The 144,179-nt window shown below is 45.2% G+C and overlaps 4 protein-coding genes across 5 annotated transcripts; 3 read left to right on the top strand and 1 right to left on the bottom strand.

The window, feature by feature from the left end:
• Nucleotides 1–35,222: 35,222 nt before the first annotated feature.
• Nucleotides 35,223–43,729, top strand: CFAP144 (cilia and flagella associated protein 144). The gene is made up of 4 exons (XM_030866882.2): nt 35,223–35,355; nt 38,103–38,162; nt 40,156–40,259; nt 43,619–43,729. The coding sequence occupies exons 1-4, from the start codon at nt 35,223–35,225 to the stop codon at nt 43,727–43,729; spliced, it is 408 nt and encodes a 135-aa protein (XP_030722742.1).
• A 3,547-nt stretch (nt 43,730–47,276) lies between these two features.
• On the bottom strand, nt 47,277–54,037 carry EBNA1BP2 (EBNA1 binding protein 2). The gene is made up of 9 exons (XM_030866868.3): nt 53,809–54,037; nt 53,642–53,725; nt 53,269–53,438; nt 52,538–52,661; nt 51,376–51,465; nt 49,661–49,736; nt 49,334–49,427; nt 47,602–47,764; nt 47,277–47,463 (listed from the first exon to the last, which is right to left on the bottom strand). Exons 1-9 carry the CDS (start codon nt 53,872–53,874, stop codon nt 47,413–47,415), a joined length of 918 nt encoding a protein of 305 aa, XP_030722728.1. The 5' UTR covers nt 53,875–54,037; the 3' UTR covers nt 47,277–47,412.
• A 421-nt stretch (nt 54,038–54,458) lies between these two features.
• Nucleotides 54,459–130,835, top strand: CFAP57 (cilia and flagella associated protein 57). Its single transcript, XM_030866856.2, has 22 exons — nt 54,459–54,615; nt 62,206–62,522; nt 63,911–64,197; nt 66,147–66,354; nt 69,393–69,545; nt 79,321–79,460; nt 80,249–80,414; nt 81,115–81,228; nt 90,059–90,271; nt 91,557–91,730; nt 94,450–94,611; nt 98,052–98,207; nt 99,693–99,786; nt 100,417–100,607; nt 104,182–104,355; nt 105,382–105,540; nt 108,598–108,741; nt 115,121–115,237; nt 116,568–116,702; nt 116,784–116,927; nt 124,403–124,535; nt 130,497–130,835. The coding sequence occupies exons 1-22, from the start codon at nt 54,459–54,461 to the stop codon at nt 130,709–130,711; spliced, it is 3,753 nt and encodes a 1,250-aa protein (XP_030722716.1). The 3' UTR covers nt 130,712–130,835.
• A 5,338-nt stretch (nt 130,836–136,173) lies between these two features.
• On the top strand, nt 136,174–139,418 carry TMEM125 (transmembrane protein 125). 2 transcript variants are annotated; one of them, XM_070045417.1, is made up of 3 exons: nt 136,174–136,259; nt 137,566–137,715; nt 137,956–139,418. In XM_070045417.1, exon 3 carries the CDS (start codon nt 138,098–138,100, stop codon nt 138,755–138,757), a length of 660 nt encoding a protein of 219 aa, XP_069901518.1. In that variant the 5' UTR covers nt 136,174–136,259; nt 137,566–137,715; nt 137,956–138,097; the 3' UTR covers nt 138,758–139,418. The 2 variants fall into 2 exon arrangements, with proteins under 2 accessions (XP_069901518.1, XP_060162705.1); XM_060306722.1 differs by lacking the exon at nt 136,174–136,259 and adding an exon at nt 137,201–137,336.
• Nucleotides 139,419–144,179: the final 4,761 nt, after the last annotated feature.

The following is a 144,179-nucleotide window of genomic DNA, read 5'->3' as shown; positions in this document are numbered from 1 at the left end:
TTGCAGAGCACAGGCTCAAGACACGCAGACCCAGCGGCCATAGCTCATGGGCCCAGCCGCTCCACGGCATGTGGGATCTTCCCGGACCAGGGCACAAACCCGTGTCCCCTACATCGGCAGGCAGACTCTCAACCAGTGCACCACCAGGGAAGCCCTGATTACAGTTTTGTAGTAAGTTTTGAAACTGGGAAGCCTGAGTATTCCTACCTTGTTATTCTTGTATTGTTTTGGCTATTCTAAGTTCCTTAAATTTCCATATAAATTTTAGAATAAAGTTGTCAATTTCTACAAAGAAGTCAGCCATGATTCTGGTAGGGATTGCATTTAATCTGTAAATCCATTTGAGAAGTATTGTCATTTTAATAATATTATCTTCTGATCAATGAATGTGTGTTGTTTTTCCATTTATTTAGATATTCTTTAGTTATTTCAAAAATGTTTTGTAGTTTTCAGAGTATGATTTTTGTACTTTTGTTTTTAAAGAATATTTTTCTTAATGAGGTGAAGTTCATATAACATAAAATTAACTATTTTAAAGTGTGCAATTCAGTGGCACATTCACTATATATTCATAGTACATTCACAATGTTATGCAACCACCACTGTTATCAAGTTCCAAACATTTTAATCCCCACAAAAGAAAACCTTGTAGCCAGTAAGCTGTCACTCTCCATCCCTCCCTCCCTGCATTTCCTGGCCACTATCAATCTTCTCTCTTGGTCTATGGATTTATCTGGGTATTTCATATAAATGGAGTCATACAATCTGTGATTTTCTGTGTTTGTCTTCTTCCACTTAGCGTAATGTTTTGGAGGCGCATCCACTTTGTAACATGTATTCGTATTTCATTCCTTTTAATAGCTGAATAATATTCCATTGAATGTATATACCGTATTCTGTTTATCCATTCATCTACTGATGGACATTTAGGTTGTTTCCACCATTGGATTATTGTGAGTAGTGCTGCTATGCACGTTTGTTTACAAGTATTTGAGTACTTGTTTTCAATTATTTTGGGTATTCTGTCAGTTTCCCAGGGCTGTCATAACAAATTAGCACAACAATTGAAACTTATTCTCTCAGAGTTATAGAAGTTAGAAGGCCTAAATCACAGTGTTACCAGGGCCATGCTCTTTGCAAAGCCTCTAGGGGAGAATTCTTTCTTGCCTCTTCCAGGTTTTGGTGGCTCCAGGTGTTCCTATGTTTGGGGCTACCTGATTGCAATCTTTACCTCTGTCTTTAAACGGTCTTCCTCTTTTCTGTCTGAGTGTCTCAAATCTCCCTGTCTTCTTTTATAAGGACACCATTATTATTATTATTTTTTTTTTCCGGTACGTGGACCTCCCACCGTTGTGGCCTCTCCCGTTGCGGAGCACAGGCTCCGGACGCGCAGGCTCAGCGGCCATGGCTCACGGGCCCAGCCGCTCCGCGGCATGTGGGATCTTTCCGGACCGGGGCACGAACCCGTGTCCCCTGCATCGGCAGACGGACTCCCAACCACTGCGCCACCAGGGAAGCCCCCAGGACACCATTATATTTAAGTCCCACCCTAAAACAGGATGATCACGTCTCAAGATATTTAATTTAATTGCATCTGAGCAGCCCATCTTCCCAAATAAGGTCACATTCACAAGTACCAAAGATTAAGACCTGAACATATCTTTTGAGGGGACCACTATTCAATCCACTACAATCCACCCTCTGCCTCCCCCAAATTCATGTCTGTCTCATGTGCAAAACATATTAACCCCCAAGTTCCCCAAGGTCTTAACCCATTACAATGTCAGCTTAATTCAAGATCTCACCTAAGTATTATCAGCTCAAAAGTTTCAAATCTCTATCTAAATATCATCTAAATCAGGTATGGGGAAGACTCTGGGTATGATCCATCCTAGGGCAAAATTCTTCTCCATCTGTGGACCTTTGAACCTAGAAAATAAGTTATATGCTTCCAAAATATAAAGGTGGGACAGGCATAGGGTAGACATTTTCATTCAAAAAGGGAGAAACTGAAGAAATAAAGGGGTTCATGGGTTCCAAGCAAGTTTGAAATCCAGCAGGGCAAATTTCATTAGGTTTCAAAGCTTGAGAATAAAGCCCTATAGCTTGCTGCCCTGCCCTCTTGACTCACAGCTCTACCTTTCAGGTCCATGGCTCTGCCCTCTGGACCTGTGTCTCTAACCTCTGGACCTGCAGCTCTGCCCTCTACTTCTGCTTCATCCTCTGCCTCTGCCCTTGGAGTCATTCTTTTCTTTTCCTGAAGGGTAGCACATGTTTGAAACTAAGTTGCATTATCAGCCCATTTCCAATTTTAGAATTTGGAAGTCCAACAGTTTTCTCTCATTTTTTTCTGTCTCTGTTTCTTTCAGTCCATGCTGGCAGTGTTTCTGCTGATATAACCTTCTCCAAAACCTTGTAGATCTTCGGTGTATGTCACTGTGGTGGGGGTGCAGTCCATGCCATATATATAAGGTCTCTCTGCAGAGCTTTCCGAGATAATCCCATATCTATTCCTGGTTTCTGTTGAGATGATTGATGGATCCATGAGTTACATACCTACTCTTTTTAGCAAAATGTTGTCCAACCATGTCTTTGGTCTTCTCTCCAGAGCATGCTTTCCCCAAAATGAGTTTCCTAATCTGAGTATCCTTTGCAATCAGGATTGCCTGAGAACGTCCCAAATCATCAAGGACTGATTCCTTTTAGCTTAGCACTTGCTTCCTCAATTTATCTTTTTCCTCTCACATTTTACTATAAGCAGCAGGAAATACCAGGCTGTGCTTTTGACACTTTGCTTGGAAATCTCCTCAGCTAAATATTAAGTTCATCACTCACAAGTTCTTTCCATCTAACAGGAGAACACAAGCAAAATGTAATGCCAATTTGTAACAAGGATTACCTTTCCTCCAGTTTCTAATAACATGCTCCTCATTTCTTTCTGAGACCTTTTAAGAACAAGCTTAACACCTGGATTTCTATCAAACATCTCTTCAAGGGAATCAAAGCATTTTCTATGAAGCACCTCAAAATTCTTCCAGCATCTACCCATTCGCCAAATCCAAGGCCACTTCCACTTTTTTAGGTGTTTGTTACAGGAGCACCATTTTCCTGTACTAAAATCTTTATTAGTTTCTTTGGGCCGTCAAAACAAATTGCCACAAACTGGGTCACTTAAAAAAACATAAAAATTTCTCTCACAATTGTGGAGGCCAGAAGGCTAAAATCAAGGTGTCAGTTGGGGTACACTCCCTCCAAAGACTCTAAAAGAGAACACTTCCTTGCCCCTTCTAGCTTCTAGAGGCTACAGGCATTTCTAGATTTGGGCTACCTGATCTCAGTCTCAGCCTCTGTCTTCACATGGTCTTCTTTCCTATGTGTCTGAGTGTTTCAAATCTCCCACTGCCTTTCTCTTAGAAGGAAAACTGTTACTGGGCTTAGGGCACAGCTTAAATCCAAGATGATCTCATCTTAAGATTCTTAATTACATCTGTAAAGACCCTTTTTCCAAATAAGGTCACATTAACATGTTCTAGGAGTAAGGACTTGGACATAATCTTTGGGGACCACTATTCTAACTACTATGGATATCTATTCAGGAGTTGAATTGTGGGTCATATATGTTTAATTTTTTGAGGACCACCAAATTATTTTCTGTAGTGGCTGAACCATTTTACATTCCTACAAGCAATGTGTGAGGGTTCTAATTTCTCCATATACTTGTCAACATCTGTTATTTTCCTTTTTAAAAATTACAGCCATTCTATTGGGTATGAAGTGGTATCTCATTGTGGTTTTGATTTGCCTTTCCCTGATGACTAATGGAGTTGACCATATTTTCATGTGTTTGTAGGCCATTTGTATTTATTCTTTGGAGAAATACCTGTTCAAATGACTTTGTTCATTTTTAAAATGGGTTGTTTGTCTTTTTTGCTGTTGAATTGTAAGAATTATTTATATATTCTGGATACTAGCAAGTATTTTCTCCCATTCTGTAGGTTGACTTTTCACTTTCTTCATAATGTCCTTTGATGCATAGAAGTTTAAAATTTTGATGAAGTTAAATTATTTTTTTCTTTTTTTCCTTGTACTTTTGGTGTTTTATGTAAGACCATATTGCCAAATTCAAGGTCATGAAGGTTTACCACTATGTTTTCTTCCAAGAGTTTTATAGACTTAACTCTTTTATTTAAGTCGTTGGTCCATTTTATTTATTTATTTTGTTAACATCTTTATTGGAGTATAATTGCTTTACAATAGTGTGTTAGTTTCTGCTTTATAACAAAGTGAATCAGCTATACATATACATATATCCCCATATCTCCTCCCTCTTGCCTCTCCCTCCCACCCCTCGGTCACAAAGCACCGAGCTGATCTCCCTGTGCCATGCAGCTGCTTCCCATTAACTATCTGTTTTACATTTGGTAGTGTATATATGTCCATGCACTCTCTCACTTCGTCCCAGTTTACCCTTCCCCCTCCCCATGTCCTCAAGTGCATTCTCTACGTCTGCGTCTTTATTCCTGTCCTGCCCATTGGTCCATTTAAAATAATCTTTGTACATGGTGTGAGGAATAGATCCAACCTCACTCTTTTGAATTTGGATGTCCAGTTGTCCCAGCACCATTTGTTAAAGAGTCTGTTGCTTCCCCATTGAATAGTCTTGGCACCCTTGTCAAAAATCTATTTGCCATAAAGGTAGGAGCTTGATTCTGAATTCTCAGTTCTATCCCATTGGTCTATATATCTATCCTTATACCTGCAAACGACCTATTTTGTTTATGTAGGTTTGTAGTAAGTTTTGAAAGTGGGAAGTGTGGGGCCTCCTACTTCGTCTTTCTTTTCAAGATTGTTTAGGATATTCAGGGCCCCTTGAAATTTCATGTGAATTTGAGGATCTGCTTTTACATTTCTGTAAAAAAGCCTGTGGGATTTTGATAGGAATTGCCCTAAATCTGTAGGCCATTTTAGGTAGCGTTGCCATCTTAACAATATTAAGTACTCCAATCCACGAACACAGAATGTCTTTCTATTTATTCAGGTCTTCTTTAATTTCTTTCAGCAATGTTTTGTAGATTTCAGTGTACACGTCTTTCCACTCCTTGGTTAAATTTTAAATTTAGTGTGCAAGTCTTTTACTTCCTTGGTAAAGAATAGTATACTATCAGATACTATAATAAATAGTATTGATTTCTTAATTTTCTTTTTTATTTTAAATTGCTATTATATAGAAATACAACTGACTTTTGTGTGCTAATTTTGTATCCAGCAACATTGCTGAATTCATTTATTAGTTCCAAGAGTTTTTTTGTTGGGGGGTGGGTGGATTCTTTAGGTTTTTTAAATATAAGATCATGCCATCTGCAAATGGGGATAGTTTTATCCCTATTCTTCCTTTTAATTTGGATGCCTTTTATTTCTTTTTCTTGCCTAATTGCTCTATCTAGTACTTTCTGTACAATGCTGGATAGAAGTGGCAAAAATGAACATCTTTATCTTGTTTCTCATCTTAGGGGGAAGGCCTTCAGTGTTTTACCATTGAGTATGATGTTACCTGTGAGTTTTTCATAAATGCTCTTTATCAGTTTGGGGAAATTCCCTTCTATTCTTAATTTAAGTATTTTTTATCATGAAAGTGTGTTATATTTTGTCAAATGCTTTTTCTGCATCAAGTGAGAGGATCATGTGGTTTTTCTCCCTTCATTCTATTAATGTGATTGATTTTTTTCTTGATTGATTTTTGTATGATGAGGGGTCCTTGAATTTCTGGGATAAATATCACTTGCAATCTTTTTAATATGTGGCTAGATTTTATTTGCTAATAGTTTGTTTAGGATTTTTGCATTTATATTAACAAAGAATATTGATCTGTGGATGTGATTTCTTTTCCAGATCTCTTTGTCTGGCTGTAGTATCAGGGTAATATTCGCTTCACAGAACGACTTTGGAATTGTTCCCTCCTCTTCTATTTTCTTGGAAGAGTATAAGAAGGAGTGGTGTTGATTCTTTCAAAAATAACTGGTAGAATTCATCAGTGAAGCCATTTGGTCCTGGGATTTCATTTGTTGGGAGTTTGTTTGTTTTTTTAAATTACTGATTCAATCATTTTACTTGTTATGAGTCTCTTAAGATTTTCTATTTCTTCTTGAGTCAGTTTGGTAGTTTGTGTGTTTCTGGGAAATTGTCCGTTTCTTCTAGTTTATCTAATTTATTGGCATGTAATTGTTCATAGTATTTCTTTACAATACTTTTTAATTCTGTAAGGTTCTAGTAATGTCCCCACTTTCATCTCTGATTTTATTAATTGAAGTCTTCTCTATTTTTCTCTTAGTCAATCTAGCTAAAGTTTTGCCAATTTTGTTGAACTTCTCAGAGAACCAACTTCTGCTTTTGTTGATTTTCTCTATTGTTTTTCTATTCTCTATTCCATTTAACTCTGCTCTAATCTTTACTATTTCCTTCCTGGCTTTGGCTTTGCTGGGTTTGGGTTGAGTTTACTCTTTTTTATACCCTCACCCTCAGTTCCTTAATATGAAAACTTAGGTTATTGACTTGAACTCTTTCTTCTTTTTTAATGGAGGCATTTGCAGTTATACATTTTCCTCTGACCACTGCATCAGCTGCATCTGTAAGTTTTGATATATTTTGTCTTAATTTTCATTGGCCTCAAAGTATTTTCTAATTTCCCTTGTGATTTCTTCTCTGATTCACTGATTATTTAACAGTGTGTTGTTAAATTTCTACATGTTTGTGAGTTTCCCATATTTTTCTTTCATTTCTAATTTTATCTCATTGTGGTTAGAGAACATACTTTGTTTTATTTCTATCCTTTTAAATTTATTGAACTTTTTTTATGGCCTAGTAAATGGCTTATCCTGAAGAATGTTCCATGTACACTTGAGAAGAATGTACATTCTGCTGTTGTTGGGTAGAGTTTTCTATAGATTCATATTAGGTCTAGTTGGCTTACAGTGTTGTTCAAGTCTTCTGTTTCCTTGTTGTTCTTCTTCATAATTGTCCTATCCATCATTGAAAGTAAGCTATTGAAGCCTCACCTATTATTGAGTTGTCTATTTCTCCATTTATTTAATTTTTGCTTTATGTGTTTTGGCGTTCTGTTATTACATGCACATATATTTATTATTGTCATGTTGTCCTGATGTATTGATTCTTTTATCATTATAAAATATCCTTCTTTCTCTCTAGTAACGTTTTTTGTTTTACAGTCTATTTTTATCCAATATTAGGATAGTGACTACAGTTTTCTTGGGGTTGCTGTTTGCGTGACATATCTTTTTCTATCCTTTTAATATATTTGTATCTTTGACTCTAAAGTATATCTCCTATAAATAGCATAAAATTAGATCTTTTTAAAATCCAGTCCGGCAATATTTACCTTTACATTTTATTATTTAATCCATTTACATTTAATCTTATTAATATAGTTAGCTTTACATCTGCCATTGTACTTTTTGTTTACTATATTTCTTATGTCTTTATTGTTCCTCTGTTTCTCCTTTACTGCTTTCTTTTGCATTAAGTGATTATTTTATGATGATACATTAAAAAATTTTTTTAATTTAAAAAAATTTTTTTGAGTTAAAAACTATTTCTCTAGTGCTTACCACTTATATTTCATCAGTATCAGCCATACATTTATACTAGCTTAATTCCAGTGATATATAGAAGAGTTACTTCTATATAGCTTTATTCCATTTCCCCCCTTTTATGATATTATTGTTATACATATTACTTATATTAATCTTTTAAACCCCAAATACATTTTTATAATTATTACTTTACTATCTTTAGTCATTTTCTTAGCCCAATACAGATCTGCTCCCACTTACCTCCTTTGTGCTATTTTGGCACATATATTTTTATATTTTATAGGCCCAACCATACATTATATATATATACTATTTTATAGAATTGCTTTTTTGGGGTAAATACTTAATTTTTTATAGTGGTAAAATACATCAAACATAAAATTTACCATTTTAACCATTTTTAAATGTACAGGATCAGTGGCATTAAGTACATTCACATTGTTTTGCAACCATCACCACTATTCATCTCCAAAACTTTTTCATCTTCTCGAACTGAAATTGAACCCATTAAACAATAACTTTCTATCCAGCCCCATCTCTAGCCCCTGGTAACCACCATTCTACTTTCTTCCTCTATGATTTTGACCTGCATTTGTTGTATATGTTTCAGACATAGTTTTCTAGGTTTTGATGGTCTTTTTATTTTGTTACAGTGTTTGCTACTGAGGGCAAAGATCACCTCTTGCTTAACTTTGAGTCACCCACAAATTATTTGTGCATTATTTACTAGTGAATTAAGATTTGTTGAAAAGACAAAACCTAGAATGTGGACAAATTTGAGAGATGAACAGGAGGACTGAGGTCCAAAGGCTGGAGGATTGGTGCAAATGGATCATTCATGCAGAGATGGAATGAAGTGAGTGGCAAAAGCTAGAGCACAGAAGGGGCCAAGAGAGTGAGAGAATCCAAGAGGACAAGAACCAGAGGCACAGAAAGAGAAGTGATAGTGAACACAAAAATGAGCTTACTGCGGCAATAGGACAATTTGTTACCTGCTCTAACAGTATGTATGCATTGGCTTCATGCAAAGGACTGAGCTATTATAGATATTTCGATATTTTAGAAAAAGAGCCTGATAAATAATTTGAACCAGTGAGTTAACACCATAAAACAGAAAACCAGTGGAATAGTCCCAAATAAGGATTATGTTTCCTCAGAGTGAAGTTTTAAGATGTCTGGCAATAAATTACTTTGTTATCCTCAGGCAAGCCTATGGTTCTTTTTTTTTAAATTGAAGTAGAGTTGATTTACAATATTACATTAGTTTGAAGTGTACAACAAAGCGATTCAGTTATATGTTTTCAGATTATTTTCCATTATACATTATTACAAGATATTGCATATAGTTCCCTGTGCTATACAGTAAATACTTGTTGCTTATCTATTTTACGTATAGTAGTTTGTAACTGTTAATTCCATCATCTTAATTTATCATCCCCTCCTTACCCTTTGGTAACCATAAGTTTGTTTTCTATGTCTGTGAGTTTGTTTCTGTTTTGTAAATAAGTTTATTTGTATCATTTTTTTAGATTCCACAAATAAGTGATATTGTATGACATTTGTCTTTCTCTGTCTGACTTCACTTACTATGATAATCTCTAGATCCATCCATGTTGTGCAAATGGCATTATTTCGTTCTTTTTTATGGCTGAGTAATATTCCATTGTATATATGTACCACTTCTTCTTTATCCATTCCTCTGTCAATGGACATCTAGGTTGCTTCCATGTCTTGGCTATTGGAAATAGTGCTGCAATGAACATTGAGATGCATGTGTCTTTTTGAATTAGGGTTCTCTCTGGATATATGCCCAGGAGTGGGATTGCTGGATCATATGGTAGTTCTATATTTAGTTTTTTAAGGAACCTCCATTGTTCTCCATAATGGTTGTACCAATTTACATTCCCACCAGCAGTGTAGGAGGGTTCCCTTTTCTCCATATCCTCTCCAGTATTTATTGTTTGTAGATTTTTTAATGATGGCCAATCTGATTGGTGTGAGGTGACACCCCATCGTAGTTTTGATTTGCATTTCTCTTGTAATTAGTGATGTTGAGCATCTTTTCATGTGCTTTTTGGCCACCTGCATGTCTTTTTTTGAGAAATGTCTATTTAGACCTTTTGCCCATTTTTTGATTGGGTTGTTTGTTTTTTTGATACTGAGCTGCTTGAGCTGTTTGTATATATTGGAGATTAATCTCTTGTTGGTTGCATCATTTGCAAATATTTTCTCCCACTCTGTGGGATGTCTTTTCATTTTGTTTATGGTTTCCTTTGCTGAGCAAAGGCTTAATTAGGTCCCATTTGTTTATTTTTGTTTTTATTTCTTTTGCCTTGGGACACTGATCTAAGAAAATGTTGCTACAATTTATTGCAGAGAATGTTTTGCCTATGTTCCCTTCTAGGAGTTTTATGGTGTCATCTCTTATATTTAAATCTTTAAACCATTTTGAGTTTATTTTTCTATGTGGTGTGAGAGAGTGTTCTACAATAATTTCATTGATTTACATGTGGCTGTCCAGCTTTCCCAACATCACTTGTTGAAGAGGTATAATAGATTTTTAAATCAGCAAAAAGAAGAAAAAAATGTATTTATGCTGTCTTTTATAATTACATAATTACCATTAATGGTGATCTTATCAGTGTGGATATGAATTACTGTCTAGGGTTACTTGCTTTCAGCTTGAAAAACTTTCTGTAGTATTTCTTGCAAGGTGAGTCTGCTAGCAATATATTCTGTTAGTTTTTGTTTACCTGGGAATGGCTTTATTTCATCCTCATTGTTTTGAAAGATAGCTTTGCTGAATATAGGATTATTGGTTAACAGATTTGTTTTTCTTTGAGCACTATGAATATGTTATCTCACTGCCTTCTGGTCTCTATTATTTCTGCTGAGAAGTCAGCTGTTAATCTTATTGAGGTTTCCTTGTCAAAACTAGTTGTTTTCCTATTTTTTCTTTTATATTTATATATTTTATTTTCCCCTTTATTTCTTTCATTATGTCTTTGATCTCTTCTTTTTTTAACATCTTTATTGGAGTATAGTTGCTTTGCAACATTGTGTCAGTTTCTGCTGTATAACAAAGTGAACCATCTATACGTATACATATATCCCCATACCTCCTCCCTCTAGCATCTCCCTCCCATGCTCCATATCCCACCCCTCAAGGTGGTCACAAAGCACAGAGCTGATCTCCCTGTGCTATGCAGTAGCTTGCCACTTGCTATCTATTTACATTTGGTAGTGTATATATGTAAAAGCTACTCTTTTTTTTTTTTTCTGCTTCTTTCTCCCTCTCCTCTCCTTATGGCATTTCTATTATGTGTTTGCTGGTGTGCTTAATGGTGTCCCGTTTTCTGTGAGACTGTTCATTATTCTTCATTCATTTTTCTTTCTATTCTTTGGATTAAGTAATCTCTATCAGTCTATCTTCATGTTTGCTAACTCTCTTCTACTTGATAAATTCTGCTGTTGAAAACCTTTAGCGAAATTTTCATTTCAGTGATTGCATTTTTTACCTCCATTTCCATTTGGTTATTTTATTATAATTTCTATCTCTACAAAAAGATATTGATAATGTCTATAAATATGTTTATAATGGCCACATTCAAGAAATTTTCTGTTAAATCTGACACCTGATCACCCTCACAGGCAGTTATTGTCTATTATTTTAGTGTATGGCTCATACTTTCCTGTTTCTCTGCATGTTTCATAATTTTTTCTTGAAAACTGGACATTTTAGATAATGCATTGTTGCAACTCTGGGTTCTCATCTCCACACTCCATGGCTTGTTATTGTCATTTACTTATTGGTTTAGTAACTAGCTGGATTATTTTAGTGATTATTTTAAAGAAGTCTCTCTGCCCCACCCCACCCCCCAGCAATTTAAACCTGTGATGTTAGTCCACAGAGAGGCACAGCTTTGGGTCTGCCCACAGTCAGTCTGAAATGACAGTGGTTTTGGCAGGGCTCTTTTCATCCCTTTCTCTGACCACATTCAGCTGTTAAACTCACTTCTTTTTTAAAAAAAATTAATTAATTTTATTATTTATTTTTGGCTGCATGGGATCTTCATTGCTGCCTGTGGACTTTCTCTAGTTGTGTCAAGCAGGGGCTACTCTTTGTTGCAGTGCATGGGCTTCTCACTGCAGTGGCTTCTCTTGTTGCAGAGCACAGGCTCTAGGCATGTGGGCTTCAGTAGTTTTGGCATGCAGGCTCAGCAGTTGTGGCTCGCGGGCTCTAGAGCTCAGGCTCAGTGGTTGTGGCACATGGGCTTAATTTCTTTGTGGCATGTGGGATGTTCCTGGACCAGGGCTTGAACCTGTGTCCTCTGCATTGGCAGGTGGATTCTTAACCACTGTACCACCAGGGAAGCCCTAAACTCCACTTCTTGCCAGCTAATCTATTGTTTTAAACAATACCCTGTGCATAAATGGCTCTATGGTCTAATTCAATCAAATCAGGGCTCCTTTGAAAGAAGCCTTTAACTTCTCCATACTCTGTTGCAAATGAAGTCAATTCCTTTGGGAAGACATTAGTAGCTATTTGCCTGCTTCCCTCTGCTCCCAGGCAAAATCTCTCAGTCAGTGCTCTGGAACTTGGAGTGTCTCTGAATGACAGCTCCAATTTAGGAGCTGCGTATTCAGTGAAGGGAGGGTGCAATAGCTTGAGGTTCTCTCAGCTTGCCTCCTTGGTATGAAGCCACCACGTTATGAGCCAGGACAAGGGTGATTTGGGTCCTGGTTTTCTCAGTGGTACTGCACCCATGGTAGATTCTCATTTGCATGAATCAGGGTTGGATGGAAAAAGGGAGTCCCCACGTCTTGACTGCATTCACCCAGAGCATAGCCTCAGCAGCAGATAGTTGGTAACATCCTGCCTCAGGATGAGACGTGCTGACATCCTACCCCTCTCAGGACAAAAGCCCTCTGACTAGGAGCTGGGGGAAGGGGAAGCCTGTGTTCTTGGCTACACCAGACTAGAGTGAAGTTTCTGTCTTGCTGCACTGTTAGAGGGATGGGTGGGAATAGTCTTGGTTCAAATACCACAGACTTGCTTTTCTTATTGAAGTTTTGTAGATTTTCTTGAATAGGTGCTTCTTCATTTGCTGTATGCCTTTAGGACCATTTCAGAGGTTTTAAATGGTTGTTTTAAAAGTAATTTTTGTGGGGATACCTTCAAGATGGCGGAGCAGTAAGACGTGGAGGTCACCTTCCTCCCCACAGATACAACAGAAATACATCTACACGTGGAACAACTCCTACAGAACATCTACTGAACGCTGGCAGAAGACCTCAGACTTCCCAAAAGGCAAGAAACTCCCCACGTACCTGGGTAGGGCAAAAGAAAAAGGATAAACAGAGACAAAGGAATAGGGATGGGACCTGCACCTCAAGGAGGGAGCCGTGAAGGAGGAAAAGTTTCCATGCACTAGGGAACCCCTTGACTGGCAGCGATGGGGGGTGGGTGGGCGGGTGGGAAGCATCAAAGCCATGAAGGAGAGTGCAGTAGCAGGAGTACAGGGGGCAAAGTGGAGAGATTCCCGCACAGAGGATTGGTGCCGACCAGCAGTCACCAGCCTGAGAAGCTTGTCTGCTCACCTGCTGGGGCGGGTGGGGCCTGGAAGCTGAGACTCGGGCTTCGGAGGTGAGATTCCAGGGAGAGGACTGGGGTTGGCTGCATGAAGACAGCCTGAGGGGTCTAGTGCTGCACAGCTAACCGGGAGGGTGTCTGGGGAAATGTCTGGACCTGCCGATGAGGCAAGAGACCATTTTCTCAGGGTATGGGAGGAGAAGGGATTCCTTCCCCGTGTGCCCACAGTAGGCAGAGCTCCACCTAAGTGAGCTCCAGAGATGGGCATGAGCCACGGCTGTCAGCTCAGACCCCAGAGATGGGCATGAAATGTTAAGGCTGCTGCCGGTGCCACCAAGAAGCCTGTGTGCGAGCACAGGTCACTATCCACACCGCCCGCCCTGGGGAGCCTGTGCAGCCCGCCACCACCAGGGTCCCGTGATCCAGAGACAATTTCCCTGGGAGAACGCACGGCACACCTCAGGCTGTAACAACGTCATGCTGGCCTCTGCCGCTGCAGGCTTGCCCCGCATTCCAATTATGACTACTGTACCCCTCCCTCCCCCAGGTCTGAGTGAGCCAGAGCCCCCTAATCAGCTGCTGCTTTAACTCCCTCCTGTCTGGAGTGGAACAGGTGCCTGAGGACGATCTACATGCAGAGTTGGGGTCAAAACCAAAGCTGAACCCAAGGAACTGTGCAAACAAAGGATAGAAAGGGAAATTTATCCATGCAGCCTCAGGAGCAGCTGATTAAATCCCCACAATCAACTTGATGTATCCTGCATCTGTGGAATACCTGAATAGACAATGAATCGTCCCAAAATTCAGGCGGTGGACCTTGGGAGCAACTGTAGACTTGGGACTTGCTGTCTGTGACTGATTAGTTTCTGATTTTTATGTTTACCTTAGTTTAGTTTTTAGTGCTTGTCATCATTGGTGGATTTGTTTACTGGTTTCATTGCTCTCTTCTTTTTTAAATTATTACTTTTATTTTAATAATTTAAAAACATTATTATTTTTTTCCCTTTCTTTTGTTCATCCCTTTGTTTCTGAGCCGTGTGGCTGACATGGTCTTGGTGCTCTGGCTGGGTGTCAGGCCTGAGCTTCTGAGGTGGGAAGGCTGAGTTCAGGACACTGGACCACCAGAGACCTCCCGGCACCACATAATATCAATCTGTGAGAGCTCTCCCAGAGATCTCTGTCTCAACGCTAAGAGCCAGCTCCACCCAACGGCCAGCAATCTCCAGTGCTGGATGCCCCATGCCAAAAAACTAGGAAGACAGGAACACAAACCCATCCATTAGCAGAGAGGCTGCATAAAATCATACTAAATTCATGGACACCCCAAAAAACACCACAAGACGCGGCCCTGCGCAACAGAAACACAAGATCCAGCCCCACCCACCAGAACACAGGCACCAGTCCCCTACACGAGGAAGCCTGCACAAGCCATTGAACCACCCTCACCCACTTTGGGTAGGCACGAAAAACAACAGGAACTACGAATATGCAGCCTGAAAAAAGGACACCCCAAAAACAGTAAGTTAAGCAAAATGAGAAGACAGAGAAATATGTAGCAGATGAAGTAACAAGGTAAAAACCCACCAGACCAAACAAATGAGGAGGAAATAGGCAGTCTACCTGAAAAAGAATTCAGAGTAATGATACTAAAAATGATCCAAAATCTTTGAAATAGAATGGACAAAATACAAGAAACGTTTAACAAGGACCTAGAAGAACCATGATGAACAGCACAATAAATGAAATTAAAAATTCTCTAGAAGGAATCAATAGCAGAATAACTGAGGCAGAAGAACGGATAAGTGTCCTGGAAGATAAAATAGTGGAAGTAACTGCCATAGACCAGAATAAAGAAAAAAGAATGAAAAGAATTGAGGACAGTCACAGAGACCTGAGACAACATTAAACGCACCAACATTCAAATGATAGGGGTCCCAGAGGAAGAAGAGAAAAAGAAAGGGTCTGAGAAAATATTTGAAGAGATCATAGTTGAAAACATACCTAACATGGGAAAGGAAATAGTCAATCAAGTTCAGGAAGTGCAGAGAGTCCCATACAGGGTAAATGCAAGGAGAAACATGCCAAGGTATATATTAATCAAACTATCAAAAATTAAATACAAAGAAAAAATATTAAAAACAGCAAGGGAAAAGCAACAACTAACATACAAGGGAATCCCCATAAGGTTAACAGCTGACCTTTCAACAAAAACTCTGCAAGCCACAAGGCAGTGGCCAGAACTTATTAAAGTGATGAAAGGGAAAAACCTACAACCAAGATTACTCTACCCAGCAAGGATCTCATTCAGATTCGATGGAGAGATTAAAATCTTTACAGACAAGCAAAAGTTAAGAGAATTCAGCACCACCAAACCAGCTTTACAACAAATGCTAAAGGAAATTCTCTAGGCAGGAAACACAAGAGAAGGAAAAAACCTACAAAAACAAACTGAAAACAATTAAGAAAATGGTAACAGGAACATACATATTGATAAGTACCTTAAGTAAATGGATTAAATGCTCCAACCACAACACATAGACTGGCTGAATGGATACAAAAACAAGACCCATATATATGCTGTCTACAAGAGACCCACTTCAGACCTAGGGACACATACAGACTGAAAGTGAAGGGATGGAAAAAGATATTCCATGCAAATGGAAATCAAAAGAAAGCTGGAGCGACAATTCTCATATCACACAAAATAGACTTTAAAATAAAGACTATTCCAAGAGACAAAGAAGGTCACCACATAATGATCAAGGGATCAATCCAAAAAGAAGACATAACCATTATAAAAATTTATGCCCCCAATATAGGAGCACCTCAATACCTAAGGCAAATGCTAACAGCCATAAAATGGGAAATTGACAGTAACACAATCATAGTAGGGGACTTTAACACCCCACTTTCACCAATGGACAGATCACTCAAAATGAAAATAAATAGCAAACACAAGCTTTAAATGACACATTAGACAAGGTGGACTTAATTGATATTTGTAGGACATTCCATCCAAAAACAACAGAATACACTTACTTCTCAAGTGCTCATGGAACATTCTCCAGGATAGATAACTTCTTGAGTCACAAATCAAGCCTTGGTAAATTTAAGAATATTGAAATGGTATCAAGTGTCTTTTCCAACCAGAACACTATGAGGCTAGATATCAATTACCAAAAAAAACTGTAGAAAATGCAACACATGGAAGCTAAACAATACACTGCTAAATAACCAAGAAATCAAAGAGGAAATCAAAAAATACCCAGAAAAAAATGACAATGAAAACACGATGATCCAAAATTTATGGGATGCAACAAAAGCAGTTCTAATAGGGAAGTTTATAGCAATGCAATCCTACCTTAAAATGCAAGAAAAATCTCAAACAACCTAACTTTACACCTAAAGGAATTAGAGAAAGAAGAACAATAAAAAAAAACCCCAAAGTTAGCAGAAGGAAATAAATCATAAATATCAGATCAGAAATAAATGAAAAAGAAATGAAGGAAACAATAGCAAAGATCAATAAAACTAAAAGCTCGTTCTTTGAGAAGATAAAAAAAATTGATAAATCATTAGCCAGAGTCATCAAGAAAAAGGAGTGGACTCAAGTCAACAGAATTAGAAATGAAAAATGAGAAGTAACAACTGACCCTCCAGAAATACCAAGGATAATGAGGAATGACTATAAGCAACTATATGCCAATAAAATGGACAACCTGGAAGAAATGGACAAATTCTTAGAAAGCACAACTTCCGAGGCTAAACCAGGAAGAAATCGAAAATATAACAGACCAATCACAAGCACAGAAATTGAAGCTGTGATTAAAAAATTTCCAACAAATAAGCCCAGGACCAGATGACTTCACAGGTGAATTCTATCAAACATTTACCGAAGAGCTAACACCTATCCTTCTCAATCTCTTCCAAAATATAGCAGAGGGAGGAACACTCCCAAACTCATTATATGAGGCCACCATCACCCTGATACCAAAACCAGACAAAGATGTCACCAAAAAAGAAAACTACAGGCCAATATCACTGATAATCATAGATGCAAAAATCCTGAACAAAATACTAGCAAACCAAATCCAAGAGCACTTATAACCTCCCTTTCAGATATACTAATAATAGCTAATGTTTAATGAACAATTTCTGTGTGCCAGGCATTGCTACACAAACTGTATCTCAACCTCACAACAACTCGTTGAAGTAAGTATTACCTCCATTTTTACAGATAGAAAAGAAAACTAAGTCACAGAGAAAGTAAGTGATTCACACCAAATTATACGATTTGTGTGATGGACCTGGGACTTGAACCAAGGCACTTTGGCTTCACAGACAACTCTTAACCATTATCATCTCCTGCTTCAGGTGAACAGGCTGTAAGTTACCCTGAGGGGTAAAGAATGCAAACTTCCCTCATCTGCTCCTCAAGTTGAACTTCTTGAGGTTTGGCACGAATTGCTATAGAATCGTGGCCTATGAGGTACAGACACCAGATAAGACAGGATCAGACCCCTCCTAGGACAAAGGGCTAGAGTTGCAGCTACAGACTATCTCTCATGATAAAATTTCCTCCATTTTCTCCCATCACTTGGATATGGGATTTGGTGGGGGGAAAAAATGTCTCCTAAGATTCCATTAGCTCAGCAATCTGTCTTAATTTGCAAGAGAGCAGGGGGGTGAGTCCTAATCATTGTAGTAACTGATGTCGTTGATGAAGGTTTCTCCCAGCATAACCATCATTGTCCTTTCATGTTGTCTCTTAGCTGGACTTGGAGATCTCAAGCTCAGGAAATTATATTATTCATATCCTATTTCTAGCTCCTGGAACATGGCTTGGCAGAGAGGAACTATCCATATATATTTACTAAATGAATAAATGGAAGAAGGAAGGAGGTCTAGGATGAAAGAATGGGAGAGGATTGATATGTGAGGTGGTGAGGAAAGAAGAGTGGGAAACGAGGGATGCTGGGACGTAAGCACAGAGAGGACCCAGTGACTGGGTGACCTGGCTACCTCTGACCTCCAGCCCCCACAGATGCCTGGATGCCGCCCAGAGCCCCAAGCCAAGTGACCATCTCACCCCTCTGGTATCCACAGAAACAAGTCACGGAGAGACTGTCACTTGTTCTTAAGGGAAAAAGACTGAACAGGAAGTGCCCAGGGCAACTGAGTCCAGTGAGCCAGGATTCTAGGCCACCCAGTCTCCAGAAAAGTGCTAGGTTTCTGAGAGGTTGAAGGCTGAACCCCCTGCCTTCTCTCCATTGTGCAGCTCTTTGCACTTGGCCAGCCCAGCCCTGGCTCCTGAAGGCCTTGCCTGTCAGGTCCTCAGGTGCAGATGGAGGGAGCCTCAGCCAACCCAAGCTGTTCCCAGTGGGTCAAGCTGCTGAGGCTTGATGGTCCTGCCTCCTTACCAGGCTTTCCTGGGAGAGAGGAGGGGGGGCAGCCCCCTTCCTCCTGCCAGCACTCTCCCTGTCCCTGGTGGGGCTGCCAAGATGGAATTCTCTGAATTTTGTCAACAAGAACCCCACAAGGAAGAGGACCTTGGGGACAGAGCAGGAGCAAACTACACCCTAGTTGGGGAGGCATAATGACCTGTCTATTTCCTTACTCCTCAATAATTCTGCTGGATAGGTATTATTATTTTATTCCCTTTAGAAATGAGGTTTAGAGAAGTTAAGTAACCTATGCCTAGGTTCACAGTAAGTAATAGAACTAGGCTGACTCCAAAGCCTTCACTATTCTCTTTTTTTTTCTTTTCTATATGGTCTGTATCAGCCTGCCTCTTCATCTATATAATGTAGGATAATAGTCTCCACTTTAAAAATCAGATATTAATTATGTAAACAGACAGCTTGGACCAATTTAAAATTACATTAATTCATTTGAGATAATATGGAGACATTCTAAATGGTTTAATCAATGTCTGTACCAGTTTAATAAGTAAAAACAATTTGACCTCTACTCTGCTGGTATAGACAATCTGGTATGTCTTTGGACTTCTTTTGCTAAAACTTTAATGGTAATGCCATGGGCCATTAGAGATAGATATTAATCATTATGTTAAGAAAATATAATTTTATTCATAAGTTTCTAGGTGTTTAATCAGGAATGATTAATTTGTCTTCAAAATAATTTGGGCCTCAGGATACAAAATTAATATACAGAGATCTATTGCATTTCTATACACTAACAAAGAACTATCAGAACGAGAAATTAAGACAAAAATCCCACTTACAATTGCATCAAAAAGAATAAAATACCTAGAAATAAACCTACCTAAGGAGGTAAAAGGCCTGTACTTGAAAAACTATAAGACACAGATGAAAGAAATGGAAGATGACACAGATGGAAAGATATATCGTATTCATAGATTGGAAGGATTAATATTGTTAAAATTACCATATCTATCCAAATGAATCTACAAATTTAATGCAATCCCTATGAAAATACCAATGGCATTCTTCACAGAACTAGAAAAAATAATTTAAATTTTGTATGTAAACACAAAAGACCCTGACTAGCCAAAACAATCTTGAAAAAGTAAAGCAGAGCTGGAGATACCATGCTCTTTGACTTCAGACTACATTACAAAGCTATAGTCATCAAAACAGTGTAGTACTTGCACAGAAACAGACACATAGATTAATGGAACAGAACAGAAAGCTCAGAAGTAAACCCATGCACCTATGGTCAATTAACCCATGATGACGAAAGATGCAACAATATACAATGGAGAAAAGACAGTCTCTTCACTAAGTGGTGCTGGGAAAAATGGACAGCTACATGTAAAAGAATGAAATTAGAACATTTTCTTACACCATATACAAAAATAAATTCAAATTGGATTAAAGACCTAAATGTAAGACCAGAAACCATTAAACTCTTAGAAGAAAACATAGGCAGAAGACTCTTTGACATAAATTGTAGCAATTTTTTTTTTTGGATCTGCCTCCTAAGGCAAAGGAAACAAAAGCAAAAATAAACAAATGAGTCTTAATGAAACTTAAAATCTTTTGCACAGCAAAGGAAACCATGGACAAAATGAAAAGGCATCATACTGAACGGGAAAAATTTGCAAATGATATGACTAATAATGGGTTAATCTCCAAAATATATAAACAACTCAACATCAAAAAAACCAAACAGCTCAATTAAAAAATGTGTAGAACATATATAAAATGGAATATTACTCAGCCATAAAAAGGAACAAAATTGAGTTATTTGTAGTGAGGTGGATGGACCTAGAGTCTCATACAGAGTGAAGTAAATCAGAAAGAGAAAAACAACTATTGTATGCTAACGCATATATATGGAATCTAAAAAAATCACACTGATGAACCTAGTGGCAGGGCAGGAATAAAGACGCTGACATAGAGAACAGACTTGAAGACACAGGGGGAAAGGGGAACCTGGGACAAAGTGAGAGAGTAGCATTGACATATATGCACTACCAAATGTAAAATGGATGGCTAGTGGGAAGCTGCTGCATAGCACAGGGAGATCAACTTGATGCTTTGTGATGACCTAGAGGGGTGGTATAGGGAGGGTGGGAGGGAGGGGATATGGGGATATATGTATACATATAGCTGATTCACTTTGTTGTACAGCAGAAACTAATACAATATTGTAAAGCAATTATACGCCAATAAAGACGTGAAAAAAAATGTGCAGAAGACATGAATGACATTTTTCAAAAAAGACATATAGGTGGCAGACAGGCACAAGAATAGAAGCTCAACATCATTAATCATCAGAGAAATGCAAATCAAAACCACAGTGAGATATCATCTCACACCTGACAAAATGGCTGTCCTCAAAAAGACCACAAATAAAAAATGTTGGTGAGGATATGGAGAAAAGAAAAGGGAATGCTTGCACACTGTTGGTGGGAATATAAATTGGTGCAACCATTGTGGAAACCAGTATAAAGGTTTCTTGAAAAACTAAAAATGGAACTACCATGTGACCCAGCAATTCCACTCCTGGGTATATATGCAAAGAGAGTGAAAACACTAATTTGAAAAGATATATGCACCCTAATGTTCATACCAGCATTATTTACAATAGCCAAGATATGGAAGCAACCTAAGATATGGAAGCAATCCATCAACAGATGAGTGGATAAAGAAGATGTGGTGTATATAGACAATGAAATACTACACAGCCATAAAAAATGAAATTTTGCCATTTGCAACAACATGGATGAATTTGGAGGATATTGTGCTTAACAAAATAAGTGAGACAGAGAAAGACAAATACTGTATGATATCACTTATGTGTGGAATCTAAAAAATAAAACAAAGTAGTGAATCCAACAAAATGAAACAGATTCACATGTATAGAGATCAAACAGTGGGGAGAGGGAAGGAGGGAAATCCAACAGTGGGGCAGTGGATAAGACTCCGCACTCCCAATGCAGGGGGTCTGGGTTCAATCCCTGGTCAGGCAACCAGATCCCACATATGCTGCAACTAAGAGTTCACATGCCACAACTAAGAAGCCCACATGCCACAACTAAGGAGTTAGTGAGCTGCAACTAAAGGAGCCCTGGAGCCGCAGCTAGGGAGACCCCCTGCCACAACTAAGACCTGGTGCAACCAAATAAATAAATAAAATACATAAATATTAAATAAATAAACAAATAAGTTACAGGATATATTGTACAGCACAGGGAATATATTCAATATTTTACAATAACTATAAACAGATTATAACTTTTAATAATTGTGGATCACTATGTTGTGCACCTGAAACTTACATGATATTGTAAATCAACTATGCCTCAATAAAACAAACAAACAAAAAATAATTTGGGCATCTTTAACATTACTAGCAAACCCCCCTTACCCAATACTAGCAAACTCCCCTACCCAATACCTCCTCCAAATCTCTAATCTCTCCATCATCCCCAAAGGAAAACCTTATCCTGATCTAAAATACCATAGATTGGTTTCATCTTTTTTTGAACATTTTATAAATGGAATCACAGCATGCATTCTTGTGTCTGTCTTCATCCACTGTACATTATGTATGACATATTTATCAATATTATTCTGTGTAGCTGTATTATTCATGTGCTTTTCATTATTGTAGAATATTACAGTGTATGAATATACATTTATTTATCTATTACACTGTTAATGGATATTGAGTTTGTTTTCAGTCTGGGTCCATTACAAATAAGGCTGCTATGAACATCTGTTCATGCTTTTCTGGTATACATGTGCAACCATTTCTCTTATAAATTATAGATAGACTTGAAATTGCTGGATCATAAAATATGTGTATATTCAACTTCAGTAGATAATGTTAAACATTGTCCAAAGTGGTTATATGAATTTACATATTTGGCACCAGTATACGAGAGTTCCAATTGCTTCACATCCTCACTAGCATTTGGTATTGACAATCTTTAGTCTTAGCCATTGTAATGAGTCTGTAGTGTTAATTCATTGTTATTTTAATGTATAGTTCCCTGAATGTCAATAAAATTGTGCATCTTTTTATATTTTTATTTTTATTGGGCATTTTGACCTTCTCCTTGGTGAAGTGCCTCCTCAAGTCTTTTACCATTTTTCCATTGAATTGTCTATCTGTTTCACTAATTTGTAGTTCTTTATATATTATGGATAGGAGCCATTTGTCTATTATAATGCCTAAAATATCTTCTTCCACTCTGTATTTTGTTTTTATTCACTCAGATGTCTTTTAATAACCAGAAGTTCTTGATTTTAAGATTGTCCAATTTTTCAATCTTTTCCTCTATGCTTAATGAATATGGGTTCTTTTAAGAATCTTTCCCTATTCCCACATCTTAAAAATATTTTTTTTCTATTATTTCTTGGATTTTTTCTTCTGTTTCATTTTCCCTTTCACATTTGGATCAACAATTTACCTGGAATTAGTTTTTATGTCTGGTGTGAGGTAGGGATCCCATTTCATTTTCTCCCATATGTATATCCAATTGCCTGATGACCATTTATTGAACAGAATATAATTTCCCCACTGCTCTGCAGAGTGGCATCCCCATCATAAATCAAATGTCCATATATGCATAGATCTGTTTCTGGACACTATTCTTTTTCATTGGTCTATTTTTATCTAACCTTGCTGTCTTAAGTACTGCACCATGCTCTCTTAATTATGGTAGCTTTATAATAAAGCTACATATCTACTTTAAAAAGTGTTCCAACTGTATTATTCTTCAAAATTGTCTTGGTCTTTCTTCATTCTTTGTGCTTCTATGTAAATTCTAGAGTCAGGATGTCAATTTCATCCACCTACCAATTTTGTTTTTAAAAACTAAACTTGCTAGTATTTTACTTGCTATTGCACTAAATCTATTTATTGGATCAGAGAGAATTGAGAATTATCATATTTACACTATTGAGTCTTCCAATCCATGAACATTTTATATCCTTCCATTTATTTAGGTCTTATTTAATTTTAATAAAATTAACAAATTCATGCACATTTTTTATTTGATTTATTCCTAGATACTTGATAAGTTTGATATTACTGAGAATGGCATGATCTCTCTAAGATTTACTTTCCAATTTTTATTTTTGGTAAGAAGGAATACAACTGATTTTTGTATTTTGACCTTGATCTAGTGACAATAATAAATTCACTTATTTCTATTAGTTACTCTGTGAATTCTTTTGGATTTTGTGCATATGCCGTCATGTCAATGTTATTTTTTTCTTTTCCAATCTTTTTCCTTTTTTTCTTTTTTTTTTTTTTTCTTTTTTCTCTTTTTTTGCCTCATTCTACTACTGGAATATTTGGAACTATGATGAAAAGAAGTGCTGATAAACTTTTTTGTCTCATTCCCAATCTCAAAAGGAAAGTTATCAATATTTTACTATGGCTTGCCATAGCAAATTTTTGCAGAAAATTTTTATCAGGTTAGGGAAATTCTCTTCTATTCCAATTTTTGAAAAAGTTTATCACGAATGTATGAATAGTTAAACTATCAAATGCTTTTTCTGCATCTTCAGTCTTGGATTCACCCATCATGGTCCTGATATTTTAGTCTTTGTATGTATGGCTGGCTTAGGTTAGCTAATATCATGTTTAGGATTTTTGCATCTCTGTTCATGATTAATATTAGCCTATAGTTTACCATCTTTGTAATGCTCTTTTTAGATTTTGGTATCAAGGTTATTATGACCTTATAAAATTAGTTGGGAAGAGAACTACATGACAAGAAATTGAGGCCTTCTGCAAACAAAATGAGACCTCTCATCAAAGAGATATAGTGAACAATCTTGAAAGTGGATCTACTAGCAGCAAATTGTTAGAAATTTTCATTCTAAAGGTACATATTATAAGGGCCTTATAAGGTGTGACTTAACTCCACTCTCTTTTCTTCCTTGTTAGTATTGTCCAGCATTTTGTTTCACCTCCGATTTTCTGTTCCCTAAATTATTATTATTATTATGTTGCTGTTGTTTTTATAGTCACATGGGGCTTGTTTAGATTTACCTGTGTTTACCAGTTTCTTTGTTCATTCATTGTCATGCCAGTTATCCGTTTATTGCCTCTAGGCTCCAATCCTACTCTTCATTGCCCCATTTAATGATAATGGAGCTGTATACTGTAAACATTTATCCTTTTCCTGCTGACAAAATGTAATGTTAAACTTTGTCAGTAGCAGACACCAGAGGCTCACCAGGGCAGGAGGGGGTTGTCTTTCTGGTTCCAATGAGTTTCCATTTTTTTTCTCCTTATTCTAAAAGCAAGGGGATAGCCACCATTTTGTACGCCCCCTCCGGCAAATTTCCTGACACTCTAGTGGAAGGTCCCTACTTACCAATCCTAGCTCATGATTCCCTGTTCTCTGGCCTTACTTCTTGCATTTCCTTCCTCCTGGGGTCAAATTTCTTTGTTTTTTCACATTATCCTTTGGTTTTTCTTTTTTTAAGAGCTTGAGTGGTTAACTCTCTGTCTTTGTTCAGCACTTGGTCTTAAATGATGAACATATCTTTATTTAGCACTCACTTTTGAATGATATTTGGCTGGGTATGAAATGCTAGATTAATAATCTTTTCTTCTCAGCACTTGGAAGATAACATTCCACTATCTTCTTTCATTTTTTTTTAAGAATTCTGCTTTTAGTTAAATTATTTTATGGATAACCTGTTTACTCTCTTTTACTACTTTTAAGATCTCTTTGTCTTTAATGTTTACAGTTCCAGTCTGTTATGTCTAGATGTGGATTTCTTATGTTTTCTGTTAAGAATTCATTGTGTTTCCTGAATCTGAAGATTAATGAGTTTATCATTTCTAGAACAAACTCAGTTATCACTTCAAATATTACCTCATTCTCATTCTCTCTCATTTATCTTTCTTGTACTCTTATTAGACATATGTTGGATTTTAAAATTCTATTCTACATAACTCTCGATGTTTCATATTAAATAGTTCGGATCACCAAATTCCAATGTAGGCTGGGGGTTCCCCACACCACCAATCAATGCTCCAACACCAGCTGGATGTCCTACGATTCAACTCAATTCTGACACTGTCCACCCATACATAGCATCCAAATCCACAGGGTGAGGGTTCAATCCCACAAGACCACCCACCTCCACTTCAGATGGCAATGGCAAGTCTAGCTTATCACCTATGCTTCTGACCAAATGGCTAGAAATCAGAGATTCCTATAACCCCCTCTTTGGGTTTGATTAATTTGCTAGAGTGACTCACAGAACTCAGAGAAACATTTTACTTGCTAGATTACCAATTTATTATAAAAGGTTATAACTCAGGAATAGCCAGATGGAAGAGATGTATAAGGGCAAGGTATGTGGGAAGGGGCAGAGAACTTTCATGCCCTCTCCAGGCACACCATTCTCCCAGCTCTTCCATGTGTTCACCAACCAGGAAGCTCTCCAAGCCCAGTTCTTTTAAGTTTTTATTGAGGCTTCAATATATAGGCATAATTGATTAAATTATTGACCACTGGTGATTGATTCAACCTCCAACCCCTCTCCTGACCCCAGAGGTCAAGGGGGTGGGACTAAATGTTTCATTCCTCTAGTCACATAATTGGTTCCCCTGGCAACCAGCACCTATCCTTTGGTGCTTTCCAAAAGTCACCTCATTAACATAAGCCCAGCTGTGGTGGAAAGGGGGATCTTGAATGACAAGACACCCATTTCACTTCATGGCTCTAAAGTGATTTCAGGACCTGAGGACGAGAGGCTAAATATAACAAAAGATAATCCCACTGCTCTTATTGCTCAGGAAAATCCAAGGGTTTTGAGAGCTGTGATCCAGGAACTGTGGACGAAGATCAAATATATCTAAGAAATATATTTTGGTCAACTGAATGACCAAATATGTATTCCTTATAAATCACAATATTACATATGTTTTACTTCTTTTCATCTCTTTGTTCTATCTCTTGTTATTTATCCCCTCTTTCTCTCTTCAATGGCATCTAATCTCAAGTTTATCCTGTTCACTGAGGTTTTCTTATTATTGTTTCAATGACCATATTTTTCATTCTGATATTAGAAATTGTTGTCCAAACTAAAGTTTATCCTGTCCACTGAGTTTTTTATTTCAATGACCATATCACTCATTCTTAATTTTTTTCTGCCATCTGCTCTTTAGTATCTTATTCCTTTTTTTTTTTTAGAATTTCAAGTCCTTATTTTATGACTTTAATTATATAAAATTTTTGTGAAGTATGTATAAATATTCTTTGTTGTATCTGCTGACTATCATTCATATGAATTGCTTACTCATGTGTCTTGTAATTTTGGATTGTGAATTCATCTTAAGAGGGATTTTCCTATGAGAAGTTTTGTGGCCTGAGTTATGGTAGTGTTCCTACAGAGTGATAAACTTTGCATCTTTCTAACACCTCAAAGGTAATATTGACCTGCAACTAATGTAATCACTGGCTATAAGTTTCTACATAATGTAGTTTAAATTTTGGGCTCAAAACCGGGGCAAGAGGTGGGCACAGAATTTCAATATCTCAAGAGAAACTTTTTAAAACTAGGATCCCAGTCAGAGACTTTATCATTTCCCTGTGATGTGAATAGATTTTTAGTTCCATCTAGATAGGCACCAAAAGCCAAGCCCCTGATAAACTCAAATTCACTAATCCACCACCTACCCCATTCTAGGCTGCCATAATATCACCTCAAGTACTTACATCTTTTTATTTTTTGCATCTGGATATTTCCTTTTCATATCCCATGGTGTGGGTGCACCATAATTTACTTAAATCCTTATTTATAAGTATTCAGGTTGTTTTCCTTTTTCTTTACTCTATTAAGCAGTATTGACATAAATATTCTGATGGGTATTGGTTTTTGTGGATATTGTTTAGCATAGAGTTGAAATTAGACTATTAATTTAGTACCAATATTTCAGGTTGTATGAGTTTTTTTTCCCAGCAGCATTCAGCAACACAGGGAAGTCAAATCGTTGGAATCATCCAGGTAGGGGTTCCCCACTCAGGAAAATGCAATTAAAAGATATTCTGGCAAGAGAGTTTAGAACTAGGGTAAGAAAGTCACTGACATTTTGAATCATAGATTCTGAAGTGGGTAAGGAGGGAAATAAAAACAGAGGAATCAGAGTTGGTAGATTAGAAGAAAGTAAGAATCAGTGAGTTGGAGTCCCCAGGGAAATGGGAGAAATGGAATGATTACACCATAAGTACAGGAAGTAGTAGTCAGAGAATAGAATGTCTGAACAAATGGGATAATTTTTCAGTAATGGAAAAGACCAGGTGTGACCATAGGTGGCTGAAGTAGAATATCAGCGGTGGACTCTTTAGTGATAAAGAAATCAAAGAAAAGAGAGGCCAGAGCATTGAATGGAGTCATCTACATGGACACTGAAGTCACTCAGGATGATGGACTCAAGACTAAGACGTTGAGACAAGTACAAAGTTTTCATAGAAAAAGAGTGTATCCAGGAGATCTAAAGGTGACAATACCAGGAAAATGGTGGTGGGTAGCACCAGCTTCTAAGGAACAAGGGATCTCCTAATTGGAAGAGAGGAATAATGGTTTAGAAGGAGTCAGAAGGAACAAGGAGAATACATCCCATTCCCACCCTGAAATACCTTAGAGTTTGAAAGAATGAACAGTCTCTACTTGAGAGATATACAGGGAAACAATGTCCTCAAGGGAGATCCAGGTTACTGTTAAAGCCAGGAGATGCAAAGAACAGTCAATGAAGAAACAATCTAAGGAATAGGGAAGTTTTTCCAGTCATGTAGCTAGACTTCCAGAGAGTACAAGGAAAAGTTTTGTGAAACCTGGGAGGCAAAGGTATTGGGTCAAGGGAGAATAATCAGAATATAATAAGAGAGAATAGGAGACCAAATGGGAATTATGATTTGGATGGTAATCAAAGAAACAAGGAATGCTAAGCAGAGAGAATTGCTAAATCAGACAGAGGGAAAGGGGAGTTGCAGTAGCCTCCTAAATCATCTGACGTGGAGTTAGGAGCCTCAGGTAGTGAACAGGAAAGTCAAACCTATTCATTAGGCACTCAGGAATGGCTAGTCATCCTATCAGCATTGGCCTTGTGTTTCTGCTTCCATATAACGGTCAGGCAAAATACCAAGGGATCACAAGGACCAAGAGGAAAGCTATATTGTAAAGTTCTGCTCTGAAGCACCCCTACAAGATTCTGTCCAGAAACATGGGAGGGGGTCATGCTGACTATCAGTGCTCTGTGTCATTTTGTGCTCCCTCCTGCATGCCCCCTACTTCCTGACTTTGTCACCCACTCTGATTACCTCATCTTCATGGAGTGATATAAATGATGTGAAAGGGCTTTGGAAAATGTAGTAAGTTAAGTACATGGGGGCACTGACTTTTCCCCACTTTGGTCATTTCTACTTCAGATCCATTCTCTTTGGTCCCAACCCCCAACTCTATCCTAGCCCTTGGATCAATCTCTGCCTACTGAGGGGAAAAACTACATGTTATCCCAAGGAATAGGGACTACTCTTATAGCTCCATTTCTTCTCTTTGCCATTTCCCATAACCACTCTTCAACCTAGCAACTGGGACCATTGCTCTGGTTTGTGGGGCCTTCTTATTGGCTCCAAAGGGAGGAGTATGTATGCTTCATAATGGGCATTTCCACATGGGGAGATGTGAGTGGTAGTGTGTGAGCTTCTGCCAGTTTCTCATTTTCACAAGATGACTAATGAGACATATGCCATTTGAAAAAATGACAAGGAAGTTACCTCTAATTTCCCCATCTCAATCCCAGCTTCCACCTCCTCTTTCTGTTCCTTTTGTTCTCATTATCCAATGCCGCTTCCTCCCTTGTCTCCTCAATCTTTTAGCCCTCAGCCTACTTCCCAGCCCCATCCACTTCTTTCAGACTTCAGCCCTACCCATTTCCCTCCTGCCACAGGAAGTGTCATCCCTTCCTGCCATCCTACCTTAATGACATCCATGCCCAGCTCTTTCCCTGTCCCTTCCATACCATCTACTTGTCACCCTGTTCATCCTGCTCCCTTTCCTATTACTCCTTTATCTGTGCCCCTATTCCCCCTCTTATCCCTTCTTTCTAGTCCCTTGAACTCTTCACCTACACTCCAGCCACTCCCAACCAGACCTGTTGATTCACAAGTCTCATTCTGGAGAGATAGTTACTCTAGTACTGGGACAGCTCTGGTACAATTCAGAATTGCCAGGACTGCGGATTCCCAGAAGCCTTCCCTGGTAAACCTAGAGAATTCAAGATGATGGCCAAGCAACATTCAGCTAGAAGGTAAGCTCAGTTCCTTGTAGGAGTCCTTTTCCATGATGGTGTTTTCAGCCATGAGCAGATCCTAGTTATCTTACTATCTGTATTTTGCCTTCATCCTAATCTTATCAATCCTCTTCAGATGCCAATCGAAATCCTAATAGATATTTTCAGGGAACTCAAAAAGCAATTTATATGGGAAGGCAAAAGGCCAAGAATAGCCAAGAACTGGTAGGAAAAATTTCTGTATGAGATATCGTAACCTATTATAAAAATTATAGTAATTAATATAGTGTCATACTGGTCCAAAAATAGACAAATGGCATAGAATAGAGTCCAGAAACAGATTCATACCTACATGAACACTTGATTTAAGACAAAAGTATCACAGAAGAAAAGTGGGGCTAGGACTATCTATTCAATAAATTGATTCTGGGTCAACTGGATACTCTTATGGAAAAAAAAACTAAGCTAGTTTCCTAATTCACACTACACTCAAAAATCAGTTTCAAGTAGAATGTAGATCTAAAGTGAAAAGGTAAAAACATAAATCTTTTAGAATTGCTGGAGTGATACTTGGCTATTGAGCACTTGAGATGTGCTATTAAGTGGATTTTAAACACTTGTACTGGATTTTAAACACTTAGTATGAAAAAATAAAATACCTTAATGTTTATATTGAAATGTTGAACTGATAATAATTTGAATATATTGGGTCAAGTAAAACATTTTTAAATTTTATCTGTTTTTGCTCTTTTTTGTGTGTGTGTTTATTTTATTTTATTTTTTATTTTTTTAGCGTTACGCGGACCTCTCACTGTTGCGGCCTCTCCCGTTGCAGAGCACAGACTCCGGACACGCAGGCTCAGCGGCCGTGTCTCACGGGCCTAGCCGCTCCGCGGCATATGGGATCTTCCCGGACCAGGGCACGAACCCGTGTCCCCTGCATCGGCAGGCGGACTCTCAACCACTGTGCCACCAGGGAAGCCCTGTTTTTGCTCTTTTAGATACTAGAACATTTTAAATTGTGACTTGCTTCATGTTATTGGACTGCACTGATCTAGAAGGTAATATAAGAAAATATCTTCACAATATCAAATTAGGAAAAAATTGCTTAAGTGACATTAAAAAGCACTAATCACAAAGGGAAAGACTGATACATTTGATCACATGTAAATTTTTAAAAGACAGTCTTAGGTGTCTTCTAAGTTATCAAAAAGACAATGTTAAGAGATTAAAAAGGCAAGCCATGCAGTGGGAAAAATAAATTTGTAGTACATGCAACTCTCAAAGGGCTTATATCAATAATATATAAAGAACTCCAACAAGTTGGTAAAAAAAAAGACAAAGAATCCAAAAGAAAATAGGAAAAGATTTGGAACTTTCATTTCACAAAAGAGGCCTTTCAAATGAACAATAAATATACAAAAAATAAAAGTTGGGGCTTCCCTGGTGGCGCAGTGGTTGGGAGTCCGCCTGCTGATGTAGGGGACACGGGTTCATGCCCCAGTCCAGGAGGATCCCACGTGCCGCGGAGCGGCTGGGCCCGTGGGCCATGGCCGCTGGGCCTGCGGGTCTGGAGCTTGTGCTCCGCAGCAGGAGAGGCCACGACAGTGAGAGGACCACGTACCGCAAAATAATAAATAAATAAAAGTTGGTCAATCTCACCACTCAATAGGAAAATGCAAATTAAACCATTGTGAGATGCCACTACATACCCACCAGAATGGCCATAATTAAAAAGACTGACAATGTCAAGTGTTGGCAAAGATGGGAACAATAAGAGCCCTGGTGGAGTAAATCAGTTCCACTATTTTGTAAAACAACTTGATACCACCTACTAAAACTGAACCATAGGCAGTCCCTACAATCCAGTAATTCCACTTCTAAGTATATATCCAACAAAATGTTTGTATGTGTGCACAAAGAGACATCTACTAAAATGTTCATACAGCATTATTTGTTATAGTTTGTATTGAAAAATCCAATGTTCATCAGTATTAAAATGAATAAATAAATTGCGGTATAATCACAACAGGGAGAACCACACAGAAATAAAAAGTAATGAAACCATAGCTATCTACATGCAACAGCAATGATGAATTTCACAAACATAATGTTGACCAAAAGAAGCCAGACACAAAGCATGCATACCATATGATTCCATTTATAGAAAGTGAAAAAACAGCCAAAGTAATCTATAGTGTTAGAAGTCAGGACAGTGGTTACCTTTGAGGAGAAAAGAAGACAGTGTTTGGGAAGGCGCATGAGAGAGGCTTCTGGGGTGCTGTCAATATCGATTTCTTGGCTTGTGTGATGGTGACAAATGATTGATCACTTTGTGATAAATCAGTGTGAGCTATACGTTTTGGAGAAGAACACTTCTCTACGTCTATGTGTGATATTTCACAAGAAAAAGGTTTTGTTTTATATTGTTTTTTAAATGTGAGTGCTTATCAACAATTCCTAACTTGGAAATCTGAGTTCTGACAATTTATGGTGCCAGGAGGGAAATACAAGGATCTCATAACCCAGAAGCTCTCCACTTTTACTTTCCTCCCCATCTGCCAGCTGTATAGAGGGGATCATATGGCTTTTCTCTTTTATGTGTTAATATGGTGATATTCAAAATATGGTGAGTATTTCCAAATATTGAACCAACTTTGCATCTCTGAAAAATCTCATTTGGTCATGATGTATTATTCTTTTTATATGTTACTGGATATTATTTTCTAATACTTGGTTAAGAATTTTTGCATGTATATTCATAAGATATATTTATCCTTAGCTGTCCTCTTTGTAGTAACTTGTCTGGTTTTAGTATCAATGTAATGCTCACCTTGTAAAATGAGTTGGGAATTGTTCCCTCAACCTCTGTTTTCTGAGAGGGTGTGTGTAGTATTGGTATTTTCTTCAATTTGTGTTTGACAGATTAATCAGAAAAACCATCTGGCCCTGGAAGGTATATTGCAGGAAGTTTTTCAACTACAAATTCAATTTTTAAAATACATATAAAGTTATGCATATTCTCTCTCTCTCTTTCTCTCTCTCTTTTCTGTTCTGGAAATTTATATCTTCACAAAAGTTATGCATTTCATCTAAGTTGTCAAATTTATTGACAAAATTCTTTATGATATTTCCTTTCTCTCCAATTAATGTCTGTAGGAGGTGTAGTGATGTCCCACTTTTATTCATTATGTAGATCATTTGTGTCTTCTTTCTTTCTCTTGATTAGTTTATCTGTATTGTTGAATTTTCTACAAACTAGCTTTTGATTTTATTGGTTTTATCTATTGAGTACTTGTTTTCCATATTATTCATTTCCACTCTTTATTATTTCTTTAATTCTACTTATTTTTTATTAAAATTTGCTCTTCTTTTACCACCTTCCAAGGTATAAGCCTAATCCATCAATATTGTACTTTGGTTCTTTCCTGGTACCAGCAATTAAAGCTATAAATTCCCCTCTAAGCACTGGTTTACATATATTCTAAAAGTCTTAATAGTTGTGTGTTTATTTTTTATCAGTTCAAAATATTTTCTAATTTATCATGATTTTCTTTGATTCAAGACATTTAGGAATGTGTTGTGTAATTTGCAAGTAATTTGAATTTTCTAACTATCTTTTGGTAATTGACCTCTAAATTAAATTTGTTGTGGTCAGAGTACATATTTGTATGATTCATTCCTTTTAAATTTACTGAAACTTGTTTTCTGGCATAACATATGGTCTATATTGGTTAGTAGTCTACATGCAATTTAAAAGAATGCATAGCCTGATATCAATGGGTCAATGTGCTCTAATTGTCAATTAGTTCAAATGATTGGTAGTGTTTTCAAGTCTTCTATATACTCACAGATTTTCTGTTTACTTGCTTTATCAATTACTAAGATAGAAACGTTGGCAGTTCTACAATTTTTGCTTTATGTGTTTTGTTTTGTTTTTTAATTTTTTTTTTTTTTTTTTGCTGCCTTGGGTCTTCGTTGCCACATGCAGGCTTTCTCTAGTTGAGGCGAGCAGGGGCTATTCTTCATTGAGGTGCACAGACTTCTCATTGCGGTGGCTTCTCTTGTTGTGGAGCATGGGCTCTAGGCGCGTGGGCTTCAGTAGTTGTGGCACGTGGGCTCAGTAGTTGTGGCTTGCAGGCTCTAGAGCGCAGGCTCAGTAGTGGTGGCTGCCAAGGGCTAGGGATAGGAGGCAATGGGGAGCTGTTTAATGCATATAAAAACTTTCTGGAGATTGGTTTCACACAATGTGACTATACACTACTGAACTACAATATTTAAAAATGGTTCAGGGCTTCCCTGGTAGCACAGTGGTTGAGAGTCCACCTGCCGATGCAGGGGACACGGGTTCGTGCCCCGGTCCAGGAAGATCCCACATGCCGTGGAGTGGCTAGGCCCGTGAGCCATGGCCGCTGAGCCTGTGCGTCTGGAGCCTGTGCTCCGCAACGGGAGAGGCCACAACAGTGAGAGGCCCGCGTACCGAAAAAAAAAAAAAAGTTCAGAAGGTAAATTTTATGTGTGTTTACCACAATTTAAAAAATTTAAATAAATAAACTGTAAAGTCCCTCAGGTACTTTTAGGGTTATTCTGTCTATATTATCACATGACTGATATGGGCCAGAATGTCTTCTCAGATAGGAAACCTCCACTGTTTGTGAGACAGACATAGAGGGTCTCAGTTCTGGGCATCTGCTTTAAAGTGGGAGAGGATGGGACTTCCCTGGTGGTCCAGTGGTTAAGACTCCAGCTTCCAATGCAGGGGGCACAGGTTCAATCCCTGGTTGTGCAACTAAGATCCCACATGCCACAGCGCCTCCAAAACAAAAACAGAAAACAAACAAACAAAACACAAGTGGGAGAGGTTTCTGACTACTTCCAAAATCTTTTTTTGGAAATGACTGGCCAAGGTGAGGTCCAGTCCTAAGCTCGTTTACCTCTCGGGTCTATCACTTCACGGCCAGTCGTTTTCTGGCGGTGTCCAGCCGCGATTCTGTAACCAGACTAGGTCCTGGGAAGCTGGGAAGGTGAGTTGAGCAGCCAAAGGGGCGGGCCGCGCGTTATAAGATTTGGGGAGGAGGGGGGTGGACGGGCAGGAATGAGGTCCAAGGGAGGAGGGTGAGCTAGCATGTGTTGCCTGGAGACGGCTTGGGACTCTGTTGCCTGGAGACGGCTTGGGACTCTGTTGCCTGGAGACCTGGCAGCCGGTGAGCGTCCAAAGGGCGGTGAGAGGGGGTTAGGTACTGACCAGACACAGCAGAGCCAAGGCCATGGCTGGACACCAGAAGGAGAAGGCCATCGCAGATGAGGTCCACCAGAACCAGATCCTGCGGGAATTGTACCTCAAAGAGTTACGAACCCAGAAACTCCACACGCAGTATCATGTGAATCCACTCCGCAAGGGTGAGGGGAGCTGCGGGATGGAGGAAGGAAAAGGGGGCGCCCCCAGGAAGGAGCCGGCAGAGATGCGGGCGGGGTGCTGGGTGGAGCACAGTAGGAGACGCCTCCTGTGACCTCTCATCCCTTCATAGCCTTCAGGAACTATGACTTTGGGGTTGGAGAGGGGTCTCACCCCCCATCACATCGAAAGTATTAGATACATTAAAATGCATCCAGGTCCTGATTAAATAACATTTTATTGTAAAAAATTTGAAAGGCTTTTTATAAATTGCTTTTGAAATATTTTGCAGGTTTTATGTTTTCTTTTGCATGTGTTTTGGTTTGCTGCTATTAAAGGATTTCTTTCCGTCTTCTAACATTGTCTTAAGACCTTCAGAAAGTTCAAGGGGAGCAGACTCAGGGTCCAACGTGCCCCCTGATAAAATGGCGGCACCCCCACTCCTCACTTTGCACATTCCTGGGCCGGTTTCATCTGGTCCTGTAACATCAGCTCCCCCTAAATGCTACCGAGTCTCAAATGGAGCCCCAGACCCACGTCCCCATCCACCTCCCGGCTCCCTTCCCCGGGACATCCCTTAGGCACCTCAGACGCACTGGTTCAGAAAACCGGGCTCGTCCCGCACCCCTCCCCCACCTGCAGCTACTCCAGAATGTTTGGTTTTAGCCAAAGGCACCACAGCCCTTCTCTCTCCCAAGTTAGAAGCTTGGGAGTCATCCCCGGTCTCTCTCTCCCTCCCTCCACACAGCTGAGTAGGCACTGTCCTGTTTGTTCCTTATCCTTTCTCTCACATGATGGTTCCCATGTTCCCGCCTCAGTGGGGAACACCATCATGCATGGCGCGGTCTCTCTGCCTCACCTCATTTGTCTCCGCTCTCTCTCCATCCTCACTCCCAGGCCCTCGTCAGTCCTGCCTGCATTGGTCTGATGGGCTCTTAACTCTCTCTTTCCCTCCAGGCCCAGCTCTCCAACCCTCCCCTACACCACTGCTGGCGAAAGCTGTGCTAAAGGGGATTTGATCATCCAGTCCCTCTGTAAAATCCTCAGTGGTCCCACAGATTCTGAGCTAAGGTTTAACCTGATCCGTACCTAAGGCCCCCGTGGATCTAGCTCTGCTGCCCACCCAGCTTCATCCTGACTCCCCTCCCAACCCGCACACTGTTCCTTTAATAAAAATGTTAGTGCCTGGTCTGCACCAGCCACAGCCTTTCTATCCCACCATATTTAGATGCATGGATTTCCTAAATCATCTTCAGTTTCATAAATATTGTTCCTTCTTTCCAAACTTCTTCCCCAGTCCTGGGCCTGATTAACTGTAGTCCACTGCAGCCCAGCTTTGTAAAGAAAATGTAATGTCATTTCTAAAAATAGAATTTGCATAGAGTTAAGGTGTACCACCTGATGTTTAGATATACATATACGTATACACAGTGAAGTGATGACGACAGATATACCCACCTTCTCACACACTTACCTTTGCGGGGGGCGGGGTGAGAGTACAGAAAATGTACGTCTTCATGTAGCTTATAACTAACCTGGTTTTCCTCTGGAGCCGCCAGCTACTAATTCCAAGAAAACCACTTAACGTCCAATTCTGTTTAAACTTGGTCTATTTCAACAATTTAAATAATCCCTTCAAGCGGCATCCAGGCTTCCTAAGAAAAGCGCTTGGGCTCCCAGCTCATGGTCCTTGGGCACAGGATTAATATGATCCATTGGGATTAAGTGAGGAAATATTAGAATTTGTATCTATGTTTACACTTATGTATAAAGAAAGAAATGATGCTTTGTCAATATATGACAATAGTGCATAGAGACTATATAAATATTCACATGCGGCAGTTTTTTTTACTGGTAGGAGTTTGAGATAAAACACTTGGAGATCACTGGTTCCTTCTGGCCTCTCTCATCTACTACTACTCTCCTCCTAGCTCCTTCCACTAGAGTTACTCTGCCTCTCGATGTTTCTCTCGAGTTAGAGTTAATTCTCTAACTCACCAACCTCACTCTTGGATCCCTCCCACCTATCCTCACACAGCAAATTTATTCAGGACTCTGCTCTAAGGTATGTCCTTAGAGACCTATCACCCACACTACACCCCACCATCAACATGGGTTTACCCATGTAACCTGCTTTATATTGTGCATCCCATTTATATTTGCTTGATTATATATCTGTTTATTGAGTATCACCACAAATAGAGTGGAAGCCCAGGGAGTATGGGGACCTCCTCTTTCTTGTTTGCAGCCCTATCTCCAGTGCACCAGTAATTACAGGCTGAATAGATGTCCGTGGATCCTACACCTCTGTTATCGCATGGGCTGCTGGGTATATATCACTATCTCTGGCTGCCTCATATGTCTGCATCCCCATAGACCAGTCTGTCCCAGAGAACATTCTGTGATGATGAGAATGTTCTCTATCTGTGCTGCCCTAAATGGTAGCCAGTAGCCACATGTGGCTGTTGATCATTTGAAATACAGCTGATGGGACTGAGGAATGAATTTTCAATTGTATTAAATTTAAATTATTCAAATTCAAGTCACTGCATGTGGCTGGTGGCCACCATACAGCACAGTGCCTCTCAGATTGTGAGGTCCCCGAAGGTCTTAATGCCCTAGTGCCCAGCACAATACCTGACACATGACAGACACTCAGAAAGTGCTGACTGGGTGTCTGGCCTAGGGTGGGTCTCAGAGAGGCCAGGAAGATCGTTTCTTAACTTGAATCTGCGATGCTGTTTTTCTCTAGTTCACACAATCGCCAGAAAGCCCATGTCTTGGCATGATAACCTGGAGGAACCTGCAGATGGTGAGTCTGGGGTCTGAGAATACCGTTGAGATAGAGCATGGAGAGGCAGCCGGCTGGGAGTCTCTCAGGGCAGTGGTTTTTGGGGGCAGGCCTCAGTCCTCTGTTTGATCATCTGAAAACGGGGCTCATACTGACAAAGCTCACAAGAGACTGACACATTCAATAAACAGCCAGTTTATTAACTGTCAAGCCAAAAACATGTTCCTAATGGCCCTGACGTTACGGTCATTCATCCATCCAATACTTAGCTGTTACAGGCACAGGTTCTGGAGTCCTACTAACTGAGTTTAAATCCTGGTTCTGCCACTCGTTAACTGTGTGACTTCGAGCAAGTTTTTTTTAACCCCTCTGAGGCTATCTGTTAGGGGCATTGTGAAGATTAAACAAAATAACCCAAGTGCTTAGAACAGTATCTGGTACACTGGTGATCAGGACATGTTATTATTTTCATTATTACCATGTGATAGTCACTAGGATGGGGCTGGGGATCTCATCCCATAGTCAAGGAGACAGACTAGTAAATACACAGGTAAACAGAGAACAAGATTGGAATGGCAGCAGCATAGAAAACAGGTGCCCACCTCAGGCAGTGGAGTTCTGGGAAGTCTTCTTGGAGGAGGATAAGAGGGTGAGGTGGAGTATGTCAGGGTGAGAAGAATGTGGAAGGACATTCCAGGTATATGGAAAAGCACAGAAATGAGATAACGGCATGGCCCACGGACTGTGAGGAGTTTGGCATGGCTGGGTTGTACGGGTGAGCAGGGGCCACGTTTGGGAATGCGGGAAGAGAGATACTTGATGGGAAGCCTAATCCTTCTGGCAAGCTCTCCTCCTTCCCCTCTACCTTCTTAGAGTGGAGTTTGATAGAGGAAAGATGTATGATTTTTGTAGAAGGACAGAGTGGGAAGTGAGGGGTGGGAAGGAGGAGTGAGGATCTCATAGCATCACAGAGACAGACAAGTAAATAGACTAATAGAGAACAATCCGAGAAAGGAAGGTTGTTATCTGCAGCGGAGACATCAGCCTGGCTAGAATGAAGGATAGGAGCTGGGGACTTGCAGCAATAAGGGTAATAACAGGTGGTGAGGGGCTCAAACACCGGGCAGGAGTTCGTTACTAGCTGCCTTGTATTCGGGACAAGCTCGGCCCGAGGCCAGGTCCTGTATTCACAGTCCTTCATTTACTTCTCAGACATCTTGCTGAGGTAGATATTTTCCTCCCATTTTGCGGATGAACAAAGTGAGGCCCAGAGAATTAAACCACCTGTCAAGCTAGTAGTGGAAGGGCCACGAATGCCCAACTACCAAGCCAGCTTCTTCCCCTTGTCAGACTGCCTCTCTCAAATTGAGACTGGATAGGGTAGATTGCAAATGAAATGTGTCTAAGTCCTTAAGCCGTGGAGTTACAGATATACCTGGTGTTGACAACCATGCTGATTTCAATCCAGAAGGATCTGACCTCACCTGGTACAGCCCAGCTCCTCACTCTCTCTGCTGCAGCTACATCGCCCAAACTCGCTCATGCCCCAGGACATTTGTTCTTGCTGCCTGTGGCGTGCTTTTCCTCTGCCTCTCTCAGGGCTGGCTCCTGCGAGCCTTCCTACTGAGTAGCCAGCCCTGCCCCGACATGCCCCTTTGCCAACTCCCTTCTTCAGAGTTTGCATCACTGTCTGCCACCACTGGGTTTGTTTTTATAGGTGTCTATTGTGTCCCCTGTCCCCTCACCTAGACCACCTCTCCAGGAGACCAGGGACCATGTCTATCTCACTCTGCTCTACCTCCAGGGCCCAAACAGTGCCTGGCACAGAGTTTGTGCTCAACAGATGTTTGTTGAGAGATGAGTGGAGGAACCAGATACCTGTGTCGTGAGGCCTAGGCAAGCTTCTGAGGCCGATGCTCTGCCTCTAAGAAAGGATGTGTCAGAGTCAAGGGCACAGGATCTCTCGTTTGGTCCCAAAGCCTGACGCCTTCATAACTCATGCCTCGTCTCCCAGCCAGGTTCCTAAATCTTATCCACCATGCTGCCCAGGGACCAAGGAGGAAATACCCCGAGGCACAGACTGAAAGTCAAGAGATTGGATGGGACTCAGACCCATTGGTAAGTGTGTCTCCTTCACTTGGAAGGTCAGAGGTAATCCAGTGGTGGCTCAGAGAACAGAGTATGGAGCTGACTGCCTGGGCTTTCTCTGACTCCCACGTACTAGCTGTGTGACCCTGTAAGGGACTAAGCTCTTTTGTGACTAAGTTTCCTCCTAGTACAGTGGAGATATTACAGCACTTATCTCATAAGATTGCTCCGAGGCTTAAATGGGGTGGTGTTTGTAAGGTGCTTAGAACAGTGCGTGGCATGTAGTGAATGCTGGTAAGTGTGGATTAAGCAAAGCTTTTGCTGATGACAGATGGCCTGAGTTTGCTCTCCCAGGTGTTAGTAGAGTGGTCTCGGGCATATCACCTACATCTCTAAATTCTGTCCCCTTCTCTGGAAAATGCAAATGCCCGTAACATATTTGCCTCGTTGATTGGAGCACTCGATCCTAGGTGCAAGGAGCCTGGCCAACGCAGTCTTTAGCACGTGATCTCCCTAAATGATATAGGGCTTCTGTTCCTGAGGAAGAAATGCAGGGTTTTGTTTTCGTTTTTTTGTTTTTTTTTTTTTGCGATACGCGGGCCTCTCACCGTTGTGGCCTCTCCCGTTGCGGAGCACAGGCTCCGGACGCGCAGGCTCAGCGGCCGTGGCTCACGGGCCCAGCCGCTCCGCGGCATGTGGGATCTTCCCGGACCGGGGCACGAACCCGCGTCCCCTGCATCGGCAGGCGGACTCTCAACCACTGCGCCACCAGGGAAGCCCAAATGCAGGGTTTTGAATAGACAACTTGAAGAGCTTCCTGCTACACTTGTCGTTCAGCTCTGATTATGTCTTTCCTCATACAGAAGGTTTTAATTTTTAAGTAGTCAAATGTGCCAATTGTTTCCATTTTGACTTCTGGGTTTTGTACCTTACGTAGGAAAACTTCAAAAACCAGAGTTACGAAACACCTAACTTTGCTCTGTATTTCCCCCAAGTTGTTACTACTGTTGTTGTTGTTAAGATTTGGCTATGAGCCCATCTGTTTCTTTTGTGGAAGATGTGAGGCTGGAGACACTGTTCCTCGGCTGTGTCAGAATTTCCTTCATTACCTCAAAGGCACCAAGACCTCCACACCCTGTCTTTATATTTGCTGCCCTGCCGATGCCTCCTGGCCCCCAGCCCTCACTCCTTGAGAAGTCCCACTCACCCTACATGAAATCCAGGAGTCACCTCTTCCCTAAAGCCCATTAAGACACTTCTGTCCCCCACTCCCCCTGGGCTTCTTGAGCACCATGTGCTCCTGAAGAGCTGCAGCTCAGTATCAGTGCATCAATGTAACCTGGGGACCCTGGAGCCAGACAGCCTGCGTTCAAATCCCAGCTCCAATGTTCTCTAGCTCTGTGAACCTCACCTCTCTTAACTTCCATTCATCTGCCTTAACATGGGGATAATAGTGTCAACACTTGAAGGTTTGTGTGTTGTGTGGATGAACTGAGACATATATAAACTGCTTAAAATGGTACCTAGCACACAGCATGTGCTCAGTAAATGCGGGCTACTGTGATGCTGAGGGGGAAGAATAGACAAGACGGCATGGGGCCCAACTGAGGACCAACTCGGTGCTTCTCCTGGCCTGGTGGCTTAATCCCTGTTGTCTTTATCTGGTGAATAATTTTCTAGTGTGCTCCCTTCCCAAGAACTCCCCACACCCTGTAGTCCTCATATTTCTACAGGCACCTGTCTTTCTCACCCATTTATTTTTTATTTTTTGTGGTTTGCGGGCCTCTCACTGTTGTGGCCTTTCCCGTTGCGGAGCACAGGCTCCGGACGCGCAGGCTCAGTGGCTATTGTTCACGGGCCCAGCCGCTCCACGGCATGTGGGATCCTCCCAGACCGGGGCATGAACCCATGTCCCCTGCGTCGGCAGGCGGACTCAACCACTGCGCCACCAGGGAAGTCCTTTCTCACCCATTTATACAACTCCAGTCTGGGCATGGCTCTGCAGCCCCTGGTCCTGCGCAGGGCTACTCCATGGAGATGGGAATAAACAGCTCAGTGAGCCGGGTTTTACCAGTGAAGAGCGCAAATAGCTGCTCATTTGTAACAGCCCCTCTTCAGATATGGGGCATCGTGTTGGAGGCAGGAGACTGTGCAAGACAGGGGGAGGCTTCCAGCAGGAGCCCTCATCTCTTACCCAAGAACTGAGTCCAGAGGGAGAGGCGCTGTCGGGCAGCTGGGGAAGAGATAAACGCTCAAAGGGTAAAGGAGGAGGATGGGAGGCGGGGCCACATAATTTACAGTGAATAAGGGAATGGAGAGGGGGCCTGTGAACGAAGGAAGGCGGAGTGAAGAAAAAATCCTCCAAGTTAGATAACTAAGCAATGTAGAAAACTATCACAAAGCACAAGTCGTTTAACTCACTACTCTTCATTTTCTTAAAGAGAAAAGGCCTGGCTCCCGTGGGTACAAAGTGTATGGGTAGAAGTGTTGCATCTCTGCCCAGCACATCTCAGGGCAGGCCCAACCAGCCATGATAGGAAGGAGGAATGAGACTGGCTTGGCCAGCCCTGCCCTGCGAGGGCCCCCAGATCACTAGTCACTGTGGGGTTTCAGAGGGTCTGGAAATACACCACACCTGTTCATTTTAAACCTGGGGACAATGCCATCAGATGGCACTGGTGGCAAGGTAAGAAAGCGCACCCAGAAAAGTTAGATCCAGGGGTCATGCAACCATAAAAGGTAATTAAGCTTTCAGAATGATGTGTTTGGGGGCGGAAGAGGTTTGATCAGCCCCAACTTAACACAGGGCTCCTGCCCCCAGCGGCACCTCGCCCCGCACAGGCAGAGAACTCCAACCCCAGTACTGGGACTCTGGGGAAGCCACACTCAGTGAGTATCGCTCAGCCTCTGGTCTCCTGGTAACATCTGATGAAAGTATAACCTTTTAGTTAAGGGCACAGTGTAGCTTCCGTGAGATTTGTGTGTCCCAGGGCTCACTCTTACTCAGTTCTCTGTGTAACTACTTCAACAACATCCAATCTTTCATTCAGCAAATATGTCTTGAGTCCCCTGTGTGTGCTGGATACTGTTCCAGGTGCTGGGATACAGATGCAGCACCTCCCCTCATGGAGCGTCCATGCCAGTGGGGGGAAGAGTCCACAGGCCTCCACCGTAGGCAGCGGTAAAGGGCAGTGCAGCAACTCTGCACAGTTGAGATTCTCATGCAACCCTGCAAGTCTTTTGGTGGAAATGTTGTCTTTATTTCACAAACAGGGTTTAGCAAGGAAAAGCACCAGAGGCTGCACATCAGGAGACTAAGGCCTGATTCAAGTCCAGGTCTTCCTCCTTCCCCACTGGCTTCTTTCTGATGTCTGCATTCCCTTCTCTAGGTCAACCCACAACGCGATGACCGCAGGTTGAACCACTTCAGGGTCTACAAAGACATCACTCTATACAAGGCTAAAATGTGGAGCTTGGGAGAAGATGGTCACCACAAGTAGTGTTCCCGCAGTGCTGTCAATCACTGTCGTTAATGCCCAGAGTGTGTGCTTCCCAGGTAAAAAAAAAAGGCACTTTAAAGCCCAGGTCTGACTTTTACTGTCCTGAGTCTCACATTTCTCCCTTCTGGTTCATATCCTTAATTTAATAAACTAGGGGGAGAATTCCAGTTAAAGATGGCAAACTAAAAGCCTACAATATCTCCTCTGCCTTCCAGACCCCAGTAATAAATGGAGTTTTTAAAAGGTATGAACCCACAACAGAGAAAATGAGAGAGAAACCTTAGCAGCCAAGAAGACTGAAGCCATGTTTAAAAGACGGAAAGCTGATGGAAGAGGGTGGAGGAGACCACAAAATGCGAGCGGGACACCTCTGAGCACAGAGCTCCGCCCCCCAGAACTCTGGAGGGAGGTCAGGACTCTGGACAGAGTGGGGTGTGTGGGAGGGAACTGAAATGGCCACTGGGAGGGGGTCTGCAGGGAGTCTCCTCCGCACACCCCAGCACCAGGCATGTAACGGCTCCCACGTTGGAGGTTTACTCTTGGAGAAATGGGCAAAGCCCAGGGCTCAGGGACACTAAGTAAGACGTGGGGTCAGAGTGAGGTGTAAGGCTGAAGACAATCACCATCTGTGAAAAGGAGGTTGAACCTCTCACTCGCACATGCTGCATTTTTACCCCGGCTTTGAAGCTAGAGGGCTCCTTTCTGAAAAAATGAAACAGCTCTAAAGAAAAGACCCCCCTCCCACACACACACGATACCATTTGAAGGTCCTGGGAAACAAGAACCGGGGAACGTCCAAGCAGGTGAACACACGAAGGTGCTGGGAGAGTCACTCGCCCAGGGAGGGCACGGACGCTCTGTGCACTGCCCCCCACCCTGCCCACAAATCCCTTGCTCTCTGTATCTCTTCCATCTGGCTCTTCCTGACTTATGCCTTGAAGGGTGAAGCCATATATTGCTGGGGTCACTCCTGCTTTTGTATCGTGCCAAGACTGAATGGAAGCTCCAATGCTGAGTGGCCTCACCCTGACAGCCATTTTCATACAAGGCTGGACTAGACCAATTATTAGTGACTACATGGGAATCTAGAAGGGGGCCAGTATCTCGTAACTGTTACAAACTTTTTGCTCTAAGGAATCCATGGTCAATGACCAAAGGGTGACCTGTGATATCACAGAAAGAGATTTGGTCTTTTCCTGGTTCCTGACGCAGAGCTCCTAAATCCTTTGTAATTTCCTAAAGGATAGGGGTGGTAGGAAGGTCTTTTGTTCTAATGAGGTGACTCTTAGCAGCCTCTAGACAGCTTCAGCATGGGGGCTGCTCCCCAGGAAGACCAAGCCTTGGTTAGAAACTTGCAACTTTCAGCCCCACCACCCAACCTCTGGGGAGGGAGGAGGAGCTCAAGATTGAATTAATCACCAATGGCCCATGATTTCATCAATCACGCCCACATAGTGAAACCTCCAAAGACCCCTAGACTGCAGGGTTTGGAGAGCTTCCGGGTGGGTGAACACATCATGGTGCTGGGGGGGGTGGTGGCAGTGTTTTAACTATCAGGATTTGTGGCTTGAGTGTGCCTGGCATTCGGATGCACCTGGTCTTCCTTTAAGGTAGTGTTGATTATTGCTAGATTACTGGATTTTCTTGAGTGGTCATTAGCTTACAACAGTCTCCTGAATGCCTTTAAAATTCCCTGTCTTTAATCCCCTAGTGGGATTTCTAAACGAATTATCCTACTCTATCCCTATCAGATTCACCTCCAACATTTTATCATTTGTACTTTCAATGCCACAAAATATCTCCAAGAGTCCCTTTAATGGGAAGTTTTCTGCCAGTGTCACTTCCTCTGGGACATCATCATCCTTTCCATCATTTTCCTCATTCTGTTAAGTTCACATTCACTATTTCTCTCGCTGCATCTCTATCTAGTCTCTACAACAGCAGCCTTGTCTCCATTCCCTCATCACCTGTCTCTCCTATAACTCCATTTGCATTCTATTCCATTTTACTTCCAACCTTACCACTTTTCATTTCTTTGCTGCACTTTCATCTGTTGGTCAATTCCCTCTTTCAATGACTTACTTTTGTAAAATGCCACGTGGGTTTATCGCTGGAGATGAGACAACACAACTGCACTCCTTGCCACCTGTGCATGAACTAAATAACAGGTGTGCAGTGGCCAATCACCCACATACTTCAAAAGCAGTGGTATTTGGCCACTATTCATTGTTTCTTCTATGCAGTGGTTTATGAACTGAAGAGCCAGCAGCAAAGTTTCTACTTTCTGCAATTACTTGGTTAATAATACTTTGGTAACTGAAACATGAACAGTCTTGTCGAGGAACACAGCTGCTATAACTGCACCTTGATAGCTGAAGTCCACGTATATTGGAACAAAGCAAAGCAAGAACAGCCTGGACTAGGTAGTGGGAACTGCTAGCTCCTACTTACCTTTCAATGCATGGAATTGCATTTTAAAGCAGTATGAGGGCTAATGCTGAGTTCTATAAAGTATACCTCTGAAATTAAGGAAAGTGATTCCATTTGCTATAAAGAAAAAAAAAAAGGAAAGAAGGTACATTGTTTTCAAAACCTTTAGAAGTACTCAAATCAGTAATTTACTTTTGTTCCTACTAGTGTGAACTCTGGCAATCTGTGTTCACCTTTCTTAAAGCTCTCAATATGTTCCACATATAATTCAAAGTCTCTGAGCTGAGGCTCCTTATTGAAATTACTATACGTTACCCCATTCACTGCCATTGTACAGACTGTCAAAATAGGTCAGGGTTAAACATGGTGGTCTTCTGAAAACATGACTTGTTTGCTTGGAATTTTGCTCATTGAAATTAGTTTACAAAAACTAAATTCCTTCTTTTTGTTCTAGAAACTCAATATCATAGGAAACCAGAGAGATCCTTTTTTAAGTCCCAATGATGCTACAAGGAAGCAATGTGAAAATCAGTTGTTTTTTCTGCCTAAGCATATAGAGTTCTCAGATATCTGTAGCCTCCTTAAAGTATGGCTTCTGAACTGGAATAGAGAGAGGAGGGCAGGGAAGCTGTCTTCCTTTCCCACCTTTCAAGATACAGGAAAGCCCAAACATGGCCCACCCACCACATCCAACCTGTGCACAGCTCCCAGCCAGCAGTGGAGAAGCTTCAAACATGCACCACCATGGCTCAGCAGACATTAGGGAGAGCCACCCCACCCAGCAAAATAAGCCTATGCAGGTATACACTCTCATACGGCAGGCAGTGTCCTAAGCATTTTACACATATTAACTCAATGCTGAAAGGAACCCTCTTTGGTAGATACTATTATCATGTCTACATGGAGATGACAAAGCACAGAAAAATTAACTTGCCCAAGGTCAAGCAGCAAGTATGCAGCAGGGCCAGGTGTCAAACCGAGCCGTCTGGCCCCAGAGTCCATGCTTTTAACTTCAACAGGGCTCATTTATTTATTATCAATAAATGGCAGCATTATTTAATATGTAAAAAGTAACTTCTAAATCTTTTAGTCCTGAGTTTTTAACCAAGAATATATATTCCTCTGAAAATTTTTCTTTAGTTTATTGAAAGAATTTTTACAAAAGGAAACCAACAGAAGGGATCCAAGTGCATTGTGAAATACCAAGTCTCCACCCCCTTTTCTTGGTCTTTGTATACAAAGATGCTGCTTATCTAGCGTGTTCTGCTCTTCATTTTCTCTCTTGTCCGTTTTCCGGGTCTCTTCTGCAGAAAAGGAAACACCACGTGTATTCACACAGCAGTTGGCCTTCTGCCCCAGGGTCAGGAAAGAAAGGGAAGGGGAGGGGCGGGGTGGGAGAGGAAGCTGCTCTGGCCCCTCACCTGCGCCCCCGGCTCACTTACATTTGATCCTTTCTTTCCAGGCCTCTTGAGGCCCTTGCCATGAGCTATCTTGGCCCGGAAGCCGGATACATCATCATAGCTCTCACGAGTGTTCCACTTGGAGCCTTTCTTCTTCCCACCATAACCAAACCTCTGGTTTTTATAGCGTCGCTTGGCACTGGGCCTGGAAAAAAGCGGTCTTACACGTTACCCTCAGCACTGCAAATCCTGACGAATGTGATGACCCAACAATACCCTCAGTTTCCTATCTGTACAGGTACTACTGTACCTAGAATCTCATCCTTGGCCCTACATTTCTACTCTACAAACTCCCCAGGCAAGCTCATCTCTTTACAATCTTAACCACCAAAGCAGGAAAACAAAGGAAGAATCAGGAAAAGACCCAGATATATCGTGTGGCTTTTACCACTTATCTTCAGAAACCTTTCTACTTACAGTAAATCTTGCTAAATCATCCTCAGTTGTTTCAATTCCTCTCAAGTATATTAAATGCAGTTAACATTCAGGTGTCATACATTTTAAAACTGGTCGTCCCACAGGAATCTCAGTTCACCATATCCAAAGTCACACGTCACCTCCCTTCTAGACTGGTTTCAGCTCCTGTATCTATGTCCTAACTTGAGGCTGGTGGTCCTACCATCTACTCAGCCACCCACACTATGAACCTGGAGTGGGCCTTGATTCTTCCTTCTTTCATTTTCTACACCCAGCTCAGTTACTGAGACCGGCTAATTTAACCTCTTGAATGTTTCTTCAACCCATTTTCTCTTCTCTACCCCCGTTAACACTTCTATGTCATTATCTTGTTCTCTGGACTTCTGTAACAGTCCCCGCCTCCCTCACTTACACGAGCAACACTGAAATATTTAAAATATGAACATGACCTGCTCGCTATTTTGAATAAAGCCCATCAGCGGCTCCCCACTGACTGCTGGATACAGTCCAGGCTCCTCACAAGGCCAAGAAACACTGCCCTGTACTCGGCCCAGGTCCCCCCAGCTACACTGCGCCACCCCTTGTCCATACTGTGTCCCTATGATACCAAATGCTGGCTGCTCTCATCTCTATGCTTCTGCTCATTAGTGTTCTTCTTTCTTCCCGAAACCCCATGTCTCTCCCGTTCTCCTGGTTAATTCCTTCCTACTCATGCCTCAGACTAAGCTCAGGTGGACCCTCCTGCAGGAAGTCATCACCTGACCCTGACCCCTGGACCACGTCACATATTTCTAAAATGTGCTTCCAGACTACTATATCTAATGCCTCTATCACAGCATGTACTGTATTATACAGAAATGACCATTTCCCCCAGGACGGGTGTCCAGAAATGCACAAAGGTAAACGAAAAGAACCAATAATAATATCCAACATTATCCCTTTCAATCTTCCTAATATTAAGAGGCACTTACAATTTTCTCATTTTCATAGATAAGGAAATTAACATTTAGAAAGGTGAAGTAACCTGCTCAAAGCCACCCTCCTAATGAGTGGGAGTCCGGATGGGAACCTTAGGTCTGTACACTTAACCATCACACATGAGGAATCAACTTCTACTGAGTGTTCACTCAAAATGTGCCAAGTCCTGAAATCGCCTCATTTTAAACTTCAAAGACCGACGTGGCTGAACGGGCCCATCACACGGCCTGCAGCTGTGGCCACACTCTCTGCACTGAGGTCACACCGTGAACTGCGGCCCTGCATGCACCACCCCCAAAACAGAACCCGGCACCCATACCCCTTCTTCATCTGCTGGCCTTTGGCTCCTTCTTTCGTGCTCCGTGCGACAGGCTTCTGATCTCCCTCGAGGAAGTCCAGTTTATCAGAGAAGCCTGGGAGTGAAGAAGTACTTTGGTCAGCGCCATCCATTTTAAGAAAAGATTAAGCTTCGAAAGAAGGGTGTTACTTATGGAATTGGTATTACGAGGCCCATCTTGCTCCCCACACCATTCCCAAACCTTAGGTCCAATAGTTCCAAATCAATCAAGCCTCTAGAGCACTATGTGTTTGTTAGAATTAGCAGGGACCCCTGCTCCTCTGCAGCCTTAGGAGAGAATATACTCACCTTTCTGATATTTCTTAATGGCACTCATCATGTGTGCTTTCTCCCGCTGCCGCTTCTGAAGAACCTCTGTTTGCACCTGGACGTGGACACAGGACTGTTACACCCACTCCAAGCCGGCACTACAAGTGTCTACATTCTCTCAGTAACCACGCTGTGACATTACCACCACCGCTGAACACTGACTGTGTGCCACAACTACACCAAAGCTCTAAGTCTAGTCTCTATTTCTCGTCTCAACCACCCAGTGAAGTAGAAATTCTTATGACCCCGAAACTGAAGCACAGAGAGGTTACACAACTTGACTGAGTCACACACGAGAAAGTGCGGAGCTGAGATTCACACCCAGGCAGTCTGCACCCTTACCCCATGACACAACCTGCCTACAAAACTGCACAAATCATGTTTATGTCTACATCCAATTCTCCCACTAATTATATTTGGGCAGATTAAATATCTAACCTACTGTTGCTAGGCATGAAAGTACCAACAGAGAAAACAATCTCCCTGAAAAACAAAGAAAAAAAGCTTTAAGGACAAAAAGAGATGATTAAACTCTAAGGCAGCACTCCTCCATCTCAACACCATGACAGCTGCGGCAGGATCACTGTGTGTGGGGGGCACGGCCTGCCCTGGGCACCGCAGGGTGTTCAGCAGCCTCCCTGCCCTCTAGCTGCCAACAGGACGCTCCCCACCAGGACGCGACGACCAAAACTGTCTCCAGCATTGCCAAATGTTCCCTGGTAAGCAGAACTGTCCCCCACTGAGAAACAGAGCCCTGAGGTTTCCTCACATTAGAAACAAGGGGCTAATGGACCCGACTAAGTTATTCTTTCCTTTGATAATTTAAGTTATGTTAAACCAACTGCCCAAGTCTTTGAGTTGATCTCAACCACCAACCACATCCATCCAATAGATCCACAGCTGCCCTTGTGCAGAGTCCAGGATGCTAATCTGCTCATACCCTGCTAAGGATCCATCAGGGAAATAACTGCAACTGTGGACGGCAGCTCAGCACCCAGATCACAAGTGTTTACGTCGAAAACGTTAGCAAGGTCTTAACACCCATGCTGATCCTCTTCACAGTCATTTCTTCCCACAACCCTAAGTTTAGTTCCTGTCATCTTCCTTCTTAGGTAATCATGAAATAAATAAGGAAATCAAGGAAAGTTTCATGGTATATGCCTTCTGGCTTTACAGCGGAACTCAGTCACAGTTCAAACATACTGGTGCCATTTTTTCTGATTGGATAACAATCAATAATATGATTGATTCCTTCAAGGACTTTATAATCATCTAGGCCAGTGATTCTCAAACCAGGATGTGTATTGGAGCCATCTCAGAAGCTATAGGGGCAAGGGATGAAAACATACAGATTCCCAGAGTTCCCGAAGCCTAGAAATCTGTTTTGAAGTTTCCCCAGTTGACTGTGCTGTGAGGTCAGGTTGGGAAACCATTGATCTGGACCCAGTTCTCTGATGTACAGGTGTGCAAACTGCAGCCCAGAGAGGCGCATGACTTGCCAGTAGTGACCACACTACCTCTGGCTACACACAGGTGTCCAGGAGGGATTGTGCTCACGGACAGTAGCACCCATGCCACTGTGAAACAGTAAACACACGATGGAACACACACGCGGCACGGAACCAATGCAGACCAAGCAATCTACTGACAAACACACTCGGCCCCATCCCAACCCCGCTCCTTTTCCTTCCCACCTTCTTTCCGTATTTCCTAAGTGCTCGCAGCTGCTTAGCCTTTTCCGACCTCTCCATGGCGACCTGTTTAGCCTGCAGCTTCTGTCGAATCTAAAACACAAAATATTATCAGCTTATGTTATTTGAAATTGGGATGACTGCTGCTTAGGATGCACTGCAGCAGGGAGCAGTTATTTCCAGCTCTGCAAACTATGGGGCTCAAAGGGACCTTGCGAATCAGCTACTCCAAGCCCTGCGTTCTACACACAAGGACAATAAGTCCCAAAGGCTGACCACTTTGTCCAAGACACCAAAAGTCTCAGCCTTGCAACCAGAATATCAAAGCGACCTCCCTCCTCCCGGTGTGCTGTTTGATGCATTACGCAAAATGGCATGGTACCAGGAGAGAAGACTAACTTCTCTCCGTCCCTACTGTCGGCAGAATGTGCAGCTTCGGCCCCCTTCTCCAATACACCACATACACAATAAAAGCTCAAACAGATATCAGGTACCTAGCAGCATGCATTAAACATACACATTTCAGTTAAAGGATGAGCAGTTGTCAGTTTGAATGTGCAGAGATGGGTCTGGGCTTGTCTCTAAATTAGCTTCCCTGAGTACACTGAGAAAAGAAAATCCAGCTTGAGACCCAAGGGAATTATTTAGGTATATCTTGGATTAGATGTTGGTAATTCTCTGCCTCCCAAAGTTGAATGAGGGCAAATTCTACCTAACTCTAAATTATATCAAATCTGAGCCATATATTAATCCTTCATTTTACAGAAGAGGAAAACTGAGGCCCAGAGAAAGGTAACTGTCTACCAGTTATAGTACTGCCCCCAGGCATTGGCAGGAAAGAACTATTGTCTTTTCCACGCATCATGCCATGACCAAGCCAGTTAGGAAATGCATAAAGGCCATCTTTACTTCAGGGACCACACTTCTTACAGTACTTTCCTCCCCTTAACTGTTTAAATTAGGAAAATGTCACCCTTACATTTATCCAACTGGTGGTGATTGGCACGAATCTGATGTAGATAACTGAGATAATAATTGTCCACTGACAACCCATTCCCTATCAGTGGGCTTATGCCTATGTGTAAATGTTAAAGGAGATAAGCCAGTTGAATACACTTAAGTACAACGCCTCAGCTATCCAGAGAAAACCATTTCTGTTTCTCACCTTCTGCATCTGCTGATCAGACTTGGCCATCTCTGCAAAATAATCCGTGGGCCGCTTGGTAGGGACTTTGAGCTGATGGAGGCGGGGCAATACTGCAAGCACTGCTGCCTGGGCCTGACTGTAGCTGAGGATGTAGGACAAAAGTGTAAAATAAGCTAAGGGAGAGAGGCCTCACATCCTTTTCACTGCTCTCATGAGGCAGCCAAGGTCAGGACTCTCAACATCTGACCTCCACCAGCAAGAACACACACACAAACAAAAACAGTAATAAAACCTCATTAACTTAATGGGAGAAATTGAGATGTGCACTCTTTTTAAAAGGAGTGGGGAGTATTGCTAAAAATAAATTAGTAGTTTAAGAGAATGACCACTTTAGAAGTGCCCATTAACTTACAAACAAATGCCAATTACACATTCTTATGTGGTCACTAAGAAAAGCCCATATAAGGACCTTCCATAAGCAAATTTTTGTTCTAATAATTAACTGCACACACACACACAGACACACACACACACACACAAACTTTAAAACTGGGTATTTGAAAATAAACTGTACTTTAAATTGTGATTGCTGGACAAAGGGGCTCTTCTCTCAACCAGGGAGAATCTCCTAGCTCTTCAGTCCAAAGAAGACTTCCTCCCTACACCCCGGCCTACGACACCTCTGAGGAGTACGGGCCCACGGCTTCCCCCTCTCCAGCACAAGAACCCACATTTGAAAACACACATACAAGCTCATCTCACGCTGAAAGTCATCTTCTGGATCAACGGCTTTCTGATCCTTGTTCTGAGATGTTGCCTGCGGTCCACGGATTGCAGGTACCGGACCCAGGGTCACATCAAGCCTTTCAACCCATTCCAGATCCCGCTTGAATTCAGCCAAACACTGCTTCAGGCCATTCTAGGAAATTCAGACACTAAGCTCGCAAGACAGTAACAGGCCAGTGGAAGAAGAGCTAACCCCCAAGACCCCGACAGGTAGTTGACCCTCTTGGCAATACGCAGGTTGTGTCTTTCCTGGGACTAGAACGCAGCCTCCCGAGCACAACGGTGCCTCGCGCGCATCCCAAGTCCAGCAACCTCCAACCAGGCACCCGAGCTCACCACGTCGTTCACGGCCTTCTTCGGCCCCTCTAGCACCACGTTGAGGCCTGGCTTCAGAAGCCCTCGGGAAAACGCCTCCTGCAACTACAGGGCACGATCGGCGGTCAGTACCGGGGAATGAGGACCCCTCTCCTGCGCGCAGCCCCACGAGCTCGGATGACACCTACCTCTCTGTCTGTGACAAGGGGGTCATCAGAATCCGAGTCCGAATCTGAGAGCGGGGGAGTGTCCATCTCGCAGCACGCACGTCCACACCTGCCGGAGGAAGCGAAGGAGCCCGAGGCCCCCGCGCCTGGAAAAGGGCTCCCCTCGTCGCCGCCGCCGCCCGCTTTCAGCCCCCTGCCCTCCCGCCCGCTGCTCCACGTGGACTCGAACAACACCAGCTCCCGACAGCCCCCAGAGGCAGCTGAACTTTCTGATCGGAGTTCCGCTTCCGGCTGCTGACACACTTCCGGTTTCCCGTTGCTATAGGAACCGCTCCGGCGTCTGTGAGTGCCGCGTTGCTTGGGATTCGTAGGCGTAGTACCCTGTATACACGCGTGCTCTGGTGATCCAGAGAGCAGAAGCGACAGGTGGGAAGGGTCCCTCGGGGTCGTCCGGAGGAGCAGGAAGCCACGAAGGCCAAAGGAAAGAGGAGAGGAAGGAGCGGGGTCGGGCGCGCGGGAGAAGGTTGCTGGGGGGAGGGGGCGGAAGAGGAGTCCGGGGGAGGATCTAGGGGCGTGTCTCGGGGGGCGGGGACGGTAATGTGGGCGGGGTGACGCGCTTCTCCACGCTCAACAGCTGCGCTGCATCTTTAGCGACACTCCTCACTGGGACCATGTCCACTGTGGTAGCTCAGTCGCTGCATGTTTTTGGTCTTCGATCCCACGTGTCCAACAATGTGTTCTTCTTCGATGAACAGATCATTATATTTCCTTCAGGAAATCACTGTGTGAAGTACAATGTGGATCAGAAGTGGCAAAAATTCATTCCAGGTAAAACCCTTTCCAATCTGACACATAACCGTGTATGCCAATCTGACACATAACCGTGTATGCCAAATATAACCCCATAATACCGACACGACGATTGAAAGGAAACTTTTTTGGCCAACTTGAATATATATATAGTTCTATAAGTGTAGAAGAAATACATGTCTACTTGCCTTATTTAATGTATAGATTAATGAATCACACATACATAGTTAAAATCACATGTAAAATCATGTTAATTTAAAAGTCCTTTTTTTCACTGTGATTTAATGAAAAAAATTCTTTTAAAGAGTTTCATGCATCTTCAATATCATTGTCTTTGTCGTCACCAGGGCCACTTTTTGAGTTTTCTAACAGTTTTCCAGAGTACACCACTTTCATGACAGCACCTTTTGAACCCATGTATGGTGAAGACACTGGAGATTTCAGCCCAAGTCACACATAACCGTCTGTATACTGTAACATTTGGTTTCGTTCGCATTGGTGCTGCTAATAATATACATGATTTCCACAGCTTAACCACCTACTCTCTTTTTCCACTCTTTTTTGCACTCAACATGTTTTATTGTGACTTGCATACAAAAGACTGTGCACTACATATATGTAATATTTAAAGAACTATAATAAAATGAAGATCTGTGAACCCACCAACAGGAGAGTAAATAGAACATTACCAGTTCCAGTGTTTCTCCCTGACTTCATTCTTCTCACACATGCAGACTCTCACTCCATCCTGGACTTTGTAATTATTCTCTTATTTCTCTACGTAATTTTACCACATCTCTATCTGTGTGGCCTTATGTAAGGTATCCTTTTTGTTTGTGCTCTTCACCAACTTTATATAAATGTAACCATAGTGTATGTATTCTGTGACTTGCTTCTTTTTTTCAACGACATACTTTTGACATTCATGCATCTTGATACATACTGAGTTCATTTTATTACTCATAGGACTCTAATTCTCAAGTATATTTATCCATTCTAGTGTTGATGGACATTTGGGAATGAACTTTTTTTGCTATTTCAAATGATGCCACTATAAACATTCTTGCACATGTGTACTCATCCACTTGTGCAGAGATTCTCCAGGGCACACACCAGGACTAAAATTACTGGGTAATGTGGCAGTACCAATTCACACTGCCATTCCTCCACAACCTCACCCCCCTTTGCTATCTTTCTAGTTTCTACTTCCTAATTTTTGCTCATCTGATGCTTGAGAAAGGGTATCTTATTGTGGTTTTAATGTGCATTTATCTAGTACAAATGAGGACGAATAACTTTTCACAGTTAAGGGGCTACTCATTCTGTGAAATGTCTTAAGTCTTTTATCCATATTCTGTGTTTTTTGGGGGTAATTTTCTTACTGATTTATAGGCACACTTTATAGTTTATGCTAATCCTTTGTCATATATATATATATATATATCACAAATAATTTCTCCCAGTTTGAGGCTTGTGTTTTCTTCCTCCTTATGGTATGATGGGCAGAAATTCTTAGTTTTAATGAAGTCAAACGTGTCAACCTTTCCTTTTTGTGTCTTGTTAAGGAGTCATCCCTTACCCCAAGCTTATTCCCCTGTATTGTCTCTTTGGTGCCCTACACATTTGCCTCTCACCTGTTAGGCTCTGGGTTAGGAGGGTGCTGAGTGTGTTAGGGGAATAGCAAGGAGGCCAGTGTGGCTGGAGTGGAGTAAATGGAGGAGGAGTGAGAGGTGAGGCAGAGTAATGGGAGCAACGTCACATGGGCTTTGAGGTCAAGGGCTTCTACTCTGAGTGAAGTGAGAAGCCAGCGGGGGTGGGGGGGGGGTGTGGGGGCGGGCGGGGAGGGAGGATTCTGAGCAGAGTGACATGATCTGACTTATGTTTCAACAGGTTCCTTCTGGCTACTGTACAGAGAATAGATTTAAGGAGGGGCAAGGGAGGAAGCAGGAGACCAGCTGAGAGACTATTGCTATTAATATAATCCAGCTGAGAGAACATGGTGGCTCGCAGCAGGTGGCAGGCAATAGGGTGGTGAAAAGAGATCAAAGCCTGCCTGTATTTTGAAGGTGAAGGTGACAGGTTTCCTCATAGACCTGATGTAGGTGGAAGAGAAAAGGAAAAAGCAAGCGTTTTGGCCTGAGCAACCAGAAGGATGGAGTTGCTGCTAACTGAAGCAGGAAAGACTTCAGAATGAGCAGGCTTTGTGGAGCGTATCAGGAGGTTAGTTTTTGACGTGGGAAGACTGAGATGCCTGCTAAATATGCAGATGGGATCCTAAGCAAGAACTTTGATGTCAGGTTTGGGTTCGAGAGAGAGAGGTCCAGGCTGGTGATAGAAATTTGAGGGTCATCAGCATGGAGGTGAAATATTAGGTCCTTAGAATGGATTGGATCCCCCAGGGAGTGAATATGTTTATGAAAGAGAAGGTGAAAGATTGGGCTCTGGGGCCCTCCTACATATAGTACCAGGGAAATGAGGAACAACCTGCAAAAGAGTCTTTGGAGGAGTAGCCAGAAAGATAAGAGGAAATCCATGCAAGAGGTGAACGTATTTCAAGGAGGAATCAGTCACTGACTGGGTTAAAACAATGAGAAAGCATTTACAGACTCTGCAGTCAGCGTATATTGGTGGCAGGCGCTGGTGATTGAAAGAATGAATAAGCAAGAAAGCCAGACCAGGAGCTCTCAGTATTGTAGTGGGGACAGGTATGTATTCAAATGAGCGGGACTATGTAAATGAGCAGCACACCTGCTAGGCCAGGTACAGCCCTGGTACAAAAGTGCAGAGGAGGGAGTGAACTGTTGCCCTTTCTGTCCTCCAGGCAATCTCATCTATGTGCACACTTTAAACTCCACACCGTGACTTTTTAAAAAATTTTTTTCTAAAGGCCAAAAGTAAATATTTCTTTTATTGTTTTATACAGTGTTTGTTTGTATACCAACTTTTTGTTAACTGTTCCTTCTTGTTTCTCCACTTTCCTTTCTTTTTTTCTTTTTTTAAATTTTTACTGGGGTATAATTGATTTACAATGTTGTGTTAGTTTCAGGTGTACAGCAAAGTGAATCTGTTATACAAATACATATATCCACTCTTGTTTAGATTCTTTTCCCATATAGGCCAATACAGAGTACTGAGTGCAGTTCCCTGTGCTATACAGTAGGTCCTTATTAGTTATCTATTTTATATATAGTGGTGTGTATATATCAATCCCAGTCTTCCAAATGATCCCTCCCTCTGCCTTACCCCTCAGTAACCATAAGTTTATTTTCGATATCTGTAACTCTATTTCAGTTTTATAGATAAGTTCATTTGTAGCCTTTTTTTTAGATTCCACGTATAAGCGATATCATATGGTATTTATCTTTCTCTATCTGACTTATTTCATTCAGTATGAGAATCTATAGGTCCATCCATGTTGCAGCAAATGGCATTATTTTGTTCTTTTTTATGGATGAGTAATATTCCATTGTATATATGCACCACATCTTCTTTATCCATTCCTCTATCTATGGACATTTAGGTTACTTCCATGTCTTGGCTATTGTGATAGTGCTACAGTGAACATTGAGGTGCATATATCTTTTCCAGTTATGGTTGTCTCCAGTTATATGCCCAGGGTGGGATTGCTGGATCATATGGTAACTCTATTTTCAGTTTTTTAAGGAACCTCCATACTGTTCTCCATACTGGCTGTAACAGTTTGCATTCCCACCAACAGTGTAGGAGGGTTCCTTCTCTCCACACCCTCTCCAGCGTTTATTGTTTGCAGATTATTTTTTAACATCTTTATTGGGGTATAATTGCTTTACAATGATGTGTTAGTTTCTGCTGTATAACAAAGTGAATCAGCTATATGTATACATACATCCCCATATCTCCTGCCTCTTGCGTCTCCCACCCACCCTCCCTATCCCACCCCTCTAGGTGGTCACAAAGCACCGAGCTGATCTCCCTGTGCTATGCGGCTACTTCCCACTAGCTATCTATTTTACATTTGGTAGTGTATATATGTTCATGCCACTCTCTCACTTCGTCCCAGCTTACCCTTCCACCTCCCTGTGTCCTCAAGTCCATTATCTACATCTGCGTCTTTATTCTTGTCCTGCCCTTCTTCAGTTCTTCAGAGCCATTTTTTCTTTTTCTAGATTCCATATATATGTGTTAGCATACGGTATTTGTTTTTCTCTTTCTGACTTACTTCACTCTGTATGACAGACTCTAGGTCCATCCACCTCACTACCAATAACTCAATTTTGTTTCTTTTATGGCTGAGTAATATTCCATTGTATATATGCACCACATCTTCTTTATCCATTCATCTGTTGATGGACACTTAGTTTGCTTCCATCTCCTGGCTATTGTAAATAGAGCTGCAATGAACATTTTGGTACATGACTCTTTTTGAATTATGGTTTTCTCAGGGTATATGCCCAGCAGTGGGATTGCTGGGTCATATGGTAGTTCTATTTTTAGTTTTTTAAGGAACCTCCATACTGTTCTCCATAGTGGCTGTATCAATTTACATTTCCACCAACAGTGCAAGAAGGTTCCTTTTTCTCTACACCCTCTCCAGCATTTATTGTTTGCAGATTTTTTGATGATGGCCATTCTGACTGGTGTGAGGTGATACCTCACTGTAGTTTTGATTTGCATTTCTCTAATAATTAGTGATGTTGAGCAGCTTTTCATGTGCCTCTTGGCCATCTGTATGTCTTTGAAGAAATGTCTATTTAGATCTTCCGCCCATTTTTTGATTGGGTTGTTTGTTTTTTTGATGTTGAGCTGCTGTTTATATATTTTGGAGATTAATCCCTTGTTGGCTGTTTCATTTGCAAATATTTTCTCCCATTCTGAGGGTTTTCTTTTCTTTTTGTTTATGGTTTCCTTTGCTGTGCAAAAGCTTTTAAGTTTAATTAGGTCCCATTTGTTTATTTTTGTTTTTATTTTCATTACTCTAGGAGGTGGATTGAAAAAGATTTTGTTGCAATTTATGTCAGAAGTGTTCTCCCTATGTTTTCCTCTAAAAGTTTTTTAGTATCCAGCCTTACATTTAGGTCTTTAATCCATTTTGAGTTTATATTTGTGTATAGTGTTAGGTGTGTTCTGATTTCATTCCTTTACATGTAACTCTCCAGTTTTCCCAGCACCAATTATTGAAGAGCCTGTCTTTTCTCCATTGTATATTCTTGCCTCCTTTGCCATAGATTAGGTGACCATAAGTGCATGGGTTTATCTCTGGACTTTCTATCCTGTTCCATTGATCTATATTTCTGTTTTTGTGCCAGTACCATACTGTTTTGATGACTGTAGCTTTGTAATATAGTCTGAAGTCAGGGAGCCTGATTCCTCCAGCTCTGTTTTTCTTCCTCAAGATTGCTTTGACTATTTGTGGTCTTTTGTGTTTCCATACAAATTGTAAACATTTTCGGTTCTAATTCTGTGAAAAATGCCATTGGTAATTTGATAGGGATTGCACTGAATCTGTAGATTCCTTTGGGTAGTATAGTCATTTTCACAATATTGATTCTTCCAATCCAAGAACATAATATGTCTCTCCATCTGTTTGTGTCATCTTTTATTTCTTTCATCAATATCTTATAGCCCCATGACTTTTATCTCAAATCTATATTTCAGTCCAAACATCTCCCCCAGCTTTCATCATATCCAGCTGCCTGCTAGACCTCTTTACCTGAAAGTTCTGCAGTATGTACCTCACACACAATATATCCAGAATGGAATTTATCATTTCCTTTTTCTCCCTCTTTCCTTAAGAGCCTACTTTGCCAACTATCCAAACACATGATAAGGATATGATTACAAAAATAAGCTAGTCCTAGTATAAATATCCCAGAACCCAGTAATACACACATAAATGAACACAATGGATAAATGAATTTAATACAACATAAAGGTGGCATTAGTAATTAGTGCTGGGATAACCAGTTAGGTATTGATGTTTGGGAAAGGGGAATCATCATGAACCTGAGAAGGATTAAAGACTTCAGTGCAAATAAATAAGAAATCATAAAAAACTGAAAGCAAATGAGCATGATTAAATCAGAAATATTCGCATGGACTATTTTCAGTGAAAAACAGTGGATGTGACCTTCACCATGGCCCCTAGCTCCCTTAGCCTGTGTTCCATCCCAGTTGTCACCACCACTCCCATCACCAAACCAGAAACCTAAATGTCATTCATTGCTCCTCTCTCTCCATCAGCCCCTCACCCCACCTTCACTGAGTCCTCCTGGTTTTACCCCTTAGCATTTCTCTAACCTCCTGTTCCCATCGCCCCTATTGCCTTCCTGTTGCTCATTGCTGCCATGTGTCCCGGTTTTTGAAATAACCTGCTGAAGTTTCCTTCCCTCCAGGATTGTCTTCCATACAGTTGCCAGAGGGATCTTTCTACAACACACATCAGACCTTCCTAAAATTTCCCAGGGCCTTCCCATTGGTCTCCCTGGTAAAGTCCAAACTCTCATGCAAGGCTCTCAGTGACCCAAACCCGGGGTTCTTCTCAGAGGTGCAGGTATTCTCTGCAGCCCTTCCAGAGAAGCCCGCGGGCTGGTCCAACTTGCTGCGGCTTGTGTGACGCAGCAGCATGGAGTCCATCGTGTCACTTTCTAGCACAGCTTCCCCTGCCTCTCTCACCCGCCCCGCCTGGGGCTTGTATCAGGCCGAATTACTGTGAGGCACAGCCTGGGGCCCATGATGCTTTTAGGGACCCAAGAAAATATTTTAATTTTAATTTATTTTAAAATCAGGAAAAAATGAATATAATACTAGTGAATCTAGCATGGATTATATTCTTCTTTAAACCAGTGAGTCATAAAGTATAATTTTTACCATATTTTAATGGAGGAAGGGGCCCATGAAAGCAGAAGTGCCTAGGGCCCATGAAAATTATAATGCAGACCTGATTACATTACCCAAATAAAGCATTTGCAGTTTAATCTTTACTCGACCACCAGATATCGCCTCTTTATTCCTGAAAAATGGATAGAATGCATCCCTCCTGGTTTCGAAGGAAGCACGGGCTTTACCATAAAGCCCATTCAGCAGACCTCTGCATCTCTCAGCCAGAATGTCACATAGATCACTTAACTGCAAGGGAGGCTGAGGAATCTAGTGGTTAGCGTCCCAGCCTGGAAAGTGGAGGAAGAGTATTGAGTGCTGAATGCTCAAGGCATAAAGGCCTCTGATCTGACCCCACTGCATGCTCCAGACCCATCTTTGGTCACCCCTGGCTCACAGGGCACGCTCAGCCATCTCCCACCATGTGCAGTTCCCCCTCCATCTATACCCTTTCTCACATCCACACTTTTGCCCTTCCTGACGGGCCCCACCCCCACCCCCCCGCCACACTTCATCTTCCTTCAGGAATCCTTCCCTGACTTCTCCTCCCACCACGGCCTCAGTGAGGTGCCCATCCTAGTTATTTTCATAATAGCCCAGACACAGTTGCCCCGAGGGACACAGGGATTGACAATGACCTGTTTCCGTACTTTTCTCCTATTGCCTCGGCAGTGCCCACCACAGTGCCTGGTTCATGCTGAATCTTGGTGAATGCATGATCTCCCCTCACCAGCTCCTCTCCTTTGTTTGCAGGCTCAGACAAGAGTCAGGGCATGTTGGCCTTGTCCATCAGTCCCAATCGGCGATACCTCGCTATCTCCGAGACTGTGCAAGAAAAACCCGTCATCACCATTTATGAACTGTCAACCGTTCCTTGCCGAAAGCGCAAAGTCCTTAATAATTTTGACTTCCCAGTTCAGAAGTTTATTTGCATGGCTTTTTCTCCAGACTCCAAATACCTCTTGACCCAGACCTCACCTCCAGAGTCAAACCTTGTCTATTGGCTGTGGGAAAAACAGAAAGTAATGGCCATCGTTAGAACTGATACTCAGAACAATGCTGTCTACCAGGTACCACCCAGCACGAGAAGTATGGTGCAAATTATTAAAAAGTAGTACAAGCTGTCCCTCATTGAATGCTTTCTGTGTGTCAGGGTTAATGCTAATTTCTTAAAATGCATTTTAAAATTTGCCTCACAACACCATATAAGGTATGCATAATTATTGTCTCTGTTTTAAAGATGAAGGAACTGGGGCTCCAAGAACTTAGCAGGGCCAGGACTCCCTGACTCCAGGGGCTGTGTTCTTCACTTTGGCCCAGAACTGTTTTCTGGTCCCAGGTCAAGCCCAGAGGCAGGTTGATCAAACTTGCTGTCTCTCCCTGATCCTGGCCTCTTCCGGGCAGCATTGCGGGGCAGTGGGAAGACTTCAGGAAGGTGGTGTGAAGTGGTAGGTCTTTAGGAAGCTGTCCATGAAATCGCACTTACGTGGGGAGCAGACATTTCTATCGTGGTTTGAGGGCAAAATGAAGAGGATGTGTTGGGGGGCTGGTTGGGGCCCAAGGAGGCTTTTCTTGGAGCAGTCAACCTGGTCTAGGATCTAGTGCTCAGTTTTCCAAGTCCAGGCACTCAGTTCTGTTCACGTTCAGAGATATTGGCTAGTCAGCATCTTGGGCACAGACTCCGTTATTCTCACAAGAGTCTGGCTTGTGAACCAGCATGTCACAACCAGAACACACAGCATTTATCCAGTGTATTTCCTCCCTGGTAACAGAGTCCTTGGGAGATGAAATTAGTAGTCAGAAGGTTGTTTGCTGATCACGGAATCAGAGCAAAGGCAGGTAGAGCCCGAAGATGATTTCACCCAGGTCACAGTAAGGCATGATATGGCATCCTATTCAGAGCAGGGAGCACCTCCTCTCAAACAGATCCAGGAAACATTCATTGGATGCCCGCGCTGAACCCGGCACTGGGGATACAGAGATGAAAAAACCACAGCCCCACCAGGTGCTCACCATCCAGTGGAGGCGACAGGTTGACTGCCCATGACTGCGCATTGGGATGAGGGTAGAGATAAAGGAAGTTTAGTCCCTGACATGTGGTTCCTTCGCCCTGAACAGGGCACATAAACCTGCCAAACCCTCATTTTATGCTTCCAGCTGAGCCTTCATTCCATTTTGTTGGCACAGAGTTTGGTGATTGTCAAGACCTGCTCATCTTGCTTTTTGGCCTTTGTCAGATGACTTTTGAAGGTTTCCTAGGTTAAAGACTCATGGGCTGTACAAATATAATGGATATAGATCTGTCCTCTTGTCAAATATGGTCTTAAAATTATATGATTTAGTGATATTTAAAAGATCCTATGAGCTACCTGGGATAACTCGTAATTAGTAAAATGGGAAATAACGCAATCAAGTTTAGTTTTATATATCTTTTTCTTAATTCCTTCCCATTTTACAGGTGAGCTTCAATCCCCAGGATAGCACTCAGATTTGTGTCACTGGAAATGGGATGTTTAAGCTGCTCCGTTTTGCTGAGGGAACCTTGAAGCAAACTAATTTTCAGAGGGGAGAACCCCAAAACTATCTCGCCCACACTTGGGTGTCTGACGACAAGATTGTTGCTGGCACTGATACAGGCAGGCTCTTCCTCTTTGAGTCTGGAGATCAACGCTGGGAGACAAGTATCATGGTCAGGGAGCCCACCAGCGAGACGAAGAACCTGGGGGTGATCCAGGAATCCGAGAGGTAACGGCGCCCTCTGGGCAGGAGCTCTTGGAAAAATACACTCATCATGGTAATAGCATTACACCAAAAACAGCATTCTTTAAAAATCACTCCTATCCCCTCTACCTTAAAAATCAATGATTTTCATTTTCCCTCTGCCTTTCTAGTGTTCTTCCATATTCAAGCACAAATTTGAAAGTTATGACCGTAACCTAGATACAATCCTTTTTATTTTTATACCTAACCACATTTTATAAACATTTTAGTATGACTAGTCTTCAAAACAACAGATTTTCAAAAATATGTTTTCTAATGGCTGCCTAACTTACTGAATCAATTAAATAAATGTCCACCAAGCCCTTGCAGTGTGCAAGGCATCTTGCTAGGTGCTGGGGACACAGGTCCATGGGACCTTACAATTCAGTGGGAGGCACCAGACCAACAAGGAAGTGCAAGGAAATGTTGTCGGTCAGTCTGACAAAGCATATGGGCTAAAGTCGGGGGTCAGGATAGAGCTGTCTATTTCACCTCTACTGCAACCAATAACAGTCGTATCTCACCCATATTGGAAAGTACCATTGTGTGTTCTAGACACTGCCTTAAGCACTTTATATATATCCTCATTTGAGTCTTACCCTAAAAAGTATATATTATTATCATGCCCGTTTTATAGATGAGGAAACTGAGGCTCAAAGAGGTTAAGTGCCTCACCCAGTATCACAGCACTGTTAAATGACAGGTCAGGATTCAAACCCAGACCTGTCTGACCCCAGAGCCTGAGCCCTCAACCACAATGGCACACTGTAGATGCCTCTTCCTCAGTGACTTTGGTTTCACCCATTTTCACCACCCTCCATGCCAATGACGTCTCCTTTTTTATCGTGATTATGTTGAGAACTTCCTAATAAGACCATATGCCCTCCAGTTTTCTGGGTTCACCATCCTTCAGTGGGTCCAGGGCTCCAAGAATAAAGCTCAGACTCCTGAGCCTGGCCCACATGTCCCTGCGGCTCGGACCCTTCTTTACATCTGCAGCATCAGCTCTTACCTCTGTCTACCGCACATGCCTCGTGTACTCTCCTGCTTCTGGGCTTGGTCTGCCCCCCACCCCGACCCCACTCCCCCGGACATAGACACATGCCTGACACAGTCCTCTTTGTCATCTCAGCTGGGAGCTCTCAGCCTCTGCTCATCTCAGATAGGTGGTCCTCCTCTGTAACTGTCCTCAGAAAACCCTTGTTAGCAGCTGACTGGTTGCTCCCATCCTACTCAGCTGCCCTTAACAGTCCTTATCACATACCCGCTAGACCATCAGCTTCTCAGGGCAGGAACTGTGTCAACTTATTTACCATTGTTCCACAGAGCTGTTAACACAGCATAACTGCAGTAAATGTTATATGAATGAATGAATGAATGAGTGAGTGAATGAAAGAGAAACAATGGAAGGAAGGGAGGAAGGAGAAGGGAGGCAGGGAGGAAATGGAAACCTGGATTCAAATCTCAGCTCTTGGGACTTCCCTGGTGGTCTAGTGGTTAGGACTCCACGCTTCAACTGCAGGGGGCACAGGTTCGATCCCTGGTCAGGGAACTAAGATCCCACATGCCTTGCAACAAGGCCAAAACAAAAAACAAACAAAAAAAACCCAAGTCTCAGCTCTTCCCCTTACTAATTTTGTGATCTTGGAAACAACCCCTCTGAGCCACTTTTTTCCAAACAACAAAATGAATATGATAATAACAATGGAAACAGTGACCACACAGGTTTGCGAGACTTCCACATAAATGCACAACCTTCCATCTTCCATGGAGCTCGGGTAGCATTCCCAGCCAGAGGGGAGCATTTGGGCCGTGGGAAAGGGGCTCACGCTGGTTTCTCCCACACCCAAGGACAGCCCTTCTTTCTCATCCCTAGCAGGATTCATCTCCTTGGAATCGTCTCTGTTATCTTTACATGCTGTCTTCTTTTCCAGCCTGATCGAATTTCCAACAATCACCTCCCCAGTCCCTTCCTACAAGCAGGTCGTGATGGCCAGCAGCCACCACCAGCTGTCCCCGCCCCAGGTGTCTGCCATCGCAGCCTATTCCAAGGGATTTGCCTGCTCTGCTGGGCCAGGGAGAGTTCTACTGTTTGAGAAGATGGAAGAGAAGGAGTTTTACCGTGAGAGCAGGGAAATCCGGGTAAGGAGGGGAGGAAGAAGAAATACTGGGGTCCAATTGGCATTTGTTCTCTGACAGCAGAGCACTGACAGGGCGTCTGGTGCGGGGAGAGGGGCTGAGGGCTGAGCCATTTGTCCTGAGGGGAGTTTTAGGATGGGTTGGGCAGAAATGGGGTATAGAATTAGGGAGATCCGGATCTGACTCCTGGGAGAGGGCTTTGGCAAATTCTATTTTCTCTTTGAAGTTCAGTGTTCCCATAATGTATATTGATATTTAATGTCAAGAAAACTACCTGGTACACAGCAAGCATTCAGTAAATATTTGGGGAATAAGTGATACAAACTGTTGTGGAGAGAGAGCTTATCTGGTTGCGGAAGAACCAGGAAGGCTTCAAGGTGTTTGAGGATAATCTTTGAGGAAGGGTCATAGAGGATGGATAACATTTGACAGGAAGAAACAGATCAGGAATTCCAGGTGAAAGGAACAAAATTAAGCAAAGTCACCACTGACAGGGAGCAGGTGGTGTGTTTGTGAGACATCTGTTTCCCCGTGGAGGAGCCTGAAGTCACTTGAAGGGGAAGAGAGGAGCTAAGGCTGGTGAAAGATGGCAAAGCCAGCCTGAGGAGTGTGTATGTACATCGGCAGGCATCCTGTTTTCAGTGAAGAAGCATTATGCTTCAGAAAAGTAATCTGCCTGTGATGCATGGTGCGGGCCATTTGGGGGCATTGGATATGAAGTGGTTAAAGACACAATGAATGAGTTAGACTTGACTCTGAGGTTTTCTGACTGAGTGACTTCACGTGAGTTGCTGAATCTAGCAAACCTGTGTCTCTTTGTTAAGGAACTAGCCTATCCCTTGTGGTTATCGAAAGGATTAAACGACATCTCTGTAATCACTGATGCAGTGCCTGTGCTTAATAAATGATACAAGTTATTATTGCCACTGTTAGGAATCAGTTCTGAGGCTTTTTTGTTACTGAAGCGAAAAGGCAGCGAGGTCTAGGATCACAGCAGTGGGAGGCAGACAGAGCCTTTGTGAAGGTTAAGTCTGTAGGATGTTCCCTGAGCAGATGTGGGAGGCCAGAGATAAGGAGCTCTCAGGGAAGATGCCCAGGCTCTGTGCTGGGTGCTGGGAAAGGATGCCACGGCATGAGAACTGGAGGTGAGAGCAAGATGGGTGGGGACTCGGGGGGACCACTGTGAGTTTACTTTGCCTATAAAGCAGGTCATTCTTTTGTGTGTTTATTCATTTAACAAATATTTATTGAGTGTTTACTATGTGCCAGGCTCTATGCTCGGGGCTGGGATACAGATGAGAAGTAACCACACTAAGACTTGCCCTTAGAGCTCAGTCAACAAGTAAACAAACAAATATGAACAGATTGTTGGATGAGATCCATTCTGTGAAGAAAATAAAGCCAGGAAAGGACAGGGTGCGAGAGGGGCTTCTGTTCTAGAGAGAGGGGCTTCTGTTCTAGAGAGAGTGACCTGGGCAGGCCTCGCTGAGGAATGTTGACATTTGACCAGAGACAAGGATAAAATGAAGCAGTTGGATATGTGGTTTAGACCTTGGGAGTGAGATCGATGTATCCACCACACACACACACACACACACACACACACACACACACACACACACACCCATAGCACTTGGCTTGTATCTGGCACATAGTCAATACTATTTTACGTATTTATTATTGTAATTACTTTACTACTATCGTTTTCACTGAACCCTTATATTAGATAAAATCACTGAGAGAGAAAATATAGAGCCAAAAAGAGAACTGAGGACAAAACCTAGCATTTCCTAATTTCAAGACTGAGACAGGATGAGAATCCAGCAGGGCACTGAGAAGGTGTCGTCCTTCACTCATTCAGTCAACAAACGTCCGTCGTGCAGCTATCATGGGGCAGGCTCTGTGGTGTGGCCTGCGGTGGGTGAATCAGACATGGGCGCTTCCCTCGTGGACCTCGCTGTCTGGGGGAGGACCGTGAGGCCACACCGCGCAGTCAGGCACCTGCTATGTGTCAGGCACTGCTCCAAGCACCAGGAGACAGACGTGGGGACAGACACGGTCCTCGGTCTGCGGGCTCCCGTTCTACTTTATACAGTGTGATGCATGTAACAGCAGAGGGAGCCCCGGGTGCTGTGAGCACATTGAGGGAACATCAGGGCCCACTCAGCCCGGGGTGGTCAGGGAGGGCTTCCCAGAGCCCTTGCTGTTCTGGTGAGGCAGTGAGAGTAGACTTCATGAGGACGGGTTAGGGGGTACATAGGAAGACAGGACTCCAGGCAGGGGCAGGGCAGCACAGGAGGCCAGGGCCTTCTAGGGAGGAAGGTGCCAAGGTCACTGCTGCAGGCTCTAGAAAAGCCTAGAAGATGAGGGCCGAGCAGGGACATCAGGCTTTGGTGATGTTTATGAGAACAGTTTCAGTAAATGATGCGGTGGAAGCCACATTATAAGGAATTAAGAACTGAGTGGGTGGTAGGGAAGTGGAGATGGTACGTGCAGACCAGCCTTTCAATAAGTTTGGTTGTTAGTGGAAGGAGAGAAATAGCAGGGAAAAGGAAATCTAGTTTCATCCACTAGGAACTCCCGGCCCTCTGAGACCGCTGCAGGAGCTGTGTGACCCCTTCTCTTCTCTCTGCCCTGTCACCCACTCCACGTGGTAGAAGGGCTGCCACCTTCCCCTCTACTGCCCTGGAGCACACACTGTGTACCTGATGCAGGTGGGCGCCCACACTGGGCTCCCAACAGCTGGGCGAGAGTCGGGGTTAGACTAACGCTGGTTGTGAGGGGGGATCTCAAACTGAGAGGTACAGATGTATCCGTTTCACCTGTGCTGCTGCCTTATTATTCAGCCACTAATCACTTAAAGGTGAGTAGGAAACCCACAGAAATGGAGGCCCCTCAAGCCGTCCCTTCTCCACATCTGAGGAGGATCCAGGAAGCATGGTCAGGAGTCTATAAGCTACAGTATCTGAGAGAATCTGAAAGCCCGAGGACACCCTGACAATGTGAGGGCATTGCTGACCGCTGTTCTGTGTCTTGGGCAGATTCCTGTGGACCCACAAAGCAATGACCCGAGTCAGTCAGACAAACAGGACGTGCTCTGCCTGTGCTTCAGCCCCTCTGAGGAAACGCTGATCGCCAGCACCAGCAAGAACCAGCTCTACAGCATCACCATGTCCCTGATGGAGATCAGCAAGGTGAGTCTCCCAGCAGTGCTTCCTTCCAGCCCGGGGACTGGTCACCATGTGGGAAAATTTTAATCCAATTCCTAAGTGCAGGCTCACTCACCACTTCATAACAGAGCAAAAGAAACTCAAATTTCAAGTTGTCCGTGTAAGGAGCGCTCCGATACCCTGGGCGGCGGGCAGAGGGGTGCCCGGGAATGTGATTGCTGCCGCCTCTTTGGAGAACACCCTGGAGACATCTGTCAGATTTAAATTGTACCTGTCTTTAACCCAGCAAGCAAGTGTACTTCAGGTATTTAATGTACGGCTATACCTGCTTCTGTGCACAGAGATGTATATATGTAAAGGTTTATCATTGCTTTTTGTTTTTAAATAACAAAGGAAGCCAGTATGAATACACTGCAGACATTGCAACAAAAAAGCAGTATTAAAGATAAAAAGAATCACTTTGTACTTATAAAAGTTTCACTTCATCAAGCAGACATTAGTTTTAAATTTGTATGCACCTAATAGCATGGACTCAAAATATATTCAGCAAACTTTGGCAGAACAACAAGGAAAATAAACCACTTACAATCGTAGGAGATTTTAATATATCTTTCTCAGTAATGGTGGTTTTCTAAATAACAGCTGTATTGAGTTATAATTCGTTATACAGTTCACCTATGTAAAGTGTACAATACAGTGGTTTTTAGTATATTCACAGAGTTGTGCAGCCATTACCTCCATCAATTTTAGAACACTTTCATCACTTAAAAAAAAATATGCCCTTTAGATATTATGCTCCCACCATCCCATCTGCCTCCCTCCCAGCTGTAGCCAACCACTACTGTCTTGTGTCTGTATAGATTTGCCTTTTCTGAACATTGCATACCAATATGTGGACTCTTGGGACTGGCTTCTTTCACTTAGCACAATGTTTTTAAGTTTCATCCATGTGGTAGCATGTATCAGTACTCCACTCCTTTTTTATTTTTGTCTGCGTCGGGTCGTTGAGGCATGCAGTATCTTTCGTTGTGGTGCTTGGTATGCAGGATCTTTTGTTGCGGCGCTCGGGCTTTTCTCTAGTTGTGGCATTTGGGTTTTCCCTTTCTAATTGTGTCGTGCAGGCTCCAGGGCGCGTGGGCACTGCAGTCTGCGGCACGTGGGCTCTCTCCTTGAGGTGCATGAGCTCAGTAGTTGCAACGCATGGGCTTAGTTGCTTCACAGCATGTGGAATCTTAGGTCCCCGATCAGGGATTGTACCTGCCTCCCCTGTATTGGAAGGCAGATTCTTTACCACTGGACCACCAGGGAAGTCCCTTGTACTCCATTCCTTTTCATGTCCAAATAATATTCCATTGCATGGCTGTACCACTTTTGTTGGTCTAGTCATCAGTTGATGAACATTTGGGCTGTTTCTAACTTTTAGATATTATAAATACTGCTGCTATAAACATCTGTGTACAAGTTTTTCTGTAGACATATGTTTTTATCCTTCTGGGTGTATACCTAGGAGTGGAATTCCTGGGTCACGTAGTAACTCAATATTTAAACATTTAAGGAACTGCCAGATAGTTTTCCAAGGTGCTGCACCATTTATATTCCTATCAGCTGTGTACGAGTGTTCTCATTTCTCTCTGTTTTTACCAACATTTGTTCTTATCTGATTTTCAAATTACGCTCACTCCCTTCTGCAAGAGCACCGGAATCACCACTGACTGCTGAACAATCATCAACAGGAAGACACTGGAACACACCAAAAAAGATACCCCACATCCAAAGACAAAGGAGAAGCTGCAATGAGATGGTAGGAGGGGTGCAATCACAATAAAATCAAATCCCATAACTGCTGGGTGGGTGACTCACAAACTAGAGAACACTTATACCACAGAACTCCACCCACTGGAGTGAAGGTTCTGAGCCACACGTCAGGCTTCCCAACCTGAGGGTCTGGCAGCTGGAGGAGGAATTCCTAGAGAATCAGAGTTCGAAGCCTAGCAGGATTTGATTGCAGGATTTCAACAGGACTGGGGGAAACAGAGACTCCACTCTTGGAGGGCACACACAAAGGAGTGTGTGCATCGGAACCCACGGGAAGGAGCCGTGACCCCACAGGAGACTGAATCAGACCTACCTGCTAGTGTTGGAGGGTCTCCTGCAGAGGCAGGGGGTGGCTGTGGCTCACCAAGGGGACAAGGACACTGGCAGCAGAAGTTCTGGGAAGTACTCCTTGTTGTGAGCCCTCCCAGAGTCTGCCATCAGCCCCACCAAAGAGCCTGGGTAGGCTCCAGTGTTGGGTCGCCTCAGGCCAAACAACCAACAGGGAGGGAACCCAGCCCCACCCAACAGCAGACAAGTGGATTAAAGTTTTACTGTGCTCTACCCACCAGAGCAACAGCCAGCTCTACCCACCACCAGTCCCTTCCATGAGGAAACTTGCACAATCCTCTTAGATAGCCTCACCCACCAGAAGGCAGACAGCAGAAACAAGAAGAGCTACAATCCTGCAGCCTGTGGAACAAAAACCACATTCACAGAAAGATAGACAAAATGAAAAGGCAGAGAGCTATGTACCAGATGAAGGAACAAGATAAAACCCCAGAAAAACAACTAAATGAAGTGGAGATAGTCAACTTTTCGGAAAAAGAATTCAGAATAATGATAGTGAAGACGATCCAGGACCTCAGAAAAAGAATGGAGGCAAAGATCGAGAAGATGCAAGAAATGTTTAACAAAGACCTAGAAGAATTAAAGAACAAACAAACAGAGATGAACAATACAATAACTGAAATGAAAACTACACTAGAAGGAATCAATAGCAGACTAACTGAGGCAGAAGAATGGATAAGTGACCTAGAAGACAGAATGGTGGAATTCACTGCTGTGGTACAGACTAAAGAAAAAAGAATGAAAAGAAATGAAGACAGCCTAAGAGACCTCTGGGACATTAAAGGCAACAACATTCACATTATTAGAGGTTCCAGAAAGAGAAGAGAGAGAGAAAGGACCCGAGAAAATATTTGAAGAGATTATAGTTAAAAAATTCCCTAACATGGGAAAGGAAATAGCCATCCAAGTCCAGGAAGTGCAGAGAGCCCCATACAGGATAAACCCAAGGAGAAACACACCAAGACACATAGTAATCAAACTGGCAAAAAGTAAAGAGAGAAAAATTGTTGAAAGCAGCAAGGGAAAAATGACAAATAACATAAAAGGGAACTCCCATAAGGTTAACAGCTGATTTCTCAGCAGAAACTCTACAAGCCAGAAGGTAGTGGCATGACATATTTAAACTGATGAAAGGGAAGAACCTACAACCAAGACTACTCTACCCGGCAAGGATCTCATTCAGATTCTATGGAGAAATCAAAAGCTTTACAGACAAGCAAAAGCTAAGAGAATTCAGCACCACCAAACCAGTTCTACAACAAATGCTAAAGGAACTTCTCTAAGTGGGAAACACAAGAGAAGAAAAGGACCTACAAAAACAAACCCAAAACAATTAAGAAAATGGTCATAGGAACATACATATCGATAATTACCTTAAACGTGTATGGATTAAATGCTCCAACCAAAAGAGACAGGCTCGCTGAATGGATATAAAAACAAGACCCATCTATATGCTGTCTACAAGAGATGCACTTCAGACCTAGGGACACATACAGACTGAAAGTGAGGGGATGGAAAAAGATATTCCATGCAAATGGAAATCAAAAGAAAGCTGGAGTAGCAATACTCATATAAGACAAAATAGACTTTCAAATAAAGAATGTTACAAGAGACAAGGAAGGACACTACATAATGATCAAGGGATCAATCCAAGAAGAAGATATAACAATTATAAATATATATGCACCCAACATAGGAGCACCTCAATACATAAGGCAACTGCTAACAGCTATAAAAGAAGAAATCAACAGTAATACAATAATAGTGGGGGACTTTTAACACCTCACTTACCCCAATGGATAGATCATCCAAACAGAAAATTAATAAGGGAATCTCAAGCTTTAAATGACACAACAGACCAGAGAGATTTAATTGATATTTATAGGACATTCCTTCCAAAAACAGCAGATTATACTTTCTTCTCAAGTGCGAATGGAACATTCTCCAGGGTAGATCATATCTTGGGACACAAATCAAGCCTCAGTAAATTTAAGAAAATTGAAATCATATCAAACATCTTTTCTGACCACAATGCTATGAGATTAGAAATCAATTACAGGGGAAAAAAACATAAAAAACACAAACACATGGAGGCTAAACAGTACGTTAGTAAATAACCAAGAGATCACTGAAGAAATCAGAGGAAATCAAAAAATACCTAGAGACAAATGACAATGAAAACACGACGATCCAAAACCTATGGGATGCAGCAAAAGCAGTTCTAAGAGGGAGGTTTATAGCAATACAATCCTACCTCAGGATACAACAAACATCTCAAATAAACAATCTAACCTTACACCTAAAGGAGCTAGAGAAAGAAGAACAAACAAAACCCGAAATTAGTAGAAGGAAAGAAATCATAAAGATCAGAGCAGAAATAAATGAAATAGAAACAAAGAAAACAATAGCAAAGATCAATAAAACTAAAAGTTGGTTTTTGAGAAGATAAACAAAATTGAAAAACCATTAGCCAGACTCATCCAAAAAAGAGGAAGAGGACTCAAATCAATAAAATTCGAAATGAAAAAGGAGAAGTTACAACAGACACTGCAGAAATACAAAGCATCCTAAGAAACTACTACAAGCAACTCTATGCCAATAAAATGGACAACCTGGAAGACATGGACAAATTCTTAGAAAGGTATAACCTTCTGAGACTGAACCAGGAAGAAATAGAAAATGTGAACAGACCAATCACAAGTAATGAAATTGAAACTGTGATTAAAAATCTTCCAACAAACAAAAGTTCAGGACCAGATGACTTCACAGGTGAATTCTATCAAACATTTAGAGAAGAGCTAACACCCATCCTTCTCAAACTCTTCCAAAATATAGCAGAGGGAGGAACACTCCCAAACTCATTCTATGAGGCCACAATCAGGCTGATAACAAAACCAGACAAAGATACTACAAAAAAAGAAAATTACAGACCAATATCACTGATAAACATAGATGCAAAAATCCTCAACAAAATACTAGCAGACAGAATCCAACAACACATTAAAAGGATCATACACCATGATCAAGTGGGGTTTATCCCAGGGATGCAAGGATTCTTCAATATATGCAAATCAATCAATGTGATACACCATATTAACAAATTGAAGAATAAAAACCATATGATCATCTCAATAGATGCAGAAAAAGCTTTAGACAAAATTCAACACCCAGTTATGATAAAAACTCTCAAGAAAGTGGGCATAGAGGGAACCTACCTCAACATAATACTGGCCACATATGACAAACCCACAGCAAACATCATTCTCAGTGGTGAAAAACTGAAAGCATTTCCTCTAAGATCAGGAACAAGACAAGGATGTCCACTCTCACTGTTATTATTCAACATAGTTTTGGAAGTCCTAGCCACGGCAATCAGAGAAGAAAAGAAATAAAAAGAATCCAAATTGGAAAAGAAGAAGTAATACTGTCACTGTTTGCAGGTGACATGATACTATATGTAGAGAATCCTAAGTATGCCACCAGAAAACTACTAGAGCTGACCAATGAATTTGGTAAAGTTACCGGATGCAAAATTAATGCACAGAAATCTCTTGCATTCCTATACACTAATGATGAAAAATCTGAAAGAGAAATTAAGGAAACACTCCCACTTACCATTGCAACAAAAAGAATAAAATACCTAGGAATAAACTTACCTAGGGAGACAAAAGAACTGTATGCAGAAAACTATAAGACACTGATGAAAGAAATTAAAGATGATACCAACAGATGGAGAGATATACCATGTTCTTTGATTGGAAGAATCAATATTGTGAAAATGACTATACTAACCAAAGCAATCTACAGATTCAATGCAATCCCTATCAAATTACCAATGGCATTTTTTACAGACCTAGAACAAAAAATCTTAAAATTTGTATGGAGACAAAAAAGACCCCGTATAGCCAAAGCACTCTTGAGGGAAAAAAGCAGTGCTGGAGGAATCAGACTCCCTGACTTCAGGCTATACTACAAAGCTACAGTAATCAAGACAGTATGGTACTGGCACAAAAATAGAAATATAGATCAATGGAACAGTATAGAAAGCCCAGAGATAAACCCACACACCCATGGTCAACTAATCTATGACAAAGGAGGCGAGGATATACAATGGAGAAAAGACGGTGTCTTCAATAAATGGTGCTGGGAAAACTGGACAACTACATGTAAAAGAATGAAATTAGAACACTCCCTAACACCATACACAAAAATAAACTCAAATTGGATTAGAGACCTAAATGTAAGGCCAGACATATAAAACTTTTCGAGGAAAACATAGGAAGAACACGTTTTGACATAAATCACAGCAAGATTTTTTTGATCTACCTCCTCGAGTAATGCAAGTAAAAACAAAAATAAACAAATGGGACCTAATGAAACTTAAAAGTTTTTGCACAGCAAAGGAAACTACAAACAAGACGAAAAGACAACCCTCAGAATGGGAGAAAATATTTGCCAACAAATCAATGGACAAAAGATTAAACTCCAAAATATATAAATAGCTCATGAAGCTCAATATTGAAAAAACAAACAACCCAATCCAAAAATGGGCAGAAGACCTAAATAGACATTTCTCCAAAGAAGACATACAGATGACCGAGAAGCTCATGAAAAGATGCTCAACATCACTAATTATTAGAGAAATGCAAATCAAAACTACAGTGAGGTATCACCTCACACCAGTTGGATTGGGCATCATCAGAAAATCTACAAACAACAAATGCTGGAGAGGATGTGGAGAACAGGGAACCGTCTTGCATTGTTGGTGGGAATGTAAATTGATACAGCCACTACGGAGAACAGTATGGAGGTTCCTTAAAAAACTAAAAATAGAATTACCATATGACCCAGCAATCCCACTACTGGGCATATACCCAGAGAAAACCATAATTCAAAAAGACACATGCACCCCAATGTTCATTGCAGCAGTATTTACAATAGCCAGGACATGGAAGCAACCTAAATGCCCATCAACAGACGAATGGATAAAGATGTGGTACATATATACAATGCAATATTACTCAGCCATAAAAAGGAACGAAATTGGGTCATTTGTACAGATGTGGGTGGATCTAGAGACTGTCATACAGAGTGAAGTAAATCAGAAAAACAAATATCGTATATTAACACATATATGTGGAACCTAGAAAAATGGTACAGATGAACCTGTTTGCAGGGCAGAAATTGAGACACAGATGTAGAGAACAAACATATGGACACCAAGGAGGGAAAGTGGTGGGGGGCGGGGGGTGCTGGTGGGATGAATTGGGAGATTGGGATTGACATGTATACACTAATATGCATAAAATGGATAACTAATAAGAACCTGCTGTATAAAAAAATAAAATAAAATTCAAAAATAAATTACATTCATAATGGATGTTGCTCTGTAGTTTTCTTGTGATGCCTTTATCTGCTTCTGGTATCCAGGTAATACTGGCCTCATAGAATGAGGTGCAGAGACATGGCAGAAAAGAGAGAATTGCTTTTGTTTTAACATAACAGGAATTTGAGTGTACTTAAAAGTTTGTCGGCTAATATATAAGTCATTATGTTGTATACCCCAAACTAAGACATTTTTATCATTTCACCTGGGGACACTTCATTCACAAGGACTCAGAAAGGACTAATTTGATGGCTGGATCTCCAGTCTGTCCACTTTCTCTGTGTAGAGGGGTGAGCTCATTGCATAGAGCTTCTCTCCCTGCTGGTGGGCAGGGCCTCTCAGAAGGAAGGCTGTGTGGGGAGGAGAGAACTAGACCAGAGAGTGGGACCTTCTGTGGAGGGGAGTGTTTCCACTCTCTCTCCCAGGCTGGAACAGTTTCCTGCTTGTCTCTGCATGTACACTCTGCCCTCCAGCCCCTGAATTATATTCTGTTTGGCTGCCAGAGTGATCTTTTCAAATCCCAAACGTGGTTGTCACAAAATACACATCCTCCACCACCTCCACCGTCATCACAGCTGCGATCCTTCATTGGCTTCCTGGGCTCTGAGAAGAACTGAACTGGGTGCACAGGGCTGGGCAATGTCTGGCCCAGGCTGCCCTCCGCAGCCCCATCCCATCATTCCATCTGATAGGACAGGCCTTTCTGATCACCATGGGTCTGCATGTTCCCTCTGCCAAAAGGCTTCAGTATGCTCCTACCTCTGCCTGGGGCACTCTTATATTGTCCCCTTCCCCACATTAGTTCTTGCTCATCCGTCAGGGGAAAAAAAAAAAAAAAAAGCTAGTAGAAATGTGCTAGTAGAGACAGCAAGATTGAAGATATTGGAGAAAGAAGGGGAAGCAGATGGAGAAGAATGGGAATAATCTGTGCCTACCCCCACCCCAGCCCAGCACCTCTTTCTGCCACAGTAGAGAAGGGAAGCGTCTGAATTTGAGGGGGTTGCCAGCTCAGCCTTTGCCTTGGCTTGTGAACAATGTACACCTCATTAAACTCCCCAGTCATCACGCCTCATTCAGGTGTCCCAGGTGTAATGTCTCTGATGACAGACACCTGGAATCTACACAAGCAGTGCAATAGGATAAATTTTAACTTAAAATCATTCACCCAACTCTCCTTGCTGCTGCTTGTGGAGTAACATAGTCTCTCTGCAGAGAAATGTGGGAGTTCTCATTAAGATCTTGAAAATCATTCACACCATTTTGCCCTGTATTCCACTTCTAGAAATACATCTGTTGTGTGGGTCCCAACCTATTGGTGGTGATGCCATCAGCTAGGAATGCCGGAGGCACTACCTGGGGGCTGTATTACTCCTAGCAAAGGCCCCACATACACTCCCCCAACCAGGGCCAATGCTGTGGCCTGACTGGCCCTTTGGTTCTTATTGTGATTGTAGGATGTACTTCATCAAAAACCATCAGGGAACTTTGAGGAACAAGATTTCTTACTCACAGGTCCTGGAGGGTACAGAGCAAGCCCAAGGGCCACACAGTGAGGACATGGTTAAAGAGAGAGGTGGACCTGGGGCTCTGCATTTATTAAGGTTTGAAGGTGGGGTGTCTAGGGTTTTGCGAGTTCACTATTGATTTAATGGTCATTTAGCCACGAGAGTGAGAATTAGGCCACAGGAAGAGAAAAGTGGGGTCACTCAAGAAGTCAGTTATTTAAGTTATCCAGGACTTTCTGCAAAAGGGGTCTTCAAGGGTGGGGACGGCTTAATTCTTTGGCAGATTATTTGGCTGGTAGCTGTGTCATACAACTGGCAATATGTTTATTCAAGATGGATGTCCTTTGAAATAGATGCCTTGAGACTCAAAAGCTTAATGTCAGGCACTTACCCTGCAGTATCTAAGGAAGTAATCAGAGAGGAACACAGAGTTACATGTAAGAATATTTAGTCTAGTGTTACCCCTAACTAACAAAAATCAGAGACCACTTAAATATTCCTATAGTAGAAGGATAGATAAATTAAATTCTGGTATATTCATAGAATAAAATACTTTATTGCCATTAAAATGATGTTTTAAAATAATAATGGTATAGGAAAATATGCATAATGTTAAAGCAGTTTGCCCACAGCCTGATTTCTGTGCATCTGGGCTAATTAACGTCCATAAGTAGTGATGAGAGCTGGAGTGCATTACCAGCCTTTTCCTTCCTCTGCCCCATCTCATTCTGTGTGATTTCTCCAGGGGGAGCCTGCCCACTTTGAGTATCTGATGTACCCGTTGCACTCAGCATCCATCACTGGTCTAGCTACTTGCATCCGCAAACCCCTCATTGCCACCTGCTCTGTGGACCGGTCTGTTCGCATCTGGAATTACGAATCAAAGTAAGGAGTGAAAGGCTTTGCTACTGTGATATGCACGATTTCAGTTGTTAAATTTTCCATGCGAATTATTTTAATTAGAGGTTTGAAATTTTAATTACTTAGAAGCTTTCAGTTGGAAAAGTTTTTTTTTTAATCAAGTCAGTCATACTACCTTATTCTCTTTACTTTTCACTCTTGCATGAGCTAGAAAATCACTTTATACTTTATTCAGTGCTTGCTACGTGCCAGACACGATGCTTGGCACGTGGGACATAAAGAAACATCCCAATATCTCCCGTCCTTACATACCCTCCTGTGTCCTTCTAGCTTTCCTATCCCCTCACCCCCACTAGACCTGCTTTTTGCCCCACGGAGCTCTCCAGACCATTGATTCGCCCTTTGAATCCAGATCACTGCCCCAACCACCTTCAGCTCCCAGTGATTTTATCCTCCTGGCACAGCTTCCTTGAGAATCTCCAGCCTAGATTGGCCCCATGATGTAACTTCTTTGCTCTTGTATATAGCTGCTGGGGCTGCTGGAAAAAAAATTGTGCAATACTTCTGATTTAGAAATCTAAATGGAGCTGTGCCTTCAACATGTCTAGACAATGCCATATTCAGTCCCTTTACTTGCCATACTCATTGCTGGACACTACCCTCAAGTAACCAAAATCTAGAAAAAGAGGCACCAATAATTGCAGGTAATAAAGTATCTCAAACGCTAGGATAAAAATATGTACCAGATACAATGGAGGACTTGAGGGACTCAGTGGGCTAGACTTATATTCAATAACTTATCTTTTTCACAGCACCCAGGAACTATTTAAGGAATACCAAGAAGAAGCTTATGCAATCAGCCTTCACCCGTCTGGACACTACGTTGGAGTAGGGTTTGCTGACAAACTACGCCTTATGAATCTACTCATTGATGATGTGCGTTCTTTCAAAGAATACTCTGTCAGAGGGTGCAAAGAGGTAAGAACTACCGGAGGTAAAGGTCCAGTTTCTTAGAAAGCCAGAGTTGAAATATCAAGAACTAGCACAACTGGGGAGGAAGGACCGAAGACTGTCTTAGAGAATTCTGGTGGCTTAAAAAGAAATCCATTTCTCCCACCACACTTATTGAGTATGTTGGTTCTATCCTCTTTCTTTTATGCCCACCAAAATATATCACTGAACCAAACCATGTGAGATCTCACCTGTGATCAGTCCACTCTGTGGCTGTGGAGTCATATATGTTTTAAAAGCATTAAAAAGAAAGTTATCACAGAATCGGAGTCACAGCTGGGAAGGCGAGTTTGGCGATTGGGAGGCGCCAGGGAAAATGAGCAACAGGGAGAGACAATAGCCCATCAGATTTCCCCCTGAGATGACTTGTGGAATCAAGACAGTGATTTGAGGAATTGCTCCCCTGTTCTGAAACTTCTTCTGCAGACAAAATGAGTGTTCTATTCTCTGACCCAAGCACCTTCATGATTCGTGCACATGGTAGGGTCAGCATCTTGGCCAATATGAGCTACAGGAATAGTGAAAGTGAAGATGTCAGCACTTCTCAGTCCTATTTGCACCTTCCCCTGATTCCCAATCCTACGTATGGTTTCACCCTGAACTCAACTGTAACCTTCAGATAGACTACTGTCTTTCATTCTTGCTCTCTTCCTGTATTTCCTGGTAGTGTTGCTTTAGCAATGGAGGTCACCTGTTTGCTGCAGCCAATGGGAATGTGATTCACATTTTTTCCGCCACCAGCCTGGAGAACATCTCGAATCTGAAAGGACACACAGGGAAGGTAAGTGAGTGGACAGTGTCCAAGGAAACAAGGACTCAGAGCCAAGCATCATGCTAGCCAATGGGGTATAAGTGAACAAAAGAGAAGTGATTCCTTTCCCTCGAAGGTCCCTGTCTAGTTGGGGGAAATGACAATAAAACAAATGCACAGACAGATTTAAGTACTAACTGTAGTAAACTCAGTGAAAGAAAAATATGGGTTGTTATGAGAGGAAGTGGTGAGGAGTGGGCATCATGAGGGAAATTGGGATGTTCACGAAGGCTTGGTCCTAAGGAGTGGCTCGGAATTAATCAGACAGAGCTGGTGGGGAAAATCATTGCAGATAGAGATCCAAAGACCCTGGGTTTCCCTGGTGGCACAGTGTTAAGAATCCGCCTGCCAATGCAGGGGACACAGGTTCAAGCCCTGGTCCAGGAAGATCCCAAATGCCGCAGTGCAACTAAGCCCATGTGCCACAGCTACTGAGCCTGTGCTCTAGAGGCCGTGAGCCACAACTACTGAGCCCACGTGCCACAACTACTGAAGCACTCACACCACAACTACTGAGCCTGTGTGCCTAGAGCCCATGCTCCGCAACAAGAGAAGCCACCACAATGAGAAGCCCACGCACCGCAACCAAGAGTAGCCTCCTCTCACTGCAGCCAGAGAAAAGCCAATGTTCAGCAACAAAGACTCAAAGCAGCCAAAAATAAATAAATAAACAAAGACCCTGAGATGGGAGATTTCTAAGGGTATAGGAGGAACCGTCTGTGAGACTGAAGCATAGGTATCAGGAATGAAACTGAGATTGGTGAGGTTAGCAGCGACCCAAGTTCATGGAACCTTGTTCATGGAACCTTGTAGGCCTTTTAAGGATTTTATACTTTATCCTTCCTGTTCCATGAAATCATTGAAGAGTTTTAGGACAAGAAATGATATGACCATATTTGCATTTTAAAACATTACTTTGGCTGCAGAATGAAGATTGTATTGAAAAGGACGAGGGTGGAAATGGTAAGGAGATTGTTATCTACATGATAAATGATTAGTATTTTAGACCAGGATGGAGGTGGTACCAATAGGAAGAAGTGGATGGATTCAAAAGATATTTAGGAAGGAAAACCAGTAGTTCCTAAAGATAAAGTAGATATGGAGCATGCAGAAAAGGGAGAGACTAAAGATTGAAAGGGTAAGAAGTCAGCAGATGAATTTGGAGAGAACAAGCAATGGGAAAAGAAAAGCATTCTAAGCAGCAGGATGTGTTGCAGATGAAGGAATGGGAGTATAGAATAGGATGGTGGTTTGTGGTTTATAGGACACATTTAAGGAGTGATAGAAGGAGGAGCTGGAGAAGTCTGCTGCACCATAGAGTGTGTACGCCATGCCAAGGAATTGAACATTAGTCTGTAGGTGATGAGAAACAATCGGAAGGATTTAAGAAAGGAAGTAATGGTATCAGAAAGATAATTCTCCAAACAGTACTGAGGATGGATTAGAGGGGAGGGAAGTTGGAGTGAAGGAGATCAGCTAGGAAATGAGGGTGAAAAAGGAGCTAGGAACTAAACCATGGCTTTAGTAGTAGGGACAGAGAGAAAAAAGATATTAAGCTCCATTTTGGACACGTTATGTTTGATGTGTCCAGGAGTGTGATATATGAGTGCAGAGGTCAGAAAGAAGTCAAGGCTAAAAATTCCAATTCAGGGGATTAGGTGGTAGTCAGTAGAAGTCAGAGGCATAGATTAGATCACCAAGGGCTCATGCGGAATCTGAGATCTTGGGCAGGAGATGAGTGACCAAGGGACTGGTAAAGAAGAGAGAGACTGCAAATGAAGTACAAAGAGAACCTGGAATCGAGGAATTGTATCAAAGAAGCCAGGGAACTGGTTTCCAAAAGGATAAAGTAGTCAGTGGTATTAAATGTCAGAGAGTGGGCTGTGAAAACTAAAAACTGACCACTGAGTTTAGCAATTAACAGGTCACAAGCAAAAGTGCTGTTAAGCACAAGCAGTACTGAGAGTTGCTGCGTTTCCTCAGCTCCAACAGTGTGACTGTGGAGATGCGGAGGAAAGCACACCAGGTGAATGTGTTGCTCTTTCCAGGACCATGCACACCCCCATAGGAGGCCCTGCCTCACCAACCCAGGAGAGCAGCCATGTTTCATCACTTTACAAGAATTTATAACACTTGTCTCCAACCAGGGATATATGTTACGCTTACATGTGTGATACTGCAAGAAAAAACAAAAACAAAAGAAAATATAGATGGAGCATGCAGCTAAAGCCATGCATACAGGGAAATTTATGACATTAAATACATGTATGGGAAAAGTGAAAAAGATGAAAATCAGTGATATAACCATCCAGCTCAATAAATTAGAAATAGAACAGCAAATTAATTCAAAGAAAACAAAAGAAAGGACATCATCAGGATAAGAGCAGGAGTTAATGAAACAGAGAACGTTCACACAATAGAAGATCATCAAAGCCAAAACTTGATTTTTTTAAAAATTTTTATCTTTTTAACATCTTTATTGGAGTATAATTGCTTTACAATGGTGTGTTAGTTTCTGCTGTATAACAAAGTGAATCACCTATACATATACATACATCCCCATATCCCCTCCCTTTTGCGTCTCCCCTCCCACCCTCCCTATTCCACCCCTCTAGGTGGTCAGAGAGCACTGAGCTGATCTCCCTGTGCTATACGGCTGCTTCCCACTAGCTATCTATTTTACATTTGGTAGTATATATATGTCCATGCCACTCTCACTTCTTCCCAGCTTACCCTTCCCCCTCCCCATGTCCTCAAGTCCATTCTCTACGTCTGAGTTTTTATGCCTGTCCTGCCCCTACGTTCTTCAGAACCTTTTTTTTTTTTTTAGATTCCATATATATGTGTTAGCATACAGTATTTGTTTTTCTCTTTCTGACTTACTTCACTCTGTATGACAGACTCTAGGTCCATCTACCTCACTACAACTAACTCAATTTTGTTTCTTTTTATGGCTGAGTAATATTCCATTGTATATATGTGCCTCATCTTCTTTATCCATTCATCTGTCATTTGGACACTTAGGTTGCTTCCATGTCCTGACTATTGTAAATAGAGCTGCAATGAACATTGTGGTACATGACAAAACTTGATTTTTTGAAAACTCAAAATGAACAAACCTTTAGCATAGCTGATTAAGGGGAAAAGAAGATAGAGAGAAGATATAAGTAACCAATGTGAGGAATGAAAAGGGGATATCAGTACAGGTCCTATAGACATTAAAAAAGATCATAAGAAGATATTATGAACAACTTTATGCAAGTAAATGTGAATACATAGACGAACTGACAAATTCCTAGAAAAATTGAATCTGTAATTTAAAACCTTCTGACAAAGAAAACTATCACTGGAGAAGTATATCAAGTTTTAAGGAAAACATGACACTAATCTTTAAAAAACTCTTCTAGAAAATTAAAAAAAAAAAAGCAAATACTTCCAACATTGTTCTAGGAGGTCAGCATAATTGTGATACCTGTCAAAGACATCACAAGAAAGGAAAACAATAAGCCAGTCTTTTGTATGAACATAAAAAGTCCTACCTAAATTATTATCAAACCAATCAAGCAATATATTAAAAGGAAAATACAGCATGACCATGTTGATTTATTCCAGGAATGCAAAGTTATTTTAGATTTTGAAATCAATTAGTGAATACCACATTAACATAGTAAGGATAAAAAAGCATATGCTTATCTCTATAAATCCAGATATAATAAAAATCTATACCATTAACATGCATTCATGATTTTAAAAAAGAAACTAAAAATAATGGGGAACTTATTATATTATAAAAAAAATTTAGGTACTTTTAAAAAATATTTTATTTGGCTGGACCAGGTCTTTAGCTGTGGCACGCAGATCTTCGTTGCAGCATGCGGGCTCTTTGTTGTGGCGTGCAAGCTTCTCTCTAGTTGTGGCGTGTGGGCTCCAGAGTTCACAGGCTCAGTAGCGGCACACGGGCTCTCTAGTTGTGGCACGTGGGCTCTAGAGAGCGCAGGCTTTTTGCCCTGAGGCATGTGGGATATTAGTTCCCTGACCAGGGTTCGAGCCATGTCCCCTGCATTGAAAGGCAGATTCTCAACCACTGGACCACCAGGGAAGTCCCTAAAAATCTTATATAAGACATTTACAGGGACTTCCCTTGTGGCGCAGTGGGTAATACTCTGCGCTCCCAATGCAGGGGGCCTGGGTTTGATCCCCGGTCAGGGAACTAGATCCCACATGCATGCCACAACTAAGAGTTCACATGCCACAACTAAGGAGCCTGCAGGCCACAACTAAGTAGCCGGCAAGCCACAACTAAGGAGCCTGCCTTCTGCAACCAAAGAGCCCACGTGCTGCAACTAAGGAGCCCACCTGCCACAACTAAGACCCAGTGCAACCAAATAAATAAATAAATAGTAAAAAAAAAAAAGTGCAGCCTGGAGAAAAATAAAGACACAGAAAACCTACAACAAACAGCACACTTGATTATGAAATTATGAAAACATTCCCTTTGAGATAGAGGACAAAACCTGATGCCTTCTGTTAGCCTTCTACTGAGTCCTATCCAGTGCAATAAGGCAAGGAACTGAACTATGCATTAGTCCACGGGGCTGCCATAACAAAATAGCATAGACTGGATAGCTTATGAACAACAGAAAATTTTCCTCACAATTTGGAGTGTGGGAAGTCCAAGATCAAGGTGCCAGCATGGTCAGGAGAGGGCCCTCTTTCCTGGCTGCAGACTTCTTGTATCCTCACATGGTGGAAGGGGCGAGCTAGCTCTCTGGAGCCTCTTTTATAAGGGCTCATGAGGGAAGCACTGAGGACCTAATCACCCCCCCAAGGCCCCAGCTCCCAATACTATCATCTTTGAGGGTCAGGATTTCAAAATATGAATTTTGGGGTGAGGAGGTAGTGAGAGACACAGACATTCAGGCCATAGCAAAATAAAAGGCATGAAGGTTGGACAGGATGAAATAAAACTATCACCACAGACATAATCGGGTATGTTGAAAATTCAGAGAATTTGCAGATAAACTATTAAAATTAGTGAATCTAAGAATATTGTTAGAAATAACTATATTTAAGTGCATTTTTACATGATAGTAGAAAACAATTAGAAAATGCAATTTAAGAGGTAGAGCTAGGACTGAGACATGGTAGAGCTAGGACTGAGATGTGGCTAACAGGACTGTAGTCATGGGAACACCCAAAGAGGTAACCAGTGGGTCAGCAGGTTTGTTATTTATAAGGAGATTGAGAAAATCCATTAACGCATTGGAGTTCATGGGAGCCAGTCTCTCTCTATTGGAGAACGGAGTTACAAATACAAAAAGGGGAAAAGGCTAGAAAGTTTTTATTTGGTTGGTTTGTTTAGCAACTTGGCTGAACTAATTCTGAGAAATCTTTTTTTTTCTCCTACAGTGGGCAGCCTCGGATGTCTCTGCTCGGATGTTTTTCTACTTTGATCTTTTAGCCTGGCTACCTAGGGCTTGCCCCTGGGTTGACCTAAGATAGTGCTTAAGGCTCCTTAGCCAGTTAGATTTTCACCTTTTACTGTTGGATTTGTGTTTGGCTTAGAGGCTGCTGTCCAGTTCATTGAGTTTACGCTTTTGCTCCATGTTTAGCCAGAGACTAGCAGTTTGGAGATTCCCTCTCTGATTGTACCTGAGAGGGTGCAGCCTTAGCCATGCACACAGCCTTCCAGGCTGCCAGACATAAGCGTGGTTTTATTTCTAAGCCTGACTTCCTGGGAAATGCCCCTGGGTCAGGAGCTTAGTATTCAGTTAGTGTTTGGTCAGATGTGTTTAAACCCCTTGTGCCTGTGATGCTTCCGCCCTGTGATAATGAGTCATTGTGCAGCTTAGGAGATACTTTCAAGTGTTCCCCATATCCTGCTCTGATTGCTCTTGAGTGGGTGCAGCCTTGCACGTACATACAGCCTTCCCAGTCCCCAGAGTTGTCTATGATCCCAGAAGGGCTCTCCTGACTGTCTCTTTCCCTTGTCCTCTCTATTACAGTTCTGTTGTTCTGCCATCTTGCTTATATCAAGGAGTTACCAGCCTTCTCTTAATCGCCCTCCACCTAGATTTCCATTGATTTAGATGATGCCCGTGGATGGAATTCTCCATGCTCTGTTCCAAATAAGTCAGTCTCCTCAGGCAGAGCTGTAGGGCTCTTTGTCTTATGGCTGACTTCCCTCTGGGAAGAACCCCTGCTCCACTGCACCAGAGCCAGGGGTAGGGACCTTCTTTTCCAAGAGTGACATCCCTACTCCGTGAGTGGCACTTGCAGGTGGAAAGGGGGTGGAATCCCTCATCTTTTCAGCTCCCCCCTCATGGTGCGGAACCCTCACCCTATGAGTTAGCTGGGGCAGGGCAGTCGGGGCACCGGTACTCTCGTGCTTCTGCACTTGGAGTAGGGCTTCCACCAACAGGTGGGAATTGGCTGGGGGAAGGAAGATGAGGTCTTCTTGGCCACGCCTGCCTGGAATAGAGCTTCTAGGTGGGGATAAGAAACACCAGCAGGTTTCCCAGGGTGAAACCATAGCCAAAGACTGAGATCCAGGGGGAAAGGGAGCCACACCTGCCCAGAGTACACAGGAATAAAGTGTTTGAAGCTGAAGAGGGTAAAGGAGCCGATTATGGCTCATATGCCACAGTCTCTGTTCCTACTGAGATTGAGGAGATCTTCCTGAACGAATGTTTCTACATTTGCTGCATGCCCTTAGGACAATTTCCAAAGACTTTAAATAACTGTTTTTATCGTTTTTAACAGTTACCTTATTGTGTAGGGGGTAGGTCAGCTGAGGTACTTACTCTGCCATCTGGAAGAACCCTCTCTCTGTGCGATTTGTGCAACTCCCTGTGAATCGATAATTATTTCAAAATAAAAAGGTTTTGTAAAACATAGCAATGATTGATTGTAGCGTTAGAGGAGCTATTATGATTCCGTCTTTACACTCATAAAGTGAAATGGAAATGGGAATGTTTCATCTTCAGTATTTTGCAAGCATATGAGAAAATAGAATGTTAACTTTCCCACAAAGCTATGATTAGTGTTTACTGAAGGGCATGTACCAGGAAAGGACATTCTGCCTCAGTCTAGTGGAACACGTAAGAAGTTATCCTCCTTCAGACATACTACAAAGCTATAGTAATCAAGACAGTACTGGTACTGGCACAAAAACAGAAAGATAGATCAGTGGAACAGGATAGAAAGCCCAGAGATAAACCCACACACATATGGTCACCTTATCTTTGATAAAGGAGGCAGGAATGTACAGTGGAGAAAGGACAGCCTCTTCAATAAGTGGTGCTGGGAAAACTGGACAGCTACATGTAAAAGTATGAGATTAGATCACTCCCTAACACCATACACAAAAATAAGCTCAAAATGGATTGAAGACCTAAATGTAAGGCCAGAAACTATCAAACTCTTAGAGGTAAACATAGGCAGAACACTCTATGACATAAATCACAGCAAGATCCTTTTTGACCCACCTCCTAGGGAAATGGAAATAAAAACAAAAATAAACAAATGGGACCTAATGAAACTTCAAAGCTTTTGCGCAGCAAAGGAAACCATAAACAAGACCAAAAGACAACCCTCAGAATGGGAGAAAATATTTACAGATGAAGCAACTGACAAAGGATTAATCTCCAAAATTTATAAGCAGCTCATGCAGCTCAATAACAAAGCAAACAACCCAATCCAAAAATGGGCAGAAGACCTAAACAGACATTTCTCCAAAGAAGACATACAGACTGCCAACAAGCACATGAAAGGATGCTCAACATCATTAATCATTAGAGAAATGCAAATCAAAACAACAATGAGATATTATCTCACACCAGTCAGAATGGTCATCATCAAAAAATCTAGAAACAGTAAATGCTGGAGAGGGTATGGAGAAAAGGGAACACTCTTGCACTGCTGGTGGGAATGTGAATTGATACAGCCACTGAGGAGAACAGTATGGAGGTTCCTTAAAAAACTACAAATAGAACTACCATATGACCCAGCAATCCCACTACTGGGCATATACCCTGAGAAAACCATAATTCTAAAAGAGTCATGTACCAAAATGTTCATTGTAGCTCTATTTACAATAGCCCGGAGATGGAAACAACCTAAGTGTTCATCATCGGATGAATGGATAAAGAAGATGTGGCACATATATACAATGGAATATTACTCAGCCATAAAAAGAAATGAAATTGAGCTATTTGTAATGAGGTGGATAGATCTAGAGTCTGTCATACAGAGTGAAGTAAGTCAGAAAGAGAAAGATAAATACCGTATGCTAACACATATATATGGAATTTAAGAAAAAAAAATGTCATGAAGAACCTAGGGGTAAGACAGGAATACAGACCTACTGGAGAATGGACTTAAGGATATGGAGAGGGGGAAGGGTAAGCTGTGACAAAGCGAGAGAGAGGCATGGACATATATACACTACCAAACATAAGGTAGATAGCTAGTGGGAAGCAGCCGCATGGCACAGGGAGATCAGCTCGGTGCTTTGTGACCGCCTGGAGAGGTGGGATAGGGAGGGTGGGAGGGAGGGAGACGCAAGAGGGAAGAGATATGGGAACATATGTATATGTATAACTGATTCACTTTGTTATACAGCAGAAACTAACATACCATTGTAAAGCAATTATACTCCAATAAAGATGTTAAAAATAATAATTCAAAAAAATTTTTTAAAAAGTTATCCTCCTTTCCGTGAAAGGCGTGTGTGTGTGTGTGTGTGTGTGTGTGTGTGTGTGTGTACACTCCTAATTGGGTATGTCTTCATCCCCCATAGATTCGTTCAATTGCATGGAATACAGATGATAGCAAACTGATTTCTTGTGGCACAGATGGTGCTGTATATGAATGGAATCTGTCCACAGGAAAGAGAGAGACAGAATGTGTGCTCAAGTCCTGCAGTTACAACTGTGTTGCCATCTCCCCTGATGGCAAAATCATCTTTGCTGTTGGATCAGACCAGACTCTCAAGGAGATAGCAGATTCTTCAGTAAGTCTGCCCCTGTCCCTCCTCTGGGCTGCTGCCCTGATTTGCAGAAGACAGCCTCCTGTGTTTACAGCAGAAAGGGATGGAAAGGGCGCCTGTGAGAACAGCGTCCCTTCTTCATGGGATAACACCTGGCTCCTCATTCCTATAGGGTTAGCTCAGTAATTGTTACTCCTGGAATTTCCTGCCCAGCGTCCAACTGACTGGGTTAAATTGTGAGGCCCTTTTCCATTTCTACTTTGCTTGCTGTCTGTAACTTCTCTCCTACCCTCCAGGGATGGAGGTCAGCAGCATCTCTAAACTGTGCTCTAACCCTTGATCTGCACATGCTTTCGTGGGGTAAAAACAGAACTCTAGTTATTGCTATCACCTAAGCTTGCTACCATATTTGTTTGGAAATCCCCAAACTACTCTGAAATTTTAGAATTAGCACGTTGGCTCCAAATAGTTGAGGGAGGAGAGAAGAGCTCAGCAAAGACACTTCCTGCAACTGTGGCTGTGTCCTTCTCCACAAGCCCAGCTGAGAGTAGGGTGTCTCTCCAGTGTGCCCCCAAGTAGCTTGGTCCTGACTCTGTGGTGGCTTCCACAGTGCTGCACCAGGACAAAGCTCCTTTAGGTCAGGGCCATGGTTCACACCTCTTGGTATCCCTACTAGCTAGCACAGTGCATGGCCCACAGCACACATTCAGTAAATATTTGGTGGCTAGATGGGTGGGTGGGTTGATGAGTGAATTAAAGAGCAAAGTAATGAATGAATTCCCTGATAGAATAGTTTTTTGTGTATATAATGGACATTAATAAATGTTTGCTAAATAAATTGATGCTCCACATCCCATTCTTAGTTTGAGATACATGGTTAGAATAGCAGTCAAGAGCATAGTCCTGGGAGCCTGACTGCTACCTAAGAGGTGGTTGAGTTGAGGCAACTTCCCTAGTATCTCTGTGACTGTTTCACCGTCTTTAAAGGGTTTTTGTGAGGATTGGATGAGTTACAACCTGTAAAAGCCATAGAACACTGCTTGGCACATGCTTTATGAAGGTTTCCCTTTTTTAGTATGATTCCTAACTCCTTGAGCTGCTTACTCATCGGTCACGCAGCCAAGAAGTATTTAGTTTGTGCCCCTTATGTGCTGGACGGTATGCCAGATGCTAAAACAAATGGAAAAAACACATTTTAAAATCCAGAACTTGCCCTAATGTTGCTGTTAGAAGCAAGGAGGAGAATGACGTGGGGACAGTGGGTACACGGCTCAGCCCCTCACCCTGAACAGAGCTGGCTGTGTTCCAGGTCCTTCGAGAGATGTCAGCATTTGGTGTAACCTACACAGCCATCGTCACCTCCCATTCCGGGCACATGTTGTTTGTGGGCACCTCGGTGGGAACCATTCGTGCAATGAAGTACCCGCTGCCTCTGCAGAAACAATTCAACGAGTACCAGGCCCATTGCGGTCCTATCACCAAGGTGAGGGCAACCGTCTCCCCTAGGGCCCAGTCCCAGATCCAGCTCTCAATAGATCCACCTGGTCCTGCCCTCCACATACCACCTTTATCCCTTCAATCTCCCAGCATCTTTTCTCTCCCTTTATTTATTCCTCCAGCCAAATGTTCAATAAACATTTATTGGCTCTTAATACTCTTTGTTTAAACTACTCCCAGGAATTTGTTCTAGGAGGTAACCAGAGATGCACCTAAAGATTGAGGTACAAGATTGTTCATCATAATATTTCGCATAATTATGGGCCATTCGAGAGATGTTATAGGCGCCCTGACCACAGCCAGTGCCCTCATGTCCCAGCTGCCGAGTGTTGGCTACTAAAGGCTCACAGATCTCCTCGCCCTCCAGAGTCACTCTGGACTAAAAGGAGTCAGGGCCCAGGAGATGAGCCCCCACCGGTCCCTGGGGGTCGTAGCATGAGCACACATTTGTAAATTGTCCTTCCATTCCCCCTTGTAAAAAAGCAGTGTCTATGTACACATGGGCTCCTGAAGAACAGGCACTGGGAAAATATGTTTTCTCTCCCTCCTCGCCTCTCTTATCCCCAACTGAACAGTACCAACACCTGAGGTTTTGAATTATGTCCCAAACTCTATACCGGCTTGCCTGCAGACACCATCTTTACTAGGAAAGGCTTTTTCATTATAAACTGGAACATTCCTATACTGAGCATGAGTCTTGGGTCCAAAGTAAATTACTATCACATATTCCCCCCTTTTGCTTCAGAGCTACTAAGTTTTGTGGATAAGATGTTTACTTTTCTGATTATAAAAGCAATACATGTTTATTTTAGGAATAAAAATCCTCATAATAGCATTATCATTAATATAGTGATGCATTTTCTTCTACTTTTTTGTGCATATGCTTTAAATAAATTAAGACCATACTGTACGTATGCTCTTGTAGGCTGCTTTTTTTTAAATTTATGCTCTTGTAAGCATTTTTTGTATGATTAAATATTCCTCAAAAGCATGATTTTAGTAGCTATTCAAATATCCTATCACAATGATGGAACGTAACTTATTTAACTCTTCTCTTACAACTGGGCATTTAAATTATCATGAACTTATGAATATCCTAGCCTATAGATTTCTCTGAGCATCTCTGATTATTTTCTAAGGCTAAATGCCTAGGCAGAGAGCGAATCCTGAGGGAAAGAGCATTGCCATTTTTAAGGTTCTTGACACATATTGGTGACTGTGAGAGGACAGTTTCCATAGTTGATTCTTTACTTTTCACTTTTTATTTTGAAGTAATTATAGATTCGTAGGAAATCTGTAAGATAGCATCAAGGTCCTGTGTGCCCTTCACCCAATTTCCCCCAATAGTTACATCTAATGTAACTACTGTACAGTGTCAGACCAGAAAACTGACACTGGTACATCATGTGTGGGGTTCTGTATCATTTTTTCACATAGATGCATAAATGTGTGTAACCACCACTGCACGCAAGACACAGAACTATTCCTGCGCCACAGCAGCTTCCTCGTGCTACCCTTCATAGTCACCCAACACCATACCTAGTCCTCAGCAACCACTAATTTGCTTTCCATTTCTATAATTTTGACATCTTGAGAATTTTATATAAATAATCATACAGTATGTGACCATTTGAGAGGAGCTTTTTTTTTTTTTTTTTTTTTTGGCGGTACGCTGGCCTCTCACTGTTGTGGCCTCTCCCGTTGCGGAGCACAGGCTCCGGACGCGCAGGCTCAGTGGCCATGGCTCACGGGCCGTGCTGCTCCGCGGCATGTGGGATCTTCCCGGACCGGGGCACGAATCCGTGTCCCCTGCATCGGCAGGCGGACTCTCAACCACTGTGCCACCAGGGAAGCCCCGAGAGGAGCTTTTTTCACTCAGCATAATACCCTGAGCTCCATGCAAGTTATTTCATGTATCAATACTTTATTCCATTTTTGCTGAGTAGAATTCCATGGTAAGGATGTACCGTGATTTGTTTAACCATCTACCTCTTGTGGGTTATTTGATTTTTTTTTCCCCCAGTTTTGGGCTATTACAAATAAAACTGCTATGAACAATTATGTACTGGCTTTTATGTTGACATGTTTTCATTTCTCTGGGGTAAATGCCCAGGAATACTGTTGCTGGATCATATATTGCAAGTGTGTTTATTTAGTTTTTTAAGAAACTACCAAGCTGTTTTCCATTCCTACCAGCAATGCATGAGAGATCCAGTTTCTCTGCATCATTGCCAGCATTTGGTATTATCACTATTTTTTATTTTAGCTGTTCTAATAGGTGTATAGTGACATCTCATCATAGTCTTAATTCACATTTCCCTAATGGCTAGTAATGTTGAACATCTTTTCATGTGCTTATTTGCCATTTGTATAACTTCTCCAGTGAAATGTCTCTGTGTCTTTTGCCCACTTTCTAGTTGGATTATCGGGGTTTTTTACTGCTAAGTTTTGAGAGTTCTTATATAGTGTACATAATAATTGACTCTAACGATTCCAAATCCACAGAGAACATATACATAGTCTTATTCTTTTATTCATTCCCAGAAGCCCGTGACGGTTCTTGTCTCATGTCTTTTCTAAGATAGAGTCTTCCTCCCCAGGAGGCTGTACCCAGGCTGGCACGGAGGGAGGGCTTGCACAACAGCTGGCTCAGTCCTGCTCTCCACGGCCTGCGAAAACCTTCTGTCCATGCTCTGTCTCCTCAGATGTCGCTCACCTTTGATGACCAGTTCCTGCTGAGCGTCGCCGAGGATGGCTGCCTGTTCACCTGGAAGGTCTTTGATAAGGATGGTCCGGGAATCAGGCGACAGAGGGAGGTGGGCTTTGCTGAAGAGGTGCTGGTTACCAAGACGGACATGGAAGAGAAGGTAAGAATTGGATCTAGTGAAGAGGGACATGGAAATTCCGTACCAGGCTGCATCCAAAGTCCTGGGACCGGCATAGAGCCCTTCTCTAGCCCGGCTTCCCCTGTGCCCAGCACAGACCCCCACAGCTCCCTGTACATGCTCGCCCACACCACCACCGCTGCATTCTGTGTCCTCCCCACCCCACCTGTCCTTCTGCCACGTGATTGTCTTGACTTACGCTGAGCTCTACTTCTAGCCTGTGACCTATCTTTCCTCTCCTACTCTTTGAGGGCAGGAACCACGACATATAATTTGCTTGTATGACCAGCAGTTTCCAGCTCGTGCAAGGCGTAAATAAATATTTACATAAATATTTCCGATAAATATTTACAAAATTAAAGTGACAAACTTGTATATTCCAGTTGTATCTGTGAAACTTAATAACTGCTGGTATCTGGAAACTTCTTTAAAAAGAAAACAAAGATATTTATAAAACAGTCCTGAAACCCACTCCTCTCAATAATAAAACAATAACAGTAATAGTAACCAATCACCAACTTTTTTTTAGGTCAGCCGTGAAGCAGACACTGTGATAATTACTTTATAAGTATTTTCTCATTTAAATCTCCCAATATCTCTATGGAGAAGATAGTGTTGTTTTCCCCACGTTTCAAAGAATGGTTTTGGAGAGGTTGGGTGACGTGTCCAAAGTCACTGAGCTAATTAGGAGTAGGCCCAGAGTTCCAATCCAGACTTCATCAGGAGCGCACTCTCCTAATCGTGACCTCAGAGCACCTGCCCTCCTGTTGATGCAGCTAGCAGTCCGTTAAGATGTGTCTTGAGCGCTCTGAGTGCTGCGCTCCCCGAGGGAGAAACCGACTGGGCGGTAACCTCACGGGGCTCACAGAGGGTGCACAGCTGCGAGCTCACTGCTGTTCATCCAGAGTTTAAAGTGCATTCATTGAGTACCTACTGTTTGCTGGTCACTGTGGATGCATGTGGGAGAAGACAGGATGGGCCCTGTGATCAGGAAACTCACAGTCAAGTGAGGGACAGAGGGGTTTCCCTGGTGGCGCAGTGGTTGAGGGTCCGCCTGCCGATGCAGGGGACACGGGTTCGTGCCCCGGTCCGGGAAGATCCCACATGCCGCGGAGCGGCTGGGCCCGTGAGCCATGGCCGCTGAGCCTGTGCGTCTGGAGCCTGTGCTCTGCAACGGGAGAGGCCACAACAGTGAGAGGCCTGCGTACCGCAAAAAAAAAACTCCAAGTGAGGGACAGAGACAAGCGAAACCAGCAGGACCACAATGGCCCCAGAGCAGGATGATAGGCCCCTGGCGATTGCTGAAGAGCCCTCCTAGAGCTCCCTGGAACTTTCTGCAGGAAAGGGAAGTGGGAGGAAGGCTGAGGAAGAGGCTGTGAGAGTTAAGAGTCTGACCTCCTGCAGGCAAATGTGTCTCCTCCTCTTCCTTCTTCTCTATTTTCTCTCTTCTTCTCAGAGGGGAGGGGAAGACACCAAGTAGGAGACACCAGGCTGCACCAAAAGCCTGAGGTGTCTGGGCTGACTCCTGACCTCAGCCCCCAGCCCCCAGCTAGGCCTGACAGCACGGCTGCCAAGCTGGAAGTGACTAGTGTATGTTCTGCTCACTTCTTGAAATTCCCTTCTCTCTCGGGCTCCAAGAGACCACACCACATCATTGCCTGTGTGCCTCTCGGACTGTTCCTCCCCAGCTCCCTTCCTGGCTCTTCCTTCAACTGGCCTTGAAAGCCACATTGCCCAGAATTCCCAGCTCTCTCTTTTTCTTTACATTCTATGACATTCTATGTAACTATCGTGATTTACCCACTCATTCAGTCATTCATTTATTCATGCACCTAACTAGTATTTGCAGAAAGATGTGCTATGTACCAGACACTGTACTAGGTCTGGGATTACAGAAATGAAAGACATAGATGGTCCTGGAGCTTATATCACGGGAAGAAGTATAGGTAAAATTTTAAAAGGGAACCAAGTGTGTAATGAGTGTTATGAAGGAACTGTGCTGTGGGAACACAGGGAAGGGACCCTGACCCAGGCCAGCTGGTGCCAGGGGAAGTGAGCCTTGAATGGAGCCTCCAGAACAAGTTGCAAAGGGCCTTCCACCCCGAGGAATGAGTGTGTGCAAACGGACGAGGGGGGATGCTCTGGGGAGGATGCTCCTAGCTGGTGGGGTTGGAGAGTAGAGGGGATGCCGGAGAGAAGCATTGGAGGTGAAACAGAGAGATAGTGAGGGGCCTTTTACACCATGTTTTAGACTTTGGAAATGCTTCCTAAGGCCCCACTGATGATCTAAGTTAGGGGATGACTCAGTAGATTTGTGTCTGAAGAGACTGCTGTGTAGCAGCAATGTGGAAAAGGATGGAGAAGGGCAATGAGCAGGTGCCTCCAATGCAACATGTCAGAACCAGGTCATTCCCACCAAAATGTGTCCCACTCGTCCGCGGCGGGCCCCCAGGGCCATGTATTCATCTGATACATATTTGTTTAGTGCCGGTCCTGTGCTGGGCTCCCAGGATAAAGCAGTGAAGCAAGACAGGCCAATGCAACCCTCAGGGAATTGTCTGGGCCGGGGAGACGGTCTCCATCCACAGTCCTCTCACTTCACCCCACAACCCATCAGGCACCACGTTCCCTAAAATCTCTTTCTCTGGAATCTTTCCCTTCTGCTCTGCTCCCCACCTCTGGTCAGGCCCTTACCGTCCCCCACCTGAACTATGCAGACCCCCCAACCAATGCATCCGCCTTCAGTCCTTCTCTACCCTAGCCTGCGTGCACACTCCCTGGCTTTGGGCACTTACCACAATTGGTAATGTTATGTCTCCTTGGCTGTCTCAGTAGACTGTAAGTTCCATGGGGTCAGGAATCATGATTCAACAAATATTTTTCGAGTGCCTACTCTGTGTCCGGCACCGTTCTAGGTACTTGGGGTACATCAGCATACAAAACCAACAGAGATCTCAGCCTTCTTGGAGATTAAATTCTAGTGGGGGATGAAAACAAAAGACCCTAAAATAATAAGTAACATTTAAAAGTGCCAAGATTTAAGGGAATAATAAAAAAGTAGAGCAGAGTAAGGGGATGGGGGGAGTCAGAGGTGCCGGGAATGGGAAGGGGAAGGAAGCAGGATTAAGTCATGTGGTCTGTGTAGACCTCACTGAGGTGACATCTAAGCATAGCCGAAGGAGATGTGAGTTATTAGCATGCTGCCTGTTGCACAGTGGAGCTCACTGATCACACGTTTTGAGGGTAGAGGAAGAAGCTCCTATTTCTCCTAGTGTCTGGTCTGTGTGCCTTGTGCAGAAAGATGACACATGCGTTGGAGCCTGAGCAGAGCTGTAGGTCTCAGAGAGCTCAAGGCCACGGGTTTAAATAGTCTGATTCACCCGCACTGTGATTGTTGTTGATTCTGTGTCCTTCTCCCAAAGGTTCAGGTTATGTTGGAGCTGAAGACTCGTGTGGAAGAGTTAAGAATGGAGAATGAGTATCAACTTCGACTAAAGGATATGAACTATTCTGAGAAGGTTAAGGAACTAACAGACAAGTTCCTCCAGGAAATGGAGTCCTTGGAAATGAAAAACCAGGTCTGTTGAACCAACAACGGCGAATAACAAGAAATTTCCTGCTCACTCAAGACAACTGGCATACACTCAAACAATAAGACATATGATAATGTGCAATTTTAAAGCATAGTTGATAACATCAGAAATGCTTACAACAAAGTGCTAAGTGGGAAAAAAAGCAGAATATAGAACTCTCTATAGTGAATGCTATTAATGATGTAAAATAAATACACATAGAACGATTTTTAAGAGAATAGCTAGCAGTGTGATTATCTCTGGAAGCTGGGATTGTGGATCGTTTAAATTTTGTTCTTTATGCTGTTCTATAATTTCCAAATTCTCCACCATGAGAATATATTGCCTTTGTGGTCAAGAGAAACTTATTTAAAAGCAAAATGAAAAGTAACAAGAAAAATAAAGTATGGAAAGAGAAGAGCTAGCAGGATATTGACCTCAGAATTATCAGTAGGTTAAATAAAATTAGTCTAAATTGGCTTCCCTGGTGGCGCAGTGGTTGAGAATCCGCCTGCCAATGCAGGGGACACGGGTTTGAACCCTGGTCCGGGAAGATCCCACATGCCTCGGAGCAACTAAGCCTGTGCACCACAACTACTGAGCCTGCGCTCTAGAGCCCGCAGGCCACAGCTACGGAGCCCGCATGCCACAACTACTGAAGCCTGTGTGCCTAGAGCCTGTGCTCTGCAACAAAGAGAAGCCACCACAATGAGAAGCCCGCGCACCACAAAGAGTAACCCCCGCTCGTTGCAACTAGAGAAAGCCCATGCGCAGCAACGAAGACCCAACGCAGACAAAAAATAAAATAATTAATTATTAATTTGAAAAATATATAGTCTAAATGGCCTTCCTGTAGTTAAAGATGGTCCAGGACTCTCCCAGAATGATTTCTCTGTTCTGTACAAATCTGCCTGGCCCTTCACCAGAACAGCCAGTTTTTTGCTCAAGTGATATTTGTTCTTTTATGTTATCTCCATGGGTCTAAAAACACCCTGGCAGTTAATTTTATTATTTCATTCATTTAATCGACAAACATTGGTGCCTTCTGTAATCTGAGCACAAAGTTAGATACCTCCCCTTCCTGCAAAGAGCTTTCCTGCTCCATTAAAGAAAACACTTTCTTAGAAGCTGATACATTAACATAGCCAAGGATTTCCTTGAGAGCAATGTGCTGACAACAGAGAATTCAAATCAGTCCTTACCTTTTCCACCCAGAAATCCATTTGGTGCATGTCCAAAACTGAACTCATCATTGACAAGATTCATTTCGTAGAAGGATCTAAATAGAGATAGTATAGAATTTTCACAGCAGAATATAATGCAAATAAAAGGGATAACTTGCATGTTGCTTGTAGAACAGTGCTTGGTGCAAAGTAAGGGCTTGGGAAATGTGTGTGAGTGAAGGAGGCTCTCACTTGTACAACTGGTGCTTCTCATGGTGGTGCTTTCAGCAGATGTGTAGAAATGAGAGCATTTTACTCTGTGTCTTAGGTTTTAAGAGCAGAAAAAGAAAAGCAGGATGCACTCCATCGTGAACGCATGGAAGACCTCCTGGAAAAACAGAGCCGGGAACTGCAGGACTTGGGTGAGGCCATCAGTGGAGGCCACTGGGCAGAGGGCAGTTGACTGGGAGCAAAGTCTGAGAGTCCTCCAGATTCAGCAGAAGCCCCAGTCTATAAACAGCGTACATTTATCCCCTGGAACTCACCATGGTTTTTGCTCCTGTGTATTTACTCATTGATTAAACACAAATTAAACACCTACTGCATGCCAGTAGGAGGTAGGAAAAGTGTGGGTTTGGAGCCTGATAGGCTGCCTTGGGTCCCATATTCACCTGGACTTGCTGGGTGCTCTTGGGAATCACCTAAGCTCACCAAGCCTCAGTTTACTGTCCCATAAAATGGGGGTACTAGTACCCATTTTGCACACTCAGGGCAGTCTTCTTGGCCCTGAACCCACAAATACCCCTCTGCACTTTCCTGGAAACCTTTCCGCCTAGATGGTGAAGGGAGGAAATCGGGCTGCCAGACAAAACGATGGCGTGGGGGGCCCGTGAGGAAGACAGGTGTGCATTTGTATCTCGCCTGTGGAGGCAGGAGCTCTAGCTGGTGCTGGAAGGGGGCCCAAGGCTGGAAAAGCACCCAAGGCTCCCCTGGGTGTCCCTGAGGCTGATGCTACTGTCCCTCCTGAAATAACCTTCCTTGCTTCTCTCCAGAATGTTGCAACAACCAAAAGTTGCTTCTAGAATATGAGAAGTACCAGGAGTTGCAGCTCAAGTCCCAGAGGATGCAGGAAGAGTATGAGAAACAGCTTCGGGATAACGATGAGACCAAGAGCCAGGCCCTGGAGGAGCTGACTGAGTTTTACGAGGCCAAACTGCAGGAGAAAATCACCCTCCTGGAAGAGGTACTCGCAGGAAGCAGAGCTGTGCCTCCCTGTCATGGTGCCATCCTGCAGGCCTGGCCTGGGAACAGTCCAGAGAGCTGTGGGAAGCCTCGCTTGACCTCCATTTCCTTCCCCACCTTCCTTTCCGAGTGTGTTTCGTTTGGCCTTGTTTTGTGCTGTTTATATGTTTGTTTCCCTGGCGGCCAAGGGACTCCCTGAGCTGGGAGGTGCTCAGCTTTTGAAAGTAAAGTTCCTTGGATAGACTAAGTTCATAACTATTGTTCTCTCCTAACTGTACCTTCGAGCCTTAAGCACTGGGGAGAGCTTTCTAGAAGAAGCCTCTAGAACTGGAGAGGAACAGGGACCTGAACCATGGGAAAGGTGGTTGCCTGAAACCCCTTCGTAACTTCTTATGTCTTGCAAGACATTGTAAGCCAGTGAAATCATTCCTGCGCTGACTCAACAAACACAGACTGTGTCTTATTGGTTTACCAGCCTGAGTGCTGGGTGGTGAAGCGAAGTGAAACATGGGGCCAGGTTCTCAGTGGGTGAGAAAGGCGGTCACACAGGCTGATATTCATCAGGGTGTAGACGGGACAGTGGGGAATGCAGACACAGCACCCACCCTGACCTGCAAGGTCTGGAAAGGCTGGCAGGAGCTACCGAGATCCAGGAGGCTTGGAAGCTGGAATTAACCAGGAGACTGGGAAATGCAGGAGGTTAAGAACATACAGGCAGGGCAAAGTCATAGAATATTCAAGCAGTTGGGTTGCCAAAATATCTCGTTTCCCAAGATGAAGGGAAAAATGAGAGAGGCCAGATGGTGTCCTTTTTGGCACGAAATTCTGGCAGACGTTGTCGCTGACAGTGAGAGGGCAGGAGAGTCACGAAAGTATGGAGTGATTTTTGAAGGGAATGAGGAAGGGAGTGACTAAGAAGGGGGCGGGCAGGTCTGTAGCTGAAGGCGCAGCTGAGGTCTGAGAGGCGAATTCTGGCGGCGTTCACCCAGCAGGCCCTGCGCTATTCCACAGCAGGGCTCAGCAAATAGGTGTGTGAGAGAGGAAGGCCTGGAGCCGCCCTGAGCCAGAGCTGGGGCTTCTCTGGGTGGTGAAAATAAAGGTTGGCTGGTGACCTGCCACGGGGTCCAGGCCAGAGAGGGTCAGCAAGGCACCAAGAGTCAGTGGAGGAACCACGACCAGGCGAGGGGACGTGATGAGGTTGAGAGCTGGGATGGTGCACCTGGGACCCAACAGAGAAGTCACCTGTGCTCGGAGAGCAGGGCCTGTATTTTAAGACTTCAGAGGCGGCACCATTCCAGGGGGTGGACCTGAGAGTGGGTGCGGGAAGATAAGGGGCAAAGCACCAGGAGACGTTCTAGGATCCTCTGTAACCAGCCTGGTGATGGCAGGGAAGACGGTGAGTTGACATCCAGAAGTCTTCGGTGAACAGGGAGGGTGACCAGGCAGTGGGGGATATATAGGTGATGAGAAGTAGAGGGTGGAGGTCCCGCAGACCTGGTAGAGGCTGAGCTCTGATAGCAGAGGGGGAGCTAAGAGATTCCACCCGCACCTGAGCCCGGCCTGCTTCCAGTTCCACGGCGTGAGGAATGTTCCTTCGCTGCCCTGCCCACCTCCCCAGCCCCATTTCCAGCTGCCCCTGTCCAGTGATGTGGAGCCTCTGGGAGTTTCCTGCACAACCTCTGAGCCCCTGCTCAGGATGATGCCTCTTCATCTAGGCACTTGTTTGCCCCCTCAGGGACTCAGGACAAGAGCTAACTCCTTGACGATTCCTCCCTAACCCTTCCCTCCCACAGGGCTAAGCATCCCTCCTCTGCGTTCTCAGGACCCCCGGGCCCCTTTCGCCCATGTGGCTTACACAGCAACATCGTGGTTTGCTGGGCTCTGATTTTAGGGTGAATGGATCGATCCTCCCAGAGGGGAGAGAAGCCAGCCTTCCTCCCACAGTGATGACAAGGCTTTTCTTCTTTTGAGTCAGTAAGATTTCAACTCAGAACCTTCCTAGGGAGATTCGTCCCGAGTGCCATCTTACTACCGGCTAGGCTGCTTCTACTTTTTAGCAACATCTCCCAGACCAAGAGCAGGGGCTTGCGGGCCCCTCTAGGCTGCAGTCGGAGCCGCCCTGGCCAGGCTTCTGTCCAGCAAGGGTCTGGTGACGCGATGGGCAAAGAGAAGCCTTTCTCAGGAGGCCACTGAGCCCAGTTTTAAAACCACCTTGTCTCACTCAACCTCCAAAACACTCAGTCCAGGGATGGTACATGCAGCCTGGGAGAATACCAGGGTCAGTGTGAGAAGAAAGCCATTGACTCTACCGTGATGTAAATGTCCACCCCTGGGCAGCAGTGAGCAAGGAGGAGCCCTGCCCCAGTCACTCCCCAAACTCCACCAGGCAGAGCTCGTTTTCCCAGCATCTGGGCTCTAGGCTTTTCCTCATTCAGCACCGACATGTACCAGATATGTGCTGGGTGTTCACTGCAGTGGGTGGAGATGTGGCCCTGCCGTCAAGGAGCCTCTATGTCAAACAGGCATTTACAATATAATGTAAAGTGATGGGGGACGTACAGTATTCACACGGGAAATGATAGCTGAACCGAGAGCCGGAGGAAGAATAGGAGAGAGCCACGGGAAGACGCTGGAGTCAGAGGGACAGCGGGTATCCAGGCTCAGCAGCTGAGGACCATGCACACTGCGGGAACTGAAGTTAGTTCACACTGGAGAGAGCCTGGGGTGGGAGTGTTGGCTGAGGCCAGGGAGATGCACTGGAACTGCCTCCTGAGAGCCTGTGGACCCGTTTCAAGAGTCTGGACTCTACCATGAGGACAAGGGTGAGCCAGAGAAGGCTTGCAAGTGGGGGTTGGCATGACCAGGTGTGTGGTTTAGAAAGCTCCCCTCGACTAGAGAATGAGATCCGACTGGAGGGAAGCATGACCAGAGGCAGGAGGCTGGCTAGGAGGCTGACAACAGTCCAGGCAAGAGATGACAGGGGCCTGGGCAGTGGCAGAGGCATAAAGTGGATGGATTCAAGAGGTGAAAAGTACGGGATTGGTTGGATTAAGGAGGGGGAGGGTGGAATTAAAGCTTCACTCATTCATTCAGATATTTATTGAGTACCTACTGTGTGTCAGTGTGCGTTGTACACTGGGAACTCCGGTGGGCGTGATAGACTGGGTTTTTGCCCTCGAGGAGCTTACATCTAATGGGAGAGACAATCAAGTAATTCCACAAATAAATATAAAGTTACAAGCGTCACAAGTTTAATGAGGGAAAGATAGAAGGGGGCTGGTGTCAGTGTGAAGAAGACCAGAGGTGGAACAGGGTTGGGGGATGTTGGTGGGACAGTGGTTGAAGTGATAGAGCCCAAGGCCTGATCTGGTAGGGAAAGGGGGACAAACAGAAGGACAGAAAGAAAGTGGAAGGGTCAAGGGACCCATGGCCTTGGTTTCCACTCCTGTACTAACACTCGGTCTCCCATCCCCATGATAGGCCTTGTATGTTCACCTCGTCCCAGGCCCTCTGAGCACAAGGGTGCCGCGTGTCCCCTCTTCCCTGGGCACACACTCTCCCTCTCTCCGAGCCAGGCACAGGAAGATGTCAGGCAGCAGCTGCGCGAGTTTGAAGAGACCAAGAAGCAGATTGAAGAAGATGAAGACCGTGAGATCCAAGATATCAAAACCAAGTATGAGAAGAAGCTTCGGGATGAAAAGGAGTCAAACCTGCGGCTCAAAGGAGAAACGGGCATCATGAGGAAGAAGGTACCAGGCTGTTCCCGAGAGGCCTGGGGGCAGACCAGGGCCTCACTACAGAGAAAGCATGGGGTGGGTAGACGGACACGGAGCCGGCTGATGGCGGCTCTGCCCCGGGATGACCTGGCAAGATCCCATCTGAATGTCCTCATCTCCAGCAAGCGGGTTAGGAAAACAGCACTGGCTGGTGTGAGGGTTCCCCCTGCCCAGACAGGCAGACAGATCCTTACCACATCGTCTGACGGGGTAACCATCGGGGCTCCCCCTCCTCTTTCCTGTTTGCAGGGACGGTGAGGTTCACCATGACACTGGTGGACACCCTGGGCTTTCATTTATTGGCAAGTGGGATTTAGAGTTTTCAGAGCTAAATATTTAAAGTGGAAATGCGGTCTTTGGAGGTGAGATAGATAAAGTTTTCACCTGGAGGTGTCCTCAGGCTCTCAGTGCAGGGATTCAGGGGTGCTCCTGTTCAGACTCTGTGGGCGGGAGAAAGATTGGGAGTATAGGATGCTTAGGTTATAAGGCAGGGGAGATGTTTGTAGTCACTGATGGCTGGGTGAGGAGGCATTCAATTCATAGATCCTTATAGAATTACCAGTTGCCCCGAAACGTTTAGCCTAAGAGAAGCCAAGTTCAAAGCAAGCTCATGTTCTTTCCTATTAGAAATCACACTACTAGTCAATCCAGGGGACAATCACATCTTCCCTTCTTGGACATGACTAAGATGGCTCATCAGTTAGGGCCCAACCTCTGCAACCTCGATGGGGCATGGATCCCAGCCTTTCAGGGTCAGTGTGGTCATGGAAGACTCTGGATCTGCTGGGGGAACTGGTCTCTCTGGAGCCTCTTAAGGCAGACAGCCCTTCTTCACATAAGGGGATGGGACTGGATCTTGTCGGACAGAATTGTCCCCTGGGAAGTTCTTGACTGTCCCAAATTCTGATGGGGAGCTCTTAAAGTCTACAGGCAGTCAGGAGGAATGGAGATGAGTTCACAGGCTCTGGTGGTCTCTGTCGTTGCTGTTTGTTCCTCTAGTTCAGCAACCTGCAGAAAGAGATTGAAGAGCGAACCAACGACACTGAGATTCTGAAGGGAGAGCAGGTGAAGCTGCAAGGAGTCATCAAGTCCCTGGAGAAGGACATCCTGGGTCTCAAGCAGGAGATCCAGGAAAGAGACGAGACGATTCAGGATAAGGTAAAGGTACATCCTGTGTCCCGCCTCAACTCCCGCCTAGACGGACCCAGGCAATGAGGACACAGCTCAAGAGACAGGGTCCCTGCCTTCCTGGAACCCATTTATTGAACTTGATGGGGGTGGGGTGAAGTGCCTACTGTGTGCTTGGCACTGGGCTAACCGCTGTAAACACATACCATTCAATTCCCCCAACAACCCCAGGGACCATGAGCCACCCAGTTGTATAGCTCAGGAAACTGGTTCCGAGGGGTAAGTATCTTGCCCAGGCTCGTACAGTTCATAGGTGACGGACTTGGGGTAACAACCTGAGTGCTGACTGCCAGGCCCCTGCTCGCCACTGCGCCAGGCATCCCAGGGTGACCATCCCATGGACTCACTCACCCCATCGCCCATGTGGTCCCCCTGGTCAGAGAGGAACTCCCCCGTGGTTGGCCCTGTAACCACTGGATACCCCAGAAAGTGGTATCATTTTTCTGGATGGCTTTCTCACAAAACACTAAAAGAAACACATCACATTTTGTGAGGCACACCACCTCCGTATCCAAAATCTCATATCCTCCTCCTGAGCAAATCCAGGCTCCGCACCCTCCTCTCCAGTCCCTCTGCCATTGCTGCCTTAGTTGGACACAACTGCTGGGTGGTTGAGAACGCAGGTTTCAGCCTAGTGAGCTAGGTTCCAGGGCAGCCTCTGCAATTGGCCACAGGACCTCAGGCAACTAATCCAAGCCTTGTTTCCCCACCTGTGGATGCGGCCCTCAGGGGCTCTGATAAGGATGAAATGAGACAGTGCGCACATATCATTTTTTCAAGTGAGCGTTTGCATTTGTATCTGGGCGTTTTTTAGGGAGGAGTCAAAGCTCTCCACAGATTCTCAAAGGGTTTTTTTTTTTAATTTAAATTTTATTGGAGTAGAGTTAGTTTACAAAGTTGTATTAGTTTCAGGTGTACCGCAAAGTGAATCACTTATACATATACCTACATCCACTCTTCTTTAGATTCTTTTCCCATGTAGGTCTTTACAGAGTATTGAGTGGAGTTCCCTGTGCTATACAGTAGGTCCTTATTAGTTATCTATTTTATATATAGTAGTGTGTTTATGTCAACCCCAATCTCCCAATTTACTGCTCCCCCCAACTCAAAGTGGGTTTTTGACGAGAAAGAGGTTAAGACCTCTAGAAAATTGCACCAGCCTCCTAACGGGTCTAACGGCCTTCCTTCCCACTTCCCATCCGGGCTCCCTGCCACCACACTCTGTAATTATTGTCACTCTTCCACTTAAAATTCTTTCACACGTCCCAACTGCCTGTGGCAAGGGGCAGCAAAATTTTTTTTTCTCTAAAGGGCAAGGTAGTAAATATTTTCAAGCAGTGTGGTCTCTGCCACAGTTGCTCAGTTCTGCCGCAGTAGCATAAAATCAGCCATAGACAAGACATCGACGAATGGGCTTGGCTACATTCCAATCAAACTTCATGAAAACATGGGCTTCCCTAGTGGCGCAGTGGTTAAGAATCTGCCTGCCAATGCAGGGGACACAGATTCAAGGCCTGGGCCAGGAAGATCCCACATGCCGTGGAGCAACTAAGCCCCTGCGCCACAACTACTGAGCCTGCACTGTAGAGCCCATGAGCCACAACTACTGAGCCTGCATGCCACAACTACTGAAGCCTGCGCACCTAGAGCCCGTGCTCTGCAACAAGAGAAGCCACCGCAATGAGAAGCCCACCCACCACAACGAAGAGTAGCCCCTGCTCGCTGCAACTAGAGAACAGCCTGCGCGCAGCAACAAAGACCCAACGCAGCGAAAATAAATAATTTTTTTTTAAGTATAAAAAAAAAACTTTATGAGAACAGGCAGCAGGTCAGATTTGGCCCGAGCGCTATAGCTTACCAACTTCTGGCCTCCGGGATAAATTCTCAACTCTTTAACCCAACATGGAAGACCCTTGCCTCTCTCCCCTCCTCCCCTCCAGGCTCACCTCTCACTGTCCCCATGAACCACCACCCTGACTCACACAAGTTGTTCTCAGCACCCTCAATACACACCACGCCTTCCATGTGCCTCCCTCTTCCACAATACCTGTCACAGTGTAGGTTTACATTTGTTGACACATCTGCTTTCCCAGCTAGTGTGTTTCTCTGTAAGGCTAGGGACTGTGGCGTATTTCTATGTGGAATCTCCGACCTTGGCAAAAGATCTTTGTGCAGTAAATGTGTGGTAATGGATAGACCTACATTCCAACTACAGTTGCCTTGCAACAAATTACCCCAAAACGTAGTGGTGGAAAACAACTGTTTTATTATGCTTGCAGATTTTGTGGGTCTGGAATTTGGACAGGGTACAACGGGATGGCTTGTCTGTGTCCCCGATGTCTGGGTCCTAGTGGGGCCTCAGTTGGGTGACTCCCACAGCAGGGGGCTGGAAGACCAGCCTCCAAGGTGGCTTCTTCATCCCCATGTCCAGCCCCTTGACCAGCATGGCTGGGAGGCTGAGCTTAGCTGGGACTGTTGACAGAGCACCAAACATGCTCTGCAGCCTGGAGGTCTCAGTGTAGGAGGACTTTTCACATAGCAGATGGCCTCCCAGAGCACGTGTTCCAAGAGAACCAGGTGGAATCTGCTCGGCCTTTTCCAAGCTAGCCTGGGAAGCTATGCAGCATCACTTGAGTTTCATTCGTTGGATACAAGCAAACCATAAGTCCAGCCAGATGCAAGGGGAGGGAATTAGACATCACCTCCTGATGGAGAAGCAGAAGAAGCACGCTCTTCTCTTGTAGAAGAGCATGTACGACAGGAGATGCTGCCCAGGTGAGCTTTGGAAAACACAGTTGACCAAAACCTATGTCTGAATGGGTGAGTGAAGGAATGTAGTCCTGGCACCGAAGCCAAGAAGTCAATGGTTCCCTCTGGTGGGGGATCCGGCCTTTGTGTCCCCAGCAAGGGGAGCAGTCTGTGGCCTCCTCAATCAGGAGGTCACAGGATTTGTGCACTTTGCCTAAAGGGATTCCGTACCAGGACCTCCTGGTAGCTCTCTCAACTTCTCTCTCCTCTCACGCACAGGAGAAGCGAATCTATGATCTGAAAAAGAAAAATCAAGAACTAGAGAAATTCAAGTTTGTGCTTGACTACAAAATAAAGGAGCTGAAGAAGCAAATAGAACCTCGAGAGAATGAGATCAAGGTGATGAAGGAACAGATTCAAAAGGTGAGAAGCCATCTGGACCCCCTGGCCTCCTTCCCAACCATTCCTGGCTGGCCAGGAGGGAATGAAAGAAAGCTCTCCTGGGACTTCCCTGGCGGTCCAGTGGTTAAGACTCCCATGCTTCCACTGCAGGGGCTGTGGGTTTGATCCTTGGTCAGGGAACTGAGATCCCGTATGCCGTTCAGCACAGCAAAAAAAAAATTTTTTTTTAAAGAAAAGAAAAAAGAAAGGAAGCTCTCCTCACAGCCCCTCCCTGCTCCCAAGGTGTGGACAGCATCCACTCCGCAGAAGAAGCCACGGGAAGGCCCAACAGGGTTTCGGTGGTGCAAAAGCAAAGTGCTTTGGGATTTGGCTTCCCCCGGGGCCTTGGGGTGGGCTTTGGACCTATTTGGACCACGGTTGCTGGGCCTTCAGCCACCAGGGGGCGATGTGTACTCAGCCACCAGCCTGTCCACCAGAAAGTACACCCCTCCGGATTCAACACTTTTTTCTCAGACTAAACATGCTGGTGGGGGCCCTATGCAAGGCCATGGTGTTTGGACTTCATCTGATAAGGAGTGTAGAAAGTCATCAAAGGCTCTTGAGCAGGAGAGTGGCAAAATTAAGAGTGTGTTCTGGGAAGCAAACAGGATGGACGCAGAGAGGAGAGAGATCAGAAGCAAGGGACGAGGGCTTCTGAGAGCCCAGTGGGGTACAAGTGTTCCCCTTCGGCCCCTCTGCCCAGTACGCAGGGCATTTCCTTATGACGTGTTTACCTGTCAGCCTCCCCACACTGGGCAGTGAGCAGCTGACAGTGGGGTCCACGGTTCATCTAAACGAGCGTGGTCCTGACCTCCCCCTCGTCCAGTTTCCCCGTTTCTCAGTCAGTGGCACCACGATCCACCCAGGTGCTTAACGTAGAAGTGTGGAAGCCATCTCGGTTCTTCCCTTCTCTTAACTCCTATATCCAAGTCACCGATGCCTATCTGATCCATTTCCAAACGATATCTCAGATCCAACCCTCCTTGCCCTCTGCTGCCATCACTCCAGTCCAAGCCTACATCATCTCTCTTCTGGTCCTGACTCCAGCCTCCAGTCTGGTCTCCACATAGAGACCACAGCAAACCCCCAGTGGTATCTCCTCCCACCTAGAATGAAGCCCAGACTCCTTACAGAGGCCCTGCGTGATCCCACCTCAACCAGCCTCTCTAGCCATATCTCCAGGCTCCTTCCCCGGCTCCAGCCTGCAGGCTTTCTGACAGTTCCGAGGACAAGCACCTTTGCTGCGCTGCTCCCCCCGCCCAGAAGGCTCTCAGATCTTCACACGACTGGCTTCTTTGCGTCTTTCACGTCTCAGCTCATGTGTCACCTCTCCAAGGAGGTCTTCCCTGCCACCCTATCCAAAACAGCCTCCTACTCCCCCTCCATCTTCTCTAACTGTGCTGAGCAAAGCTAAAAGGGTAGCAGAGTGCACCGATGGCCCAACTAGAATTGGCTCCACAAGGGCTATCGTGGAGAAAAGCAAAGCCTTTTCTCCAGGAGGCCCAGAAAAGAGGCCACGTGGTGGGATCAGTCCAGGGCTGGGACATCCAGAGAGGATATGTCCTGTGACGATGACTTTCTCCCTGGCCTCTGGGATAAGGAAGGATGTTCCCAGCTGACCACAGAGCTGCCTCCTCTGGCCCTCCTGCCATTCTTGAGTGACCTCAGGGCCCAAGAATGGCAGCCTGAGAAGATGAGAAAGAGCAGGGGCCCTACCTGCCTGGAAAGCGGATGCACCGCAGGCCCCTGGCAGTCACGGCCCCACTTCTCCCACCTCATCTGACATATTTGTCAACTGCACTTAAAGTTGGGTTGGTTGCCTTCCACTGCAGCAACACACCTGAGAGATTATTCACGTTCCCTTCAGTAACTGGACCAACCACGGCTTTGATCCTCAGCAGGGAATATGCCACCCCCTTGGGAAAGAGTCAAATAGGACCCCTCCTGCCCCACCCCAGGTGCCAGTTGCTGCCAGGGCTGATGTCTGGGCCCAGTTCCTTCCCCAGGGGCCTGTGACCTGGTGGCTTCCCTCTGTGGGTCAGACACATTAGGCCCACCTGCTGTGGACCTCCTGTGAAGTTCCTTTCCCTGCAAGAAGGAAGCTGCAAGCCCTTGGCTCCTTTGTAGGACTGAGACATCCGTGCCTGAAAACAGAAAACTTCCCTGACTCGAGTGCCTCCCCTCACAGACACTCTTCCAGCTTCTCTTTGATGAAACGTGACTATCTCCTTCCTAGGGCAGGAGTTTCCAGAACCTCATCATTTTACTTCACACTCTTTTATTTCTTCATCTAATGCAGGTTTTCTCCGCTTCGGCACTATTGGCACTTTGGGGTGGATAATTCCTTGTTGTCGGGGGGCAGTCCTGCACATTGTGAGATATTTAGCAGCACCCCTGGTCTCTACCCACTAGAGGTAGAGACAGTCCTCCCCCAGGGGGTTGTCCTCCCCCTCCCCCAGATATGCAACCAAAAATGTCTCTAGATGTGGCCACATGTCCCCTGGTGGGGCGGGGGTCAAGATGCCTCTCCCCAGCCCCCGCTCCCCACTAAGAATCTCTGAATGTGATGAGTACCACCTGGACGAGTAGATGGAATTTCCACTCCAGGAAAAGGATGCTTGTTCCCATTCACTGGCTAGTCTCCTGGCTGACCAGCCAACTACTCAAAGTTGACATATTTCTATGTCAATCTTTCTATGAAATAGATTATTTTTACTCTCGGCATGGTTTGACGCTTTGCTCATATCACTTCCTTTCTAACCTAATCCGGTCATTGCTGACTTTAAGATTGTAGAGAAAGAGGCACAGCCAGCTGCAGGCACCCAGGCCTCGGAGAAGCCCCTTTCTCTCTTGCAGTGGCCGTTTCCTTGGTCTGGGGCACCAGCATCTCACCTGGGCCACGGCGTCAGCCTCCTGACCAGGCTACCTGGCTCCAGTCTTACTCTCTCCAGTACAGCCTCTGCATCAGGCCTCCTAAGGTGCAGATCAGATCATGCCACTCCTTGGGTAAGACCTGTCAGTGGCTCCCTGAACTTTCAGGATAAGGGCCAAACTTCTGACCTATTTAAACTTCTGGGCAGGGTAAAGTCCGAGCTTCACACCATTCGAGCCTCAGCCCCAGGCTCCTGCATGACCCAGCTCAGCTGACCTCTCTAGCTCCACTCCCACTTCCTCACACGCACCCCTCCAAGGTCCAGGGGTGGCTGGACCACTTGCAGCCTGCAGAGATGTGCCAGGCTGCCCATGCCTCTGGTCCTTTCTGTGCATGGCTGTTCTCTCTGCCTGAGATTCTCCTTCCCAACTTGTCCTTAAACCCTATGCCTCCTACAAAACCCGACGGAGCGTCCCTTCCCTAGGTGCCACCCCTCAGCTGCACTGTGCACACACAGGGCCCTTTCCGCCCTGACTGCTGATGGTGTTGATCCTACTGCACGTGAACTTCTCATTTACTTCCCTCTAATCCCTCTAGACCCGAGGCTTCTTGAAGAAAACTGCCTCTCAGTCAGGTCTGTATCCCTATGCCTGTGACAGCCTGCCAGTCCTTTCTAAGGGATACATTCTTTCGTTAGCTATGTAAACATCCACACTTGCTCTGTGTCCTCTACCAGGCGGCTCCACATAGCTCTGCCAACACTGCATGTTTATCTTATCATTCTTCCAGAGGCAGGTTGTTTCAGGCTCTCCTCCCTTCCCTCAGTCTTGCTTCCCGTGGCCTTCTATACCCGCGATGCATTCATTTATTCATATGTTATTCATATGAATATTTATTGAGAGCCGCTTTTATGCCAGGCGTTGGGTCAAAGGGCTACTCTGTTCGTGCAAAATGCTTCCTGTAATTAGGCTAACATTCTTCCAAACGCTGCCCCTTCCTGTCCAGGATGCGGCTCCCTAGGGCCTCCTGGTACCCGAGAAGCTGGCCGGGAGCCTTGAAATCTGGCCGAAGGGCCTGCGTTAAGCTAGAGGGGTTACTCCATCCAGCCAGGAAAAAACCCCGTGAACTCCCCATCCCCCTCAAAATAGTCAGCAAACCTCTCGATCCACCAGATCCACCAGATCTGGCGTGTCAGTCAGACTGCACTCCTTGGCTTTTGGTAGGAGTTAAATCAAAGACGAGCTCACCTACAGCTGATCTCATTCTAATCAGAAGCTCTGATTGTTACTCACCTGTCCTTGGTTGATACCCATGTAACAATGAATAAAGAGTCAGAAGCTCATGGGTAGCTTCTTTTTTTTTTTCTTTTGAAGATGAGGCCCTCTGAAGTTGTATTTTTCAGACCTTTTCAACAGAATGATGAGGCAAAGATTCCTTCTCAGCCTCCTCTTTTCTGTTTTATGCCTTAGACTGGGGACACCTACATGCTGGTCCCTCAAAACTTTCTGCTTGAGGGTCGGCCCTGATGATTTGTGGCCCCAGAGGGTCAAGATTCACTCATACAACTTCACAAAGTAGGACAAGGAAGCTGCTTTTCTGCAGAACCTTGCCTCAGGTTACAGGTTCCAGTCAATTTATAAGGAATTCAAGAAAAGAAGGAAGGAACAGGGAAACTAAGGGCAAAAAATTCATAGCCGGGCTATAGAAACACATGATCTGGGTTAACATTATCAGCCAAGGGGTGGGGAGCTTTGGGGACGGCGAGACGTAAGAAGAAAGGTTCCTTCCAGTGTGGGAACTAGAAGGGAAGTGCCCTGGTAGCAGGGGAAACATTCCCACTGAAAGACTTCAGTTCTCAAATATAATTTTCATTCTCTGACTTTCTTCATTGAGGTACCACTGGTTTATGATGTTATGTAAGTTTCATGTGTGCAGCATTATATTTCTTTTGTTGTTGTTGTTGTTGTTCTTTTATTTATTTATTTATTTACTACTTTATTGGAGTATAATTGCTTTACCATGGTGTGTTAGTTTCTGCTTCATAACAAAGTGAATCAGTTATACATATACATATGTTCCCATATCTCTTCCCTCTTGCGTCTCCCTCCCTCCCACCCAACAGCATTATACTTCTACTTCCATATGTACTACAGCGTGTACAGTTTCCATCCGTCGCCGTACAGTTGCTCCCCTTTACCCATGTTGCCCTTGCCCTGCCCTTTTCCCTCTGGTAGCCACTACTCTGTTCTCTGTATCTGTGTGCTTGGTTTGTTTGGTTTGTTCATTTATTTTGTTTGTTTTTTGTTCTTTTTCTAATTGAAGTACAGTTAATTTACAATGTTGTGTTCGTTTCAAGTGTACAGCAAAGTGATTCAGTTATACATATAACTTTCAGGTTATTTTCCATTATAGGTTATTGTAAGATATTGAATATAGTTCCCTGTGCTATCCTTATTTACCTGTTTTATAAATAGTAGTGTGTAGATGTTAATCCCAAACTCCTAATTTATCTCCCCCCACTCCACCCCCGCTATCCCCTTTGGTAACCATAAGTTTGTTTTCTATGTCTCTGAGTCTTATTTCTGTTTTGTAAATAAGTTCATTTGTATCATTTTTTTTAGATTCCACATATAAGCAATATCGTGATATTTGTCTTTATCTGACTTACTTCACTTAATATGATAATCTCTAGGTCCATCCATGTTGCTGCAAATGGCATTATTTCATTCTTTTTTATGGCTGAGTAATATTCCTTTGTATATATGTACCACATCTTTATCCATCATCTGTCGATGGACATTTAAGTTCCTTCCATGTCTTTTATATCCCAAAGGTGAATGAAATCATACAGTATTTGTGTTTCTCTGTTGGGCTTATTTCACTTAGCATAATACCCTAAAGGAACCCATCCATATTGTTGCAAATGGCAAGATTTCATTCTTTTTTATGGCTGAATAGTATTCCATTTGTGTGTGTGTGTGTGTGTTGTGTGTGTGTGTGCGTGTGTGTGTGTACCAAAGTTTCTTTATCCATTCCTCCATTGATGGGCACTTAGGTTGCTTCCATATCTTGGCTATTGTAAATAATGCTGCGATAAACATAGGGGTGCATATATCTTTTCAAATTAGTGTTTTTGCATTCTTTGGATAAATACCCAGAAGTGGGATAGCTGGATCCTCTGTTATACAGCTATTCTTAATTTTTTGAGGACTCTCCGTACTGTTCTCCATAGTGGCTGCACCAATTTACATTCCAACCAACAGTGCACAAGAATTTCCTTTTCTCCACATCTTCTCTAACCCTTATTATTTCTTGCCTTTTTGATAATAGCCATTCTAACAGGCAGGAGGTGATATCTCATTGTGGTTTTGATTTCCCTTTCCCTAATAATTAGTGATGTTGAACATTTTTCATGTGCCCATTGGCCATCTGCATGTCTTCCTTGGCTTACTTTCTTATTCTTGACTCTTTTTCCCCTGTTGTCTGTAGATGGAAACTGAACTGGAGCGTTTCCATAAGCAGAACACACAGCTGGAGCTGAACATCACAGAATTGTGGCAGAAATTAAGAGCTACTGATCAGGAGATGCACAGAGAGAGACAAAAGGTGTGAGGATTTTCAGAGTCCGGCAGCTCTTGGATTCAGGAGCTGGCGCCTGTCTGCAACGGGCAGCTGGCTTTCAAGAGACAGAGCCAGCCCGTAGCTAAGATACACCCGTTTTAACTCGCATTCTTTACTTGTTCACAGCCCTGCCCTATTTCAGGCTCATGTAAATTTACGTAACTGAATCCATCTGAGACTATAAAATGACTTTGAGTATAGTGATCAAGGAGGTGGGAAGCCAGTGTTATAGGAATGCTCACAACATTGGCTTGTGTGGCCTGGGAAGGAACCTGTTCAGAGAGATCATCTGTAGTCGGTGGTTAAAGGCTTGGCTGCCAAAACAATACTGAGCGAAGAGGACCTCAGAAATCGCCTATTCTGGTCTCTCTATGTAATAAACAAGGAAAGCAAGGTCAGAGAGATTAGGAAGTTAGAAACCTCACCCAGCACCCACAGCTAGTGAGCACATACAGAGCCAGGGCTGGGAACCCAGTCTCTGGTCCTGGGCCAGGACTTGGCTGCACCCTCACCCCCTGGCACAGAGCACCTCGTAACGTCGGTAGAATCAGATTGAATTTTTCCACCCCTCACATTAAGGATTGACTCTGTACTGGGTAATACTAGAAGCTGCAGAGCTATCAACGTGAACGGATACAGATCCTGCCCTTCACAAACTGAAGAGGTTGACAGGTGATCTGTGGCATGTGCATAGTAATTAGCAGCCAGCCAAGGCTGAACATTATGGAACGTGAATAAAGAGCTGTGAGAGTGAAGAAAAAGGAGAGTCTCTCTAGGTCAGGGGTAGGGGAAGATGGGTATCTGAGAATAGCATGATGGAAGAGGGAGGACGTAGCCCAAGTTTGCAGATGAACCAGTCTGCTCAATTTTGTCATTATCTTCCCTACCCACTCACAGCAGCCCTCAGGAGGGAGAAACACTGGGTGAGCTAACAAAGGGGCAGGGAAGCCCTGGCGCAGGGGTCTGCAAGAGAGAATCGATGCTCTGCATCTTGGCTCCGAAAGGAGTAGGTGACCACTTGCACCTCTTTTAGCCTTTTAAGGCCTGTGGTCCTGGAAGGAATCTAGAGCCAATAAAGGAATCAGTGTGTGCTGCCTCCTAAAAATGCAACTGTTCAGGCCAGGGACACAGGAGTTTTAGGGCCTCTCCCTCTGGGCGAGGTGCCCATCTAGGCCTCTGGGCCCTGTGTGGCCCCTGGTGGTCAACGGTGAAGTCCTAGATGAGGTGTCTCTTGTCCCTTTAAGCAGTCACAAGGCTGCAGCCCCTGACCCTGGAGAGTCCCTATAGGGCTAGAAGTAAATGCCTCTGCTTGCAGGAGCGGAACTTGGAGGCGCTGGTCAAACAGTTTAAGACGGACCTTCACAACTGTGTGGCGTACATCCAAGAACCCCGGCAGCTGAAGGAGAAGTTCCGCGCTCTCTTTGAGAAGTACGTGCAGCGGGCAGACATGGTGAGCTCTGCCTCCCTTTCCGCCCTCCCCTGCCCTCCAGGCTCTCCCCTCCCTCACGGTGAGCTCCTCCTGCCCCATCAGGTGGAGATCACAGGGCTGAACTCGGACCTGCAGCAGGAGTACAGCCGTCAGCGGGAGCACCTGGAGAGGAGCCTGGCCACCCTCAAGAAGAAGGTGGTCAAGGAGAGTGAGCTGCACCGCGCGGATTACGTCCGCATCATGCAGGTACCTGCACGCGCCCCTCAGTTCCCTCGAGGCTGGGCCGTCAGAGACAAGAGAGCCTGTCAAGGGCCCCTCCAAGACCACTGTCCTCAGGGTTCCCCAAATGTCCAAGGGACCCACTAGCTTTCTCCAAAGCTCCTTCTTTGACCTGTCTCCTCTGACCCCCCCAGAGCTCATCCTGGCGGTGACCATGGCCCAGAGCCCTGCCAAGGAGGTTTTCTAGGCACTTCCATGCCCACTCCTGCCCCTCCAAGATTCGTTCATTTCTGCCCCATCTCACTTCACCAGCCACCCGTTTCTTTTTTCTACTCCCATCTTTATCCAAAGCACTCCTGCATCCTGCCTCACTCCTCTCCTTGGGCCAGGACTTGGCTACACCCTCACCCCCTGGCACAGAGCACCTCATAACGTTGGTAGAATCAGATGGAATTTTTCCACCCCTCTGGACTTTGGCCACGTGACTTTAGCTCTCCCAGTTACTCTCTTCCTTCTCCTCTTTTCTGTTTCCAGCTCTTGTTTCACCTTACTTTGTTTTGCTGCTTTTTATTCTGCTACCTGTTATCACATGGTCCCTGCTGGCCAAGTTCTCTCCTGGGAACATGCCCATCTCCTCCCACCTCCTCCGGCTTTTCTGGTGCCTCAGGTCCCTACTCTTATCTCTCGGGTCCAGAGCCAACCACACCCACCCTAAGTGTTGGCCTCCCCTCGCTTTAATGAGCTCTCCACGCCCACCTCCCCGGACTCTTCCTAAGGCCGTTCAGAGAGCCTAACCCCATTACTGCCACCTCCACTTACACACGCTATCAGACTGCCATGCAGGATTCTGCCGCCAATTTCTCTTCGGGTATCGGTCTCACCTAAGGCAGTTAATGTGAATTAATATCAAAAGAGAACATCAGAATCGCATTTATAAGGCATGTACCTTTTTATGTTCCTATTTCTTGAATGCTGTAATTAAAATGCTGGAATGGGGATGGGCTGCAGTTGGATTGAAACAAATCAGTTCCGAACACAGCTGGGCAGAGCACACTGCAATTCAGGCCAGCCCCAGGCACGGCAGGTCTCATGCCACCTTACAACCAGCCCCTGCTTAAAAGCAGCCCACACCATTAAGCAGCCCACTGCCCAGCTCCTGAGCCATGAAAGCAGTCGGAGGCCCAGAGATAGGAGTAGATTCCATTGCTGGGACCCTTAGGCACCAGCAGCTGATACACAGAGCCATTGCTAAGGGTCTCGAGTGCTCCGAGCATGGAGAGTCCCCGGGGGCGCTGCAGTGCAGCCTGCGGGGCAGGGGGACCAGGGAGACTGTAGGAGTGGTTGTCAACTGGCGACATTGCTGAGCTCTCATCTGTGACTTGCCACCAGGGCACAGGCCTGAGGGGTCCTCCAAGGGCTGAGTCCCTCTCTCCATGACAACCAGACTCCCAAAGCAAACGTCAATCCTAGGAGAAGAAGGAAAAGGAAAGACCACAGCCTAGGTGACGGTGTAAGCGTCAGCATGAGGCTGCTCAGGACAGGCAGAAGGGCCTCGTTTGCTCCCCCCTTCCCCAGGGGCCACATGCCCACTCCTGCTGGGCCAGGGTGAGAGTTGGGGTAGCGGGAGCAGAGGAGACCCAAGCAGGGCTTCTGCCCAACGCTACCACTCCCTGGTGGCTGGCAGAGGGAGCCATCAACAGGGAGAAGCCCGGAGAGTGTTTGCTCAAGCAGCATTGTAAACCTGTGTGCTGCGGAGCCCTGTGGATGCACAGAAGCGCCACAGGCACCTGCAGGGGGCCAGAGGGGGGTCAGGACGCAGGGCTCTGGGTTCCCATCACCTGCTCAACCAGGGAGACTCCTTGCTTACTGCGGTGGGCTCTGTGTAAGATTTTGTTTGGAAGACTTAAAAAAAGAAAAACTTTCAAAACTACTGTTCTGGATGATAAAAGTTGTTTCCTTCTTTGGTCTTAAGGGCCAGGCAAGGTGGCAGGCCTGGAGAAAAGAACACAGCCCTGTCTTTGTACAGACCCAGTTTCCCCTCCTGCTGGCCAGTCTTGCTGGGGGAGGGGCGGGGGCGGGTCCTGAACTTCTCCAGGAGCTGCCTTCCTATCTGTAAGAGAGGAAGAAAACATCAACCTCAGCCAGTTACTGCAAGGATTGAGTGAGCTAACTAACGTCAAGCATTGGCCACTGGCCCTGTACAGAAAAGGTGCTCCAAAAATGCTATTTTCCTTCCCTTCTTCCGAGCAAAAGACTTACTCAGGAACCAAGGCAGGGCTTCCCTGGTGGCGCAGTGGTTGAGAGTCTGCCTGCCAATGCAGGGGACAGGGGTTTGAGCCCTGGTCTGGGAAGATCCCACGTGCCGCGGAGCAACTAGGCCCGTGAGCCACAACTACTGAGCCTGTGCGTCTGGAGCTTGTGCTCCACAACAAGAGAGGCCGCGACAGTGAGAGGCCCGCGCACCGCGATGAAGAGTGGCCCCCGCTCGCCACAACTAGAGAAAGCCCTCGCACAGAAACGAAGACCCAATGCAGCCAAAAATAAATAAATAAAATTTAAAAAAAAAAAAAAAGAACCAAGGCAAAATCTAGTAGGAGAGCCTGAAAGGCCATCACAGCACAGACTGGGAGTGCCTATGGGCTTGAGGCACAGAAGACGGGACAGTACAGATGATCCCAGGCCCCCCAGCTGGTGGCCTGGGGTGCCCATTGCTTTGGTATGCGTTTGTAAGGAGCTGCATCTGCAGGTACCGAGGCCCTGACACTTAAGTCTCAAAAGGCTGAGGAAGGCTGGGGCAGACATGGCATCTGAGAGAAACTTGTTAGAAAACACAGAAAATGAGGTCACTGTCTCATTTATATGTTCAGATAGGAGCACGGGGCCTCCTCATTCATTCTCCAGCATGACTGCCGATACTAAAATAAGAGTTGCAATGGAATACAAACATCTAGGACACGTACTTTATTCATTCAGGACGCGTATTTTGCGGGCTTCTTACATGCCAAGCTGCGAGCTGGCCGTGGAGGATTCCCAGATTAATGTGATGGCTTGCCTACTCTCAGCGAGCTCACCTAGGGAACTTGAGCCAGACACAGATAAGCACTGCTCCGTGCAGCGCATCCAGGGTGGTAAGCTCACCGGAGAGGGGGGCTTCAGCTAGGGGGCATGGCACTTGAGCTGGGCCTTGAAGGGTGAGTAGAGGGGGTCAGGGAGCAATGGGGGAAGAGCCTTCCAGGCTGAGGACACAACCTGAGAACAGTCAGAGAAGAGAGAGGCCTGTGGGGTGTTTGGGGACCCAGAAATCCCCCGACGTAACTTTATTGCAGAGCATGGGGGAAGGAGGAAGGGCCCTTTGGAACGGTAGGTAGCTTAGGGTCACGTTGAAAGGGCTTTCCGTGTCACACAAGAAGCATGAAGTTTATTTTATAAGCTGGTGCCCCCTCAGGTTTCTTATGTAGGTAGGGGTGTTACCTGTTCCGGAAAGGTTACTTCAGTGGGCAGGGGGGAAAGACCAGTGGGGAAAGGCAAGAGGCAGGAAAACCCCTTCGAAGATGACTCCCATGTTAAAGGGAGATGACAGGCCTTGGGAGGGGAAAGCTGTGATGTCAGAAGATGTTTCAGAGTAGAGGTGATGAATAGAAGTGGGTGGTTAGATGTGAGAGGAAGGCTGAAAGAGGAGTGGAGAAATGGTTCATTTGTGCAGTTAGGCAGATGGCGATCCCACCAACTGCGGGCTCCGGAAAGACGCCACTGAGTGGGGCTCCCAAGTTTTCGGACTAAATCCATTGCCTGCTTTTTCCCCACTAACCAGACCCTGCTGTATTCTTAAAGGTGTCAACTCAAGGTAGGCCAGCAGGGGGTGCTCTAGGCATTTCCTTTCTGCGCCCTTCTCCCTCGGAGTCGAAGTTCTGTCAGCGGGTTCCCGTGTGAGGCTCTCTGGCATTGCCCCTCAGCCAAAGGCAGTGCTGGACAGCTTGGCGTAGCCTCTTTGTTCAGAAGCCTTTCTATATAAACAGACCTTAGCATCCCCGAGCCAGCCTCTCTCACATGCCCCAAGTCCTGGCGCTCGATGGACCCAGGTCAGATCTTCCCTGCAGAGGAGCTGGCTGGGGGTCTGGAGGATCAGAGGGGCCTTGGTAGACCGTTCTGACCAAGGGGGGATCAAGAACAGAGAAGCTCAGCAAACCTGCTGCCTTCACGTTTTGACTTCACAAAACGACCCAAGGCACTTACAGTCGACCTCAGTGTGGCCTCTGGACTCCTCAGAGCACGGACCACCCCGGAAGGCCCTCTTAAGGCAGCCCCACTTGTACATTTCAGGGGCTCCCTCGGCCTCCATACCATGTGAGGTGTTGACGGAGGTGACGTACAGCAGAGGTGAGAGTGGAGTCTGGGAGGCAGCAGTCAGAGGCATCAAGGCACCTGGGGGCGGAGGCCACCAGGTTCGAATCCCAGCTCTGCCACCCATGCACAGCCTCGGCTTCCTCATAGGCAGCTGAATCCCATAATACCTTCCTGCTGAGGTGGTTGTAGGGATTAAACGAGGCTGTGTATGCAGAGTGTCTGACACAGTGCAGGAATCCAGTCCACCCTTGGAGTTGTTATCTTGTTCTTATCCTCGTCATCAAGCATTTGGCGGCTCAGACCCTGCTGGCTCCCTCTTGGCTCGGGCCTGAAACACTCTTCCCTGCTCCGCCCCTCCCCCAGGCTCCACAGGGAGGCTTCCTCACACCCGTGACCGCCCTGCGGGCCATCTCTCTGCACTGGATCCAAGCTGGCCTCCCACGTCTGGCACAATAAGCACCTAACAGGCTTTCTGTTTTATGAATGAACCAACGGAGCAGAGGAATCGGGCTGCATTGAGTCCTGGGCCTCAATCACACTCTAGTGAGGCCTGAGTCGTGTTCTGCAGACCTGTCTTAGGTGACCAGCCTCGTGAAGGTGTCCAGGGCTGGCAGTGGCGTCAGAAACATGCATATCAAAAGGTACCAGGAGCCTGAAGTCCCAGTCACGGCGACAGGGCTGTCAGGGTGGAGAGAATGGCAGGGGCTCCACGTGGGGCCATTACAGTAGCAGAGGTGAAAGATGCTGAGAGCTGGTTATGAATGAACATGAGATTCAGTTCAGACACAAAGTCGACAGGATTGAGTGACAAAATGGAGGTTGACCGGGAAGAAGTTTCTGGAGAGAACTGGGGAAATGGCACTTTCAGTCTCTAATCTTTATTCTGATTACGATTATTTTATTGAATGAAGCAGGGGAAGTGAAGCTAAGTGATGCCAGCTAAGAGGAGGAGTGGAGAGAGCCCCTGAGTGGCCTGGTGTGCCCAGGAGTTCCCTGTGGCTCTCCTAAGACTCCCTTCTGTCTGGTCTCCCCTGCTCAACATTTACCCCCTGGTTTGTGATTTGCTGGTTTACAGGATTCAATCTTATTCAACTTGGTATCCACTGTGCTAGTTATTCATTTGCTTATCCCTTCCACAAATATTTATTGAGCACCTCTTACAGGCCAGGCAGAGTCCAAGGTCTTAGAATCCAATAAATATGCACTTAAGTGATTATGTCATGATATAAAGTCAGCATGGAGAAATTCCAGGGGGAGGAAACAGAGCATCTGGAAAGAAAATGTGGGCTATGCCTCACCAAGGCCTGGGCTGGTTAAAAGGGTAAGAAATCAGAAGGAGAAAACCTGCTGACTTTATAGAAAAACAGGCACAAAGCTGAGCCTGCGGATGAGGGACTGGTAATAATTGGGCATTTCATCCGGAGAACATTTTTTTTTAATGAGGAAGAGTGAAATTAAGTGAAATACTGAAAATCTGAAGGTAGATCTGATCTGCCTAATTAAAAAGGCTCTGGAGGGAAGGATTATCGGGGTGTCTGCAGTTCACATTCCCATGACAGAGAAGGCTTGTCCTGCTCGCTGACAGCAGTGCTTGGGATCACCCTGTGCTCTGGGCTCAGACTCCACACTCACCACTCCAGAGCCAGTGTCCCAAGGGGAAGCACAGTTTGTTTCCGGCACAGGTTCGTCTTATGTAGATTTGGTCAGTGTTTGCCTTTGTTGGTACTCAGACCCTTGAGGGCCTTGCTACTACCCACAGCAGCATCTCCTGGGACCTGGTTAGAAATGCAGAATCTCAGGAGCAGCTCCAGACCTGCTGAGTCAGAAGCCACATTTAAACAGGATCCTCAGGCGATTCCTGCACAGTCCTATGAGAGGTGCTGTGGCGGACGTGCTGAGTACTGAGGCCGTGGGCTCCAAGAGCAGAGCGGTCCATGGTGAGAGGGACGCTCCACTGGGGCTCCTGTGCTGAGTGTGCAAAGGAAGGCAAGGCAAGAGAGAAGAGACTGCTTGGTCCCAGAGCGCAGAGCCCCTCCACCTGGCCTGCAGCCGGCTCTGCCCTGCATGCCTCTCTACTCCTCTCACCTCATATTCCCGTGACACAGAACTGCTGCAGGTCACCCCACACACCTGCCGTGTCATTCTGTGCCTTTCTCCTGCCATTCCAGTTATCTGGGACCCCCTTTACCCTCTCCTTGCTAACTCTGTCAAGCCTCAGCCCAGGGGTCAGTGCCTAGGAATCCACCCTGGTCATTCGGGCAGAGCTAAGTGCCTTTCCTCTGTGTCCCACTCCTCCATCCCAGCAAGGTGGCCACCTCACTAAAGTGTGCCCAGACCCCTCACTAAACCCTAAACTCCTCAAGGACAGAGGCCAAGTCTTACTTTCTCTATATATACACCTCAGGATCAGCACAGTGCCTGGCACATAATAAGTACTCAATAAATATTGGATGGATGAATATTTATCAAATACTAACGAGAGAAGTGAACTTCCAGTGGATGTAGCGAATGTTAATTATCCATTTACTTTTCTTTATTCCTCAGTAAACTGTATGCTGCTGAGAGCAGAAACCATGTCTTATTTCTGTCTGCATCCGGGGGATGCAGCAGATACCACATAAATGTAGGTTCAACAAATGAATGGAAAAAAACCAAAGTGTAGCACAGTACTTAAGAGCTCAGAGCTCTGGAGCCAGACTGGGTCAGAATCCTGGCTCTGCCACTTGCTATCTATGTAATTTGGGTAAGTTACATCACCTATCTGTGCCTCAGTTTTCTCTACTTTAAAACTGTGGTTGTAATAGAATCTATGCATAGGGTTATTATGAAACTTCAATGCATTAAGTTCATGAAAAGTGCTTAGAAAAGCATTGTTGTTGCTACGGATGGGAAGAGCCTGGATGGATAGGAATGGCGCACACTGCCTGTAGCTAACTTTGCCAGAGTCCACCTGAAGGTAAGTCAGCTGGTACCTCAAGAGGTTGATCCATGAGCCAGGATAAAGACTCATGCCACAGTAGAGGCACCAGAGATGTAATCTGGGTCCAGGACCAACCCTGACTCTTCCCCACACCCTTAGCCCCAGAGGCCAGAGCAGGTCCTGTGCCCACTGACCACTTATCCATCTACACTCACTCTCTCCTCCTCCTTCTCTATAGGAAAATGTCTCCCTGATCAAGGAGATTAATGAGCTCCGCAGAGAGCTGAAGTTCACCCGCTCCCAAGTCTATGACCTTGAAGCAGCCCTGAAACTGACCAAGAAAATTCAACCACAAGACGTTCCAGAGACAGGTAATGTCACCAGTGGTCAAGAAAGATGGGCACTGGGATCGAGGGACCAATGGCAGCCGCGAGCAGGTCTCCTTGTGGCTTTCAAAGCTGCCTCTCCTGAGTTTCCTCCTGTATCAGCTCACATCCACCCCATGGCCTCCTGGGCACCTCTGCATGCCACGCGCCTGCTCTTCAAAGGATTTGTGAGGACCCTACCACATTCAAACACTCGCAAATCCAGAATTCTTGGGGTTAGCAAAGGTTTCAGAATTCAGAATCTTTCAGATCTTAGGAAGAACATACTATATGTACTGCCTGGGGCAGTGCCCTGAAATCAAACACATTAGTATTTCTGTAGTGAAATATATGAATATTCGCACTAAACTTCATGAATTTAAAAATGCTTTCCATTTTTAAAGGTTTTTGCATTTTACAATTGTGGATCAAGGATTGTGGGCCTGTACGATTAAAATAAAGGCAAAAATAAGGACCAGAAACAATTTATTTTAAAGGGAGAGGGGAAAGAATTACATTAAAAATATTAAATGAGTTAGTTATTGCAGTTATAAAATTCCTCTGAATTTCTGATAGCCAAGACAAAAAGGGAAAAAATGTGATGGTTTACATAGCTCTCATATGGAAAGGAAGTTTTTTTCTGGAGGAACAAACCTTTCCCTGGTACTAAGTTCTGTGAGAAACTAAATACATGGAGCCTTATAAAAGGGATATTGGGGGCTTCCCTGGTGGCGCAGTGGTTGGGAGTCCGCCTGCCGGCGCAGGGGACGCGGGTTCGTGCCCCGGTCTGGGAGGATCCCACATGCCGCGGAGCGGTTGGGCCCGTGAGCCATGGCTGCTGGGCCTGCGCGTCCAGAGCCTGTGCTCCTCCACGGGAGAGGCCACAAGAGTGAGAGGCCCGCATACCGCAAAAAAAAAAAAAAAGAAAGAAAAAGAAAAAAGGGATATTGAACAACGTAATTGACAGTCTTTAACGGTAGGTTTTCAGACAATAAAAAAACATTCTTCAGGTGTCCATTTCTTATCTGGACAGTCAATAAAAAGCAAGAGTATAAGGTATTATTGTGGAAAATTAAGCCAACATAGTTCAAGTATATTGTTTTCTGGTGGTTTACCTTCAGGAATAAAGCTTAGAAACCCTAATGAACTGAAACATTCCACAGCTGTGGACTGGGTCGTTCAAATATCACCACCTCAGGTACTGTGGTTACACAAGGTATTATCATTGGCGGAGGGTAGCTGAAGGATACACAGGAACTCTCTGCACTATTTTCATAACTGTTTGTGAGTCTTGAACTGTTACAAATTATTTATATATATATATATATATATATAATTGTTGTCTCATACGCCATTGTCGTTAGAGTTGAAGTTGAGAGGGTAAACTCTGTGAGTAGTACCTGAAGAACAATATTAACTCTGAAGAACTGACATAAGAGCACAGCATGTGTTAAAAAGACTGAGAACTTGGGGGCTACCCTGGTGGCCCAGTGGTTAGGACTCTGCGCTTTCACTGCCGAGGGCCAGGGTTCAATCCCTGGTTGGGGAACTAAGATCCCACAAGACGCGTGGCACAGCCAAATAAATAAATTAATTGAATTTAATTAATCAATCTGTTAAAAAAAAAAGACAGAACTTGACTTCTTGGAGGTGAAACCATCTTCAGTTGGAGGTGAAGCATAGATGTGTCTGTGAACAATCACAAAACTTCTCTTTTAAAAAATTATTTCAAATATGCCCCAGCGGCCTAGCAAATAACCAGTTGAGACCTCCTCAGGATGCTGTATGATATAGCCAGGTTCTTCTTATTGCTGTGTTGGAAACTATCAGGCATAGACAAAAATTGAGAGAAATTCTAATGAATCCCCATGAATTCATTCCCTGACTTGAACAACGGTCGCTCTTGTTTCATCGTTATCGCCACACCCCCCCAATTATTCCCTCCCACACCCATAGTAGATTATTCTGAAGCAAACCAAATATCATGCCACTTGTGTCATAGAGCTTTACTCAAGGGAGGTTTCATCAGTAGTGGCTGAAGACAGGTATTACCAATTGTCTGCCTTGATCATGAAGAACCTAAGTCTGGCTTAGGACCAGCAAATGGAAAGACATCTTTTGTTCATGGACTGGAAGATTTATTAAAATGTCAATACTATCTAAAGTGATCTACACATTCAATGTAATCCCTATCAAAATCCCAATGACATTTTTTTGCAGAAATAGAACATCCATTCTAAAATTCATTGGGAGTTTCAAGGTACCCCAAATAGCCAAAACTCTTGAAAAAGAACAAAGTTGAAGGCCTCACACTTCCTATTTCAAAATTTACGGCAAAGCTATAGTAATCAAAACAGTATGGTACTGGCATAAATATAGACATATAAACCAATGGAATAGAATACAGAGCCCAGAAATAAACACTCACATATATGGTCAAATGATTTTCAATGTGGGTGTCAAAACTATTCAATGAGGAAAGGACAATCTTTTCAACAAATGGTGCTGGGAAAACTGGATACCCACATGCAAAGGAATGAAGTTGGACCCTTACCTTACATCATATACAAAATTTAACTCAAAGTGGACGAAAGACTTAAACATAAGAGCTAAAACTATAAAACTCATAGAAGAAAATATAGGGGGAAACTACATTATATTAGATTTTGCAATGATTTCTTAGATAGGACATCAAAAGTACAGACAACAAAAAGAAAGTAGATAAATTGGACTACATCCAAATTTAAAGCTTTTGTGCATCAAAGAACACAATCGAAAAGTGTGAAAAGGCAACCTATGGTATGGGAGAAGATATTTGAAAATCACATATCTGATAAAGTGTTGACATCCAGAATATATAAGGAACTCTTACAACTTAACTAGAACAACGACAAAAAAAATTTTTTTAATAAGCAAAGGACTTGAATAGACATTTCTCCAAAGAAAATATACAGATGCCTATAATAAGTATATGAAAAAAGCAGGCAGGGACGTAAACAGAAACTAGGCAGAGGCGAGTGACGCAGGCCCAAGAAGGTGGAGGGGCTGGTAGGTGGATGGGCTGGTAGGCTTTTGTGTGCTATACCTTCCCAGGGGTGCTACTTTTCCCAGGGCTCCATGGCTAGGCCACAGCTTGACTGAGGAGATGGTTACCAGGGACAACCGGTAGCAGAAGGTGGATGAAGGGTCAAGACCTAGAAAAGAGAAGAAATCAAGAGCCTAGAAAGATCAAGAGTCTAGAAATTGCAGTAAAGGAGAAGAGGCAAGGAGCAAAGGCAGACAGAGAAGGATCCAGACTTCTCCTGGGAAGGATGGGATAAGTTGAGTACTCTGAATGCTGGTCCCATCAGGTCAATTAGAGGCCAAGGCAAGCTGGCCACTGGCCACTGCTGACCACTTCCTCTTTAAAATACTCTCTTCCTTGGCCACCATCGTCTGTTCTTTTCTAGTTTTTCCTCCAGGGAAGGGGTTGGCAGCAGATAGGAAAGAGAACCCTCTTCCACTGAGAGAAGATTGACTGTGGTGAGGGAGTTGGGGACACCGTTCCTCAGTGAAGACGGTGGCAATGTCATCCATTAAGAGAAGAGGAGAGGATGGATTTGGCAATAACTTCTTGGATATGATATCAAAAGCACAGGCAACAAAAGAAAATATATAATAAATTAGACTGTCAAAATTTAAAACTTCTGTGCATCAAAGAACACAATCAACAGAGTGAAAAGTCAACCTAGGGAATGAGAGAAATCATACAGCTAATAAGGGGTCAATGTCCAGAATATATAAAGAACTCCTACAACTCCAAAACAAACAAACAAACAAACCTGATTTAAAAATGGGCAAAGGACTATAGACACTTCTCCAAGAAGATACACAGATGGCCAAGAAGCACATGAAAAATGCTCAGTATTACTAACAATTAGGGAAATGAAATCAAAGCCACAATGAGATACTGTGTCACACTCATTAGGATGGCTACTATCAAAATAAACCAAACCAAAAAGAAAAAACAAACAAAAAACCCAGAAAATAACGAGTGTTGACAAGGGTCTGGAGAAATTGGAACCCTGGTGCACTGCTGATTGGAATGTAAAACAGGAAAACAGTAAGGTGTTTCCTCAAAAAATTAATAACAGAGTTACCATTTGAACCAGAAATTGCACTTCTGGGTTTATACCCAAAAGAAGTGAAAGCAGGGTCTCAAAGAGGATATTTGTACACTCATGTTCATAGCAACATTATTCACAGTAGCCAAAAGGTGGAAGCAACCCAAATTTCCAACAATAGATGAATGGATAAACAAAATGTGGTCTATATATGCAATGAAATATTATTCAACCTTAAAAAGGAAGGAAATTCTGACATATGATACAACATAGATGAGCCTTAAGGACATTATGCTAAGCCAGACACAAAAGGACAAATACCGTATGATTCCATTTATATGAGATACCTAGAGTCATCAAATTCATAAAGACAGAACACAGAATGGTGGCTACGAGGGGCTGGGGGTGGGGGGACTGGGGAGCTGTTTAATGGGGATGCGGTTTGAGTTTTTTGAGATGAGAAGAGTTCTGGAGATTAGTTGCACAACAATGTGAATGTACTTAACACTACTAAACCATACACTTAAAAATGGTTAAGGGACTTCCCTGGTGGTCCAGTCGCTAAGACTATGTGCTCCCAATGCAGGGGGCCCAGGTTCGATCCCTGGTCAGGGAACTAGATCCCACATGCCGCAACTAGGAGTTCTCATGCTGCAACTAAAGATCCCACATGCCGCAACTAAGAGTTCGCATGCCACAACTAAAAGATCCCACACGCAGCAACGAAGATCCGAGTGCTGCAACTAAGACCCGTGCGGCCAAATAAATAAATAAGTACATAAATTTTTTTTTAATGGTTAAGTTAGTAAATGCTATATAGATTTTACCACAAGTTTTTTTTCTAAGTAGGGCAGAGGAGTTGGAGTAAAGATTGAAGTTCCTAAGTGCTTCTGTGGGGAATGAGAGTTTGCTGACTATGGACATAAAGTCCGTCTGGGGTTGGAAACCAAGAACTTGAATCTCGTGTGTTACCTTTATCGGTAACGCACAGCAGGCCAGATGTGAAAGTGGCGACCCTGGATGCTCAGATTATCTTGGATGTAGGCTGGGCAGGGTACCTGGGGCAGAGGGATGAGGCATCTAGATGGGAGAAGAAACTCACTGTGGGTCTACCTGGTCAGAAAAGGAGTGAATCTAAGAGGAACCCATTTAGTAGGTAAAAAATGGAGTTGTCCAGGAAGATGAGGTCTAAATTCAGTCTAAGAAGTGGTGAATGGAACACTAGAGTGAAAGATCCTGGGCGTGGCAAGGGAGGGGAAGCCACAGAGTGGGTGTGAAGCTGATGTGCAGGCCAAACAATTAATGCTGAGAGTTTAGCCTCGTGAGGCCGGGGAGTGGGGTGAGCCGTGGACCCTCGTGGACACCAGCATCACCCAGGACAGCACTGAGACAGGAGGATGGCTGAGAGTCTCGAGGGACGTCCTCAGGGAACATGAGTGAGTGGCCACAGCAGGAAGGCTAGAGAGGGGTCTCCGGGAGCAGGTTTACGTGAGGAGGAGGACTGGCAGCTTGGAGGCCAACCCGGGTCAATAGGAGAGTGCCACTCTGCTTGGGGTGTGGGGACTGAGCAGCCCCCAATGGAGGGGGCTTGGGGCAGGTACACTGCCGGGCTCAGGAGAGGGGCCGGGCTGAGGTCAGGTTTAGCATTTGCCTTATCGCTCCAAAGCATGTCTCTTCGTTTCTCCTTCTCTGCTAGACAGTGAAATGGCTCATCTCCATCTCCCTAGCATCTGGGTTGGAGTGTCTACCCCATAGCAGGTGCTCCGTAAATGTGTGCGGGGATGGAGGTTAGAGGGGGAAGGGAGGATAAGCTTTGCAGCAGCCCAGTAACAGGCCCACACTAGTCCTGCTCTGTCCCCTACAGTGTCCGGCAAAGACTTACCAGGCTTGCCTCCCACCATGAGACTGAATGAGCAAGAAGAAACCGGGAGAATCATTGAGATGCAGCGCCTGGAGATCCAGCGCCTCAGAGACCAGATCCAAGAGCAAGAGCAGGTCCCAGGCTTCCACCCCTTCACTGGGATGCGGCTGCCTTCCCTCCTGGGGGCAGAAGCAGACTTAAAGCTGCAGACCAAGTGACCCACTCTGGTGAGCCGTCTCCAGCCACGCCGGAAGAAGCACGGTGCTCTCGTCCCCAGCCTGACTCTGGGCTGCAGCCCCTGCAGCCCTGACCACACCAGCCTCTCCCTCCTGCCCTGGGGAACCTGGGACACGGGCAGAATAAAGGTGTTCTCCCACAATCACGTCCAACTCTCTGCTTAGCCAGGGAGCTGGGGAGGGAGGAAGGGAAGAGGGACCCTGAGGCCCGGGGGGCTCCTGCTCACCCAAAGCCACCACTGCTAGTCCCTGTCCAGGCACAGGGCTGCCTGTCACTGCAGAGATCCCACGCCCCTCCCCGCTCTTTTCTGGACCTCAAGGGCAGGGCTGCCTGTCGCTTCTGACCTGCCTTCTCCTCTGCCAGCCACGTCAGGACCAGACAAAGCCTCCTACGTTTTCTTCTTACTTATGAAACATAATGAGGTTTTCTGAGAATTTTCACAGCTGTGTGAAGGTGAGAGTAAAATCAAGAACATGGCAAAGTTGGTAGAGTTCCCCCACATCTTCCATTAGCTGCAGACCCTGGTGTCAGCACTATAAGCAGAACTCTGCCCTTCTTTCTCTTACCTCCACGCCTCTCTAGACTTGTCATCCTCGGTCTGCAGGGCCCTGCCCTGCTCCTCCATTTCTGGGGGCCACCTCTTCCTCTAGACCCCACACTGGGTGGCCCAGCCACACATACCAGGAGAGGTGGTTTTTTATGCACTAAGAACCCAGATGTCCCTGTCTTCTCCCACTTGCAGAAGCCAGACACCCTTCTAATACCCAAATAACAAATATTAAGCCCCCGATCTCTCCTGGTGCGTCATGGAATCTCAGGGCTGAGATACAACCAGAGCTCGAGAAGGACTTGAACTAAGACCTGGGACATGGCTGGAACCCCCTCTCCCTCTCTTATTCTTGCCTCTCTATAGACCAGCCTCCCATTGCCGGTAAGTTGGCAGAAGGGGACCCTTAGCATCCCATGAGTAGATGCCCCAAGGCTGACATGGAGTCTCTAGTCTAACTTTAAATTGCCCAAGGAGAATATTTGGGGCCTAGCTTGAGTCTGGAGCTCACCACTATCCAATCAACTGTACCCAGAGGGGTGGGTCACAGGATAGAATGCTGGTTACTGGGGTTCATTCATCCCTGTAGTGAAGTTGGTCATTGTGAGTGGAGCAGATATTCCAAAAGATGTCTGTCTGGGGCAGCTGTCAGTCATGGAACATGGGGTGGGGGCAGGGGACCTGGAGCCATTGAAGACCTGGTGTTGCACCTGTGCTTTAAGCCCTTTATTCTCCAACTGCCTTTCAGGGTGGCAAGGATGGGACCTCTTTCGCTCACCACCATCTCCAGCACCTGCACACTCCCTGGTCCAGAGAAGGGAAACAGTAAATGTTTGCTGGATGAATTATATTATTTATCGCCCCCCCCAACTATTTAGACTAAGTATTATTGTACCCATTTTACAGATGAATAGACTGGGACACACGGAGTTTAAGCCATTTTTCTAAGGTTGCAGAGCTAGAGCTGGGACTGGGACCTTCAAGTTCAATCTAGTTCCATAACCAATATTCTCTCCACTGTTCATGCTTTCATTCACAAGCCTTCCTTGAATACCTATTACACGCCAGGCCTGTTCTAGGAGCTAGGATGCATAAACCACTCCGTTCATGAAGCTTATCTTCCAGGGCGGTAGACAGACAATATTCCAGACAGATAAGAATATATAGCATATTTGACAGCAACAAGTGCTAAGGAGAAACATGAGAGAATAAAGGAAATCAAAGAATGAAGGGCAGAGAGGTAGGATGTAGGGGGCAGGCTGTGATTTTAGACACAGGAAGGAAGCCTCACTGAGGCGGTGACATTTGAGCACCTTCCTGAAAAAAGGTGAGGGAGGGAGCCACGTGGGAGGAAAGAGCTCCAGGCAGAGGGAACAGCCAGGGCAAAGGCTCTGAGCAAGCACAAGCAGAAGAGGGACAGCGAGGCGGGGGTGAAGTCAGAGAAGGCCTTCGAGATGGTGGGAGGACTCTGGCTGTTTCTCTGGGTAAGACAGGCCATTGGAGGACTTTACCTGCTCTACCTTATAACAGGATCACTCTAGCTACCGGGTGGAGAACAGCCTGAGGTGGGAACTTGGCCGAAGCAGGGAGGCTGGGCTACAGGCTGGGCTACAGCTCTCCCTTCTCCTGGGTCCTCCCACCGTCTAACACAGGGGTCCCCAACCCCCAGGCCACATCCAAGGCCTGTTAGGAACCGGCCGCACAGCAGGAGGTGAGCAGTGGGAGAGTGAGCGAAGCCTCATCTGCTGCTCCCCACCGCTCCCCACTGCTCCCCGTCACTCCCCACCGCCCCCACCGCCCCCCACCGCCCCCCACCGCTCCCCATCGCTCCCCACCGCCCCCCACCGCTCCCCATTGCTCCCTACCGCTCCCCACCGCCCCCCACCACCCCCCACCGCCCCCCACCGCCCCCCACCGCTCCCCATCGCTCCCCACCGACCCCCACCACTCCCCATTGCTCCCCACCGCTCCCCACCGCCTCCCACTGCTCCCCACCGCCCCCATCACTCCCCACCGCTCCCCACTGCTCCCCATTGCTCCCCACCGCCCCCCACCTCTCCCCACCGCCCCCCACTGCTCCCCACTGCTCCCCACCGCTCTCCATTGCTCCTCACCGCTCCCCACCGCTCCCCACCACTCCCCATCGCTCCCCATCGCTTGCATTACCGCCGGAACCATCCCCCCCGCCCCACCCCTCAATCCGTGGGAAAATTGTCTTCCACGAAAGCAGTCCCTGGGGCCAAAAAGGTTGGGGACTGCTGGTCTAAGGGATCAGTTAGAATCCACACCTCAGGCTCTCTGCCCACTGCCACCTCCTCCCCCGCCTTCAGTACCGCCCATCTGAGCTGCCTCAACAGCCTCTGCTTTGGGGACAGAGTTCAACAGCCCTGCGAGGAGCCTGCCTGTCCACTTTAACTCCAAGTTATTCGATAAGACACAGAATGAGAACAAAGTCTCACCCAATCAATGTTTAAACTGGAAGCTTTTAGGCTTTGTTCCCTCCATCCAAAAAATTCCCTTCAAACCCCCAAGGGAAGCCGGTGGAGGGCAGGGGGGCGTGGATCTCATGACTTCCCCTGCCCAGCTCTATCCAGGACAGCTGGACATGGATGGGTCTGGCTGGGACCAGCCCCTCCTTGGGACCAGGAGGAAAATAAATGTCAGAGGGGCAAGAGGAATACAAAGCCACTGAGCCCTGCCAGGCCCCTTCTTCCCCGCTCACCCCAGGGCAGGGAACTCCTTTATAATGCTTTGCAAAGTGGCAAACCCACATGTTTGTCCCCAAGATCCAGCCTGCCCTAACCTTTCCTTGAGGGGAAGAACCATCTAGCAAGGGACCTGCAAGCCACACGTGGCGAGATTTAGACATGTGGCTAGTCTGAGCTGAGACGCACCGTAAGCATAAAATACACAGCGAATTTTCAAGACGAAATAAAAGACTGAAAGAGCTCAATCACTTGTGTATTAAAATGAAAATATTTGGGGCTTAAATTAAAATTTCACTGTATTAATTTCACCTGTTTCTCTTTACTTTTTTCACATGATTATTAGACGATTTTACATTTTAAATTACATATGTGGCTCGTATTATATTCCTACTGGACCGTGCTGCTCTAGAGTTATGACCAGGCCCCCAATCATCTCCACCGAGCAAAGCAAAGAGAAGCATGGACAGGTCCAGCAAAATTATTTTGTGAGCTGATAATGGAAAGATAACTTTGATTTTGTTTTTCTTGTCTATTTCATACACACCAAAAGGAGAGACAGCAGGAGGCATTACAAGCGGTTCAATCCAGCCGACAATTACCTCCAACTAGCCCCCCCCCCCCCGCCGCCGCCCATCGTGTAGTGTGTGGTGCCAGATTCACTTGTTAGAAGCAGAGCCCTGGCCATGTCCCCATTATACTCTAGAACCCTCCATGAGTACCTCAGATGAGTCCGAATGCCTCACCAAGGCATTCAAGGCCCTGAGCCACCTGAGCCAAACTTGCCTTTCCAGCTACATCTCCCAAGCTCCCTGCGTAGCCCCACATCTGGCAGTTCACAGTTCATTCATTCAACACGTTTACTGCATACTTCCCATGTGCCAGGCACAGTGCTGGCTGCTGAGGTCACGAGGGTTGGCAAAACAGGCACTAAACCTGCACCCACTGGGAACCACACATCTAGTGGGGGATGACAGGTGAATAAATAGGGCAATCACAGCACATGCAGTAAGAGCAGTTGTGGGGGAAGCATGGGGGCCATAGGTGCCCCAAAGAGGAACCTGAACCAGCCTAGAGGTCAAGGAGGGCTTCCTGGAGGAGGTGACATCTCAGTTGAAGAAGTTGAGTTAGCCAGACCAAGGCTGGGGGTGGGGCGTGGTAAATATCCCAGGAAGAGAGAACTATGAGTTCAAAAACCAAGCGGAAGGGCAGAGCAGTGCAGAGCATACATAACTGAAAGACAGGCATTCCGGCTGGAGGGCAGGGGCCAGGGGCAAATGACTGGCCTGCGGTGGATAGCAGGGGTTCTGTGAGCCTTGTGAAGGAATATGGCATTTATCCCGAAGTGTTTATTCTGCAAGTGTTTTAAGCTAGGGAGCTCCTGTTTCCCACCTGAAAAGCCTTTACCCCCTCCTCCCTGTGCACTCAAATCCTGCCTCCTCAGGGGGGCCAAAACGTGGGGCAAACCTCCCTTGGTCAGGCCCTTGAGGCTCTGAAGGAGAATGGGCAAGGGGCTTGTGGGGCTCCGGCCCAGGGGAAAGCGCCAAGGGATGGAGGTACTGGGGCTGGGCTTGGGGGCCAGCTGGTGTTGGAGTGTGGGGCTGAGGCAGGATTTGAGCTTGGAGTCGGGATTTGGGGGCTGGATTCAGGAACATGGGTCAAGGTTGGGGCCAAGGATGAGGCTGCCATCTAAGATCTAATTCCAGCATTTGGAGCTGAGGTTTCAAGCCAGATTTGGGGTTGGGATCTCGGGCTGGGACTGGAATTGGATTTAGAAATGGGGCTGGGGGGTCAGGGTTGGGATTTGAGATTCAGGGTTGGGGCTGAGATGTGGGGTAGGGGCCTCGGTTGGAGCTAGGAGTCCTAGTTAGGGTTTGAAACTGCAGCTGGGGCTGGGGTTGGGTTTAAGGCTGGAACTAAAGCTAAATTGGGTTGGAGCTGGGGGATGGGCTCGGGTCCGGGCTCTGGGGCAGATGGACAACATTCCTACTGCTGCCCGGGTCTGGAAATTGTCTTCGTGCCCTAACAGCAAGGGACAGAAGCCCCTCCCTTCCCAGGAATGCCTCAGCCCAGCAGAAGGAGCAGCGCCACGTCAGCCAATCGTCTCAGGCCCTGCCTTGGAAACACCTGTTGATCCTCCCCCCCTACCCCCCACCCCCGCCTGAGCTCACCCAGGTGCAGGTCAGGCAGGTGAAGCGCCTCCCCGGAAACAGAGCTAGAGCGCCCCACCTGCCCGCCCTGCCTGCTCAGATCGGATCCAGCACCTCCAGGCTTCTTGTGAGTGCCCCGTGGTCCCCCCTACCCCCACCATTCACCGTCTCCCTCTGGCTTTTCCCCTGAGAGCCTCCACCCCACCCCCAGCCTGGCTCCATGGTCCCGGCACACCTGTGCAAGCACTTTCAGATCCGTGAAGTCACAGCCCTGGGGAATGCTGGGACTGATTCCAGGGCCCCTCCCTCGGCCCCTCCCCCACCTCCCTTGGGGGCACCTGCAGCTGCCCATCCTACCTCGTGTGCGGGGCAACCCCTGCTGAGGGATTGTGGAGGACGGATACCTCATCAGTGGTGTAACCCACGTACAGCCATGAAGTCATAGTCCCGAATGATCCAGGACCTGTGTCCTATATATAAAGCAGGAGTCCCGTCCTAAACGGGAGGAGAGAATGTTGTGTTCTTTTATTCAGAAAGCATGCTCTGGGCATCTAAGCATGCTCTGGGCATCTATTCCCATTGGAATTCTGACCTGGAGATGTTAATGCCCCCACCTCTCAAGATAAAAGTTATCATCCTCACTTTTCAGATAAGGGTCCTGAGCTCCAAGAGGTGAACTTGCTGGGGGCTTCTCTGACCTCCCCCAAGCCCCTCTTCTGACTAACCCACAGCCAGCACTCATCACAGGAACACACCTGCTATAAACTGGGGCTCCCTGAGGGCAGGGGCCGGGCTGCTATACTTTGCCCAGTGGGAGTCATGCTGACTGGCCTCTGGAGGATGTGTTCAATGAGGAACCACTGCGAGGTCCCTCGTCCACATACCCACCGTGGCAGGGACTGCAGCTGGGGGTCCAGTCCAAAGCCCTCCTTCCCTTTGTACCACTTTAGAGAAATCGTGGAGGAAGATGGCATGGGAGTGCGGTGAGCGGGAGAAGAGTGGGGGAAGCAGGAAGACTGGTGAGGAAGTTGGGGGGAGGGAGGTTGAAATGCAGAAGCAGGAGGACGAGGGCAGGGAGTGGGACGGAGACATGTTTAGAGGTGACACGTACAAGGGAGGGACACAAGAGGAGGAGTGGGTTTGCGGTAAGATGACGAGCTTGGGTTGGAAGCCGTTGCATCAGAGGTGCCTGTGGGACATCAAGGTGACAATTGCCTATGGGTCTTGGAGCTTGGGAGGGAGATCTGGGTTTGAGAGAGAGAGGGATTTGGGAACCAGCAGCCATGCCTGTGAGGTGGGATGGGGTATTGGGGGTCAGATCCTGACTCGCGGAGAAGAAGTCGCAGCCCAAAGAGAGAAGATTCAGGGTCAGGCAGCTGGTTGCAGAAGGGTTAAGTCATAAGCCCCCTCCCTCCCCACAACCCTCCCCGCAGGAGCCAGCGGTGACAGCTGAGGCCATGTGAGTTGGATCCTGAATGAGGCTTTATCTCTGGGTCTCCATCCAGTCCCATCGTCCACCGTGGCACCAGCTCCCTCGGCCAGCCGGGATGGGACAGGCAACTGAGACAGCCCGAGCCAGAGAGGTCAGGGGCTGGGCAGGGGGTTCCCTGGGTGGGTGAGGATGCTTTGGGTGGAGGGAGCTCTCCTGAGATCTCTGGAGAGGCATTCCCGAGGGGGCAGTGCTAGGGAGGAGGTTTCCCTGGGGGGGTGTTGGTTGCAGGGGACATGGGAAGATTCCCAGGGACCACCCCCAAGGCTCCCAGGAGAGACCATAAGGGGCAGATGGGCCAGGGAGATGGCAAGTGTGATTCTCCCCCCTGCAGGTGATGGTGACCATCCCCTGGACCGTGCGAGGAACAGGACTCTGGGCCTCCGGCCGCCGCGCAGGTAGTGGGGGCTCCAGGCCATGATCCGTACCTCTGCCCCCTGACGCGGCCCTCTGCCCTTACTCGTGCCGGATCAGCCATGTCTGAGGGAGACGCTCGGGCCCCGCCGGGCCGGGGGCTGCCACCGGATGTGCTGGCGGAGCAGGTGGAGCTGTGGTGGTCCCAGCAGCCGCGGCGCTCAGCGCTCTGCTTCGCCGTGGCTGTGGGCCTCGTGGCGGGCTGTGGGGCGGGTGGCGTGGCCCTGCTGTCCTCCACCAGCAGCCGCTCGGGCGAGTGGCGTCTGGCGGTGGGCACAGTGCTCTGCCTGCTGGCCCTGCTGGTCCTGGTTAAGCAGCTGATGAGCTCGGCCGTGCAGGACATGAACTGCATCCGCCAGCCCCGCCACGTGGCTCTGCTCCGCAGCGGCGGCGGGGCCGACGCCCTGGTGGTGCTGCTCAGCGGCCTGGCGCTGCTGGTCACCGGCTTGACGCTGGCAGGGCTGGCCGCTGCCCCTGCCCCCGCCCGGCCGCTGGCCGCCATGCTGTTCGTGGGCGTCACCCTGGCTGCCTCAGGTGCGCTCTTGCTGCTGGGCCTGCTGCTGTATCAGGTGGCCGTGAGCGGACACTGTCCCCCTACCCGTGCGGCCGCCCCCTCCGCCCGCAGTGACCACAGTGGGAATGGCAGCGTCTTCAGCATCTCAGGACGGTTGTCCGCTGGCCAGCATCGTGAGACCACGTCCAGCATCGCCAGCCTCATCTGACGGAGCCCGGGCCCTCCTTCCCGTGACCTGCCTCAGCCTCCACAGAGCCGTGCCCGGGCGCGAGTGAGGGTGTGTGCACACACGTGTGTGCACACGCACCAAGGGGAGAGTGACTGCATGGGTGTCCCCAGGACTGCTCAGCCCTCTGAGTGACTGTGTGACTGTGATGAGGGGCCGATTTGCACCCACACACCCACGTCACAAGGAGGGAACTGCTTCTCCTTGGAGCTCGTGGAACCGTCAGTCTGCCTGTCTGTGTCCGGGGCCTCTAGGCAGAGAAGGGTCTGGGATCCCTGAAGATCCCTGGCCCCCATCCCTAACACCCCTCAAAGGCAACTCTGCCCTGTAACACCTGTCAGGGATTTCCCCAGGAGAGGCGGCTGCCTGCCCCAGAGACTGCGCCAGTGAACCCTTTTATCAGGGAGACTGAATGGTGATAGAGTGGACAGAACACAGGCTCCGGCATGACAGGCCTGGGCTGCAGTCCCCCCCTCTACCACTCACCAGGTGGGGGCCTTGGGCAAGTGGCTTAACCTCTCTGAGCCCTGGTTTCTTGAGCGTCATGGTCACGGTCGTCAACTGTTAGGATCAAATGATATTATTTACGTATAGAAGGACCGGGCACACGGCAGATGTGCAATAAAAGTGGTGACTGCTGTTAGTGGTGTTGTCTTTATCTCACCATCTCGCCAAGAGACCTCCCCTCCCCTCCCCCTGCTTCCCCACCCCCGGCCACCCTCCCAAAGGGAACACATCGCGCCTACCTCAGGCTGACCTAAGGTGCCTTGAAGGTATCCTCAGCCAGACCTGTGGTCTCTCCTCATAGGTACTAGGAAGCCGGAGGGGAGACGGGATGAGGGGATGCTTAACCTCAGGAAGGTAGTGCGTCTCTGGTCCCAGGGAGAGGGTGTTGTGGGCAGGGAGGGTGGTGAGTCCTCATTTGCTTATGTGCTGGCTCCCGATGAAGCCTGAAGTATTGGGGTTTTATCGCCTGGTTTCTCTGGAGGCTGCAACTCCTAACCCCACCTCTGAAACCAGAACATCCTGTTCTGTGTAGTTGCAGCACCGGCTGACCTGCCTCTGGGTTTCCAGGCACGGGAGGGGTGTTGGACGCCCGCTTCGGCATGAGAGTACCTGCCTGCTTGGGGTCAGCCCTGGAAGCGCTCTCCCTTTCTGGATGCAGGGGCACTTCCTGTGTGACAAGGACAGAGGTCCACTGGAGGGACGCCCAAGAGCGCCAGTTACTGCTTCATCACTGGCTGCTTCACAAAATGAAGATTATAGGAAGCCCCACGGGGGACACCAAGAGAGGCCGGGAAGCCAGACAAAGGTGTTGCCTAACAGGTGTTCAATGTGGAGCTACAGAGGCTCTGACAGGAGAAAATTGCTTTCGGCTTGCCAAGATCAAGGCAGTTTCCTGGAGAAAACACTAAGCCAATGGATGAGGGAAAGGGTGTTGCCAGGCCTGAGAGGGAGAATTCCCAGGCTGGGAATTCCGTGCACCTCAGACTCCACATATCCAAATGTGAGCCCCTCTCCTCTCTACCCTGAACTAGGTCCCCGTCTCACCCTCCACCCAGCATCCAGGTTAGAGACCTCAGGTGCCGAGGTTCCGCCTTGCTTTTGCAGGCTAGTGTGCAGACTCCCCAACACGACAGGCCTCCCTCTTTCCTCAACACACCCACGAGCCAGCCACGCTGCACCATTGTCGTGACTCCACCACGGGGGGTCCTGGCACGGGCCTGGGCACATAGTAAGGTGTGGATGGGCGGATGAAGGACTCGGCTTGGTGAGACCCACCTATAACTGGGAAGGGTAGGGAAGTTAGCCCATTGTCCGCTCTTGGCCCTGAATCTTTCCCTCCTGAGGCCCCGCACTGTCTTCTCTAGAAATTCTCATTCTTCCCAGGCTCCCAAGAGGGAGCTCTCACTATCACCCAATTCCTGGGCCATTAGAGGACCACAGAATGCCTCTTCCTCCTGTTAAACAGGGATAAATCCTGTTTCTTTTCAGCTAAGACAGGGTTAGACTCTTTCACGATATTTCTTTTAAGAAACTAAAGGAAAACAAACACAGAAAATTGGGGGGGGGGAAGAGTTACACAGGAAAATGTCTAGATGAGCAGCTACTGTAGGCCAGGCCCATGTCAGGCTCTCCCGGGAAGGATGCCAGATGAAGAGCATGGTTAGTGCCCACAGAGGACACTGTGGACCTATTCCAAAGGGCAGTGGAAGTCGGCATGTACACACCCAACTACAACATGAGAAGGATGGTAGGAGCTGGGTGGAGGCCCAGGTGGGGCGGAAATGCTAATACTTCCTGATTCACTAAAGCTGACCCCCACAACCTCCCACCTCCAGCCGGTGTGCTCAAAGCTGTGCACTAAACCCCATCTTGGTCCCCATGGCAACCAGTCATCCGCTGGCCCCTCTGCTCTCTCTCTGTCCCTCTAAAGCAGCCCGTTCTGTTTTCATCTCCCATCTGGCTCAGATCCTGTGCCCATCATGTCACCCACTCCTTGACAGAGTCCTCAACAACTTAGCCCCCTGACCTTTGGTCCCACCTTCCCAGCAAAATCCCCTCCGTGGATAAACCCTCACACCGACCAGCTACGAGAGAGATCTGCACAGCCGGGCAGCCTGGTGTCACCGTGATTCCCCATCACCAACCTCAACCAGGTCTGAAACTCAGCTTACCAGTTACACTGTTTCCCTGGCCAGCTGCTGCTCCCACAGCGCCCTCACGTTCTCTCCATTCCCTTCACACCACAACATCACCCCCTCACAGCCCCCAACACTGCTCTCTGCAGACGACTTGGCCTCCCTCGCTCGCCATGAGAAAATAAGGGTCGTGGGGTGGGAAGCCTCCACCTTGCTCCTGCGAAATCACGCCTCCTTTACTCCTGTCTGTCAAACGGTCTTGTCAGCCCAGCTGAGGAATTTGGACTTTGTCCTCGGGACACTGAGAAACATGGAAAGATTTTAATTAGGGGGGTACTCTGAGCAGAATAGGATTGGGGACTCGCTGGCTGCAGTGTGAAGCTGGGATTGGTCTTCGCAGGAAAAAAAAAAAAAAAATGACCAAACAGCCCCAGAAATGCCATCTCAGCTGGCCCCTGAGGGATGAGAAGCAGCTGGTCAAGAAGGTTGGGAAGAGAATCCCAGAAAGAAGGAATCGCAGAAGGGCCCAGAGACAAAAGAATTGGTTCCTTCGAGGAACCACAGAAGGTTTGGGTGGTGGGAACATGGAGTATCAGCTGGCCAGAGGCAAGGGTGAAGCTGGGGGGATCCCTGGGCCCCTCCCGGGTTTCAGAGGCTCCCTAGCAGGTAGTACAGTTTCTTAAGGCCAAGAGGAATCCAGTGAAGGATTGTAAGGAGAGGGATGGCCTGGCCGGAATTGTATTTTAAGACAATTAGAATTAATTGGAAGGGGTAAAAATGGAGGCAGGGAAATCAGTTGGTGGATTGATGCCACCTCCAGATGCGAGATGACGCGGCTCGGACAAGGGTGGGGGTGGCTGCTGGGACAGAGTCAGACAGGACAGGTTCGACGGATGCTCAGAAGGTGGGACCGACAGGTCTTTGTGACTAACTACCTGCAGGAGTTTTAGGATGGGACCGATGTGATGGGTCCATGATGACTGAAAGAGAAGTGGAAGACACAAGGCAGAGAAGAGGCCAGTCTTCAAGTCCCTGAGCGGGGAGGCGGGGAGGGTGGATCGAGCCCACAGTGGAGGGTTGGGCTCACAATGCTATTTTGATAGGAGAGAAGGAAGAATGTGGACAGGAAGGTTTGTGGGTTTTGTAGCAGGAAACTGACAACTACTCTCTCTGTGAGGCAGAGGCCATTTTAAGGAGCTGCTGCGGAGAATGATCAAGAAAACAGCGAGGTTGCTGAAGGCTTTGAGAGCCCGCGGGAGGCTGGAGAACAGGCAGGAACGGAAGCACAAGCACGGCCTGGGCAAGGGGGGCGATGAGGGGGGCATTCCTCCACAGCACATGGAGGGCGGGATGCAGGCCTCAGGTTGGAGTGTCACCTGGAGTGTGTGATGGTGACATGACAGGGCAGGTAAGCTGAGGATACTAGCAAGAGGGAGGCTGACATAAAGGGCCCTGTAATCTAAACTGATGTTGGGGGAAAAGACAAGAGGAGCTGTTGGAGACGGCACAGAGAGGTCTGGATCTCCTAGAAGCTCCCACTGGGCGGCAGGCGAGGTGGAGGGAGAGACACCTGCCACATGTTCCTCCTGGGCCACCTGGATGCTGGATCCTGGAAGAACATGTTCCTGAAATTTCCAAATGTGTTCCAGTCCAGGCGGTCCTTCCATCATATCCAGTCACACCCCACCTGAGACCTCAGGCCCCCCTCGAGGAGCTTCCTCCGGGCCTCGGGGGACCAACACAAGCTCAGCTCTTGCACACTGACTGGGTTGCCTTCTGGACTGCTCCCCGGGACATGTGAGACTGCCCTGGGCATGGCAGAGACCGGCCCACTCTGGTCCCCTCCCCAGCCAGGGATGGGACATACCACTTCTACCCTCACAGCCTGCTCTCCCAAACCTGGAACTGCCTGGCCCCCATTCACACGGGGCAGAGGGGCTCCAGCCCAGGCAGGGTGGGAACAAGTCCAGCTACCAGGAGATTCCTTCGCTGGGTCTGTTTGATCATGACTTAGAGGTGAGATGAGGGCGTTATTGCTGAGTGAAGCAGGCAAGTTGCAGTTAACATGTTTGAGCCTCAACTTCTCAGTCTATAAAATGGGATGCCTGCCCAGCAGGGAGGTTGTCAGGAAGTGCTAACACATCAGTATTATTATTGTTATTGCTGTCGTGATTTTTGTATTCTATGGCATCAGAACTTCCAATTCAAGTCCTTTGCTGTTCTGAACTGGATCTTCTGACCTGAGTCCTGGGAAACAGAGAAGTTCAAATCCCAGCCTGGAGAGGATGAGGAGGAGGAGGCACGGCAAGCTCCTCCTTCAGGATTAAGACTGGTCACCTGTCCCGGGAAGCAGTTGCGCCGGCGGTGCCCATACAGACACGGCTGATACCTGCAGATGCTTGCTCGGCTCTACTTCACACGGCACTCATTCAATCCTTCTAAAACGATGCGAGGCAAGGACTATTATCATCCTCATTTTACTGAGAAGAAATTGGAGCGCTGAGGAGGTAAGTAACTTGCCCAAGGTCACACAGCAGGTAGATGGCAGAACTGGGATTTGAATCCAGATAGTCTGTGCTCTGAACTCAGTTTACTGCTCCGCTGGGCTTCTTCAACTTCATGTCCGTGGCTTGTGTGACCCCTGTCTTTGGCCTCCACACAAGGACCATGGATGTGGCCTTACTCTGGGGGCAGCAGGATGAGGCAGCCAGGAAGCTAGGCTGTCCTCTGCAGTCAGGTCTGGGTTGGGGCTCCCTGGGAAG

The sequence above is a fragment of the Globicephala melas genome, chromosome 1 (assembly GCF_963455315.2).
Source record: "Globicephala melas chromosome 1, mGloMel1.2, whole genome shotgun sequence".
Classification (NCBI taxonomy): Eukaryota; Metazoa; Chordata; class Mammalia; order Artiodactyla; family Delphinidae; genus Globicephala; species Globicephala melas.
The sequence above is the reverse complement of the archived record's forward strand: the minus strand, read 5'-3'. Positions and strand labels throughout refer to the sequence as shown.

Coding starts and splice junctions, on each gene's coding strand:
- CFAP144 (XM_030866882.2), top strand. CDS start 35,223: ATGGCTGGACACCAGAAGGAGAAGGCCATCGCAGATGAGGTCCACCAG. Junction 38,163..40,155: donor CCTGGAGGAACCTGCAGATG/GTGAGTCTGGGG, acceptor CTCGTCTCCCAG/CCAGGTTCCTAAATCTTATC. Junction 40,260..43,618: donor GATGGGACTCAGACCCATTG/GTAAGTGTGTCT, acceptor TCCCTTCTCTAG/GTCAACCCACAACGCGATGA.
- EBNA1BP2 (XM_030866868.3), bottom strand. CDS start 53,874: ATGGACACTCCCCCGCTCTCAGATTCGGACTCGGATTCTGATGACCCC. Junction 51,466..52,537: donor CTGATCAGCAGATGCAGAAG/GTGAGAAACAGA, acceptor TTTGTGTTTTAG/ATTCGACAGAAGCTGCAGGC. Junction 47,464..47,601: donor CTGGAAAGAAAGGATCAAAT/GTAAGTGAGCCG, acceptor CCTTTTCTGCAG/AAGAGACCCGGAAAACGGAC.
- TMEM125 (XM_070045417.1), top strand. CDS start 138,098: ATGTCTGAGGGAGACGCTCGGGCCCCGCCGGGCCGGGGGCTGCCACCG.
- CFAP57 (XM_030866856.2), top strand. CDS start 54,459: ATGTCCACTGTGGTAGCTCAGTCGCTGCATGTTTTTGGTCTTCGATCC. Junction 62,523..63,910: donor AGAACAATGCTGTCTACCAG/GTACCACCCAGC, acceptor CCCATTTTACAG/GTGAGCTTCAATCCCCAGGA. Junction 79,461..80,248: donor ATCTGGAATTACGAATCAAA/GTAAGGAGTGAA, acceptor TCTTTTTCACAG/CACCCAGGAACTATTTAAGG.